The sequence below is a fragment of the Notechis scutatus genome, chromosome 3, assembly GCF_049901735.1.
Source record: "Notechis scutatus isolate UNSWTSFEM ecotype Mainland chromosome 3, rNotScu1.2, whole genome shotgun sequence".
Taxonomy (NCBI): Eukaryota; Metazoa; Chordata; class Lepidosauria; order Squamata; family Elapidae; genus Notechis; species Notechis scutatus.
The window spans coordinates 119573688-119710530 of NC_142011.1; the positions used below are offsets into that span (position 1 = coordinate 119573688).

The following is a 136843-nucleotide window of genomic DNA, read 5'->3' on the forward strand; positions in this document are numbered from 1 at the left end:
ATTTGTGTCTGTATGCATGTTCAAGCTTTTTTCATTTGGTTAATCTATTTTATTATTAAAACTAAAATCTGATTCATTATTCATTCAATAAAAGCAGCATATTTATTTTGTTTCCCTTTTTGTTCAGCTGTACAGCCTGCTTGCCATGGTGCAAAGAAACCCCACCAACTATTTTTCAAAGACATTTCCTTGCCAACCTAGCTTCCATCTCATTGCTACGCTGTTCTGAAGCAGCCTGAGGTGTCACAGTAGAAAGATGCTTCATATTGCAAGACAAGTCCCCTTACATGGACATAAGGCATATGGAGGAAAGTATTCACGAGCCAGCAAATTTCTGAGCTCCATTTGGTCCTGCAGGTCCGTTCTGAGACTCCCCTCTTGTCCAGTTGCTGGGCTCTGTGCCTTTGTAAACATTTTGAGGTTGAACATCTCTTTCATATATAGAGTCAAATCTTTCTTATTTTGGAGAAATTAGACATGGGAATATTGATGTAAGTTATGACTGAATGCAGGTCTGTCAGAGCATCAATATTCCAATTGATAAATAAAAAATAAAGTTATCTGTTTCATGGCATTATTAGGTTCACAAAGTAATAAATCGTTCGTGACACTTGGGCAGAAAGATCTGATTGCTGTTACCCGTGGATTGCCATGAGACTTTAAAGATGTCACCTTGCACATTGTCTGCAAGAAAGAAACCATGGACATGGTGTAGGAGAGGAAAGGGGGAAAGTAAAACAAGTCTAGAGGCAGAAAGTTGTAGGGGGCTGTACTTTCTCTACTGATATATTTTCCTCCCATTTCAAAGTTTGGAAGAAAGCACATGAACATAATAGTGAAGAACCCTCAAATTATTTTTCTTCTAAGAGAAGCACCTTCAGATTCTCCCCCAGCAGGATAATATAATCCAGACAATACATTATTGTATTATTTTTGTTTCTTTGACTGGTCAAGGAACCCTCAGACTAAGATTCCAGCCAGACACTATACCTTATACCCTTGATAGCACCTGCAAAGTTCTGCAAGATTTGGGGTGGGGGGTGGGTGGGATTTTCTATTAACATGTCATTATTTATATTTAAATACATTTATATAAATTTTCTATTTATATTTCAGTATATTTTGTGCAGACCCTGACATGCACATGTGTCACCTCTCCTGCAGGAGCTGCATTGGTTGCCTATTTGCTTCCGGGTGCAATTCAAGATGCTGGTTGTCACCTTTAAAGCCCTTCATGGCTTGGGACCAGGTTATCTGAGGTTGTGTTGTCTCTTGCCGGTCACACCTACCCAACCCATCAGACCGGGGAGGCAGGGAATGATGCGGGTCTCATCCCTGAGGGAGATACGTCTGGTGCAACCCAGAAGAAGGGCCTTCTCTGTGGTGGCTCCCACCCTCTGGAACATCAAAGATTAGAATGGTCCCCACTCTTCCGGAAGGCGCTGGTTCTGCAGCGGGCCTGGGGAACCCAGAGCGGGATGAAGTCCATCAAATGGCTCATGTTGTCATCAGGGTGGGGGGATGAAGTCCATCAAATGGCTCAAATCTATTGTCATCAGGGTGGGGGGGTGGGAATTGGGGGGTGATTTTTTTTCGGATTTTGTTCTACGGTACTGTATTAATTTATTTGATTCTTTTTGTTAGTTTTTATTGTTTGTTTTTTTTAAATATGGTTTTACATTCTGTAAGCCGCCTCGAGTTGCCATGGGCGAACAGGCGGCAATATAAATTCAGTAAATAAATATTTATTCAGGTCTTATTAATCTTGATGTCCTTTTTTCCCTGTTTTCTTATTTTTGTTTGTTGCTACTATGGTGGCAGCTGTTAATATCAATAGAGCTGCTTGTTAGTGGTTGCATATGATACAGGAGGTATATTTCTTTTTCCCAAAATGCTTGAGATGTTGCATCATTCTAAAGTATTTTATCCAAATTAAATAAATGGCACTGCCATTTTTCTAATAGTGAATCTGGATTTTCCAGACCTGTATCTGCTGGGAAAATAAAATGGGCCCAGTGTCCAATCTTCGCTGCTAAAATCAGTGCTGCTGCTGTAATAGATATGGACAAGTAACTCCTCACTTCCACATGTATGAAAAAAATAGTAAAAATAGTAGAATGAAATACTGGTACATGCTTGGTTGTAATTGTTCTTTTCTAATGTAGTTGTTTCAAAATAATGGAAAATTGTGCTTCATTTTGATTGCATTTTGTAGTGAAATAAATAGATGCTCCAAATCAGAGTCACTCCATAGTATTTAGCAATGTAAATGAATGAAATGATTACTGGGGTATGAACTTTCTTCCCCATTTAATCATGATTCAAACAATAAGATGCCATAGTGATATATTAGAAATTATTTGCTGCAGTTCTTAATTTATCCTTAGCCTAAGAGACAAGGAAAGTTGTTATTTTGTATTTGCCATGCAGACGGACCTAAGTTGGTTTTCCAATTAAGAGCTGGAAATCCTGGGAGCCTGAAGAACCATCACTAATTAAGGAAGGCAATGCCCACTTGATTGATTACGTGCTGTCAAGTTGTTATCGACTCTTACTGACCACATGGATAGATTTTCTCTATGATGATCTGTCTCTCTGATTTGATCTTTTAGCTCTTTCAACGATTTCCCCATCACCACTGTAACTGGGTCTATTCACTCTACATAGTTTACACAATATTACAATTCAAGTCTAAACCAGTTTATCCCAGGCTGATTCCTTAAAGCTGCTGATGACATAGATCCAGGTTATCTGATGAATTGTGTTATCCTGCTAAATCTAGCCCATCCTTCCTGGGCCAGCAGGGAAGGCCTACTGCAGTTCCCATTGGCCAAAGCGCTCCAACTGTTGGGATCCAGAAGAAGAGACTTCTCTGCCTCACACCCACCCTCTGGAACATCCTGCCTTCCAGAGTAAGATTTGGCCCCAACCTCCTATCATTCTATAAGGGTCTAAACTAAAGACCTGGCTGTGCAAGTTGGCCTGGGGACTCAATGTGGGAGTTCAACTCTGAAGTGGCTGCTAGAGTGATAATAGACTCCACCTCCCCTCCTTTTCCCTGCTCCACACTCATCCATCTTTTTAAACTAATTATATTGATGCATTTCCTTTGTTTCATTTTTTTTCTGTTTTCTTTTTCCTTGGTTTTTGTATTGTTCCATTTTGCTTTCATTTTGTTTAAACTTGCTTTTTATTTCTTCATTTTTAATGGTTGTGAGCCACCTTGAGTAGCCCCATTGTGAGATAGGCAGTAAATAATAGTACTACAATTTCTAAAAAAAAATTCTCCACCAATAGAGTCAGGACATTCTGGAATCTTTGAATATAATTGAAATGTACCAAATCCAGATTTTTATTATGACAATTATAGGCCAGAAGTAATATGTATTGACTATACCAGATTTAGCAAAAGCTGGCCTAAAGCAATGTTTGGAAAAGAACACCACTGAAGAGGGGGGAAAATATTATGCAATTGGTGCATCCCACATTGCTGCTTCCTTGCACACTTTGAAACACCATGAGATCATCATGCCATAAAGCAGTTACTGATAAAGTTGCAAGTGGACGTAAGATTGCAAATAAAAACATTAGAAATACCTTGCATCTCAGATGAGTGTTTAATACATCCATACACTGTACTACTGCTGCTTTCCTACTATTTTAATCCATGCTACAGATAGAGATGATAGAGAAATGAAATGTATATGCATGATACCAATTTCCCATTTCATTTCAAAAACAGGTTAAACCTTATACAAAATTGATTATGGAAAGATGTCTCCTGGTTGTTGCATTAAGACATTCATTTTTTTGTATTTCTACAGTATGAGTCAACCATGTAAGTGTCCCAAATCCTTTTTCATGAGGAAACAGTTGAAAAAAATATATACATTTTTTTTAGAAAGATGTTCTCCAGAATCTTTTGGAATGGTGTTGGAGAATGGTTACTTTTCACTATGTTTAAAACAAGGATACAACATTATAAGAAATGGAGGGCAGCAGGGCATTTGCAGTCTGAATAGCTGTGTTGAGAAGAAAAGTTTGGCAGATGTGACTGGTCATAGAGGACCACAAATCTGCAGCTGCTGAAATTCTCCATTAATGCAGCTGTTAAAAGCTCAAGAACCTTCTCCTGTTTGTATCTGATCACCTTGCTCATATGTATATTTTTAATGCTCCTCTTAGAACTCACACAATCCTCAGAACTGCAAAATGGATGAAGAAGACTAATCCTTAAAGAATAAAGTGATTTGCTAGATCTCACACCACCCTTTCAACAAATAGGGGTTGCTTACTCCAGATTTTAGGCTAAAAGTAACAGCTGTACAATTCTATTTGGGCCTCACAAGTCAGACAGTGAAAATGCCTCCTCAAGAAAGTCTAAATTACTTAGGCTGAGTGCCAGATCCTCTAAAAGGCAAACTCTGTGCAGCATAGCTCTTTAATGCCACAGGCAGCTGGTCACTGTCTGTGCCATGTCTGAGGACACAATGAGTCTGGATGAATGGCCTCTGCCCAAATAACTAGAGATAGTCACGGAGCACAGAAAAGAGTGGAGCTTTTATAAAACTGAGTAGGTATCGGGGTATAGTGGTTCATTACTGAGATACTGCATGTGAAGCACTGGGAAATAGCTGAAAGTTGGTATTCAGTGTTGTTGATGAAGTTCCTTATTTGTTGTTGATTTGCATTACTTTCACTTTCAGAGGTCAAAATAGAATGTCAGTATCACTTCTCTAAATATAGAAAAGAATATGCAGTCCATACAGTCCAGCAAAAAACTCCTTAGAATTAAGTTTTACTGAGTTCAGCAAAATTTACTCCACATGATGTGTATGTACAGTTCCTGCCTAATAAAAATTATTAAAACATTATTATAAAGCTGCACATCTGGGTTGCAAAAATCTAAATAGTCCTTAGATGCCAGCAAAAACATAAAGATAACCAAGTTTTGCTGCCATCTGGTGGACATCCAGATTTTTGCAGAACAGGTTTCTTGGGCTATTGCTTATTAAAATGGGATAAAAATGAAGTATATAGCTTCAAGTTATTTGTAGAATATGCATTTTTTTCTCATTGCCAACAACCCTCCTTCCTTGAAATGAATTAATGGTCATGTGCTCATGTATGCAAAGAACTCTGGAGATATGTTTCTAACTTTCACTGCTAAAGGCAAAAAAAATTAGACATGACCATCTGTATAAAAAAATTCTACATATGGGGACTTCCGGTTTGAAGGGCTTCGGCAATAGACAGGAATCCGTGATCGTGCGCAGTTTCTGTCTGGGCTCGGCGCTGGAGCGCCCCGAGCCGGCTGGTTTCGGGGCTAAGCCACCCCGTTGAGGTGGTGAAGAGGGGGGAGACCGCCAGCAGGGTCGAGGAGAGCCACATCTCTCCTCCTCAGCTGGCCATTACTCCCTTTCCCGAAGGTGGTTGCAGCGGTGGTCAGAAATGGCCACCACAAAGAAGAACTCGACCGGAGGAAGATAAGAAGTGAAAGTTTTGGCTGACCGGGTTAAATTGTAAAAGCAACAACCAAGGTACCCTGGAATTTAAACTTACAAAAAATAACATCGCTCCCAAAGAACAGTTGGAAGCAGTGAAGGAAAGTGAAAGGGGAAAGGTTTGGCTTTTTTTTTCTTCTTCTCTCTCCTTCCCTATACTGACAACAAAGAGACTTAAATAAGAAATCAGAAAAATCCACTTTGACATCAATAGGCAATTAAGCTGAAAATAAAACAAAATGCCAAAGGGATAATAAAGATTTCTGGACATTAAAAACTTTCTTTTTCATAAGCAGGAAGGGAGAGAAAAAGAATAAGGGCAGGATCTGGAAGAGGGAGGAGACTGCCTGGAATTAAAAAGAATCTAAAGTAAAACTTCAACAAGACTTCTAAAAGATACATTTTAACTGAAACTTTGCAACTAAATAGTAACCCCATGAAAAGAAAGTGAAAAAAAAAGAGCAAAAAGAAACAGCTTGCGTGTATTTGGATTATTTGGTGATCTTTGGATTTTTGGTTATTATATTTGAATGACTAAAATCAATTGGGTGGTTGTTTAAAGATTTATACAATGGCACCACTTCTGGATGAATTGAAAATGGAACTTAAAAAGTACAAAGAAGATGCACAAGAAGGGAAGGGTTCTTTGGCTTCGTTTTTCAATTCTTAGAAATGGAGATTTGGAACTATGAGAAACAACAAGAAAAGACTGCAAAACAAGAAGACTGGGACAAAGAAGAAGCCATCTTTAATGAACAAGTAATTTTATGTGGGGAAGAAAAAGGAAATGGGGGAAAGAGAATTGAGAATTTAAGACTTAAAAAAACAACCAAAGAAAAGAAAAATAATTCAAAAAATAAGTATAATGCTGGAAAGCAACAGAAAAGGGGAATACAGAAGAGAGAAATAGAGGTAGAGAGACAAGGGGAAGGGAGAGAGAAGAAGAGAGGGAAGAAGGAAAGGAAAAGAAGTTACAAAGGACCGGAGCAAGATATAGAGAAACAGGACCTATTTAGGGATAATGGGTGAAAATCTAACTGAAAAAGGGATTCTGTAAAGGTACATAAGATTGTATTGTTATATTAGTAATAGAAATAACTTTAGAAAATTGGAAACAATGTATGATTAAAATGAGGGATAAAATAGTTAGTGTAATTTAATGAAATGTTTGTGAATAAAATAAGTAAAATAAATGAGAAAATTGAATTAGGAAGGAACGGGAACATTTTAATTAGTTAATGTTTTATAAAATATAAGTGAAGGGGGGGAATTAACTATGGAAGGCTTATAATTGTTCCCATAGAAGTATGATATTTAATTGAAAAGTAATGTTAAAGATGTTAAGACTTTAATGAATATTAATATTAATGATAGAATTGACTTGGAATGGAATGTTGTTTTAATTATATACATTTATAATTTTTTTCTTTTTTAAAGAATATAGTGTGTATTTTAAGAATGTACCAAGCAGAATCCGAATGGAAGTTATGTATTATATTGAATGTTACAACTTTAGGGAAAAGATATAAAGGCATCATACTCCAATCAGTAACTACAGGAGAAATTTTGTTTAATGAGAAAAGATAATAGATAATTGAAACAGGACAGACAAAAAATACAAATACAATGATTTGAATTGAGATAATTAAAATAAAATTGAGAAAATTAAAAGAGGGGAGAAGCTATGCAGAAAATGTAAAATAGTAATAAGATATGGAATAGAATATAAAAATGAGCATGAACCTGAATTTGTGTCTGTACGAAGAAATGTAACCCGGGATTATGCTGCTTTCAAAAAAGATGTTTTATTTGTTTTTTTTTCTCTTTGTGAAAACTCAAATAAAATTTACAAAAAAAAAAAATTCTACATGTGGAATAACACGTGAAAGGTATTAAGTCTGTTCTTTATTATATTAGTGAAAATACAGTTGGCTTCATTTCTTTTAATGGAGCACTAATATTAATATTTGAATAAGAAAAGAAAATAAGTCTGATGTTTCATGGAAGAAATAAAAATATTGTCCATAGTTTAAATTACATATTTGAAAGCAGTGACTATTTTAAAATTTACAGCATGTCAGTGATATAAGTAAATTACAAACTTCAATGTGTATTGCAGACTCCTCAGGCAAGGATTTTTCTTGTTGCTTATATTATTCTATAGACACCATGTTCACAAATGCTGTTCAATATCATCATCATCCATCATCCATTTGTACCTTCTTTTCTGGCCACGGAGTGCTCAAAGTTGCAATCCATTGGAAAGCTTGTCTGTGCAAACCCAAGTGCACAGAAAGAACTCCTTGTGTCATTATTCCAAATGTGTAGTGTTAAATAGTTTTACTTGCACTGTAAATACCCTTTGACAAAAGGTAATCTTGAATGATGGGGCTCCCATTTGATGTATGCCCCACTGTCATCATGTATGTTTACATCACTGAAATAATTATTCTGGGAATGAAGAAGCAAACTCATGTGATTTGTTTATTTTAAAGTTCAAAATGAAGCACTTTAAAGTAGTTTACCAGTTCTTTAAACTGAATCTCCTCAAGGATACTGACTGATTTTAAAAGCAGAAACATTCTTTTATTGTGGGGTGGGGGAGGAGTGTGAATAGCATAGGCCAGGAGCAAAGGCTGTCTGGCTTCACCCAGTGAGATCTCCGGGAAGCCAAGATGGAGGCAAACAGAGGGGTTAATTTAACCAAGCATAGCTGTGGCTGTTTGTGGTTGTCCCTGACAGCACGGCTGGCTGAAAAGCACCTGTGTTTGCTCTCTAGCTTTCTCCAATCTGCTAGAAAATGGCCCGAGCATGTCACATGGCTGCCTGATAGGCCAAGCACCATGGGAATACAAAAGCTGGAGCTTTTAGCAGAGTTAATCATTAATGTGCCTTTTCTTTGTCCCATTCAGGAGTGCTGACAAGCGCTTTGATATTTCATATTTGCCACCAGGTCAATTTCAGTCATAACCATGTACTAATTGAACACATTGATTCACTGCATGGCTGTACCTGAACCTTTCTGAAAATCTGGATTCAACCTCTTTTCTCTCTTTTTTTTTTTAAAAAAAGTTTTGCTCTTTTAAAACTGGGTAATGCATATGTTTGTTTTTATAAAGCACTCAGATCCAGAGTTAGTGAACATCAAAGTGATTCTTTAAAAAACCCTATTGTTCTGAAACACTGTTAATTTGTACTCAGAATATACACAAAACACACAATGTCATCAACCCCTAAAATCATTTAATTTATTACTCCAGGCTTAAATTATATTGCATTAGATTACAATTTCTATAAACAAGATAAACTGAAATACTCCAGTGAATCTTATTATATACTTACACTTCCTGTGAAAATGCGGTACAGTATTTGATACTTTCTCTCTACATTTTTGTGAGATATATTAAAAAATATAGTGTATAGTCAAGTAGCAGAATTCCACCAAATTACATTTAAAAAAAAATTCAATGATTATATTGGGAAACAGCATATACTTACATTTCTTATTGAGAGTGATGAATTTACAGGTGTTTCATTCTGGCTAGATTATGTTCCAAAATATTAAGGATGACAAATGAACCATAAATTCAAAGCAAAATTTACCCTCTCATCAACTCAATTTTAAAATACTGGAAAACTTGAAATGTTTTAATGAGTCTTTCTTCCTCAGATTAAGCAACTTGGGAATTTGGTTAGTCTTTTGTAGCAGGGTGACCACCAACAGTCTGCACTTACAGGCATGGTTTGGTAACTCCAGGAAAGCAAACTCCTTCATCTTGGAAATTATTTAGTAAAATTCATAAAGCTTGCTTCCCTTGCCCTTCAGCAACCCAAGAGTGAAAGTATCTTGTCAAAAGTTGAGTGTCGCTTTTTGTGATTGACTTTGAAAGAAAAAATAATTCTCAATTATGAACTGGATATCAAATAAAATCTTTTCCACACCTTTCATATGTTTTGTTGGGACCATGTGGGCTGTTCCAAGAGGACCTTACAGGGGGGAAGGAAGATAAAGGAATAAGACTTCCTTTCTAATCCATTCCTGGAGTTCTTCACAGGTACCATTTTGTTTTCCATATTATAAAGTACCAGGAAATCATTTTAAGCTTTTTACTTCCTTGCTTCTCACTTGCTTCCAGAGTAGAATCAAATTTGTATTATGGTCACAGATCAAAGTTACAGATAGAAACAGAATAAAATAAAACAGAATAAAAATATGAAGTGGTAGGCTTATCAATGGGCAATCAAAATGTGTCTAATTTTACGAGCAGTATATAAAACTATTTGGCTATGTTCAAGAAGATTGAATAAATTGATTTGTTAACAATCGTACATTAAAAAGATCAAAACTTCCTAGATAATTTACCAAATATGGAGTTATGAGGTATGTCTAGGATCTCATCAAGATATGAGCTATAATATCAAGGGTCCCTTGTCTGTAGGGCAGTCTTAGACTTTATTGTGGGAGGTTTACCAACTCACCTATTACTACCAACTCTAAATTCAACTCATATTGGCTGATTTTGACTGAGATTTACGATGGAGCATTGTAGGGTTTTTTAAATTTATTTAGTTGGCTATGAGGGAATCTAATTAATCCAAACATTATTGCATTATTGTTCTAATTTAAGTTTTTTGATTTAATCCTTTGATTTAAATTCCCACTTAAAGAATAAAATAGTTGTTTAAAAAAGTGACTGGTAGAGATAATGTTCTATTTTTGCAACTTTGTTTAACAATTGTATTACTTTTTATTCTCGTTCAGCTTTGCTTTAAACTCTGCTAAAAACAAATTCTACAGGTTTTTAATAAATAATTTGGAGAAAATTGTATTGGATTGTGTCAGTCCCAAAGCCTTCCCTTTGACCTTTTGCACAAAGAGCCAACTTAAGATGCTTTCTCCAGCTCTTCTCATTCACAAGCCTCATGACTGCCCAGATTTCATTACTCTTTATTAAATAATGTATACTTGCAGGGTATAGCATTTAACATAATAATATGTACAGAATAACTGGTGATAGCATCCATTAATCTGACATTATTAACAATCTTGGTGTAGAATGAAAGAAAAAAGGAAAAATGTCTCTAGCATTTCAATTCCTTATTAGTAACATGAATATTCAAATGCCATCTGTAGTTGCTGCTTTATTTGTTCCCCCATTTTAATTTCACAGTATGAATGAGTCCCTTTGCAGTAATAGAGACAAATGCAAAATTTTCCTTTCCTATAAAAATAGTTTGTTGCGTTAAACAATTACACAAGAGGTCATTTAAAATAATAAAGCTTGTTTTAGCAATGATACAATGCCTCGTCTCAGATTAATATTTCAGATAAGTAGATAACAGTCTGTCTGAATGAGGATATGGCTCAAACAAAGGTTTCTGTTGAGCAGAAAAAGGTGAAAGACAGATGGGTTGTTAAACATTGCCAGCATACTTTGCTGGTGCCATTCAGCGGTCATTGCTAACATTAACAAGGGGCATTGTGTGTCTCCTCTTGCTCATTTCTATGGCTAAACTAAATAAGGGGAAACATACAGTGGACATTTTCTCCTCTGTAAAATGTACCTTCCTCAGGCATTTGGAGTGGGTAAATGTTTTCAGTGCAGCAGTATAGTGGTATTTCTTCATATTTTCTTTGACATATATTCTGTCAGCACTCACCATATATTGCTCTAAAGCAGGGGTGTCAAACTCTTGGCCCGTGGCCCAGATGCGTCACATGCTGGCCATGCCCACCTATTTTAGTGGAGGGGGAAAGTCGCAATATGTCACGTGACAATGCAAGTTTGACACCCCTGCTCTAAAACAAAACAAGAGTAAATCAACTGTGACTTTATATGGATTCCTTTTTTCAGCTTTTCTTCATATGCGCTTCATGACTATGTCAGTGTAGTTGCTGCCTTTGCTCTGAATTAACTTTGTTCCCCTTCCATTATGTCATTAAACAGCCACATCTCAATGGCTTCATTATAATTTCACTGCAACTGGAGAAAGACCATTTTTGAAATTAAAAGATGGAAGCAAATGTTCAGTGCTCTGCATAGCATGTGTGGATGGTAGATGTGGGGTGAATGTTTTGCACTGACATCTGAACAAATATTCCAAAGATGGTATGAAAAAAAGAAAAAGATAAACTTGTGATTTATAGATTTGATTAGAAAAAGTAAATTATAGAACAAGAGAAATTATGATGTTAAGAAGATCAGAATGCATCTATCTAATAAAATATTGCCTTGCTATTTACCTGCTATACATACCTTATTTTTCACTCCATAAGACACCTTTTTTTTTTTTCAAAAAGTGGGTGGAAACATCATTGGTGCCAGTCCTTTGGTGAATAGCAGCCGGGCCGCGGGGTGGGGTCCTTTTATGGTGCCGCCTCTTCTGTCTCTTTTCCACAGTGCAGGAGTTAATAGGCATAGCTGGCACATGAGAGGGTACCTATCTGTGGTCCACCTGATTTTTTTTTCTTGTTTTCCTCCTCTAAACCTAGGTGTGTCTTATAGTGCAAAGAATACGGCATATACTGTCAAAACAAATCTAGTAGATGTATTCATATACATGTCTACTTAAAACTAAGTACCTATATCCTTATCAGATTTATTTTTGATATGCCTTTTTACTGTGTTGCCACTGATCACTTTGTTGCTGTTTCTGAACTAGCCTTCAGAAATTCTAAAGTATAAATCATACTTTACAAAAAAGTATGGATTATTCAGCAAATCAAATGTAGAGATAATATTTGTATGAAATCATATTGCAGTTCCCAATGCAGCCAATTCACATTTATCAGAAGAAACAAGTGTTAGTAGTTAAATGATGAAAATTTAAATATGCATGTATATGTAAGGTCACTATTCATTACCCACAAGCAGATACTGGTCCTTACAGTCATAGAATGATTCCTTACATCTATAGGTTTCTTTTTCATAAGGAAATTATGAAATTTCATATTTGAAGAAATTAATGGATGTCTTCTCTCTCAAAAAAGGGCTAACTTTTACCTGTTTTGTTGTAGCCAAATAGTTTTCATGTTGAATGGGATGAATAAAAGCAGCAGCATAAATTTTTATTTTGCTGAAAATGTAACATTTTTCCAGTTCAGTCCTCATGAGATCTGTGGTTGCCTAGTACTATCTGGACTGCAAGAAGAACCTGTATTACAAAATCTGCTAGTTGAAAATATATACATTTAAACTATCCAGTCTTCAACGTAAGATTTCAGAGGACCGGATCTGCTAAGCCAATCATCAATATTACAGGTTTCTGTTTGTAGTATTGCATAAAAGACCATCCCATTCAGTGAATCTCCATCAATAGTCTAGTTCAGTGGTCCCCAACCTTTTTTGAACCAGGGACCGGTTTCACGATTATTTATTCTTCCACGGACCAGTACCTGAGTAACGCAAGACTCCACCGCCATCGGGACAGCTCTTCGTTCGAAGCCGCCCCCCCCCTCTTTGACGAAACTAAGGCGCGAGCACCCAAATGCCGCTTTCCAACTGAAAACCCGGAAGCAACCGAAAACCCGGAAGCGTCATCGAAACAAGATGGTGGCACCCAAGCTTTGCGGCCCGGTAAAAAATGATCCATGGACCGATACCGGTCTGGGGACCAGTGGTTGGGGACCCCTGGTCTAGTTAGAAGGCCCCTGCTGAAAATAACAATCTGTTCTGTTGTTATATTCAAATATATATCATAGATCATTCTGTTTAGAGTGGACAATGAATTCTGTTTAATGATTAAAAATAGGTTCTATAACAAAAAATTAGCATGTTTTAGTATTTAGTATCTTTTTAAAATCCACTTTAAAAAAATCCTTAATGGCCTCAGTCTTCCCTATGGGTTTACAAATAAAAAGACTACATTGCATAATTTAAAAAAAAATAACTATAGTTTGAAATTTGAATGTAATTGCTTTAAGTGGTCTTCCGGCACTACTCTTGATACCATCCTATAGATCCACATTTGACATAGGCTAAAGAGGGTCTTTGATGCTGGAATGCTGCCCTGCTACAGTTTTAACAGATATTAAAAACATATTTAGTGATATTGGCACTTGAAATCCAAAAATAGCATCGTCAGACTAATGATTTCCACTGTTATATAGTATTGTTGCTTTTATATTTAATTGCATTCATGTGTAAATTTAATTATTTACCATACCCTGGCAATGCCTCACATGACCTGAAGGATATACATAAATTTGTGTTTTTTTATGTCAATCAAAAGCCGCATTTAAAAAAAACTCACTATGCTACATGATAAATTCTTTTCATTTATAATGTTATCATAGGTGTGAGATCCTGGTTTTGGGTTGTTGTTTTTTTTGAAAAAAAGATAATTTTCCAAGTCATGAAGGAGAGGGAGGAGGAAGGAGGGAGGAGGGGAGAAATAAGATGATTTATTAGGCTCTGGGTGGCTTACAACATCCAATATTCAACTAGAAACATAACTAAGCATAAGAATCCTGACAAAAACAACTCTAACAGTAAAAAAATAAAATGACAGGATCCACTAACACGTTAACCCATGGCCTAAGAACAGAGCCAGGCCTTTCCAGAACCCCAGAAAAGAAGTTTCTCTCCACATCTGCACGGAGATGCTGTTCCAGAGGGTGTGATAGAATAGAAGATGTCCACTTCTTCAGTCTACAAGATGACAATGTTTAATTGAGGGGACCTGGAGCACACCCCTCATTCTGATGGAATGTACTGGATCCAGATGCAGATTAACATGCTGTGTAGTGCTTGTGATTCAAAGGGAAACAATGCCCAGAATTCGCAGCTATATACTCACATGCCATGTCAGCAATATTTCAGCCAGATGGATGTTTTCTAAACTGCAACACTTGCCCAAGGCTTTAAACCACAGAATGTTTTGACTAAAACTATTTTCAAAAATTTGCTGTTGGATGTATCTTCTGATATTCCATGTTCAGTGAAAAATAGTTTCGTCTGTGAGCGATGGCAAACCTTTTCGGCACCAAGTGCGCACATGCACATCCCCAAAATGCAATACGCTTGTGTCCCCCACACATGCGCCCCATGTCCCACGCATGCATGCATCCCCATGCATGCACCCCACGCATGCGGCCTGTCCCCATACGTGTGGCAGAGACCAGAACACCAACTGGTCAGTGGAAGGCATGCACGTGGGGCACACGTGCCATAGTTCGCCATCACGGGTCTAAGTTGTCATCACCAGCTGCTGCTGCACACCTTTTCCCCTTTGAAATCCCTTTAAATTCAAAATTATAGAGCTGGTGATAAAATATTCTAATAAAATCATTATAGAGCCAGTGATTGCAGGAAATACGACTTCAGCAACGGAGTGGTCAATGTCTGGAATACTCTACCTGACTCTGTGGTTTCTTCCCCAAGCCCCCAAAACTTTAACCTTAGACTGTCTACTATTGACCTCACCCTTTCCTAAGAGGTCTGTAGGGGGCGTCCATAAATGCACCAACGTGCCTACCGTCCCTGTCCTATTGTTTCTTTTATTTTTCTTATATGTATCCATGTATTCATAACTATGTTTTTACTTATACCTATTATCTTGTAAGCAATTGACAAACCAAATAAATAAAAATAAATAAATAAATAAAATGCAATAAAATTTAATATTAACAGAGTTCATAAAATAAGGCAGACCTTTTGAGAAAATGAATTGTAGAATTCAGCATCCATCAAAAATGTTTTGGAAATGCTTCTGACTTAGCAAAAACACCTTTATGCTAATTAAAACAGCCATATTAGACAAGAAAACTGTGAAGCAGCAGCATTTTCAGCCATGCACAGAAACAGAAAAGACATGGCTGAAGTATTTCTTCCACATTGATTTGAAATATGCCCAAGTAGAACTGAACTAGTACTACAGGTAATAAGAATTTAGCAAAAAAGAACTTATTTCCATTGGTTTGCAAAACTGGTTGTGGATATTTGAAGAGGGATCAGAGTCTTTAAATCAGGGGTGTCCAACCTTGGCAACTTTAAGACTTGTGGAGTTCAACTCCCAGAATTCACCCAGCAAAGCTGGCTGAGGAATTCTGGGAGTTGAAGTCCACAAGTCTTAAAGTTGCCTAGGTTGGACCCCCCTGCTTTAAATCTATTCTTTAAAGGACAGCTTTATGACCGCTATTCTAGCACCCAGTGGTCAAACCATTATAGCACTTGCACAGAAGACAGGAGAGACAACCTGTGGTTAGGTTATTGGACAAACATTGTGCTTTGGAGCTCTGTTTGTTCTGGTCCTAAACAAAAAGCAGGTCACCTTTCATGGGCATTCAAAATTTACTTTTTCAAACACCATTCAGTTGCCACATCAACAATAACAAAAAAATCATATTGGGCAATGCAAGGTTAAGGAGACACCTTGGAAGTCATGGCTTCCCATTGTTGCTTTGGAGGCACTTGATTCGCCTTTGAAGTTCTGTAGGCAGACTCCTTGCTTACATTTTACAAAGCCCGAAGGTCATGGTTTAGAGAAGGGACAAATTGTTCAAAAGCAACAGAAAGTCTTTGGCAGGTGGATAGGAAAACACAAGAAAATTAAATTGCAGAATTTATGGCAAAGTGTTTTGCAATGGATATTTTCCATTGCCTTCATTTTAAAAAATTGCATGGAAGAAACAGAACAAAAACTGCTGCCTTTGATATCTGTATTAATGATCAGTGCTTCCCAAATTTCTGATCGATTGGTCTCTTTTTTTCTTGAACTGCAATTGGAGTTATTGTATGCACACTTAAGAGTCATATTTATACTTTCTCATGCTGAATATCTGAGAGGAATGTGTAATCACTTTCATTTGAATGCATAATCTGGAAACCTCCTTTATTATGATCCAGATTACATTGAGAAGTATAATGTTATTCAAGCAAATACAAATACAGCTCTCCTATGGCATTCCTGCAGAATGCACAGAGAATGGGGACAGGAGGGAAACCATGTTAGCTGCACGGAATTGTTCTCTACTTCATTCAACTAAACACAGACACCAATGTATTAAAGATTTATTTGGTATTTGTATTCTGTGGATTTGTGTCCCACATTGTCCCCTAGCAGCAAAAACCTGGCGTCCAAACCTTAGGTTTCTCTCTTTTAATATTTCCCCATAATCAAAAAAACAAAACAAATGCCAAGTATATTGGGCTGAGAAATAGTGACTGGCCTAAAGTTACCCTGTCAATTTCCATGGGTTAGGTTAATGGGAATCTGAACCTGAATATTTCTGATTACAAAACAAATATTGAGACTTTAGAAAGAGTGCAGAGAAGAGCAATAAAGGTGATTAAGGGAATGGAGACTAAAACCTAAGAACAGTTGCAGAACTGGGTATGCCTAGTCTAGCAAAGAGAAAACAACTAGGAGTAATGTAACAGTTTTCCAATATGTAAGGAGCTATCTCAGTGAACAAGGGTTTAACCTATTATCCAAAATACCTGAAAACAGAACAAGAAACAAGGGGTGGAAACTTAACAAGGAGAGATCCAACCTAGAACTAAGGAGAAATCTTCTGACAGTGAGAACCATTTTTACTCAGCAGAATGGCTTGCTTCAATTCAGTTTGAAACGTCAAAATAGCTTACCGTTTTTTTTAAAAAAACAAGTGTGTATAATAGCAATAGCACCTAGACTTATAGTTATGTACCGCTTTACAGTGCTTTACAACCCTCTCTAAATGGTTTAGAGTCAGCATATTTCCCCCAACAATTTGGGTCCTCATTTTACCCATCTCGGAAGGATGGAAAGCTGAATCAACCTTGAGCCTGGTGAGATTTGAACTGCCAGATTGCAGTCAGCCAGCAGTCAGCAGAAGTAGCCTGCAGTACTGCATTCTAACCACTGTGCCACCGTGGCTCATAATATTAAAGTTAGCCTGATTTTGTGGGAGGGAAATATATATTTACTATTAACCTATTAGGATTTCAGGATAATTTATCAAACAGAAATTCTGCTTACCTGGTTAAATACACTGTGGCTGTGTCCCCATCCATATCCTCTCCAATTTGTAACAGCTGCAGGCCTTTTCTCCTTTTTTTTAATTTTACTGAATACAGTGGAAAAGAATAAATCATACCAACATTAGTGCACTTTTTATGTATGTTGGGGTGAAGTACTCATAGAACAAGGACAACATCAATCAAGGCAGTCCTTCCAAAGGGACTGAGAATCCATTCATGAGAATCATTAGCAGGCACCAGTGTGCAGTTCTTCCATCACACTGGTGGCGCCGACCTCCAACTCAAGACCACATAAAATACAACACAATCACAAAGACAAAATAGCAGATTAAAAAATTTGAAAACAGATAAGTGTTTACATGTTTAAAATATCCAGGATATTTTAAAAAGAACAAATTTTACATCAAAAAAATTACAACATTGGGGGACTAAATAGTTCTTTCTTCAAATATTAGCAATTGGCTACAAGGTCATATTTGCTTGGGAGAAAGAGTCAAGGAGCTAAACCTATCAAACCTACAAGGTAGATCAGACCTGGAAACCAATTCCACAAGAGCTGTTGTAATTCTACTTTATTGTCGTAGGGTATAATAACAAATTATTTAAAGCCTGACAGGCATTCTCTCCCCACCCTGTAGACCAGACGGGAAATCTTCCTCATTCCTTCAACAGAATATTTTCTTCAAGGCCACTTTTGTATTCCTCTACATTTCTTAAAGATAGTCAGGTTCTACCCCAACATGGGAAGAATCAAAATCACAAGACAGTAGGAATGGCACTTTTGTTTTTCACTTCAGAAACATTCACAGGTTGGAAGTTTTCATCAAACTATATGTCATGATGCCCATATAAAAGGAGGAAACTCATATCACAATCACATGATGCTGCTTTCATTATTCCCCTCCTTTGACAGATCCTGTGGGTTTAATTTATTCACTAGGCAATCATTTCCTCCCTCCCTCCCAAATATGCCTAATTCACTTATTTCTCAAAATCGTGCAATATGCCCTAAACACTCCATTCTCTTCTCTTCCTCCCTCTTCCACACCTTTCCCAGTGGTGGGATTCAAACATTTTTACTACCGGTTCTGTGGGCGTGGCTTGGTGGGCATGACAAGAGAAGGATATTGTAAAATTTCCAGTCAGAGGTGGTATTTGCCGGTTCTCCGAACTACTCAAAATTTCCGCTACCGGTTCTCCAGAACTGGTCAGAACCTGCTGAATACCACCTCTGACCTGTCCACACAAACTTTTACAACCATTTCTCTGTCTTGTTCCCCAACTTGTTTCCATTCCCATTCTCTCCACTTTCTTTGTGCATGTCCTTCTCTTCCCATACTTTCTCATATTCCCATGGTTCGCTTCCATTCAGCTTTTATTCTGTGATATATTGTCTCTCTTCACGAACAATTCATTTTCTTTCCCTTGTCAACAAGGAGGGTTTTTATTTCTTCTGATCTTGAGTCTTGTAGGAAGATCTGGAAAGAGGCAGAAAATGGTTGAGACTTGGAGAATAACTTGGGGAAGAGCTTAGTCTCTGAGGGCATGGCTCCAAGCATTGTCCATGTCATTCATCTTAAGAGGGAGAGCAGGATTAATAGAGCAATGCAGCCTCCCCTAACCTGGTGCCCTCTGGATAAATTGGACTTTGGCTTTTATAATTTCCTCAGAATCACACAAATGAGGAAGAGTATAGTTCATTTGATATTTGTTGCTGATGATGGCCTTCCACAGAATATTCTTTTTGATTTAAAAGATTGTCATGCTCAGTTTCTCTCACTTCCTCCCACATACACATACTGGTATGCAGCTGCCTAAAAAGGGTGGGAATCAAATTTTCAATTGAGCATGGGGCACAGTTGCCTTTTAATAGGGTAGCGGTTAGGTGACTGCCAAACCTATACCACCCCCCAACTCCCACACACATACCTATGCATCTGGGTCTTCTATATAGCTCCTATTCACATTTCCTGCTTTGGGTGAGCTAAGCATTTCCAGCAGTGTTATAAATGAGCATCCCAAGTCAGCCTTGAGATCTCCGTGCATTGTTGTGCAGATCTGTAACTGGATCCAGGCTGAAGTGTTTTTCAAAACACTTTTAGGGACACTTCTTTTCCCCCAGAAGGCTCTGTCTTGGTGGTGACAGCATGGAGCTCACCAAAGCAGGGGATAACTGGAGATAAACAGGTGCTTTCTTCTTTTTAGAGGCACGTGAGGTCAGTTCTTAGGATTCAGCTGAGACAATAGGAGCCCCTTTGCCTTTCAGCCTTTCCTCCTGACCACCCAGTAGAAGAAAAAAATCCCTGAGGTTAGGGCAATTTCACTCTGGAAAAAAAAAAACTGTGTAAACTTTGTATTTCCTATGAGGTTGATTCTTTACTGACATGTTCAACATGATCACAACAAACCATTCTGTGATGCTGGCTTTCCCCCTCCCCCTTTCAATAACATATTTTCACATTAGGTAATTGCTCCATCTCATTTAAACTAATATTTTGACAAGAGTAGTTTTTAGACCAAAAAAAAAAAGCATGGTTTTAAAATTTTAAATTTAAACAAAAGGAATTATACATGCACAGAAACATACACTTTTGGAACTGAAGCAGAAACTTGATATTTTTGTTTATGCTATAAGTGTACTATCTTGCAATATATATAGCTGCAAAAACTTTTTAAAGTTTTAAGATCAGTGATTCAGAAGCATTTAAATGGCTGTTTCAAAGTACACTTACAGTAAGCATTAACACAAATCTTTCTGGAATTCATTTAATTAAAGACAGTAGCAAAAATGTGCATTTTGCACAATGGATCTTCATTTACATTAATATTCCTCCATCCCAAATAGGATGCTCAGGCCCTATTTTTTTATTAGCTTTTATTGTTACTCACCAAAATGTCTACTGCATGTGACTGCATTTCCTATGAATGATGGATGTTCAGGCTTTCATTGTGCCCTTGTTTTAACTTTTAATGTCAAAATAGTCCTTAATTTATAAATAAAGAAATAAAGAAATAAAGCTTTGCATTAACAACATTACCATGGGTATTTAATGCTTGTAATTTTTAATAGCGATACAAAGGCTCATATAATTAAACAATTAAAAGGTAAAATATATTAACCACTCTAAAGTGATTATTAAGTAAGTACTTGTGTAAGGTAAGGTAGATACTTTACTTATTGCTGGTGTGCTGCATGTTTCAGAAGGAATCAACATTTATGTGAACAATTATACTTGGTTTTCAGTACATTAAAAAAATTACAAATGTCCCATAGCAAACTATGTGTATTATTTTATCATATTCACAACATATTGATATACTGTGAACTCCAGAATGAATCAGGTAATATAATAGTTATGCTTTATTAGTGAATATTGGCTTTTATACATTGTCATATTTGATGCTATCATTTTTTACATATTTGAATCATTATACCTGTGTGTTCTATCCCACAGGTATAATGATTCAAATATACAAAAAATGCCCTTCCAGCACTGAAAAATGACTGAGCAGAAGGTAAACTATCAGAGAATAACATGACTATAGTATATTTTCTCTGACAAGGATTTTATTTCATTATCAGCAAGTATTTTAAAAAGTAACTGCAGCATATCCATAAAACATATTGCTTTTATATAGTCTTATTTTGTCTATCCAAACCCGAAAGCTTTAAATCCTCAATGCTAAATATATTTATTTGGCTGTAAACACCATTGAACAAAATGCAATTTATTTCTGAATAAACTTGCAATGAAGAATTGATATAACTCCAAGAAAGCAAAATCTATGTGAATACAAGGGGGAAGATTGTGCAGTACTAAGCTATTAAAACCAGTTGAACCTAAAGAGTAGAACATTCTTTAAGTGATTTCAGTCTGGCTTCTTCCATTGTGTTGAGAAAGGGGACTGGTTCATCAAAATAGCAGATTCCTGGTGGAGTGTTTAAAATTTCAACAGAATTTGGCTTGAGATCTGGGAATGGGATGTGGAAATATTAAATCTATTTTTCAAAAAAAATGTGCCTGAAACCTTGACAGCAAATAAATACAGTAAACATGAATGGGGGCTTTAGTGAATAAACCCACACCCCAAGATAGCTGGAATTGCTGCAGCTGTGTTCTTATCTGGCTGGAGGAAGAACTACCACAACAAAGGCGGCTAAGAAGCCCTGGCTGATGCATGGGAAAGCCATTGGCCAGCAATTGTGGCTGCCCTTCTGCTGAGCAAATAGTTCAAACTGTTCATTCCCATCTTCTATTCTCTCCCCGGTACATTGTTTGTGTCCTTGCATTTCATTCTGCAAGGAAGATTGCTCTCTGGGCCTATAAGCAAACAGTCCAGAAAAAGAGCCAACTAGCCTTCCCTTTTCCCTGGAGAACTAGCATTTTTACTTCCAGCTCCAAGCTGTCAACATGCTAGAGAGTTAATGTCAGTATCGTGAATTAATTGCTTTAAGCTGGAGCAGTGAAAATGTGCACCAAATGTCCAGAATATGTTTATCAATAATGTTTCCTCTTTTTATTCTTTTCCCCCCTACCCCTCCTTTTCTTTTCGCCTACCCTGCTGCTTTTTTCTGCTCAAACTGCCAGCCTAACTATAGGGTACATTGGCTAAATATAAAGCACTTAAAGTGAATTCTGAGCAGTTCACAAGGTATCGTCAAACAAAAACAGAAACACTGACATGTTCCGGGCTCGGAATTGTCCGTCATCATTTCAGAAATTCCACATTATAGCCTTAACTGTAGGAACAAGGTGATGAATGAGCAAGTTAAGAAAAAGCAAGATTATATTTACTCATACATATCTTTGCAAAATTAACTTTGCAAATGGTGTGGGAATAACAAAGGAAAAAGAGGATATGACTGGTAAATGGATTTATGTTTAAACATGCTATATTTTAAAGTGCTCCCTGGTGTGAATGGCCCTCTTTAAGAGAATGAAATAATAAACCAATTTATATACCAATAGAGAGCTGAGATCCTGAGTGCCGTTGTGTAAATTTTCCCCCTTGACTTTTCATTATCTACCTGTGCAAAATCAATCTATATGTATGGGATCAACATAAAATTGGAGAGATAAAAGGAAAAATAAAATGTGCTTTGCATATCTTGGAGATAACAGGCACAGTTTCTTATTCTCTACTGGTTTCCAAGACTATGCATTTTATTTTAATTTATTTTTTTATTATGTATCTATCAGGTTATAAAAGAAAAAAAAAAGATAGGGCGATATGGTCCCTGTTTACTTTTTTGCTGGAAATATTGATTCTGTTAAATGAATTGTGGTTAATTAGTAACCAAGGAAATATCAGCTTAATTTTGCCTGTCATTTGTTTGATTGTAAAACATATGAAGTGTGCTGCATTTGGGCTTTGCAAGAAAGATCTATAAAATACAAACTATAGATATCAAATATACTTACTCGTCCAGTTAAGAAAAGAAAAAGGGAGATTGTCACTGAAAATATATAATCACACTTAACATTGTTGGATATTGCCTTCTATTGCAGACAGAGTGCATGAAACAAATAAGAGGGTAGAAAAACATTGCACTGTTTCCATCCTTGGCCCAAAAGTGCTTTTTTCAAGAGGCAACTTTCTTGGAGTTGAATCTGTGTTGTCTACATCTCAAACTGAAGTGCAAGAGGTTCCTGTAGTCTGCAATTTTTCTGGACAAACAGACAAACCCCCAAGTGGCCTCAACAACTCTCTAAAAGAATGCAAATGACCAGCTGTCTGTAAGGAATATAAATCCTTCTATTCCCCACCATCTACTTAGAGCTGAAGAAGATTCTTGGATGAGAAGTGAAATGTCTTTGAAGAAAAACAAGAAAGTCTAGTTGCCTCTTGAAAAAAGGGCCAACTCTTTGTGACAACTATGACCTGGATGACCAAGAATCTCCATAGACATTTAGCTACGCACTTTGGGATGAATACCTTTAAATGGTGGAGTAAGAATGGATTTCCCAAAAAAATGCAGATTACAAGAACCACTTTCACTTCAGTTTGATATGCAGGCAACACATCCCCAACAGCCTATGACTGTGTTCAAAAGTGAAGAAATACAGGGCAGAAAACATCCTGCAGAAAGCACAGCTCCACAACATAGCCCTTTTAGCGGTTCCAAGAAGGCTCCACACCCATTTGCACTACTCAGGTGACCCTAAGGACAGAGACAAACCTCCAAGTGGCCTCAACGACTCTCTAAAAAGAATGCATTCCCCACCATCTAGTTAGAGCTGAAGAAACTTCTTGGATGAAAAGCAAAATGTCTTCAAAGAAAAACAAGGAAGCCCAGTTGCCTCTTGAAAAAAGCACCTTTGGACAACCATGACCTGGATGACTGAGAATCTCCATAGACACTTCCATCCTTGGCCACTTTCAAATGATTAGACATGTTTCCATGCAGTGGAAACAGGAGGAAATGAGATTGTTTCACTTAAACAGGTTCATCACCCAGGGGTGGGATTCAAATTTTTTAATTTTTTTTTAGTTGGTGGGCATGGCTTGATGGTCATGTGACTGGGTGGACGTGGCTTGGTGGTCATGTTATTGGCTGGGCGTGGCCAACTCAATATCACTCACATCGAGGCACGCATCTCCTCGCCTGGCATCTCATGACCGTGGGGATGCTGCAACAGTCGTAAGTGTGAAAAATAGTCATAAGTCACTTTTTTCAGTGCCATTGTAACTTTGAATGGTCACTCCACACAAAGTACCAGCAAAGGAGGGAAAAAAACTCCTGAGAAGTTCCAGTCCTGCCAAGAATGTAATAAGAGTTAATGGAGAGGCAGTTTCTGTAAGCAACACCAGAATGTTTCCTTCCTGCCTTCCTTACAAGGTTAGGCCTGTAACAACTGGTTCTCCAAACTGCTAAGAATGTTAACAACCGGTTCTAGAGAATAGGTGCGAACTGCTAGAATCCCACCCCTGTCATCACCCTACAATGGCAGTGTTTACTGGGATGAGTATTAAAAGACAAGCCCAAGACAGAGAGTTCTGTCCTTACACAGCACATCATTCCATAAGTTCTGTTCAGCCTCAGAGCCATCGGAAGCCCAATGGTAAACATATTATTTGTAAAAATCAAATAATGTTTCTCAGACATTGCTATCTGCCTCTTTCTTAATAAAATAAAGTTGCCTTGATGTGACTCAATTATTCTGTTTCTATAAATGCCTATTCACACATAGCACCATTGATATGGGACTTTTTTCCTCAGAATATGATCCCACACTAGCTATTGACCCAGGTAAAAATCACAAGTGTGAATAACAGCTACCCTTTGGGTTGTGTTCATTTTTTAAATTTACTCATATAAAAATACGTAGATACAGTGATGTGGGTCCTTCCCATTTCTTTATGCCAAATACTATTTAGCTGCGGAAAATGCAATCCAAGATACATAGGCTGAACCTTTTCAGCTTGTTGTAGATTTCAGCTTTAATGCTATTCTCTTCTTTTTGTCATTCTAGAGTCAGTTTATGCTTTTGTTCCCAACAAAGCAAAACTTGTCTTTCTCCAGCTATGATGGAAGGACTGAGGGAAGGCATCTCTTTCTCGTGAAGATTTCTGGAGTACTGTGAATTAAGCTTTAATGTAATGGCCTCTACAAGCTCTGTGAAGAATAACAGAATAAGACTACAAAGGGACCTTGGGGATCTTCTAGTCCAGGGATTCCCAACCTGGGGTGCTCTCACCCCCTGGGGGTGTGAGACGATATTCCAGGGGGTGCGAGAAAAGTCCAGGTAAATAATAAGATATTGGCTATATGTTGGCATTTTTATTTATTATGCAATGGATTAACTTTGTTTTCATTTTATAGTTAAGTATCGTTATTTAGTGGCCGTCACATACATAGCTGAAAAGATTCAATCCTACCATATATTTAACGCGTTCAGTAGTTCCTAAAGTCTAAATTTCAGGGGGTGCGAGGTTCGAGTGAAATTTCTTTAGGGGTGCAGGGCGAAAAAAAGGTTGGGAACCACTGTTCTAGTCCAACCCCCTGCTCAAGCAAGAGACCCTCTGTCATTTCAGACAAATGATTGTCCAATTTCTTCTTAAAACATCCAGTGATGGAGCACCACAACTTCTGAAGGCAAGCTGTTCTTCTGATCAATTGTCCTCACTGTCAGGAAATTCTGGGTTAGCTCTCTTCTTGATTAGTTTCCCTCCAGTGCTTCTTGTTCTGTCTGCAGCTGTTTTGGAGAAGGTTGACCCCCTCTTCTTTGTGGCAGCCCCTTAAATACTGGAACACTGCTATTATGTCACCCCTAAATTAGACATACCCAATTCCTGCAACCATTCTTCATATGTTTTTAGCCCCCAGTCCTCTGATCATTTTTGTTGCTCTTCTCTGCACTTTTTCTAGAGTCTCAACCTATTTTTATATTATGGTGACCCAAACTGGATGCAATATTCCAAGTGTGGTCTTACCAACACATTATAAAGCAGTACTAATACTTCATGTGATCTTGAGTCTATCCCTCTGCTAGTGCAGCCTAGGACTGCATGGGATTTTTTGGCAGGTGCCAGCACCATGCTGACTCATATTTAAGTCATTGTCCACTAGGACTTCAGGATTCTTCTCACAGTTACTCCTATTGAGCCAGGCACAGTTCTATTCTATATCGGTGCATTTGGTTGTTCTTGCCTAAATGCAGAACCTTACTTTTCTCACCACTGAATTTCATTTTATTAAATAGAGCCCAGTATTCAAATCGGTTGTGATCCATCTGGATCTTAAGTCTATCTTCCAGGGTGTCATTTGCAAATTTGATGAATTCCCTTTCTATCCCCTCATCTAAATCACTAATAAAGATGTTGAAGAGACCTCGGCCTACAACAGAGCCTTGGAGTATTGCACGACATACTTCTATCCATGTAGATACAGTTCCTTTAAGGACTACATGTTGAACGTGATTGGTCAGCCAATTATAAATCCATCAGAGGGTGATGCTGTCTAACCCACATTTTCCTCTTATCAAATAGTAGGCTGTGGTCTACTTTATCAAATGCCTTACTAAAGTTCAAGTAAACTACATCCACAGCATTTTGCTGATCCATTTATTTTGCCACATTGTCAAAGAATGCAGTAAGATTTGTTTAGCATGATCTGTTTTTTGATAAATCCATGTGGGTTTGATTATAACTTTGCTTGCCTCTAGGTCTTCACAATTCTCTGCTTGATTATCTTTTCCAGAATCTTCCCTGAATTGCTGTCAGGCTGATAGATCTGTCATTTTCTGAATCCCGTTTTCCCTCTTTTTTGAAAATGGGAACCACACCAGCCCTTTTCCAGTCCTCTAGTAGTTCTCCAGTGCTCCAAGATCTTTGAAACAGTGATGAGATTCAAATTTTTTTACTACTGGTTCTGTGGGTGTGGCTTAGTGGGCGTGGCAGGGGAAGGATACTGTAAAATCTCCAGTCAGAGGTGGTATTTGCTGGTTCTCTGAACTACTCAAAATTTCCACTACCGGTTCTCCAGGACTGGTCAGAACCTGCTGAATACCGCCTCTGCTTTGAAAGATATGGTTCAGTGGTTTTGAAATCATCTCTGCTAGCTTTTTCAGAACCTAAGGGTATAACCTGGTGATTTCAACTCATTTAGAGTGGACAGGTATTCTCTTACCATTTTATTTCTTACTTTCACTTATATTCGTAATCTGCCATTTTACAGGGTTTTTTTTTATAGGGTGGACTGTTTTTTTTTCCTTTTGTGTAAAAACAGATGCAAAAAGTGAGTTAAGCAGTTCTGCTTTCTCCCTGCTGATTGTCATCTTGCCACTTTCTCCTATTAATGGACCAATCATTTTCTTGACTTTTTTCTTGGTTTTATATGTAGAAAGATGCATTTTCTGTTATTTTTGACATTTGTCAGAAGCCTTAGTTCATTTTCAAACTTAGCTTTCCTGATTTCACCTTTGCAAGTTTGGGCTGATATTGGCTGATACTGATATTCTGCTTTAGTTATGTATCCCTCTTTCCACTTTTTATACTTGTCCCCTTTGTCTTTCAGTTTATCAGAGAGTTCTTTGTGCAACCAAGATTTCTTTTGAGATCACTTATTTTTCTACTTCATTGGTATTGTGCTAGACTGGGCTTTTATAATCTCACTTTTCAAAATTTCACAAGCTTCTTGGGTAGTTTTCCCCTTGAGGACTTTCATCCATGAATTCATCCCAAACTCTTAAGTTTATTGAAATCAGCTCTCCAAGGCTCTAGTTTGACTTTTCCCCCCTGTTCCTTATGTTTGTATAATGTTGAATTCCAATACTGCATGGTCAGTCCCCCTCGAGGTTCCTATAACTTCAACTCCTTCTATCATTTCATCTCTGTTAATGAGATGGGCATGTATGCAATGTCACAAAGCGCATAGAAAAGGAGCAGAACTTGGGGCATGAAGCTTTCATTTCTCTGATCCCCCTTTCCCCTGTGAATGCCACTGATTAAATGGGTTATTTTCTTAAGAGTTAATGCTGTCTAGTGATTTAAGTTCACCTGGTCCGAAGGGGGGGGGGGGGGGGGGGGGGGGGGGGGGGGGGGGGGGGGGGGGGGGGGGGGGGGGGGGGGGTGAGGTTTAGAAGATAGAGGTCGGAAACCCAGGTTCAAGCTTACACTTAGTCCTCTAGTTCATTGGGTTCAGTCTTCAGCCTAAGAACCATATAGAATTCCTGAAAGGAAGGATATTGGAGTTGCATAACCCTGGGCCACATTTAGTTCCCCAAAGCCCTAAGAGATCTCTAACAGTTGTAAAATTTTAACATTTAAGATGACATAAAATATTAAACCAGAGGCTCATCATTTCATTATAATTAGCTACAAACATAAGTAAGTATTTCATTTTTATCCTCACCCTGCCTTTTAGATCTTTGAATTCAGCTCCAGAACGATTAGTTAAGGTCAAAAGTGACTCTCGGACTAGAAAAGTCTCACCATTCTTCTATAAGTCATCATCTTTACCTTGAAAAGCAATACTATGTGAGCTGAAATGGATAGGTTTGTTCTGTATGATTATTTTTCTTTCAGTCTACACCATCTAAGAAATTTCCAATTTCAGGCCTATCTGATGTTTCAGAGATAGAACTCTCAAGATGTCCAACCAAATGTCTAGTAATTCTGGTACCACCACACAGCTGCAGTTACCTGGTGGCTGAAATCTCTCTCAGAGGAAAACATACCATTCTTCTTCCATCTTTTGTATTTTCTATTGTGGCCAACTGAGATTGTACATAGGACTATACAATTATGATCTTGGTGTGACTATATATTTGTGTGTGATAGGAGTCTTGAAAATACAGGACACAATAGTACATTAGCAGCAGCATCATGCTTGCTCAGAGTAGCAGCACAGGTTTTATTCTTTTTCTGAATCAAAACTTTGACATCATTTTGTATCAATAATTGAAATGTGAATGCAAAGTACAATACTGTACGTACTTAACTGATTCTAAACCCAACTTAACTCCTCAGTGAAGCTCACTCATTCATTTTATATGGCTGCTCATTTCAAATATATAATTCTGGGTTGTTAATAGAAAAATAGAAAAACAATGAAAGACAAAGTATAATATCTGAGATAAAGCCAACAACACAATCAACATAACCAAGTTCAACCACACAACCTGGACCCCAGGCTCAGCAACACAGTAAACAATTATGGGAATCCACTATTACATTCATGCATCTTGCAAACTGGAACAAGGGCAAACTATAGTTTCATAAACTTTTCCTACTTAAACTTTGCCAAATTCTAAGTTCCGTTCAGATGCTAACTCACTGATGCAGGAAACACCATCATTTCACTTAGAGCTATTCCATTTGACATATCATCCAAATCTGAATCTTCAGATTTGAATCTTCACACATTTTCCCTATCTGGTAGAACTGGACTAAATCTATAGTCATTTCTTCTTAATAGATGGAAAACATCAGATTTAAGCCAATAATTTTTTCCTTACTTTTCTAATTTATTGGCAAAATTGGATGAAATTTTGCATTGAACTTTCTATAGAGACCAAAACAGACATGTATTACATGAATAGATTTGTGATGGTTAAGTGTTAGAAGCCTTGGGATTTCTGTTGGCAGTTATTAAGCATATGACTTTTAGAAGTATAGGTGCCACATCTTTGATGAAAGAGATCTCATCCACAACAGTACACAGTATTTTTACACAAATTGTATGAGGCTGGAATTAGAGATACATACCTTGTTGCAGACATGAGGCCCATGTTTTGTGTCCTTCTGAACAATGAATCACTGACAAAGCTTCAAGAAGTTCAAACAGAATTAGAATGAATTCAGGATTCATAGAAATCCATCAGCTATCCCTGCATTACATCATACTAATTTTTAGTCAGCTGCATAAAATTATTGCTTATTACCAATCAGTGATGCTCAAAATATTACACACAATGTCAACAAGAACATAGAATTAAAGAATTACTGTGGGATGAATGTCAAATGCTATCAGATGCTAAATGACAGGGCATGTTAACTGTCTAATGCTGAAAAATGCTATCTGCCAACACATTAAAATCAAATTTTATATGCAGTTAAAAGTCAATTTTCAATAACATGCAAAAACTTACATACTAGCCAATGCATTGAGATGTCTAGAAGAGAATTTTGAGTGGAGGCATTGAAAGAAAAATTGTTTCTACTCTATGTTGCCCAGGCAATTGTATATGCCCAGTTTGCTTTTTAAAACTGAAGTTTACCAAATCCCATCTGTGGACACAAGGCAAGCAACTGAGCCTGGCCTGTATTTCCCAAAACAAAAAACTTTATAAAGGAATCTGCTTAATGTATGTGTGGGATTCGTTTGCATTCTATCAGTTAGTTTTTATGAAGGAAAAGTATTTGCATTATCTCTTTGCTCTGTTGAGGCTGGTTCATTCACTCCTGATGCAGGGATTTTTCAGTCTTGCTCTCCAGGTACTTTGCCTCCCTTTCCTTGTCTGTCTGAACCATTGCTCTCAACTGATTGCTACTCTATCTATATTCTAGAAAATACCCATCTACATTAATAGCTCTTGAGGACAAGAGTAGGTTTCTCAGACAACAGATATTTCTCCAAATAGAACTTGCAAGAAGAGTAGGTCATAATGGTCAATGGCCTTAAAATGCAGAAGCATGGTCAACATTGTTTTCTTTTGTTTTGTTTTTACTGTGTTTGCAAAGAGGAAAATTAGTTGGTCCTGGTTGTTTATCTAATTCACCGGGAAAGATATGATTCCAACCAGATATGAAGGCAGAAACAAGGGTATCTTATCTGCTACTAACTCATGTTTGCAAGATTTTGAATTAGAAATACAGGAAATGTACAGAGGTCACATTACAACTGGTTAAGAGACAATCCAGAACTGTGCGTGCAGCTAATTTCAAAGTCATGAATATATAGAAAATTTCAGGAAATGCAAAGCACTATGGGAAAATCCTGGCTATGTTCATGGGATATTTATTTGTAAGACTTCAGCCTAAATCGTCTGTTCATAGTATAATATATAAAAATAAAGTTCAGTACCTTCACAAATGTACACTTCCCAGGAAACCAGAGTGTTCTATATTAGCATACTCCAAACCCTGAATCCTGATTGGTCCACACGGACCGCAACCTGATTGGACAACTAAACGGCCGTGATTGGCACGCTAAGAATCAACCGCGATTGGCCGAGCTGATCGCAGGAGATTCAAAGCCCTGTCATTGGCCGCCGAGCTGCGAGCAGTTCCTATATGAAGGGCTGCCGCGGATCGCAGGTCTTGTACAGAACTGTATACTGAATAAAGAGCTGAATGATCACTTTTGGTTTCGCGTCTCTGTGGGAACCGATCTACCCGATCTAACTTATTTTTTTTTATACAGTAATAATTATTTTTAATTTCTTACTATAAGTTCTCAGTAACTTCCACAAACCATGTTTTTTGTTGTTCTTCAGAAATCCATAAACTGCTATCACCCAATTGAAAATTGTAGAGAGAATATCATTATTAAATCAAAAATGGAGTGACACAGGATGGTTTGCTGCTATTCCTGCTCCTATGGTATATGCTGCTCCTGTCTAGATCTTGTTCATCTGTGGTTTACGGCTTTTGTTTGTTTTCTGTCTTTCTTTTAAAAGGCAGTAGCTACTTTTATGCATCATAAATACACAAAATGAATAATTGCACAGATCTTAGGGACTGCTAAAGATTTACACATATTCAAGCAAAGTCTAAAATCTGTAGAGCAAGAGAAAACTGGGTGCCATTTTAAGGAACAGATTTGAAAATGTGCTGATGCTCCAAAATTCTCAGAGTTCTACATTCACACAAGAAGTCTGACAGTACTCAAAACCCTAATCTAAGAATAGTTACATATTTGATGAGCTGAAAGTAAAGCTGCATCTAATGGTGTAATTCTGCTAGAGCACTAAGACATATCTATGCCTAATAAGAATCCATCTCACAGGAAATTCCCTTAGCTCTGGTAGTTGCTGGGAGAAGAGAGCAAAGAAGCCATTTCATGGTGCCTTGTCTGTCAGAGGGTTCTGACCCAGTCCTAGGCATTTCCTTAGCGATCTGTGTACATGTGGGAGTATGATGTGAAATCTTGATCTCTGGCTAGCAAATAACTTAGCCCCATGGGGAAAAAATGAAGCTGTTGAGGCAGTTCATCATGTTGGTTCCACATGCAGTTTGGGAGCCCAGAGAGATGGCAATTGGATATATCTTTGTAACATTTATTTATTTATTTTATTTATTTATTTGTTTGATTGTTTACAAGTATAGTTAATGTTTAGTTGTGTACGATGGATAATAAGAAAATAAAAGAGTAAGAGAACGACAGGGCGAGGAGGGGCGAACACCGATTATGTCTTGGGGGGCGGGGGAGCAGAATGGTTTCTTTATTGCTTACTAGGGGAAACATTACAACTAGTGATAGAGTCTGAAATGGCATATTTCACCTTTCATTAAAGTGCCAGTTGATGCAGAATTGCATAAAACAATGACAGTATTACCTCTTACTTCTTTTTGTAATATCCTGCTTATAATTGCTTCTTTTTGGAAACATGTATGCCACCCTGAGTTGCACAAAAGTGGAACATAAATCTAACAATATTTTTTAAAAAGAATAAAATAAAATCATTTTGAGGAAGCTGATTATTTGACCCTTCACAAAGAGTTGGATTGGGCCCTGTTTTTTATGGTGTTTTTTTTTAAATCAAAACATTCCTGCATTATGTTTCAAATTAGGATCCTTACAAAAACATTTCCAAAATCTCTGTATTCTTCAACAAGAACTTAGAAGATTCTTTAGACATTTGGTTCCCATCTACACATCGACCGCTGCTTCGACAGACAAAGTCCCCCTCTTTCCCGAGGCCTGACTCGGCGCCTCCCCTTTTCCTTTCAGGCTCTTCCAGGGCCAGCCGGGCCCGCCCCCTATGTTATCCTCCCCGCTCCCCGAGGCCTGGAAAAGGCGGGGAGCGTTGGCGAACGTCAAGCCAGCAGCTGCTAATGAGTTAGCCGATTGCGACTTCCAATTAGCCTCCTGGTAATTAAAACGCGTTTATGGCATTAACACTCCGCAGTTCTGCCCAAGGCTTGGACCTGAGCAGGGAATGCGTGCATCGCGGACGTTTGGCTGGGAAGATCCAGTCGCTTTTGAAGTATCTGAAATCAAACAAAGGACTGACTTCAAATGCAAAAGGCACACTCGGCTCGTCCGCTTTCCCTACTCCAGCGGCGGAGCAAAAAGCAGGACGATCTCTGTTCGCGAGACTACTTACGACAGCGCAGGCTGATAAAGCAACTATTTCCCCCCAATTTCAGAGCGGGCAATGGCGGGGGAGAAAAGTCAATAGAGAACTTCCTAGAAAATACGCCAAAGTTGATTTAGACTGTAAACAAGGAAGTAAGTCCGCACTACTAGAAAGAAGCAATTTTCACAGCAGGTGAGCTGCGAGAAGAAATAATCGCGATTTGTTCTCTGGAATGGAAACTGTCTTCCATAGTGCATAAGCGCACCAACGTGCCTACCGTCCCTGTCCTATTGTTTCTTATTTTTCTTATATGTATCCATTTCATGTATTCATAACTATGTTTATACTTATACCTGTTATCTTATAATCGCTTGACAAAATAAAATAAATAAAAATAAATAGTGTCCTTTCCACGTCATCCATCGCCTTCAGCCAGCATAGCTAACAGTCTGCTACAATCCAGTCCATGCAAAGGACGCCAGGCTGGGGAAGAATGACAGTTGCCGATGGATTGGGAAGATGTTACTCTAAAAATCGCCACCTCTAGAAGCTACCATTGAAAGAAAAAAGAGAAAAGATGGATGGACCAGGGAAAGGAGTTCTTTCGGCCTTGATCTCTATAGAAGCATGGTAAAGGCCTTCCAGTTATACCACTCCATCTTTTGTCTTACTCCTTGGAAGTAATATCGTGTTGGGTTTAATGCCATTTCCAAAGAAAGCTGAATAGAATGGCAAGGCCTGATGTTACAACTAGAAAGGTTTACTTACAGCAATATGAGTGAGCATCCACTCCCAAAATTCTCCAATCAGTTGGCTAGGTAATTCTGGGAGTTAAGTCCACACATCTTACAAACCATTTTTATATAACACATCCTCGTGATATTGCCGTCATGATATTGCCTTCCCTAGCCACCAGCAGGGGCAGCTTAAAGTCACTTAGCTGTTCTAGTTTTAAGGTATATTTCTCTTCTTCTGACACAGTTTTGATATGGAGATATCTACATTTTCTTGACAACTGGGTGGAGGGTGGATGATGATCTCAGGGCTGGAATCGGCACTGCTCCTATTAATCATTTAAAGACTTCTGGAAACACATTCCTTTCCCTCCAGGGCCATTTTACTGAGATACAGTAGAAACGACATTTTTCCCCCCACAGAGGTATCTATTTTCCCTTGTGATGACTTCTGGTCCCACAAGAATCCAGAACTGAAATTGGGAATCTCATACCATTTTCTGTAGTCCCAATTATATTAATTAATAGTAATCTCAAACTGCACAAATGCAGTTGGAAATGCAAATGAAGTTTTGACACTTTAAGGCAGATACTGGTTGCAGAGAGAGATGAGAAGAAAATGATGGGTAGATCTCAATACATGTAAAAAAAATGACATGATAAAATGCATTTGTGACAGTGGAAATAGGCATTAATCCAGGGGTGGGTTTCAAAAATTTTAGCAAGGAGTTCTCTGCTCAGTTGCTGGGTGGGCGTGGCCTAATTGGCCTCCTGCACTGGGGGGGTTTTTGCCCTCCCCGTGCTCTGGAGGATTTCTTTGAGCCGTGGGAGGGCGAGAACTTCCGGGAGGCCTGTTTTTTGCCTTCCCCGATCCTCCACACACGCCCTGCACTTACTTGCATCCAAAACAGGCCACATGGGGACTCCTGGGAGGGGAGGAGTGGGGTGGGCAAGGCCAGCCAGGAGTGGGATTTGGGCGTTCTCCGAACTGCACAGAATCTTAACTAGGTGCTCTCCCGAACCCCTGCGAACCCCTAGCAGCCCACCCCTGCATTAATCCCTATAAGCACAATTTAATAATGGAAGATCCCAATGTATCTGTGCAAACAAAACACTATGAGATCTCTATTGATCAGACTGCATCCAGACTTGACTAAGCATCAGAAGATAAGTATCTTAGTTGGTTACAACATATGCTATATATCAGGAATTATCTGATGGGGAGTATATAGTAGTAGATCTGAAAGTACATGCAATATAAGAGGCAATGGAGCAGAATATCTTTTGCCTGCAATTTGAAGAGTTCTATCAATTATACATTTTTACTAAAATTGGGGCATATACGTGGCAATTGAGGCAAAGATATCTATTCTGTACCATATTGCCAACAGAAGAACTAAAGAATTAACCATGAAGAACTTAAAATGGTTATGATAAGCAAAGCAATTGCCTGAGTGCTCTAACTTTTCTGCACTCTGTCTTTAGCATGTCACCACCTGAGAGGAAAAGCAGAGGAGGAATTATTAGTAGATCTTCTTGGTGATAATACTTTTATTTTATTTAGAATTTCTTTCCCATTCTTTTCATTTTTTTAATGTAATCACTAATTGTTGATTGCAAAATTTTCCAAATTATGCTCTGGTAGAAAAAGGATAAGTAGCCCAGAGACCTTACCAGTATGCTGCTTGAAGCTCCACCAACACCAATCAGGTAAGCACAATAGATTTTTACACTTTGAAGCTACTGCTTGATAATGTCGGAGCTGTCAAACTCCCGGCCCAGGGACCGGATGCGTCACGCCAGGTTTAGCGAAAGGGGGGGGAAAGTACCAATATGTCACGTGACGCAGCCATGATGGCATGAGTTTGACACCCCTGCCCTATACTAACAGCACAGAACTAAAGACATCAGAGTCCACAAGGGTGTTTTAAATGGATGAAACCAGCATTCAAAGGGTTTTTAAAAAATGGCCTAGAATGAAGTCCACCTTGGCGGAATTAAGAAAGAATATTGTGATAGTTCTGATGCTGATGTATATTGAAAGTGAGTAAGTAAAGAACTGCAGGGCAATATGACCATGTCAATGCCACAAGGAACTAAATTTATTAAAAATCACTAGTGAGGAAAGGGTCCAGAAGTAGAAATTAATTTGGATTCATTATATATAAGTAAGATAATTTGTACCTGTAAGGTACACTTTCTGCACTCCTTTTCCCAAAATTCTTTTCTGCATGTTTTTTTGCTGGTCAAATATGTACATTTGTATGTTGCCAGCTTGAATCTACATAGTTTATTTAGCTTCTTTCACAATTTCAGTCTAGTAATTCCGGTTATTTATTAACCCAGTTAGCCAATGGCTCAGTCTTATGTCAGGCTACGTTTTCTTTTTGGCGTTTGTCTTTACGTGGATAATATTTTAAAAACAGACTACCACCAATAATGATTTTAACAGGTGCTCTTATTTGTAAGTGGTATACCTCAAATGTTAGGTTCATGGATATTATTTTAAAACAGATTAATAGTTATGCTGATATTTCACATATGTCCTTATTCATTAGCAGTAGCCCTCTGAATACTAAAGTCAGAGATATCCCACTAATGAGGCTATTGCAGAGTTGCTTTAATTGTATGCTTCCTAGAAGTATTTGATGATCACACTGAAAGCAGAATTTGGTTGGAATACAGTTCTGTTCTGATTAATATTTTTTCAGGTAAGCTCAGAAATAATCAGGAATCAGCTAAGATGACTAAAACTCTCAGTGACTGAAGCTCACTGGAACTTTAGCCAGCACCCCTTAATTTCAGAGTAAAATGGTGGAATGCTCCTTATTTCCTATCCTCTGCGCATATGAAATTAAAGACAAGAGTGAGTCTGTCAGTGCTTGGAATTAGGAACTTCAGAATTTAGTTCCTCCTTGGGCTCAACTAGAGATCTATTATCAGATCCTATTTGGCAAGTGTTGGGATCCCTGGATCACTTTAAATACTTGCATGCAATATTGCACACACATATGGAGAATAGTGGGATATAATTTTAACCCATTAACCCATGCAAAGTTTACACTGTGACATAATCTCCTTTTTAAAAGTGCATCTAAATTGGTTTTGGGGTCAATTGGGGCTCTGTCAACATTATTAATTGGGATCAACTCAGTTCTGAGGGAGCTGCTTTTAAAACTTTTGTCGAATTAACTCTTATTTGTCTACCAAATTTCTACACACCCTATCTCATCTAAGTGACTCTAACATGATTGGTTTACTTCAGAGGATTTTTTGAAAATGCAGTCAACAAGCATTTATTACTTGCAGTGGTTCTTAAACTGTTGGCACAATTACTCTTTTTCTAGTCTTAAATATTGGCTTACTAACTAGTTATTTACAGCCTTTTGGGGTTATGATGGCCATTGTACATGGCCATTGTAAATAGATGTGCCACCTTCCCCCTGCAGTCATGTGACTACATGTTGGGCAGGTTAGCCTTTGCTGATTTCCTGCAAGAAAAAAAAAAGCCTATTCAAATGAATGGATTCACTTAACAACCATTGCAAAAAAAGACCAGAAAATTACTTCCAGTCATTTGGGTAGCTCAACTTAGGACCATGACAACTTACAACTGTAATTCCAGGCTCAATTATAGTTGTAAATCAGAAGAACTTACAAGGACTAGTTGTAATGTATCCTCCCACTCCTCCCAGCCCCCCAGCTTTGCTGTTTATACAAGCATCTTAATCCGGCAGTCCCAAACTGGATCTTGGATTCACAAATAAGAAATTACAAATTGCTCCATTATCCCTAGGATATGCCCAAATTACCCTCTTAGGGGTAATTACCTACGTTTAAGAAGCACCGTGTTATTAGGTATATTGGGTCCACATGTGATTACTGCTTCTGAAGTTTCACAGTGGTCAGAGTTTTGGGGAAAATTATCTGTGGTTCCTAAAACAATAATTCTAGCAAGTTCAAGGAAGATGATCTTGATAAGTTATTTCTGTGGCCTTGAATAATATATTATCTCCAGTCTTGTAGACCAATAGAGATTTGAATTAAACAGTGCAAAATTTATTTCCTTTAATCTTAACATTTTACTAATAAAACAAAAAATGTGTTCCATGCATACTGAATGCCTCAAAGAACATTCAAGAAGTAACTACAGGTAGTTACAATCATCCTACTGTTAAATATGTAATTTAGTAGTTGAAATATTAACTGATATGGTTTGAGGTTGTCCTATTGTTGTTTCACTTTAAACAGACATCAACAGGATTGTTAGCATGACTCTGGGTCAAGCAGCGTGTTAAGGATTCATGTTCCTTTTGTCTATATTCCCAGTATCAAGAATTATAGATTCTTCAGGCACAGAGGTTCTCTAAAAAATTATACAACATTGGAAAGAGAAATCTATATGTGATATGTAACAATGGATTATCAGAATGATAACATGTGAATTAATATTTTCATCTAAGAAGCAAGGCTTTTAAATGCCATAACATTTTTATTTATTCTATTTATAATCTCCAGTCCCTCTTTTTCTTTTAAAATTGCTATAATTTTTTTTTTTACAATTGCTAAGCTTACCTGTTCTGAGATGTGTTGCTCCTTTCATACTGTTATATGTACTGTATATATATATTTTTAGTTTGGTATTATTAATTAACATTTTTTAAAGAGTGGACCAAGTTAGGATATATCTAGTGGGTGTTAGTAGCATTCAAATGCATGAGGCACTACTTACAGTCTCAAGTAAGAAAGCATGAACAAGATTTTCCTGTTCTTTCTATCTGTAACAAGAGGTCATAAAGATCCAACATATAATATGCTATGTAAAAGATTTAACAGTTCCACTCAATCTAATTTGACAGATAAATTAAATTAAATTCAGGTATAAATCACTGTCATGCACTAAAACACTTGAGGCTGAGTCTCTTGAGAACAGTCAAAGAGAAATCAGAGAGTGGGTGGAAGTAAATAGACACTGTGTATAACTGAATTAGCTGAATTGAAGATTCTAGATTCTGGTAACTGGGGGAGGTGCTCTCCTACAGTAGTATGTGACAAGCGCCTTGAATTCTGCGCACAGCAGAGCCAGTGTTCTAGATGTATTGTGCTATAAACTAAACTGAAATAAAAGGAGTACTGCATAAAAATTGGCTTTGGGCAGTCCCAGCAAACTTTTGCGGAAGTTCCTGGTCTGATTCTGGCATCTTCACATAGGCAGGGGAAAAAACAGGCCTGAAGCCCCTAGAGAGTTGCTGGCTGTCAGCGCCATGTTGTTGTTTTAATAAATTGACTACTTCTTTTAAGACATAATTATCTTTAATTCAAGAGTCTTCATAAATCATTGATGGCAGATACTATCTTCCAGGAAGCATTCCTTCTGAAACTGCTGCTCTTTTAGCATGTACATCAGAACAAACTATTAATAAATAACTAAATAGATGCATATGCCTTCTCTATAAAAATAATACTCTCTGAGTTCAGAATTAGTGTTTTATTTTTGTGTAAATTCAGTCCACTATCTATTGTTTGTAATGCTTTCTTGCAATTATATTTAATGTGTGGCCATTATTTTTCTTCTTTCTCCATTATTCCCCATGTCCTTTCCCTTTGTCAAAGTTTAGGCATTAAGAAATATATGGGTTTACATCAGGGACTTGGACTGTGTACCTGTATTTTTAAGTCTTCATATTGTAAAAAAAGATGACGAAGCAATATGTTTCTATGTAGGTCTTCATTTTACAATAAACTTAAGGACTGAATTAATCCTATATTGAAATTAAATGGATATTACATGGATCCAAAACTGTTTCAATTTGTCTAAATCTTAAGCTTACTATTACAGATGCATTTGTAAAATAGGAAGGATTCAATAATGAATTATTTCAACATGAAATAATATTTTAGGGAAGTTATCACAATCAATATAGAATGGACATTCTATTATTCCCCTATCCATATCTGCCCAGAAGTCCAAGCCTAGGAAGTTCAGTGAGGATTGTCCCTATATAAATCCTGTAATTATGTATCTTAATTCATCGCTATTGCAGAAACAAGCATGATCCAAAGTTAAGCATCCTGCTAGTTTTATGGAAGCTGGAGGAAGTAGGCAATACACTAGTAAAATCTTTACCAAATAATCCTTGCATATTGTTGGAATTCTTAAAGGGAGATAATTTTGAGCAATGCTTACACAGACACAGACACATCCTTCAACATCACAATTAGAGTGAATCCCAGTCACTAAATTGTTGGTTGTATAATTTATTGGAAAGCATTTTTTTTAATTGGCTATCTTAAATTTTAGTTGTCTTTCTGTTTTTAGAACATTGATGCATGTTGATCTAATAATTCTTACTATAGAGGCTCATAAAGAATAACAGACCATTTCTGTATTCCAAACATTAGAACAACTCTCTACCACTAAACCAATATTGTCTTAACAAGTAACTTTTCAACTAAAGTAAGCTTTAGAGGGAAGTCTGATCCAAAATAGTGCAACTTAATACTAAACGGGAACTAGCAAAAACTGAAAATAATGACAATGTCAATGTTTATTCAAAAATAAAACATATCTTTTTAATTTTTCCACATTGTGTTAACAGCCACAGCAAATAAACCCAACAATAATGAAAGAGTGCTTGCTACCTGCATCTGATCCTGGAATCCACTTTATCAGATTGGGTATTTGACCAAATAAACTGGTTTCCTGCCTCCAGCTTAGGCAGTGATATATCACTCCTTTAAGTTTTTTCTTACCTTTTGGTGATCTCTTCAAATTTTATTTAAGGTCAGAGAAAAAAAAATCCCTGGCCTATAAATATGTAAGTGAAAGAGTTAAGCAATGTCCACAGTTTCACTTAGTTAAATTAAGAGACTTCAGTATGCCTTATTTGAAACATGCAGTTTTCTTTCTTTTTATGGATTATTTAAGTACGACATTTCTTCTGACTGTGCCTGCTTTGTAAAACCGTCTTTTCAAAATCCCGCAGGCAAAACTTCAATAATATATTTCAACTGGAGCTCCATAAGCTGATACCTCTAAATTGTTCTTGCCTTTGTTTTCAATTGAATTTGCATTTTTTTCTGAAATAGTTAACATTCAATTTCATGCTTGGTTTCTACAGTAAACATTGAGGCTTTTTGTCATTGCCTCACTGCATTCCCTGTCTTGAACCAATAACAAATAGGTTTTTCTGAGAAGTTGCACCGGGTGTCTCAGACAGTGCTATTGATAAGCTGCTCCTGGAAATAGTTTTGGAAATTAAAATAAAATTCCTCTGAACCAAGACTTGTCTTCCTCTCAAGTCCCTCAAAAAGTCCTTCAAAACAGTGGTCTTTAGGCTGATGCTGGCTTCACACACATTCTAAAGCTCAGCCTGACTTGAGCTAGTTGGGACAAGTTAGTCTTCTAAATGCTTTTTGACAATAAGCAGGTCTTCAGATTAGTGGGAAATAGCTGGGTGAATGCTCCAATTAATAGGGAAATAGCTGGGCGAATGCTCCAATCAAGTGACATATGCAGTCAACTATATAGCAGTGCCCAAATAGTCCCTTAATATCACCTCAACTAACCAGCCAATTCTGGGGTCCTCCACCAACACAACCCTCACCCAGCAAGGCTTTTGGAGGAATAGCACTTGGAGCCAACTTCTCTGAACAGCATCAAGGTACTGGGGAGGAGCTGAAGTAGCAGCCTGACCAACAACTTTTCCCTATCAACAATGCATGAAGGAGGGTCTTGGGAGAGAATAAGCCTGGTTGTTGAGATTGGTTTCTGTTGAATTTGTCATTTTGGAGAGGTATGACTTCTGAGTGTCCAAAACAAGGCTGTCAAAACTCGTATTGTCACAGTATTGTCACGTGACATATCACGATTCCGCCCCCCCTTTTGCTAAACTGGGCGTGGGCATGGCCAGCACGTAATGCATCTGGCCCATGGGCCATGAGTTTGACATGGTCCGTGAGTTTGAGATGGAGGCATGGAGGTCAGAGTTTGAGTACTCATTAAGGACAGCTATTCTCAGTTGGGCCTCCCTTTATGATTATCAGGAGTTCCATGTATGTAATTTGCTTCAAAGCTCTTACATTTGTGGCAGTGGTGGGATTCAAAAAAATTTACTACCAGTTCTGTGGGCATGGCTTGGTGGGCGTTGCATGGCTTGGTGGGTGTGGCAGGGGAAGGTTACTGCAAAATCCCCATTCCCTCCCCATCCCACTAACCTGCTTTCCAGCTCCGTTCTCCTGTGCAGGGCAACAAAAGAAGACCCAGCCGATCAGCTGGGACTCGGGAGGCAGAGAATAGATGGGGGCAGGGCCAGTCAGAGGTGGCATTTGCCAGTTCTCTGAACTACTCAAAATTTCCACTACTTCTCCAGAACTGATCAGAATCTGCTGAATATCACCTCTGATTTGTGGCCTTCCTTCACATCAAATCATGCCAAATGGAGACTTTTTTATCTTTTAGTTTTAGTTTAGATGATGGAATCTTTTAGTTCCATCATCTGGGAAATAGGGCAGTTTTCTTGCTCATCACTCTTGCAAACACAAAACACTCCTCTTAGGAGTTCACTGTAATGCATTTATTTAGAAGGCATCTTAAAATAGTTCTAATTCTTTGAGGAAGAGATTCTTGGCATAGTCTTAAGCCTGTTCCTTGGCATCAGTGTCTTGTCTGAAACTCTGGAGAACCTGCAGATATATGGGAGCCCCACCGAGTTATATGGGCTACTGCTTGATTTAATGCAATCTTGTGTCACTCTCTGATTGGGTACACATATCACCTTACTTAACCCATCCTTTAATTTTTCTGTCGGATGAATCTAATTACTATGGGTTATTCAGCAAACCAAAATATTCCTCTATGGCTTCATGAAATATGTAAATCAACCCAGTGACAGAAACTAGACTGAATTTTTTATACATTTAAATCAGTGTGACTGAATTCCATAATTTGTATCTTTGTTAGTAGTTTTCCAATCAAAGCTTGTGATACAACAGAAATTAAACATTATGACTTTTCTACTATCAATGGAACTCATTGCTACTGCAAAAAGATGAGCACAAATCATTCTTACCCCTTCTCTTACCTTTCTGTTTTCTTTCCAAGTTTTGGCTTCACTTTTGTTCCTTGGGAGTCTAGGCAAGATTTAAGGCTAAGAAATTCCTTCCAAGAGTGAATCAAAGATCTTTGTTTCAGAGAATTGTTTAATTCTGCAAAACCATGACTCATCAAAAGCCTTGACCCAGAAAAACATCTGGATCTCTATCATCTGCCCCTCTCCAAGGTGCAGTAGGAACAGCATCCACCTTTCCAATCAACAGAAGGGAAACCTGAAGTACTGAAGATAACCTTGAAGCAAATCTACTTGCACTCTGGTTCAGCAGGCCAAAATTTCTTAGGATGACATAGGCATTTCTGTTGTTTAAACCTGGCCACCCTGCATTTGGCAGGACTTCAGAAGGACTCGTGGGTCTGTTAAGATTGGGGGAGGGATATTACAAAATTTGTGCAGAAAGATCTTTTAAAAAAAATTAAAATGTGAAGACATTTTTAAAATAATTTTATTGGGGGTCATGCCTGTTCAAAAATTCTCAGTTCATAGTGCCATTATTTCTAATAACCGTCTAAACTGATGAGGTCGCATAATTAATTATGAGTTCAAAATAATCTTACTAATGTTTGTGTAGTTTGCAACTGCTTCTAAAGATGCAGCCAGTTTGGTCTAGTGGTTAAGGCTCCAAGCTAGAAAGTGAAAGATCGTGGGTTCAAGTTCCACTTAAGCCATTGGAAATCAACTGGGTGCTTTTTGGCCAGGCGCTCGCTTTCAGCCCAATTTACCTCATAAGATTGTTGTGGGGAACATAGTTCGTTGGATAGTTTGCTGCTTTAAATTATTTGTATTAACAGCTTTAATATTAAAATGCAGGGGCGGTCCGGACAGAAATGAAATGAATTTTTGTAATTTAGGCTGGCAAAATTGGGTCATGTCTAAATCCCTGGGATTGCAGCTCAGCTCTGCAGAATTTCGCCGGCTTCTCTGAAATCGCCGCAAACGCGGCTGCACAGGCCCGCAGGCGCCTGCACCCGCTCAGCGCTTGCCTTGCAAAATGGCCAACTTGCAGAAGTCAGCTCGAGGCCTCCTGAACTTAACACCTCGTTCAGGGACAGCCAGCCGCCAGGGCTCCGGGCCCGCCCGCCTCGACCCTTGCCCTCCGTCGCCTGTGCCCAGAATTCTCCCCGAGACGCTGCAGGAGCGACGTCCGAGATAAGCGAGGTGCTCGCTCGCTGGAACTCCTCGGCCTTGTTTACCAAGTAAGGGGTGGAGTCTAAAAGGCGCCCTCTCCACTATCAATGGAGCCTCACCTCAGGTTACCGAGTTGAGTTCCCTAAATGATCCGGCAGCAGATAACTGCAGGTTGCAGGCATTTGAAATAAACAGCTTCCAGCGGCTTGGCATCTTATCCTTGAGCTTTGGAGCAGATTTCATTGGCTGTTCCACGGTGAAAACTGCAGGGAGGGGAGCCATTCGCGCCCGGCGAGGAAAAACTCTTGCCAAGGACCTCAAAAAGCGGTGCTCCGGGACCTTCGCACCTGCTACGAGGTAAGAATAGGACTGCAGCCTCCATGAACACCTCCAGTTAAAAAAAAAAAAAAAAACAACTGGGAAGAATTCAGTCTGCTCTCCTTAAGTGAACCCACATCTTGTTTACTTCGGATTAGGGTCACAAACACGGTTGGGAGATCACAGCCTAACATCAAGTTCTTTCTCTCCCTAGATATTTCAGTCTCTAAATGATTACTGCAACCCAAATACACAATCAGTGACCTTTGTATAACTAACACCAGGGATTATGTCCAAGAAGTTGAATTCAAACCTGATTTATGGCTTGTCCAAAGGCAACACTGCAGGTTTGAAATGAGACTTTATTTTACATTATAGAAATAAATTATATAACTCATCATCCTTAAATGCTTGGAACCTAGATCCCTTTGTGCCTAAATCATGTCCCCCCCACAAAGGAATCTATTTAGTGGAAGAGGGTTTCTTGTAATACCTGATGCTAGACATTAGAAAACTGCAACTTCTAATATCTGATGCTAGATATTAGAAAATTGCAAATTATTACTACACTGAATTATTGTCTATTTTGCAAGCCAAAAATTACTAAGATATATTGCAAATATGCTTCATTTTAAGCCACATATTATATAAATTTTAGATTTATATTTACCAACTGAGCAATCTTTTGAATGTTCCTATGAATAAAGAATTAGGATGAAAATTCTTCTGGGATAGAGAATCCAGATTTTGTTGGAGATCAATGGAAATTGGAAAACACATGCTTCTCAGTCATAATTCGTGTGTGTGCTCAGTCATCAGATAGATAGATAGATAGATAGATAGATAGATAGATAGATAGATAGATAGATAGATAGATGATAGATAGATAGATAGATAGATAGATAGATAGATTATAAATAATGCTTATATTTTTCTTTAAAAATTTATTTTACTGAAGTATTCAGAGCTCTCATTAGCTCCTTGGCTTTGACATACCAGACTTGTATCACAAAAGTTGGCAAGCTAATACTTACATAAAAGAAAAAGATCCTTCTAAAAACAATAATTATGAAGACAAAAACATTTTCAATCAAATGCTGTTTTCTAGTTACCTGAACCTCTTGCCACCCTGCCTTCATCTTAACTGTTTTTAAACCTGGCTGTCTTTATTGTCTGCAGGCCATTTGCTCAACGGAAGGCCCTGCAGACTTCTGATTAGACACACTGTGAAGTGACCAGCCTTTTAAAGCACCAGGGACACCCATAATTCCTAGCAGTTGGAATTTTCCCACTCAGCTTGGAAATATCTGGAAGAAAAACCTGGAAACAGCAAGCCATACACTTGAGAAAATAAAGAGGATTTTAAAAGATTCAAAAGCAGAAATGCATGTTTCCACTGGTCTCTATAACTGGAAATATAATTATGGTAGTAATAATGCTAGACATTCAATTATAAAGGTATTTTTAAAGCCTGTGGACCTTATTTAATTGGCAGTCATATAAGTTTCAATAAGCATGTCCCATTAAGTTCAAGCATTTTTCTGACTAAATTTTATGCCCATAATTTGCACTCATGCATTTCTTGCATATTATTCATTAAGACTTAAATGCTGGTATATTCTTCCTGTTCCTACACTCAGATTAGTCCCACATGCCATTTTGGGATGATATCATATCTAATAAAAAGAACTCTGGTTCCATGAAAGTTCATCTTGTTATGTTAGCCTTTAAGGTGCCACAGAGGTTTTTTGCTGTGTCAATTTGGCTGCAGTGCCGCTATAATCTAGACTTCACTCTTGTTCAGACTTTAAGTAATCCTGTTAAACACCATAGAGCCATTGGTGATTGTTTTCTTGGCTTCTGAAACAAACCTTCTGGGTTCTTAAATCTGTGTCAGACCTCCATTTGTGGTTGGCATCTCTTTCCATATAAATCTATGATTATAGAAAAAGTAAGTTAAAGATTTTTCAAGGAAAAGAAATTCCAGGCATATTCAAAAAAAAAAAAAAAAAACCCTCTGAGATTAGTAGTTTAATCCCAGATAAATGGATTTTGGCTTGCTGCCAATATTCTCAATATGCAGGAAATATGTTAGGAAAGAAATTAAGGAAAAGAACATGTGGTGGATGAATTATATTTTACAGGTAAAAAAGCTTATGGACTTGATTTAAACTTAAAATATTACTTAGAAATTATTAAAGATTTTTGTGGCATATTCTTTCAAATTAATTCAGGTAATACAGCTCAGAAGTTTACAGTTGCAGTACAAATGGAGAGCAAGGTAAGAAGAGATCCCATAAAACAACCCAGAATCTTTGTGATGAGCCAGTTTACCCATTGTGAAGCAAGAATGTTAATTAAAAGAGCAAGACTTATAATTTACAAGTATGGAAAGCAATCTAAATGAACTTCTGAATAAATATGTTGCCTGCAACTCTTACCATAATCCAAAAACCCAATTTGGAAGGGTCATAAACATTTAATTTCAAATAGGCCTGGGATTCCCACCACTAATTCTTTAGCTGAACTCTGCAGCTGTTCCTTTAACAATAGCAAGATCTGCCACAATGAGAGAGATTAATAGCTTGCTCTAGATCAAGTTGTTGTAGAGGTATATCTCTAGTGGTTGAAGAACTGGCAATCAATTAAAGGAAAGATTCAGGGCTGGAGAGAGAAGGAGAGGTGAAGAATGAGGCCTGTGATTACTTCTTAGAAAATGGAGTTGCTCTGTTATTTAAGGGCTGATATGATATAACCTTTTTTCTGTGGGAGAACAATTTTCTACTTTTCCTATTTAAATGTTAACCTATCCAATGATTTAGAAAATAGAATGATGTCAATATCCAAATGTAATAAAATGTAACCCCTGCTTTTAGAACTGGTGGTATTTGTATTCCTTATTGTTTCTGGTCAAGTAGTATAGTATATTTTTATTATACAGTACATAAATACAGATGTTTATTTTTGTATGTATTGGCATGCATACTTTCATTTATTGTTTGTATTTTCTGTCTTATTAAATTAACCAAACCAATTGTCCATAAGTATCAATGAAATTAAATTGCCTGTTGACTCTGTTGCAAAGCTTAAATGATCAGAGGAAGGCTCAAGATTCTAAAAGAAGACAAGTGTTACGATTATTTTGCAAACATGAATGACTTTTATTGATTTTCTTAATCAAAAATAAAAACTTAATCCAAAAGCACATAACTCCAACCCACACTCTTATTCCCAACTAAGAGTTCAGATTGAATTCTTTTTGTTCTAACTATACTTATAGCTGAAAACAAGGATGCTTACTTTCCATGAGCATAATAGGTATGATCAGATTAGCCAGCTGTCCATAGAACTAGTGCAATGAGATTAAAGCACTTTAGGTCTTGGCAATAACAAAGATGTATTCATTTTTATATTAATCACATCCACATGAATAATTCCCTTTTGTTTTACATAATTATAAATAAAGCATTAAGACAAGATCAGAGAATGTCCATGCTCTCCCCCCAAAAATACTGGAATCAAAAGCAACGTGCTTTTAAATTTCCCCATACTGTTAATTGGCCTGTCAAACGGGTAACAGCAAGAGCTTGTAGACGGGCACAGGATGTTTCTCCAAGTTTAATATTTATTCATCGGAAGATTAAACGAGGTAGTTAAACTGGGAAGGAAAGTGATTCCACCCCCCTATAATCAAGCCTCCTTTTATGAAGTTTCTAGATTAATATTAGGAGGGAAGAAGCCAGGGGATTCCTGCTTGAACTGCAGGATTAGGAATATTTCTAGAATAAAGAAGAGGGTGTGAATTGACTTTAGTTTGCAAGCATCTAAAGCGGAATTACAGCTTGTAAAATAGGTCTCCATCAGTCTCCCGGGAGACGACTCAGCTCGACTTGGGTGTTCCAGCTCCTTGTTCTCTATCTCGATAATTAGTCCCATCTCAGCTCCAAATGTGTCTTCTCCACCCGCTTGACCGCCCCCCTCCCCACACACATAGGCATACGCTCTCTTATCCCCAATAAATGTTGTTTGGTCCCCAAATTCCTTACATTTCTGAAGTCCTGCCAGACGCGGTCTCTTTGTAATGGGATTGTGCAGGACCTAAATGTTGGGGACAACCCCAAATGCCATCTTTTCGGCCGTCGGAGCTCCTTTTAAGAAGGAAAAGAAAGTTTGGAGTGTGACTTTCTTATCGACGTGGGGGAAATGTCCTTTGCTTTGTGCTTTGATGTCTGGTTGTCTTTCAGCCGGTCCTTGCATGTCATTACCAGGCTCACAACAGAGAAGGGGGTGGAGCGGGATTTTTGGGGAAGGGAAGTAAAGGGGGAAAAGACGAGAAGAAAACAAGGGCAGACAATTAGATGATTTCTGCCCTTCTGTTGCAACTTTGAATAGAGGAATTCGGCACAGAGAAGCGACGCGGCGGCTCCATTCTTAACAGAGCGTACACAGGCGGCTCAGGGAGCGGGAGGTTATTATTTCTTTCTACTCCAGGCCTTCTCTTTGGACAACGTTGCCTTTGGAACAAGGCTCCGTATCTGGTGAAGAAAGTGAGATTGAAAGCGAGGGAAAAACAGTCCCGGTGCTGTGTTAACCCAAAAGAGTTGCGATTTTCCACTACCATCCCCCGCCGCCACACGAATCCTAGCGGCCAGCTCACTTTCTTCTGCAGTAGCCCAATATCCTATTCTGTTTTCGTTATGATGCTTCCTCCTTTTATCTGGCAGGTTTCACTAGGCCTGACTGCCCGTTGGTTTGTGGAAAGACTCGTAGATAGCCCGACGCCTTTCCCATTTCTGTTCTTGTGAATCTTTTGGCTTTCGAAGTCTTCGCCTTGGCGTAAAACTACTCCCTGAAAAGCGGGCGGACCGGATATGAAGGAAGGGCCCCAGCCTCGAAATTAAGTGAGACTATACTGGAACTTAGAGGTTTCGCCCCAAAGAGAAAATGGGGGGGGAATGCGAGAGCCTTGCACTAATATACTAAACAGGCCAAACGAAGAGGCAACGCAAACGCCGGTGGGCAAAGCTGAACTAAGTGTCCGTGTACTGCAGTAGCTGTGCAAGGCCGAGAGGGTGGGGATTACCCGCGGTGAACGCCGGGCAAGAAGAAGCCCAAGCGACTTCTTGGCCAGCGGGGTCGGATGATCTTCGCCAGCAAAAACACTTTGCCGTTAGGGTGCTTGTAGTGTAGGGAGTCCTTAGCCGGCGGCGTCCCCTTGCGCAGGAAAAAAGCTGCCACACGAACTCCCCCGCTTCTGGCTGGCCCTGAGACTCTCAACCACTGCGGCTTTAAGCTTGGAGCATGAGCCCGCCAAAACCAAAGACAGCAGCGCTTGGAATTGCAGCGGCCCAGGGTTCCAGGATCACTATCTGGACGCAGAGAGGCTTGGCTGTCTTGTCGGCCGCTGAGTTCTGAACGCGGCGCACCAGGCCTCCTGGCGTCGCTTGAGAGCAGGAAGGGTGCCTGTCTCTTGAGCGAAGCGGTGGCGTTAGGGGCAGCTGCTTGTTTTGTCTCTTACTTCCGAGGGAGGCCTCGGAGCCGGGGTCTCGCTCCGGCCAAGTTCCTTGGAGCAAGGGCTCCGGGGACCCGGAGAAGGGCCACTCTCTTTTGCAACCCGGCTAGCCACGAGGCCGGAAGACCCAGGTTGCAAAAACGCGGTGGCGGGGGGGAATGACCGTCTGCGCATGCTCGAGTGGGAATAGGTGTGTTTCCCATTTGTCCTTGTAAAGTAAAAACTGTTGAACCCGCTGAAAGGCCTCGAGGCAGCTTTTGTCGTTTTGGTGTGGTCAATATGGTTTTGTCACTTTCCTGCCTGCTGGATAGGGTAAATCGCAGCCGGTGACCCTAAGCTGGAAGGCGGGAAAAGCAACAGAGTTGCATTTGTCTTACTTCTATCGTGATGCGTAAATCTCATGGCGGCGATAGAAAGCCTGACTTCTTCGGTATTGCTAAAGGCGATACCGGGAGCAGCAAATAGAAAAGGAGTTGGCAAATTTAACTGGACTCAGTCACACTGTTCTTGGAGCGATTTGCTACCTCCTGGTCTCTGTGCTTGTTGGCTTGTGTCTTTCCTGTCAAACAAGCGAGCAAATATCCGTGTGCAAGTAAAGAAGTACGAGGAGGATAAAGAAGCCCCCAATTGCCCACTTGGCAGATAAAATCTCCCGGGAAGCTTCCTGCGGAGTCGACTCTTGCAGGAATCTTGCCCTGAGCCTCGCAACCCCGGCTGAGCCAGATGAGACGTGAGCTGTTTTCCTTCCTGCGCTCCGCCACCTAAGCAAGGACGTGGGTAGACATTCGTTTAATGACAAGTAATTGACAAATCCGAGAGGCCGCATTACCAGTGGCGGGGACAGCATTAATTATTGAAAAACCATTAGCCTCGCTGTGTATCCTGCAGCGATCCCATCTTGCTGGGGAAATATAAGCTGTCACGTCAGTTTAGATGGAAGGGAAATCAGACGAGAAGATCCCCCGCCCTTTTCCTCTTCAGGCCCAATCTGGCGGGAAGCGAAGGTTCTTAAGAGCCTGCCCTCCGAGGCAGACCTCACACGCAGCCGGGCCCCGAGGAGACGGTCCTTCCCGCTCTTTAGCGCTCGGAGGAACCCAGGCGGATCTCCTGCCCTTTCTAAGGTTTCTCCCCGGTCTCGCCTTGTCCCTCACCACCCGGCGGCCCCCGAAAAGGGCGACATACTTCTTTAGTCGGAAGAAAAACTGGGGAGGGGGAAATACTTTGAAAGGCCAAGTCGGCGAGGTATGAAATACACCCAGAAAATCTCGATTCTAACTAAGCTGGGGGGAAGTCTATTATTGCTTATTAACTTCCTTCGCAAATGATAAAATTACCACAAAAAAAGACAGTTTCACCCACAGATATCATAGCAAACATGTCTAGAATGAAGAGAGGGTAGTTTTTGTTTTGATTTTGTCCACTGCAGGTACTGACCCCCCCCCCCCCAAACAAAAGGGAATTCCTATGATTCTGAGATATATGTATTTGTGTATATATATGTGTGTGTATATACACACACACACAGTATGTACAGTATGTACAGTATATACACTAACACATAAACACACACACACACACACAAAACATGAAGAAAGGTAGTAAAAAATAGTAACCCAAAGAAATTAAAGGTGTGAGATAAGAAAAGGAAGTACAGCTAAATTGATTACATCATTCATTGTCCATACATACAACCCATCCTTTTTGTTCAATAGATACAATGCCTTTTATTCTTAAAACATTTCATAACTCTTTTTCAGGGTCTATCCAACTGCGACTGTCTAGTCTAGGACATCTCTTGTTCTCAACCTCCTTTGAATATATTGCCATTTCACCCTCATTTATTCTCTATGAGCCCAAACTACCTTATCTACTTCTTTCATGCTGGTCTCTCATTTTTGTACTAGCCTATATTCATTCAGCACTATCTTGCTTTGTTTTACCTAAACTTTTAAAATGCCTTATTTCTTCATTGAATTCAACTTGTTTTTATGTTTTTGTTGATAGAGCTAATTCCCACTCCCCAACTGGACAAAAGCTCAATCTTGCATACAACTTTCTTCACTTCTCTCAACAAACATTCAACAAATGACATATTCTATATTTCTGCCAGTATTTGCATATCTTATTTTTTTCATCCATTTTCCCATATTAAAAACATCCCACCAAGTTAAAAATGCATCTACTTGCTCTAGCTTTTCACTGTTTATGCATAAGTTGCAATTGTGAAATACATTTTTCTTGTCAAACACAATTTCTTTGGTCTTTGATACATAAACATTCAGATCCAAATTTCTTGTTGCATTAAACAATCTTTCTAACATTCACTGTATATTGTTTCGATTCTCAGGATCAATTTTATAATAAAGCACCCATCTTCCATCCCTGCAATGGGAAATCTTAATACCATATGCGTACTTGAGGACAAAGTAAATATGTATGTGAAAAACAATCAACTGAAATAAAATTTATAACCTTTTGAGTTCCACTGACTTCAGCAGATTTCAATGGAAGCCTGTGGGATGGAAAGGTGCATGCTTTTGCCTGGATCTTAATCCTTTCCTGCAGATCAAAGCACCTCAGTATATATGTTGCTTTGATGATGGAATAAGTGCCTGTACATTTTGAACAGCATTGAGAGAAAGAATTTCAAGTCAGTGAAAAAACAGTCATCACCTTTTTTTAAATCATTGCAAGCTAGATGTAATAAGTAATTTGCAAACGGAATCATTTTTGCTACCTGGAAACAGTACTTGTATTCTAACATGTTTGGAGGGATCTAACATTCAGGTTGCCTGACAGATGGTTTTTAATGAAAAGCTCTGGGAAGATGTCCCAGGAAGATGGCAAGTGATGCCTAGCTCCTATCCTATCCTAGGTTTTCACACAAAAAGTTCTCAAGGTGAAAAGCTCTACCTCTTCCATTCAGTCTATTCAAATTCTTCACACTTTTTGTCAAAACAATTAAATGACAAAACCTAATTAAGGGAAAGTTAATGTTTTGGGGTAGTTCTGTGTTTACCTGGCATTGTTTCCAGTGGGTAAACCTATGTAGAAGTTGTGTTTCCTTCTTTCTTTTGAGCTTAAACAAAAGAAGGAGAAAAAAAAAATCCAGGTAGTCGTATACTGAGAGGAAAAGGTTAGCTAGTACCTATTGCAAGAACAAAAGGATAGCTAAAAGCCACCATTGTCCAGCAGAAAACAAAGAAAACAAAATGGGAGGTGGGGGAGGATTTAGAGTAATTCAAGCAAAGTTTTGCAATAATCAAATCTGCTACTGTTAAGAGCTGGCTGTATGAGATCAAAGTGCCTGGTTAGGCCAACCCTTTGTTTTCTTTCCAATAGCCAGACAACTCCATGAAACTCCAGGCTCCATGAAAACTACTGATCCCTACTCTTGGGTAAACTTGAATTTGCTTCAGCCTAAGCATATAGCATAAACCTTCACCACTACCACCAGCCCCCAGTGGTCCCTTCAGAAATCTTCTGGGGGGAAAAGCAGCAGCCGCTGAGAATTCGCACCTTCGCTTTCTGCCCCCAGCCACCCTGGAGCAGCATTCCTGTGCTGTGCCCTGGGCACCTGCCTGCAGGGCCCATGTGTCCGAGAGAGGAAAGGCTGGCTGGAACCAGAGGGCATCAGACACCCACATTCGTTTCTGCCTAAACCATCACCAATGGAACCTTTTTCTTCTGGGAAGTTTGGGGGTGAGGGGAGAAAGGCTGTTGCCTTGTTCCTCTGGGCCCGATTCTGAATGGGAAGTAGCAGTAAGCAGAAAGCAAATGCGGTTCTCCCCCTTGTAACAATGCTCCCAATTAAAAGCCAAGATAAATCCCTACCTGATGCCAGAGAGCTGCAGATCGCAGATGACAAGCCAGATACCCCACCGTCTGCAATTCCGCGGAAAGGCATCGCTGCATTTATTGGAGCGACTGTTGACTTTAGCACAAAGCAAAGATTTCACTGCCCGCTAGTTTAAAAATGAATATTTTACCAAGATATCGATCAGCGTTATAAAATTCAGTTAAGCACAATGGCTCAAAAGGAGCAGAGGAAACACGCGCGCACACACGCACGCACACACACACACACAATATACACATAGCGAGAGGTAAAGAACAGCCGTCCTAATATCTGTGTAAATTTACCGAAGTATGACGTGCTGCGTAAAGTTTGCCCTCCTGGAATTTGGAGTTAGATTTTTTTATTATTATTATTTGTTTACTGATTTTGTTTATTCGCAGATCACGACGACTTAAAGCACCAGCAGTTTTTAAAAAAAGTGTGGAGATGAACTAATGAGTGTGATCTTTTCAACCCCACCTTCCCCCCTTCTTTTTTTTTTAACCAAGCCGCCACCCGCGAGTTTAAGGGGAAAAAATATGACCGAGGAGAGACAAAAATAGAAAGAAACAATTGCTACTCCAGAGCAGCAGACTTCTCAGTGGCTCATTTTTTTTTTTTTTCTTTTAATGTCTTCGTCCCTCTCCTCTTTTTTTCCCTCCTCGAATGTCTACGGGCAGAAGTACATCTTATCGTTCGGGATCAGCGGAGGGGGAGTCAGCTAAGTAGTTTAAAACGAGCGTGGCACAATAGGGCAGGCGCGCTGAGACCAGCCAGGTTAGAGCGATCCACTGACAGCCCATTGTCTCCCGAGCACTCCCGTTTCGGACCTCCATTCTTCTTCGCGACGGGAGCCTTTTATGTGATAATGAACACACATTTTCCGCTTTGCTTCACAACGTGTGTGTCCTTGCGGGCGGAGAAGCACGGAGTCCTCCTTTGGGGAGGCGGGAGGCGCGCCTCACTCTGTTTTTAGGGGGTGTCTTCTCTTTTGCTTCGCTGGGAGACCATGTGAGGGGCTAAAGTACCTTCCGTTTTATTTCACTTTTTTTAAAAAAAAGACAAGCGAAGGATCAATCATATGTCCGAGAGGAATCCTTTGCCAGTTTAGTTTTAGTTTAGGTTTAGGTTTAGTTTAGTTTAGTTTAGTTTAATTTAGTTTCCTTAATAAATAAAAGCAACCCAAGGAAATGTAGGATTAGGGGAGGAGATAGGTTTATTGTCTGGCTTTTGTGGTCTTAGGGTCACATCTTATTTCCTACCACGGTCAAAAAGGAATCTTCCTAGCTGATACTGACTGAATCTTAAGGGTGTGAATCCCATTAGAACTGAGCGGTTTGGAATTAAGCTGATGGTACAATTAAAAAAAGATTATAAAGTGTTATAAATTAGCACTTACCTATAAAATGTAAGTTGGAAAAATGATATTTAATCAGTTAACTGCACATCTAAATGGTTTTTTAAATTCCAATAAATATCCCATTATTCAAAATATTCCTTTAATGGCAAAGAAACGTGAGCAAATTGATCATCTAAATGTCAGAGAAGTTCTTGTTTTCCGTCTTTCTGACTTCTTTCCTGTATCCTTAACAGTTCAAGCCATGGTTTTTCACATGTATAACATGCTTCTCTCAAGCATATGCACAACCTGTCTTCAGTCACACAAAGCTACAAGCCCCCATGCCCACTTGAATGCATTGGTCCCATTTTCTTGATGCTTAATACTCTGGGTCACTGGCAGCAGGGCTGGTGATTTGAGAATCCAGGTGGAACGGCCTTTATTGATGTTGTATCTGTAACCCTCAGCCATTTACTTTTGGGTCCACATTTCCTCAATAAACTCAACATTGAGCCCAAGCTAGTTGCATGTAAACTGACCACTGTAATGCCAGAAAGGAACCTTTTTTAAAAAAGCCCTTTGAACACTACTATATCCTCCTGTCAACTGCCACCCCTAGTTACTTTGAAGAACAATCCTAGTGTCAGCACACAGAGTCTAAGTAAGGACCAATCCAGAGAGGGGAATTCCTCTGTGTTTGTCTGTCCCGTCCCATCCCCTGCCCTCCCCCCCCCCTCATGTTCTGGGCTGGGTCACAACTCTCAGCAATAGGGAAAGCTGCCTATCTTCTGCATGGCTCTGGTACAGTACCTCCAGTTAAAATGCCAGAAGCCAAAAGCTATGCACTGAGTTTGCAGGACATTTACAAACAATAACGTTATTGCCCACCAACAATCATGTTGTGCACGATTATTTCTCTTTTGATTTGCTACTGTTCGTTTGCAACTGTAGTGAAGAAGCCAGAGCCACGTGGTTCACAGGCCTATGCAGATGGGGGCCTGGGAGGGTGGGGGGGGGCATTCAAGACTTTCAAATGACCAAGGAGAAATACAGGGTTTTCTTGTTGTTGTTCTACACTGGCTTAGGAACAGCTGCCACTCTTTGGAAAGGAAGGGACAGAAAGGCATTATGCTATCCTTTAATACTGTGCCTTCTTTCTAAGTTTGACAAACACTCTGAATGAGGTTATACCAGGTAGGACAGTTTTATTTCCCAGGTGGTCATGTCTATTGCTTGGAAAGTTCTCCAAAAGGAGCTGTTTGAATTATATGTTCATCCAGCATATGGATGACATGATCTTCCAATTGGGTCTGTGCTCTTATCAGCAGTGTTTGGACTGGTGGAAGACATGTCCTAGATAAAAACATCGGTGTCAGGTACTTCATTATGCCATCTGATGCCTAATATCCTGTGAAGAGAAGTCATTCTTGCATGTACTTTGATATACAGTCCATGTTTCACAGGCAGCCAGAAGGATAGTAAGTAGCACAAGTGTACTTCAGTGTGGTTACAGAGCTGATTGTTCGGGTTCCCATGCAATGGAATGCAGTCTACCTTACCTTTGCTATTCTGCAATTAAATTCTGTATCAATAATCACTGATGAGCAAAAGATACTATCAAGATAATTACATTGGTTAGAAGAAGGGGATGACAGAGAATGAGATGGCTGGATGGAGTCACTGAAGCAGTAGGCATGAGCTTAAATGGACTCTAGAAGATGGTAGAGGACAGGAAGGCCTGGAGGAACGTTGTCCATGGGGTCACGATAGACTTCGCAACTAACAACAACAAACATTACCTGTACTTTCTGCCCTTTGATTGTGATTTTGCACTCTGTGTATAGTGCATGAGAAGCAGGCTGATGCACACATAGTCTTTTGGATGTTGATGGTAAGCCCAAAGTTACAACAAGCTATGGAGAATTTATCCACATTGTCTTGGATCTCTGGCCTTGAGCTAGTATTCAAGGGGCGGTTCTCGGCAAAGAGCAGAGTGGTTTCCTTCACATTGGTAACAGCTCGAAGTCTCCTCAGATGGAAAAGATTGCCATCCACCTATCACCCACCCAATAATACTCTAAACTGCACTTTGAAGTGCACACCATAACCATTTTAGCTCTTGTTGGAGTGTTTTCTTCTTTTCTTTGGACATTTATTTCATAAATCAACACCCAGACATTTATTTATTGGGTGAATAGAGCGTTCTCTCTCCAAATGTTTTAGGCTATAACTCTCACAACTTCAGACAGTATGGTGAATGGTCAGACCTTGAGCGCTGTAATCCAAAAACAACTTGGAGTCATCAGAAATTCTCTCACACTGTTTTAGCCACCCCTTCATTCAATCCCCTCTCCCTCACCACGGCACGGCAGCTATGCCTAAACCAAGCTAGAAAATGCGTTTTGAACAATGCAACACCAGCAAAGCTTTGTGTTCTTCTCTGGTAATCTTCCATGACTCTGACTGGTATTTAGGTGGGTCAGCTGGCTCTACTGATCCGAGTAGGATCTCTTTCTAATCCATAGAAATACTTTTGAGAAGTATAATCCTTACTATTATTGGTTCTCGGGAACGGAGCAATATTTTCCATATCTCCTCTAAGAAACTACCAGGGAGCCCACTGGGCCTTCCTTCCACTTCCATTTGCAGTTGACACGTGCATGGTCTCGAAGCAATCAAGACTCAGCACTGGAATCTTACACGATCCAGCCAAACGATGCTAGATTTAATGGGGCTGATTTCTGTGTAAACACGCTGAATAAAAGCCTCGGATTCTCGCCAGAAGTAAAGCTCACACATTTAACTGTTGTGCAGAACCCAGGAACTTCGAGTTATAGGTATTTCTGGTTCAACACTTTTGGTTTTTACTCCGCCTCCTGGATTATAGGGCAGCTCCCTCTTATTGAAATCCCGGCGGTTTCAAATTCTCAGGATTTCAGCCAGACAACCATTATGGGGAAGGGAATTCTATTGTTTCGCGTGAGGTTGGGATCTGGCTCGCTTGAAAGAATGGGTTTGACACCGCAAAACAACAAGCGAGCCAAGGAAACAACACTTCGTATGGGATTTTAGTTCATATGCATGTCGTTTTTCTTCTGCCTTTGGCTCCCAACGCAAGGGAGGCGGCTGCATCGAAAATCCCTTTGCACACATGTGTGTCCCCACCTCACTTCATCCGACCTGGAGCTGGGTCGACCGACCTTCCCTCCTCTGTATCTTGGAGAGCGTTCAAACATTAACTTGGCCGAAGAAGGGACGGGCTTCCGCAACATACACAGTCAAAAAATTGTGCGCAGATTGCAATTGTAATACCGTTAGGCGAGCCATTCTTTCGGTAGTACGGTGGAAAGGGAAGAAAACCAAAACCATCCCTCTTCCCCGTTCCTAGCGCCCCGCACAACTCCTCCAAAAACTCCGACATAGCTGCGGATCGCAGCGCTACCAGACGAATATCCCAATTTGAAGAAGCAAAAACGGCAAGGAGCTAACAACGTTTCTATGAATGGGCTGGACTCTCACCGAGACGCACCAAGGGAAGGAAACCATGGCAGCAGAATCGAATGGGGGCTTTCCAGTTCCACGTAAAGGCGGCAACTGGTTTGGTAACTGCTTCTCTCTGAAATACTGGAGGAAAGGATGTGTGTGTGTGGGGGGGATAATGGGCCGTGCAGTAGACACGGGTCAACCCCCCCATCCCCCAGTCAGCGGAGAAACTCTCAAGAAAGCTGGGGTTGCTCTTCTGCCCAGCAGCACCCCTGGGCTTCTCTTTCACCATTTCCTTTCTAGTGCTTATAGCCGCCACCAGCCGTCGCTGGGCGAGACAGAACCTCTCCTTGCTGCAGATGGACCTGTGGCCCAACGATGATTAGGCGAAGCTATAAAACACTGGTGTGGCGAGAAGGGCTTTTGAATGGCAAGAAGACTTCAAGGGCTTCTAGCACCGCTAGTCAAAGGGCTGGAAGATAGACAGAACAGCAATTCCAGCTTTCAGTTCCTAACATTAGACTTTTTTTTTTTTTTAAAGAAAAGGGACAGAGGCACAACAAGGGAAAATGCAGATTTTGCCCTGCCGCGAGCCCACCAGGTTGAATTTAGGAGAGGTGTTGATTATACTGTGACCTTCCATCCTCCATAGATTTCATTCAGGCTACATAAGAACACCCCTTATTTTGCTTTCTTTACCAGACAAGAGGGAAACTGCAGTACCTGGGCATTTTTATAATTGTTCTAGGGGCCACTTGTTTGAAAGTGGAATCATGGCCTTTACTAAACAATTGTTGATAAATGGGGTGCTGTTAATAAGATGCTTCAAATTCTTGGTTCCTTGAAATATACACTGCATATTGATCAGCATCGAGCTAAAGACACTTTAATTACAGGCCCAGTTTAGTACAGGAGCATTGATTTTAACCCTACCATGAAAGTCAAAGGAAGATTTCCCCCCCCCCCTCAAAATGGCTGGTTCTTGTCACTTGTAATTACTGAAGGGTACAGTCATATTCAGACTTACCTGAGAGTACCCTTCATTTAATTTAAGGAGACAACCTCTTTCTCAGATGTAAGAACACAAAAGTTCAATGAAGCTTGCTGTAAAATAAAACAGGACTGAAACTTCAGAGCATTTATGAAGATGCTAATATTCAGAAGTTAGCATAAATGTTTTCCATGAGAACATAACTGTAAGAAGTTGTAAATTCAATGGACTTACAATTCTGTCATTAGTAAGGTATTACTAAGTAAGAACAAATGGTGCTGAACCATTTAAAGCAGCAATAAGAAAATAAGGTTTCAACCTCATTGAATTCATTTTTTCCCTTCTGTAGACATGGGTAGGATTGCATCATTAATAGCACCTGCTGAGTTTCACTCTAATTGCAACATGTTCATAGGATCCCAACCTTACGACATACAAGCAAATCAAAACATTCAAAGATGTAAGTCATAATGAATTCAGTTAAATATTATTTCCTGCAAAGTGAATAGTCAGGAAATAGAAGAGATCAGTTAAACTCAGTGGGCCTCTCTTGAAAAGGTATGCATGCAGACAGAACCATTGAATATTCCTAGTTGTAGTTCATGTAAGAACTGTGCACTTAAACTACATAGAAACATAATGGGCCTGAGGCTTAATTATAAGTGTTCCTATATGCCATTTCCATACTATAGACAGAGAGCAGCAAAAGAGGCTTTCATATGCGTTTCTTTTCTTTTTTAAAACTTGTCTTAATACAATTAGTACACTGAACTGAAATTATTCCACAGTCTTTTCCAGCCCCAATTTAAAAGATTGCATTATTCATTTAACCAAAAGAAATAAGGAGGAGATGAATGCAAAACTATAGATTTTAAAGAAATGTTGAAGGACAGGGGAGAAATATCCAACATCATTTTAATATTGGTTTGTGGGAATTTGACTGGTCGTTACCAGAATACACATTTATAACCCATAAATAAAACATACAGAAACGATAAATTAATTTGATTCAAACCTTTGTGTGTCAAATTACAATCTAAAGTCTCTTTTCTTTTTTCCCTTTTTTCGATTTCACAATGCTACAGTCTCTTTGATCCTCAGTTTTCAAACCTAACTTCAGTTCTCTCTCTCACACACACACACTTCTGTGTCACTTCCACGTCCAAAAATAGATATATTTGTAACTTCCTAACCCAAAATAACAAACATACCTAGGGTCGCTTTTTAACACCTTAAAGAAAAGAAAAGAAAAACTCTTTCTGATTCAAAGGAAGGTTAAACGGGCGTCTGAAGGGAACCGAGCATGGTCATGAGCCGGATCTGCAGGGGCAGTTTCCACTCCTCGCCATCGTTGGAGTCAGTGAGCCACTCCGCGTTTGCCCCTCCCCTCCCTCCTTCGGCAGGCGCTTGAAATCATACAACAGCGGGAAAAGTACCTAAATATTTGGTGCCCCGTTCCACTTGGTAGAGGACAGGAGTGCCGGGTTCCCAGTTTTGCGCTCCCCTCCCCCTCGCCCTCCCCCTCCCCCTCCCAAAGACAGACGGGAAAGAACCTTGAGCGCTCGTCCAAAGAATTGGGAGGGGGTTGAAATTGTCCAACGTTATTTAGAGGAGCTTTGGACCTTCCCTTGGACGGGGGTCTCTTTCTGTGGGTATCGGGCCAAGGGGGGCAGGGTAGCTTTGGGCACAATGTTCAGGCTTTCCGAACTCGACGGAAGTTCTCTCCCGCCCCACAAAGTCTCCGGGTTTGGCGGTCGGCAGGGAGAGAGGGAGGGAGGGGGGGTTTCTTTAGGACGAGTTCATGATGGGCCTAGAGTACATCCCTTGATAATAGGAGGCGTCTCCGGCCAAGGGCGAGGCCTCGAGCCCGCTTTTGTTCGTGACGGAGCCCATGGCCAAGCTGCCGGGCACCGGCGAGCCGTAACCGGCGTAGTGCATCACTTGCTCGTAGGCCTTCAGGTCCATTTTGGGGTGGGGAGGATGAGGGTGGTGGGAGTGCTGGTGGTGGGCGTGGGGATGGTGGGCGTGCTGCTGCTGCTGCTGGTGGTGCTGCTGCTGCTGCTCGCCGGAGGACATCAGGTTGGTGATGGAGAAGGGGTGGTTGAAGGCGTAGTGGTGCTCGGCCTTGAGGTGGGCCTCGTGGGAGAGCCCCGGGTGGGCGTGATGCTGAGCCAGCAGGTGCTGCTGCTGCTGGGCCGGCGACGGGGCGGGCTCCGGCTGGCCCTTGAGCTCGGCCAGCGAGCGCTTGTGCTCCCGGCAAGGCGAGGCGTTGGAGCGCGGCGATTCCGAGCCTCCGTTGGGCCCCTCGCGCTCCGCCTGCGGGAGCGCCTTCTTGCCGGGGCCCGAGGCCGGCGAGGCCCCCGGTTGCTGCTGCTGCTGCTGCTGCTGCTGCTGCTTGGCGCCGGGCGGCTTCTCGCACTTGAAGCGCTTCTGGCGGCGCAGGTAGCAGCCGTTCTCGAACATGTTGCCCGAATCGGGGTGCAGGGTCCAGAAGGAGCCCTTGCCCGGCTTGTCTGGCGAGCGGGGCACCTTGAGGAAGCAGTCGTTGAAGGAGAGCGAGTGGCGGATGGAGTTCTGCCAGCGCTGCTGGTTCTGCCGGTAGAAGGGAAAGAGGTCCATGATCCACTGGTAGATCTCGCTCAGCGTCAGCATCTTGTTGGGGGACTGCTGGATGGCCATGGTGATGAGAGAGATGTACGAGTAGGGAGGCTTGGCGTGCGTGTAGCTCCGGCGGTAGCTCTTGGCGTCGCGGGCGCGGCCGAGGCCCACCGCTGGCCCGTAGCCCCCGCCGCCGCCGCCCCCGCCGCCGCCAGCCCCCACCGGGCTCAGGGCCGAGTAGGCGCCCAGCGCGGCCCCCATGGAGCCCGCCTGGGCGCCCAACGGGCTCAAGCTGGGGCTCAGGTGGGCCGCCATGCCGGCCATGGCCCCCGCGCCGGGAGACAGGTTCATGCCCGCCGGGCCAGCCGCGTAAGACATGCCCATGGAGCCGCCGGACGCCACAGTCGAGAGGTTGCCGGCGCTGCCCATGGCGGGCATGGCCATGTAGCTGTTCATGCCCAAGCCGGCATTCATGGAGGAGTAGCCCTGCAAAGGCGACAAAAGAGGGGAGCCTGGTGGTTAGCCACACTTGTGTCCAGATCAACCCCCCCCCCGCCCCTCCGCCGACCCCATCCCCGAGAGCCCCATCTTGCCTGGCGACCCACGCTGGCGTCCTCGTTACACCGTAGCACCCCTTCCTGGACTTTCCCGAAAACCCTTTGAAAGATTGGAAGTATTTCTGGAAGGGCAGTAGCGCTGCCTTGGCCAGGACCCCGGCGCTTCTGAGACATTTGGCATTTCGGTAGGAGGGAATTAAGCTGGTGCCGAAAGATCGAATCCCAGCCGATTGGAAACCGCCCCCAGTAAATTCAGTGTTCAACACAGCCAGCCTGCCCGGATCGTGTCCAGGGCGAAGAAAGGCGCTACTGGAAATTCTACTGGATCTCTTTAAGAACAAGATTTGGCTGTTCATCCCACAGATCTGGAGAACACAGCCCAATTCTCAGATTTTAACAGCTCCGCTGGTGTGTATGTGTGCTTTTACACCCTACTGTATGGGAAAGGGTTTTGCTTAAGGAAATTGCCTAGTTTCTCGATGATCAATGGGAACTTAAACCTGTCACTCGCTAGGGAGGAAGGAAGTAGTATGGAAACATCACATTGTGTGCACCACACACACACACACACACACCCCTCCGATATTTAGCCTTGTTGATCTAGAAATCTAGAAACAAAGTCCGACGTTTCCAGCACCTTCTCTCTTCAGAACATGCAGAGTGAACCAATGTTTACTCAGAAGTAGGCGCCATTGGATTCAGTTAGGATTTACTCTCTACTACCGGTAAGTATGTGCACCATCTCAATTCGGGGAAACACCAATCAACTGAACGAAGTCCAGGGCGTTTGCTTCCCAGTTAGAAGCGATTCCTTTGGATCGCAATGTAACTTACTTCCCCAAGTAATCAGTGCGTGTTAGCATTGCTAGCCCACCGGCAACTAGATCCATTAAAAGTCTCGACCCCAATTAAAAGTGTTCAGGCTTAACTCAGAATTTAATCCCTGTTCTTGGGAGTAATCCACATTGATTCTCCGCGGAATTTTAGTTCCCAGCAAACTGAGGACTGCAACTCAATCGCGGCGCTAAGGCACCTCAACAGATCAAATGAAACCCTAAGGAAATCAGCGAAGGGCTGAGTCCAGACCCGCGCCCTTAAGAAGAGGGGAGGGGTGTATTTTAGAGCTTCAGGAGGAAACCTGAAAAGTGCATTGGATCAAGAAAAAAATGTATTGAAGTTCAAAGAACCATGAAGTTTCCTGGGCCATTTGGAGCAGATACATCCAAACACCTTGAGAAATTATGGGTTGCAGGTAAATCTTTGCTTCCTTTACCGGCGACTGTCAAATAAATAACACATTTTTGCTCCCCTTTACATTTCCTTTCCTTTCGACTCTGAACCTTCCCAAGGCAAGTTTTAGAGCCACAAATGTCCCCCCAGTTCTCCTTGCTTCCTTGTAGTTCCCCCCCCCCCCGCCTCCCCCCCACCCAACTTCTCTCTGCCAAACACAACTTTGTTAGGATAGCGCGGCTAGGCATGGCAAAAGGATTTGGAGGCTTCGCAAGTCAATATTTGATCACAAAGTTAATATTATCTCAAGGCTAACAGAGTGTTGTATAAAAGAGAGAGGAGAGAGAGAGAGAGAGAGAGAGAGAGTCCTGTTTTTGCAGAAGGAGGAGGCTTGGGGATTGGGTGGGGGACCCGCACACAAACAGAGAGAGAGAGAGAGAGAGAGAGAGAGACGCGCGCACGCCAACACACAGAAGTTGCCTTTTACCTCTGGCTCGCCGTAGTAGTTGCTCCACTCCGTGTGCTCGTGTCCTTCCATTTTCACGACTCCCAGCATACTGGAAGCGGAGTGCATAGCAGTTTAAAATTTAACAGCCACAATAAGCGACGGCGGAGAGGGAGAGGGCAGAGGGAGAGAGAGCGAGAGAGCGCGAGCGCAACCTAAAAAAAAAAAAAAAGTAGAAGAAGGAAAAGGAAAACATCCCCCTCTGGAACCCTCCCTCTCTCCCTCCTTCCCTCTTTCTCTCCCTCCTCCCCTCCCTCCCTCCCTCTTCTCTATGTGTGATGGAGAGGGGAGGGGGATTTCAGCTTGGGGTTTGTCCCTGCTTGCTATTGCTGCTGCTCCTACAACTACTGCTTGGGTGGGTTTCACAGTGAAGAGTCGCCCGGAGGCGAAGGCAAGGTGGAGAAGGAGGAGGAGGAGGAGGGAGAGAGGGACGGAGGGAGGAGGAAACGAAGTGGTGCAGTGACGTGGATGCCCGAGTACTCAAGCAGGCAGCTGCGGGGCGCAGCTCCAACCCGCAGGTCCTGGGTAGACGCTTTGAATAATCAGGTCCTGCTTATGGTTCTCCTCGCCAAGACATCTACTTTGCGCATCTTTTGGCGAGACTCAAAAGGATGTTCCGTCCTTTTCTTCGCCCCCCCCCCCTTATGGTTTTCCCTGATCCCTGCTTTTTCCCTGCTTTTGGTAGTCGACTGTCACCGACGGAACCTCTCATTACTCCGCCCCTAAACATGCCTTCACAAACTGTGGCAAGTCAGTTGCGAAATAATGATTATCTTGGGCTTTAAAAGGGGTGCTCCTCTTTCAGCTACAGCCTCCTAGTTTGTTTGTTTAATAACAAGACGCCTCTGAAACGTCAGTGCTATATAACTGAGAAAGTGATTTCCCCCCTAATTATTGTTAGGATTAGAACTGGAATCTGGTGGAATATAAGTTTAATAACTTGTTGTTGTTGCTATCGTCGGACCTTCCTTCTCGAACAAGGTGAGACATTTTCTCTTTTCTTAAGTGAAGTCCTTGTGTTCAGTTGCTGTCTTCAGGAAAGAGAATTTAGTGGGGGAGTGAAGAGCATCTGCTTAAGGCTACAGTAGACGTTTTCCAAATGCATGGCAGCAGGTTGGACAAATATGTGATCGATTGATGTGCCACCGAGTCGTTTTTGACTCCTAGCAGCCACGCAGAGTTTTCTCCATGATGATCCATCCCTAAGACCTGATCTTTCAGGTCTTCCAACAGTGTACTCATTGCATAATAAGGAATTTCTGTACTTCTAACTACTATCTTTATGTTTAAAATTTAGAAAGCTAAAAATGACAATTTGAAAAACCAAGCTGTTCTTTGGAAATATTTCATTGCATTGAGGTGCCTGGGATAGCTGTACCTCTGGGGGGGCGGGGCGGAGGACTTCACCTTTAAAGAAATAAGGACAGTGAACAGGACTATTTGTCATTGTGAGCTTTTTGCATTTAAGCAAAGACCTTCTGTCACTTATTCTCACTCTAGCTATTCTCAAGCTCTCTCAAAGTAGGATGCTCCAAATTATCTGGAGGCCAGTTCCCAATCAGCATTTACTACCGGCCACCACCTGACATCCCTGAACCATTGTAAAGTCTCCCTTCGTTGCTGTTATATTATTGGATGATTGGATAACACTAGGGCACAATACATATTAAGTGAGTAACCAGCTACAGCAATTAACAATATTCCACCAGTAAAGTGGTCCCTTTTAGGTCCCTTTAAAGTCCCTTTTAATATTGCAGCAGGCAAAACACAGAAGCCTGGCAAGTGAGTTCCAGGAAGAAGCCTGTTTCTCAGCATTGCCTCTAAAAATGAAGGCAACCAATCAACAGTCAGAGCTGGAGGAGGGAATCATCCAGATCAACTGTCTGCAGCTGAATCAGGAGGTATGCTTGCACAATAATTGGTGGCTGAGGAATTCTGGGAGTTGAAGTCCACCAGTCGTAAAGTTGCTCAGGTTGGAGACCCCTGGTCTACAGTAGCAGGGTGGATGGTCTTCCATTTCAGGGACAAATGGTCTCCACAGTCAAATTTCAACCCCATTTACATTTGGAGGGCTACCCTGCTCAGAGCAGCAAAGGACAATATCTCCCTATTCCGAAGTCTGAAAAGAGTCCTCTTTTCCCCCATGAAGAGAGTTTCATGGGAAATTCTGCTCAGTCAACTCCTTGTATCAAACCTTGGCACAAACACGGATCAGCCATCTCTTTTTTCCTGATGTGACCCTCTGATGTTGCGCTCATCGCATACTCAGCCCATGAGTAAAGCAGCCTTAATTCTCATAAACCGCACCACCAACACAGTTGGGCTTTCTTTATTTCAGCACTATCCACCCACAGCCTCAAGATATATAAAACCTGTCAAGCAGTTACCATCTGTGACAAAATCAGGTGGGTAGCAAAAGATCATAGAGCAAGGAAAAGAATTGGCAATGGGAAAACAAATTTCTGCCAGCTGAAAGATGAGTGAAAACACTTCAAGTCAGCCCTACACATAGGGCCCTACACCTCATAGTGAGAAAATGGCCATTGATATGTACTGACCGATAGACACTGATCTCAGTTGTCCTTACAGCACCTCTTGAGGCCTGAACAGTAGAGTTGGGCAAGGGAAAGGGAAAAAAGTCTTCTCATTAGGAAGACTCAGCAAAGGACAACACAGAACTGGCTCGTCATATTTTCCAATCTATTGGAAGACATACAACTCAGAATCTAACAATTACTTTCTTCCTCCAGCTCTGGGAAGTTTAAAGCCACCTGGTGCCTTTTGAGTGTTGAGTTCACAACTTGAAGGCCAATGAAGTCAAAGAGGATGAAGACTAAACCCAGAGGCCCAGAAGCAGAAATTCAAGCACTCTCGAGATCCTAAATGCCTTTTACAAAAGAAGGAGAGGAGGAAGGGAGGGATGCACGGACAGATTTCAGAACGGCTTCGCAATCCATCAGACTCTCCGCCGAATTAATTGAAATGCCGCTTAACACACAATTCTCAGACCAATAGAAGATATTATGACTTTAGGTGAAAATTTGATTCCGCAATTTGCTAAGACACCCTTGACTGAACCACAAAGTAGCCAATCCCTTCCCGTCTTTTGTGAACCTAGCCAATCCGGCCAAACAGCAGGTCGACTGGGCCCTGCAGAGGCCCTTCCAAAACGCGGCCGCCTTGAGGTGCCCTGGCGGAGAAACGATTGGCGCGTCCCCAAACGTCCATTGCGGGAGGCGCTCTCCGCTTGCCTCAGGCGACGTGGGCCGCCGCTGGCTTGGTGCGGCCCAAAGCCAGACGCAATCTCCGTGGGTAGAGGCGGGTTCTGCGCCTGGATCTGCCTAAAGAGAAAAGAAAGAAAAAAGTCCTTAGGAGAAGGAGGTCACTTGTTTCTGCTATTGTTCAGCTCCGCGGATGGGTATGCATTCAAAACCAGCCACCCGCGGCCCGGTCGCCAAGTGTCTGCTTACGGTCCTGGAAGGGCCGAGGACGCCCGCTGTCAGGCCCATCTGAAACAACAACCACCACCCGCTTTTTCTAAAAGGATGCACAAGAGTAGCAGGCAGCTGGGGGCAGGATTTTACCACAAAGGCCCAGGTGTCCACTAAGTTGCCCCCACACACACACACCTTAGCGTGCTTGTGGGCTGTTAACATCACCTTAGCCCAAAAGGTGCCTTCTCTCATAGACTGCATTGTTGCACCCAATTCAGTACAGAAGAAACTTGTGCTCCTCCAATCAAGTTAGGTTGAATAATACTATTAGCTTGATTTTTCATTCTTGCTCCCCCAAAGTGGAGCGTGGACTTCATTGCCCAGCATTCTCAACAAGGGGAATCTGAAGAGGGGAAGTTCACACATATACAGGATGCCCAGCCTTGGGGAAAGGCTAGCCCACACAGGTGGTGCATTTCCCCCACCCCACGCCCCATTTGTCTTAAATGTATTCTTGGCTACTTTCCTCAGAATTAGGCATGCAAAATTTTAATAGAGCAGATGCCCTCTGCTGATTCCTCCAGACCCAGGTAATTGGTCTTCCAATTTGTTTCTTTTCATAGTTCAAGGTCTGGCTTTGTCATGCAAATCCTAAACCAGGGTCCTACAAAGTGGTCAATGTTATTATGGTTCATTGCACAGTCAGCCAGATGTTAGACTGGATTCTACATTTTTTTTTCCACCAAGGACCTGGGAAGGCAGATGTTATCTGGTGGTGTTATTATTTGCAATACTATTTTATTCATTAAAGTAATATTTAATAAATTATTTTCCTGTTTGGAGGTTGATAAACAATCTGAAACTTCATCAAGGGGGTCAATGAGCAGAAGAGTTTGGGAATCCCTGTCCTAAAACAATAGGGGCCAACAGTACTTGTATTCCCAAACCACCTGTTGTTTCCTTTGGAAAAGAAGCTCACAAAGATTTGTTTTTATTAGAAGGCTCCTCTAACCTTGGGTGCACAGGTGGCATGTGATACAGACATCACCATTACAGTGGTTACAGTGCATTGTAGTTACAGCGATACAGAATTACAATGCCCAACACATCTGAAGGGCAGGAGATTAAGAAAAGCTAAAAAGAGTTTACCAAATCAGAAGGGGAATGACTTTTACCCCTCTTCCACTTCCCAGGGAGGGCTGCTTGGCATCTTCCTGACTGCTGCTAGTTTTTAAATTATTTTATTGAATTATTCAATTATTTTCCAACAAAACTTCAAGAGTATTTTGATTTATTTCAATTAATTGATAAATAAAGATGTCCTGAGGGCTGTTTGCAGAAAGGTAGCCTACTGTGTTCCTTACCACATGCACTCCTGTCACTTTCAAGGAATGCCACAGCATTTTAAGGCAGAACAGGTATGGGCGAGCTCTCTCCAGAGTGAAGATCAAATTCATTAACATTCAGAGCTTGTTCCCTATGCTTCTCCTTAAATACATGTGAATTTAATGTGCTTTCTTCTTAGTCAAGACAAGGGATCCCTGGCAAGTAGTGTAAGAAACCAAACAATGTCCCAGGAAATTTCCAGCCAAGCTGCCTTTCCTTGTTGAGGAAATGCCTGTCTTTCGGTGTCCCCAGGGTTCCCCAGAGGTGTTAATCTCTGTTTTCTCTCTAGCAGCTACACTCCGGGGCATCATCGGAGATCCACATCTACTATGTGGCAGGACAATGCTGGGGGCTGGGGGTCTCTTTTGCAAAGTGTCAGATCCATAATGGCTTTCCTGTAAATGACACCTGGGGACAGATTAATCCTGTTACAGCTTTACTTCCTTGCTAGTTCCCAATCAACACATTGGGGGTGGGGGTTACAGAAGGACCGATTAATTTCTGTTTCAAAGCATTGCAGGATGAAGTGAAAATTGCATCCTGTTGCACAAACCTTGAGCTTGTCTTGAACCTTTCCAGAAAAAAGAGATAGGAAGCTCTGGCAGGAATGTCGAGAAATAATGGATGAGACACGTTTGTGGATTGGGGGATAACATCTGTTAGAATTTCTCTCTCAGTGTCTTGCTAGGCAGTTTAGTTCTACTAACAATAGATGGTTTTAAAATCCATGGAGTCTTCTCAAGCAATTCAAAGGCCTTGGACAAACGTATAGTATTTGCTATGTCAATCATATTTGGCACATTGCATAAATTACTTTTTAAATACTGAAAATAATCTCTTGCAATTTTACTACATTACAAAAGGGAATGCCAAATGAAAATATAATACTATGTTTAAGCATATTCAGGAAATTGTAATTTTTGTAACAAAATATCTTGTTTGTCTTTTCTGGCCTCTATCCAAGGATGTACCTTTCAAATTATGTAAATTGATTAAACAAATCAACGGACAGCTTTTGCACTCTTTATTTTCCTAAAATTTTATTTCACCAAATGGTATTTTAGATTTTAGATTTTTAGATCTAATTTCATCAGAATTAATCCTGGAACTGCCCATAAAGAATTCATTGTGATAAGCATTCAAGTCATCATCTCAGAAAAACCCCATTTCTTAAAATCAGGGGTGGGGGGGTGAGAATCAATTCTGACAAGGCAGACTGTTTGACAAACTAGCAAATTATCCTAAAGCAGAGAGATTAGGTAATAAATGCCCTAATTTAAACCCAACCAGACCATAATCCAAAGAATTAGATTATAGCCATGTCTTTAGGGGGAAACAAAGTCTAAAAGAACAAAAGAAGCAATAATAAAATAGAAAATTTCATGTGGTAAATTTTGATCTTGTTTTGTCATGAAGTTGGTCATCTGTAACAAGACAACCTACTGCTGAAAATTGGAGTATTTGTGCAGGCTGCTCTCTCTTATGTGCAGTATATAGTTCAGCCATGATTCCCATTATTTCCTCTTGATATTATGCATTCACAGAATTAGACCAGAATAATCCTGTTCCCGATATTTTGATCTATTTAAACAGAATGAGCATCAGAGAAAATTGTGTGTTCGTGCTCTGTCATTAAGTTCAGTAGACGTATTTTGATATCCCCCCTTTTTTTTTTTACAAGTAAGTCAGTGCCAGCAGAATATTAAGAACCAGGTAGGACTTCCTTCTGCTAATCACATTCCCAAGACCATCAATTATTACAATTTTTGCCAGTAAAGTGTTAACACTGATAATTTGTCTAGCTGCCTGTTGATGTAGAATCTCCAAAATGTGTAGGGAGCTGAGGTAATTAGGTCATGGTTGTCCCAAAGAGGCTTTTTCAAAAGTCAATTGGACATTTTTTGTTTTTGCTTGAAGACGTTTTTGCTTCTCATCTTCAGAACTGAAGAAGCTTCTTGGATGAGAAGTGAAACATCTTCAAGCAAAAACAAGGAAAGTCCAGTTGCCTTTTGAAAAAGCACTTTCAGTGCTTTTACATAATACTACTGGAAAATAACCTTTTTTGTTCTTAAATATGAAAATTGGGTGACCAATTAAGCATAGTGCTGCTAAATGTGCAAAATGAGTCCCCACATGGAATTCCTCACCAAATGGAAGATTTCTAGCAGATGAAACCATAGGACAAGTGCTACAATTACCGAATGTGACCTTTGTTTAACAATTTAAAGAATCCTACAGCCAAACCTTTTAAATTAATTTTAACATTTAGTGTTTAATGGATTAATTTCATGAATTAACATTTCATTCATTAAAGTACACTCAGAAGTTATAACCGATGTGATAAAGATTTTTCAGTTTCGACAGGTTGTACCCAAAGGGGGCAAGAGAGAGTCATGATTAAATAGCACAGAAAGAAAAGGAACCTGACTTAATTCTGTTGAATTATGGCTGTTTAGCAGGTGGTAGCGCCCAGCTGCCCTTGGAAGCTAAGTAAGATATGGCCTAGTCAGTATTTGAGTGGGAAACTACTAAAGAATCTAGTACTGTACACCAGATGGGGAAATCTAAAACATCCTACAAGTCAGCAACAACCTCCTGCTATTATTGCTCAGAAAAAATCAGTATGAACATCCCCCTGAAGTTATAAGAAGCTGAGTTGCACATCAATATTCCCCATTTGGTCATATTAAAAATTATAATTTGGCAGCAACATTGGGATGAGTTGAGGTTAGTCTATGGTCCTGTTCTGACCCAAACCTTGTTCCAAGGAAACAAACATGAAACAGAGGTAACAGCAAACCCTTTTAATGATTCTTTACAAATTCCATTCCTTCATAGTTAAAAGGCTGTGTCAAACTAATTGTCTCTGATAAGAACAAGCCTTGCCAAGGTTGTGCAAGGCTGCCAAGAATACTAGATAAAGTTACTAAGAAATATTTCAAACAGAAAGAGTCTCCAAACACCAACCAAGATACTCCAAATGTCCACAAGGCTTGAATGCAAAAACTTCTTTGTTTCCTGCAAAGAACTCGGATTTCTCAGCTGGCTTTTATCTCTTAAGGGAGGAACCATTACCTTGCAGCTTTACTCCCAAGTTGCCCATGCTGCTGCAGCTGCTTTTTCCTTCAAGCAGCCCTGTGCGCATGGACACTGGGCACAGGCTCCTCGGGGACGTCTTCACCACTGCTGCCAGCCTTCACAATCTGCAGGGGTGGGATTCAAATTTTATAACAACTGGTTCTGTGGGCGTGGCTTAGTTGGTGGGTGTGGCTTGGTGGTCATGTGACTGTGGCTTGGTGGGCATGTTATTGGCTGGGCATGGCCAACTCAATATCACTCACATTGAGGCACGCATCTCCTCGCCTGGCGTCTCATGACTGTGGGGATGCTGCAACAGTCGTAAGTGTGAAAAATGGTCATAAGTCACTTTTTTCAGTGCCACTGTAACTTTGAATGATCACTCCACACAAGCAAAGTACCAGCAAAGGAGGGGGGAAAAACTCCAGAGAAGTTCCTGAGACAGGAAGTCGAGTCCTGCCAAGAATGTAATATGGATTAACGGAGAGGCAGTTTCTGTAAGCAACACCAGAATGTTTCCTTCCTGCCTTCCTTACAGGATTAGGCCAGTAATTTCTTCTAACAACCGGTTCTCTGAACTGCTTAGAATGTTAACCGGTTCTAGCAAATAGGTGCGAACTGGTAGAATCCCACCCCTGACAATTTCCGAAGGCAGCATTCCACTCCCTGATGGTCTTGGCCCCATCCCTGCATCACGCGCAGGCCCCTCATCTGAGTCCTCGCTCTCCGAGGCCTCAGCCATCCGCACCTGCTGCCAGCAAACCACAACAGGTCCAGAGCCTTAAACTGTATATTTGGAGGCATCTATATGGACTAGTAGCAGGTCTTGAGGCAAATAGAAAAAACCCCAAGTATACATGTATTTTGATCTCTTGTCTTTCTCTGGGCAGCTTGGGATCATAGCTCCAAACATGGTAAGGAGGACTCATAATTTTTGCTCTTATGTTCCAACGTAGACATGGAATCCAGCATTTAATTAGGCATGGAGAAACAACTAATAGCTTTCGAAAGAATGTGTCAGAAATAGCATATGGGAGACTAAAAACCATACACTCCCAGTATTACAGCCATATTCCGAATTGCCCCAGCAGTTAACTTTTAAACAAAGAAAGTCACCAAGCAGGGCTTTCCCTGTGTCATAATGTGGTATTGTTCCTTTTACCTGCGTTTGAAGAGAGACAGTGCTCTGTACTCTTTTCAACATTCTTCCTTAATAGGATCTTCCCAGAGAAATACCAGGAGTGATGGGCAAGCTGTCAGCTAGGCAAATGTGTCCATCTTACTTGCTCACTATTACTCATTTTCTCATAGGGCCACTGGCCAAACTTCTGTACTCCCCATCAGAAGGTCCTGGAATATAATTTGGAAACCAGTGTGCCAATGTAATGTATTTCATGTACTATCAATAACAGATGCCTCATATGCACCAGAATTTTGGAAATCAGCACAGAGGGCGTGTGCTTGTAAATTGTCTGAGTTGCCTATACGCAAAATGGCTATTGGAACTTATGAAAAATTATGAAAAGCTTCCAAAACAAAATAAATAGCATCCATCTGTTGGTTGTTTACTGTATCTCACATGACTTCCACATGTCTGATGCTCTCATCTCACACATTTAGTTAGGCAAACAAGAAGCACAGACGGCTGGTGCCAAGTCCGGAACAGAGGATTTGGTATTAAAAATGTAATGTTAACATGCTTATCCTAAGATTGTGGTTATTTCACTAAACATTCTGAATGATAAAGAGCCACATTTTGTCATATGAAAGTATCTCCATATTTCTGAATTATACATTGTTCCCAGTCTATGGTTATGCTAGCTGTGGGTGATGGAAATTATGGTAGGAATTATTAGAGGTTACATCTGCAAAAGTCTGAGGTATCATATCTATAAATCAAGTATAAGACCCTGGTAGCTACATCTGCTTCGAGCAGCCAGGTTTTAGACATCAAATATTACATTTCTGAATGATTGATTTTATAGGAGAATCCCTTTCCCATTTTATTTGTAGTATTCCCACCTACAGACTTTGGAATGGGCCCTTTTATTTGGGTCACAAATTGTTTAGGAATAATCTATTTATTGTATTCATTACATCTGGAAATATTTAATGAACCCATGAGAGAACATTCTAATCATATTTAACTGCATAAAGTTGTTAATTAAATCAAACGTAATTAACTTAAAGATCAAAAACCAAAAAAAGTACTTTCATTGAGAGTACCATAGCTATAAAAAAAATCTGACAAGTCCAATTGTGCTGAACCTCCTTCCCCTATCTATCTGTGATGGACTTAATATTATTTTAATAATATTAAATTATTAATATTAATATTATTAATATTAATATTATTCCCAATCTATCTGTGGTGGACTTAAAATACTAGAAGTATTTCCATTTCAAAATTGAATGAGTTCATATTTTAAAATAATGAGTTTGAAGGTGCAATTTAACTTTAAAACATAAGAACAGAAATTTGAGGTCACTATTTCAGATTTAAATAAAAGAAACCTACATATATTCTATGGAATTACAGCATATAATAAACCACTTATCAGATATTGTCAAGTATTATTACATTTTAAGTTTTAAATGTTGAGTTCTGCCTGTCTGATAACTGTTAAAACATTAAACTTCAATGTAGAAGAGCTCTTGGATAGCATCAAAAGCTGGTCTTTCATCCACCTCCTTTCAAATACTGCCAAATATTGATTAATACTGTACTACTAAATATTTGGTTTTTCAAATGCTGAAAGGAAATTCAAAATATTTACAAACCAAGATCATAGTACAGATGCTGCCATCGACTGCTTTACGAAACATATCTTACATATTCCCAAATTATTTTCTCCTATCAAAACATATTTTCAGAGATCTATCCAGAACACAATTTAGGAGAAATTGTGTAGTATGCTCTTTTTCATTTTCAAAAAGTATTATATTTGATTATGCCATTGCCAGATTAAGAATTACAAAAGATTTATAAGGTAATACCAGCCTTTATACCTCCTTTATATTCAAAAATATGTAACAAAATTTTAATCTAGGCATAGTTTTGTCTTAAAGCAATCAATTGGCCATCCTAATGAAGCACTATAAGAACCACAGACTCAGTGGTTCAAGTTACAGCTAACCAGATTTATCTGGAAGTAGGCTTATTTTAAGAAAACATCCATATTGATAATATCATTAAACATGCTTCACTTTGCCTTTATCAATGGAATGTTTATCAAAATAAACATATGAGACTACTTGCATTCATATTTTGAAAAGACATTGCGTGCATTGTAGGAAATCTTCCTCTTTGAGTGCAGTTGAACATCTAGGATCTTTCAGAAAGGATTTAAGACACCAGATCAGAGATAGAACAAGGGTGAGGTTATTAAGCCCTTCTGCAGTTGTGACTTACTCTTGGTTAAAAAGGAGAGAGCCAGGACAAGTGGATCTGACTGAAATCTAGGTGAGAACTGCAGGAATGACCTTTTCTGAAATTACTTATCTGTTCTGTGTTCATTCAGTTGGAACAACACAGAAATCGAGTTGGTGTTGCTTATTATATCTTGCTTCCTTTATTCTTTTCCTTATATTGTTTGTATATTACTGCTCTTCAGTCAATTTTGCTTGTAAAAGTGCTAGGAGAGCAGATCTTAACTGAAAAGTTGAGTGTGGAAAATGGGATAATCCCAGAGCCCACATTAGGGTAGTAGCTTACCATGATAATCTACTAAGACAATGGTCGCCAACTGGTAGGCTGCGACCCACAGGTGGTCCGCGAGAAAATTTTGGTGGTCCACAGAGAAATGTCACCCCCAGAGCACCCTCATAAAGCAATTAATCCAGGCTGCACAGGAACACAAAGCTGCGCCGCCCACATGGTCCGTGGGAACCCTCCCTTGCCTGCTAATTGTTGCTATTTTTCCATTTTCCGACCTTCAGCTATTCTGCTATGCCGGGAGATTTAGATTAGCTCATCCTCCCTTAGGACTGAAGATTCTATTATTCAGTGCAGACTCAGATAGCCAATGGCAGAAACACAGATCTCTAAGTAAATCTGTGATTCTGTGAGCAACACAATCTGCCCGCCTGCTTTACCTGATTTTGGGTAAAAGTTGCTCTTTTTTTTTATAAAAAATTCAATATTTACATACATGGTGTGTTGTGAGTTAGTTTTGTGAGTTTTCTTGCTAGCAAATTTATGAGTTTGCTTTCAAGCAAATTTTATGTGACAGATTCAGCTAGCCGATTGCAGAAAGATAGATCTCTGAATGAATCTGTGATTCTGTGAGCCAGCTCTGCCTGATTTTGAGTAAAAGTTGCTCTTTTTTAATAAAAAATTCAATATTTACATAAATATTTATAATATTTACATACAAGCCATGCCCAACCAGTCACATGATCACCAAGCCACACCCACAAATTAGGCCACACCCACAGAACCAGTTGTTAAGAAATTTGAATTCCCCCCTCTCTCTCCCCCACCAATGTCAGCAAGCCACCGCCAGTCAAAATTCATATTCGTGGTCCCCGGGATTTAAAATTATGAGTTTGGTGGTCCCTGAGGTCCAAAAGGTTGGTGACCCCTGTTCTAGGAGATAAAATAGTGAGCAAGATTTTGCGTTTCCAAGACCTTGCTGTTAGTCAGGATGGTTAAAATCTCTGTTCACCTTGCCTCATGAAGAATTATAAATAAGTCCTATTAGATCCCAACTTTCATCAAATACAGAGGTATACATGCCACCTGCACATATCCTCCCCACAATGCATGAATACTTGGGTTGCTTAGTTGTCACTGGCATGACTTGTGAGGCAAGTGCGCCCATCAAGAGCTTGTGTGATAGATAGGGCTCTGGAGCTGGCCTAATAGGGTGCTGTATGGGAGGTGCAGGCACAATTAAACACAAAGATAAAACAGTCCACAAAATATCCTCAAAATTGAATTCCTAACTTCACTTGTTTGGGATGAGGCACTTATAAAGAGCACTGAGAAACTTCTATAATGGCTGCCATGCTTACATAAGTTTCTCACTACATAGGATAATAGAATTTTGTTATAAATTTTTCTCAAGCATTTTGAAATCTAAGGGAGTATTGCCTTAATACAGATTTTGGTATGTTTTTCTGATCAAAACACAGATTTTGCTGCATAATTTGAGAAATAAAATAATGTACATGTAAGAAACCGTGAATATAATCAGCTACAAATCTCTGCACTGAAGAGGATGTATAAGAAATATAAACATCTGAATTTGCAAAAAGGTGTCATTTGTTTCATGTAGAGGCTTTTATTTCTACTTAGTGATCCATTAAAACATAAGTTTTGCCCAAACTTTTGCATGCAACTGTAGGACAAAAACAAATTTTACAAGGTGTGGTAAAGTTTAAGAGAAGTAAAACTCCACAGCAAACATTCTTCTATAGAATATGCATTTGAGTACATCACAGTGCAGCACAGCTGTAACCAGCCTGGTTGGTTCCCGGTTTGGAGCCTGTCTTATGTGTTTACCTGCAAATGAATCTCAAATGCTACTGCAATGGGCTGTATCCAAGATGAGTGGGGGGAAGCAAGCAGCTCTTCTAAAGCATCTACACCACTGATTTTTTCACTTACATAAGCAAACTACCTTGGCTATAAGAGTTTTAGCTGAAAAAATAGATAAATGATAGAATAGATAGATGATAGATAGATAGATAGATAGATAGATAGATAGATAGATAGATAGATAGATAGATAGATAGACAGACAGACACACACACACACACACACTGCATTTAAAGGGATTCTTTCTTGAAGCAAGAAAGCACCCTGGATGGGATGTGTGTACAATTAAACAAAGCAAACATTCACAAGAAGGCGAGGGCATTTGCATTCTTCTTTGGGCTTCCCAGGCAGGGAGATGTTAGTGAATCACAGGCAGAAAAGGTCAGGAAGGGCCAAATCCCCTGCTGGGGCAAATGGCAATGAGATAGTTACATTAAACATCAGTGTAATAATGCCAAGAAAACAGAGCAATACTATCAATAGAACCGCTGTCATTATGAGACCCATTTTACCCCTGCCTTCATCCACAGAGGCAATAAGCATTTAGCTCTCTCCATTTTAGATGCTCATCATCCCTTAAGAAAGTGTATACAAGAGCATAATTGGCCATAAATCACCCATTAAACTTGATACTGGACAAGCTTTTGAACTCTATATCTTATCTTAACCTAATCTATCATTTGGTTTTAATAATTGTGTTACACAAGGTTCAGAGAGGCTTGGGTTCAAATCACTTCTCGGAAGACCTCGGATCTTCTTAAACATATTAATGAGGAAAACAAGAACCAACCTTTGAAATGACAATCTGATTTGTAGAAATCAAATGTTCTATTTTGCTACATGTATACTAAACATTTCCCACCATTATTAAAATGGTATTGAAGTAGGAACCAGCAAGAAACGAAGAGGTGAGAATGATTAAAAGAAAGAATAGATTCCTTTTTTATATGCTTTGGGGGGACTTCAACTTTGAAGTTGAAAAATAATGATTTTGTTTTCAATATCCATGTTCAGATTAGTTCTGCTGTCCTGCTGAAGCACAAAGTTCAGGCCATTTCTCCATATCTGATTTTGCCACCTCTAGTCACTTACTTTTCAATGGAAAAGCAAAGATAGGACTGTAGGTGCATCTATTTTATATAAGACATTCTTTATGCAGCAGATTATGTGTGCATAGACCAGTTTGTTGGGTAGCTATAGCTCCACACTTTTCCCTAACAGAGTTTGCTAAAATAGTTTTTTAAAAATTCTACAGAGGGTAGTGCAGAATGCTCATTTTAGACACTTTCCTCATTTAGGCTGGATCAAACATTTTCCATCAATGTTTTTCCTCTTTGAAGTCATGGCCCAATAAACTGGAGGCTAACAGAATGCTTAGTTATTTGTTACATTCCTACCCCATGTTTCCTCTTAATACTTTCTCCTCTGAGTTCCACAAACAATAACTTAGCATGGGCTAAGAGAGAAAATGACTTCTCCCAAGTCACCCAAGTGAATTTCCATAGCTGAGGCAACCTTGAGTCTGGTTCTCTCCACTCTTAGTCCAACATCTTAATCCCTAATACTGATATAACTCTTGGAATTGTATTTTAATTTACTGGCTTGAATGTCTTGAATGGAAAGGATTAATGCAGCAGATTATTAAAAATACTGAATTGGACTCTGCCTAGATTCCTGTTCTTGTGTGAGGCAAGTTTCAGTGGCTTCCCAAAGCAGCTTTCTCACCTTGTCTCTCTCACACGCAATACAAGATAGTATTGTACAAGGAGTGCTGACATGAATTTCTTATCTCTCTAATGTTCAATGTTCAATGAGGAAGATTAGACAAATATAGCAGCATTCGCATATTTGCAAATCAAGCAGTCGCTTCCCTGAGTAATATAAAAAGACAGCACTGTGTTCTGTCCAAAAGCTCTATCTTTGCAAGCTAAATTTTAAGTAGCTACGAAGGCCTAATTTTTAGAGTAACGTTCCACATCGCACTCTTGTGCCATCCAGCTTGTATTTACCCAGCCAAGGCCTTTTGAGTTCAACCCCGGGGCTCCTGTTCTTACTTTTTTTATTTTGCAGCTAAGGTAAGAAAAAAAAAAATCCTCTTTTTCTTCCACAGATTAGCAGCTCATCAACTCCCTGGTGTCCTTAGCAAACAGAGTCTTCCTTGCTGGGGAAATAAAGTTTGCCTTGTAATGCGGATGTGATCCTGCAGAGAAAAGGGAGGGAATTTCCGGGCTTTGCTTGAAGCACAGCTGCTTTCTTTCCTTCTGCTACCAGGGCTATAGGAAGAATGGAGGCTGAGTGTGATACAGGTGAGCAAATAGTATCTGGAAGGTGGAAACTACACTTGGCAATGATGCATGTTCTCTCCAGAGCAGCAGTTCTCCAATGTGGTCTGGGGATCCCCGTGGGTCCCCAAGATCCTTTCAGGCAGTCCACAATAAATATTTTAAAACATTTCATCGTAAATTGGTAATACAGTAAGTATCAATAAATACAATGTTTAGGAATATAAAGGGTCCTGAGACCAAAATGTTGGAGGACTACTGCTATAGGCCTAAGCAGGCCTATATGTGAACATGTGAGCCTGCTTATGGGTAGCATTGCAACTTTCAATCTTTCAACTTCTAGGAATATTTTATGCATGTTCTTGCTTCCCTAAAAAAAAATTTCAGTGCCAAACACAGAAACTACCTGGGTTGTAAAAAAATAAAATGCTGGTTATGGTTTATACATTGGACACTAGCTGAACCTCACATTACTGCTATATGGTTTTGTGGGTCAGGGTCCATCACAGACTTTAAAATGTGATGTTCATTCAACAACCATGATGGTAGGGGGTAGATTGGGAAGTCAGAGGAAAACAAAATGCAAAAAGTATGTAGACAGTAATAATATGTGGAGGCAAATAGCAGCAATGACAATTAACAAGGCAGTGTTGGTGGGTCACGCAATGATTCTGGCACTGATAAAGTAATTAACAGAAGTGGTGTGATAAAATTCACACTCTCAGTTTAAGCTTAGGTGACAGAATTGAATCTCCATGTCTCCCTGGTAAATCTTCAAGGACCCAAGATCTTGGGATACAGTTTAAAGATTAGGAGTAAAGGAATATATTTCTTTTTCTGAAAGAGATAAGAATCCAAGCATATACATCAAATAAAGATCTGTATGAAATTTAGATGGTACCATTTTCTTCAGGAAATAGAACTTTGTTATTTCAAAATAACAGACTCCTTTACTCCACATAGTTTATTTGGGAAAATATCCAAGTAGTTTCTCATTGTTTTATTCCAGAAGACTTTTTCTACCTCCAAGTCCAGTCTATAGCTCCAAAATTTTCCAATTCAGACTTACTCAGCTTATGAAGATCAGCCAAGGTCAGCTAGATGCAGAAAAACAAAACCATTGATGAATCTCCCCAAAATGGCATTTTTCTTTTTCTGGAAGAAATTTTCTACTCTTTAGATAATAAAGAAAAGCTTGAAAACATCCTTACCTGCCTGTGCATTTAGTGTTAGCACCTGATACAAGGAAATTGATACAAGCTGAAAAGCACAGAGCAAAAATGGTTGCAGCAAAATCTCTAATCTTTAATTATTCCACATGAAGCCTAGAAGCATTTGGAGTCATGAAGATGGTGAGTAGTACACACCCGCTCATCTTGACTCTTCGCTTTAAGTACCAGGAGAGGTGACTAGTCCAGCTTCTATCAAAACTGAAGGGATGGTTCTTACCCTGATGCTCAATATACATGTCAACAGTTATAAAGACTACCTGGGAGAAAATCCCAAAGTCCATTCAATCCGCAAAGGCTGTGGAAAGCAAGGCTTTGGCTCTGGTTTATATCACCCGAGGAGATACAGCTCAGGAAGGAACACAAATATACGTATCCTAGGATGATGTTGCAGGATCCAATCTGGGCCGGTCAATGGGACCAGAGGTTTTGTCTTCCAAGCTTTCAGACTTGTGCTTAAGACAGCTCAGCTTAATTTCTTTTCCATGCCACCATTTCTATTATATACTGTTTTCTAAATCTTCAGAATCTATCTCGCTACTTGCTGTCACTCCAAATAGTTGACATAAATGTCATTATTCAAAATCATCTTGGCTATGGGATTATAGAGAAACGTGGTCAGATTCCATGAGGTAATTTTTTTTTTCAATCGTAGAGATTTTTTGAGTGAAAATGAAGGCAATCGGCATTTGGTTTTCCCAGCAAGAGTGGGAGGGGCAAAGGAACATAGGAATCTAAAAATGGGAGGTTATAGTAAACACCATCCAAACCACCTTGTTACCCACACTTGAAATCTTGATAGCAATTTCTTAAGCTGGCTTCATTTTGAGCTGGTATCAGCACAGAAGGTAAGCCGCTTAAGGCTGCTGTAAGAAGAGCACCCAGATCCCAATATTATGATACTCTGCAGAACTAGCCCAGCTTTAGGGACTGCCATCTTCAAGCAATGGAAGGAAATATAATTAGACAGGCCTGAGAGCAGGCCTAGTCTCTTTTTTATGGGGGGGGGCATGAGGCAGCATTCAGAGGTGTAGTTTTAGGTGGAGGTGTCAGGGATCTTTTCAGTCTTCAGCTCTCCCTGATCGTTGCTTCTCCTCCCCTCATGACGCCTTCTTTTATGATTTTCCTACAAATGCAATTCCTTATGTCAGAATGGGCCAATCTCAGAGACTGGCAGGGAGGTCCTGAGGTCAGTGCTGTCCCTCCAACCTCAAGAAATAATCCAACATATTTTAAGTCAGCTGAAGCAGTCTCCTTAGGCCCCCAGATTTTCATCTTAATCTTGGCTTAATAGATCTTATGCATGATATAAAGAGCCTCACAACCTTTACGTAAGTCTAAATAGATTATGGGTTTAAGTTCCAGCAAAACAAATCCTGTTGAAAAGTAGAAAAGTAGAAAAAGTAAGAACAATTCAGCAATGGAAACAATTACTCAAGGAAATGGTAGAGTCCTCTTTCCTGGACGTCTTCAAGCTGAATTCGGCAGGAGTCAGGGATTTATTTGAGCAATAGATTGGACTCAATAGCCTAAATGGCCCTTCCCAACTCTTTGATTATATGAGATCTGCATTTATCATGTACATTAAATAGATAAGTATGTGCCTAAATAGATACAAAGAATACCCAGCTTTTATAAAGATTTGTTATGGAGGAATTTTTTTAGTAAATACTACAACTGGAGATCTAGTTGAGTGTCATTCTAATCTATTTCTTACTTAATGAACAAATTGTTGGAAACTCTACTTGCTCTTCTTACAAAAGCAAACTCAGGAGAAATTATTTTTGCTAATTCCAAACAGAAATTGTCTGAATAAAAGTTTTTGTGACATCCTGAACCACTTTAATAGGATTTTCCATTTAAAAGAAATAATAAATGCTCAATTTGCCAGGTATTTGCAGTTGAAGGAGAGTTAGCCTGCATTAAGATAGATGGCAGATGGAAGAATAAAGAGAAACCAGGGATGGATTCACATCTAAACATGTCTTACTTAAGGAAAGGGCAGGTTAGGAAAGAGTAGGTGGCTGAGATTTCTCACCACAGAAACAACAGCAATATTCCTATTTACATTTCTCTCTAGATGCACCCTAACAACAAAAGTGCCTTGTCAGAGAGTGTGGCCTGTTGCTTCATTGATAAACAAGTTTCAGTCTGACCATGGGTAGACTCCAATCTGAATATGTTAAGGCAGAAATATGACGTAGACTTATCTGGAAATAAACCAATGGAGCTTAGCAGGATCCGCTTCCATGAAAAAAGAATAAATCTGTGAGCAACCTCCATAAATTGCTCCCATGAGGCCTCAGTAGTTTAGTTTTCATCAACACCATGGTGGTAATCAATTTCATTGTCTACTTCATGGGAATGTATAAAACACATGAGAGCTATTCTGATCATATGATATGTCGTGTATAAATTTCAAACATTGTTGGTATTGTTGTTGTCCAAAAGAAGTTCAGGCCTTTCATAAACACTACACTGCACTGCTCAAAAACGGCTCATTTTTGGATATCAGACGGAATCTTTAGGGTATTTCATATTTGGCATAAAGTGTCAGTATCGGAAACATGGCATCCCTCCTGAGAGGCAGAACTAAAATTAGGCAGCCAGTTTGGGCATCCTTATGTGTTCCAGAGTAAAATTGGGCTTCCAAAAAGTTAATTGGGGTAATAACAGTGCTTCTGTTCAGAGCCCTGTCATATTTGGGTGCTCCTAAGCAGATGTGTCAAGAGAAAAGATATCTCTTTTTCAAGCATTTTGAATTGTCTCAGTAGGGCTTAACATAACCTTGACTGCTGTATGTCTGCACCTGTTGACAGATGATAAAACCAGCCCCACTAAGGGCCCTGTTTCGGTCGACTGAAATCCATTCAATCCTGTTACCTTACATAGTGCTAGTCATAGCTGTAAGTCGCATCACCAATGTTTCTTGGCGTTTTGGGGGCCAGCATGTATAGCACTGATTGTTTTTGCTGCAACATATTATGGGTTTATCAGTGTTAGTTCTCATCACAATTACTTCCAATGAGAACCAAGAGCTGCAGCAATGTCTTCCAAAAAAGCACCGGCTGGCCAGCAGGGGAAGATGTTCTGGGTGCCCTCTTCCTTTCTACAGTGTGAGAGCCCAACTCCAGACCCTGTCCAGCACCTGGGCTCTTCCTTGAAATGTGTATAGACATTTTGCAGAACAAGAGAGCACTTCTCTTCCTTTGTGCCACCAGCCTTATTTGAATGAAATAATTCTGTTTGACTACAATATGCTATTTCAACAGTTTTAGGTTGCATGTACTTATTTCGGGTTGATTTTGTTTTAATTTAATCACTTTAACAGGAAATTGCATTTCCAGGTATGGGAAACCTCTAAATGGTCTGATTAACATTTTAGAATCAATATTTTTAACAGAAAAGTGTGCAATTACCCAGACAAATTATGCCAAAGGTCAGGTGGGTGTAAGCTTCTCCATCCCTATGAGAGGATACATGAGGTGCAGAATCTTAAGCATTCCAACTAAATCCTAGACTTTTAAAAAAGTTTTTACAAATGAAGGGTACCCATTTACTCATTCTAGGTAAGACTTGCTTTGATCCTATAAATTGTCCTATAAAAGGACACTTTATAAAAGGACAATTGTCCTATAAAAGGACAATTTATCGGTTTAAAGCAAGATCTTATTCATCAACCATAAATTTCTATACACTATTTTCAAGTTATTCCATTGCCAAGAGCAGAATATATCTTGTTGTAGGAGAAGATCACTTAGATAACCGATCCTTTTGGCTTCAGAGAAATAAATTGTTTGAGTCTTGTAAATCTCTATTTATTTTATACCTTTAAAGTCAACAGGTTACTCTCAAAATTCTCATCCCAGGGAAAGACATAGATGGTGTAACTAGTCTCCAGCTACACCTATGTTCAAAGACCATCAGCATTCTGTAACTTGGGCAGTCTCAAATTTTGGTGTGGGAATAAGTAATAGAACATTTACTCACAGTCAAAGGTTTCCACCTGGAGGTGCAGCAGGGCAATTGCAGTTACTTCATAACAGCTGGAATAATTACGATTCACCGAGTGCAGAAATGAATAGTCCTTCCCCAAACGTATCAATGACATTTATTCAGCACCTACATCATATATATTAAGTTTAACAGCAGCATTTAAACATTTGATAGTTTTGCACAGCTACTATGCAATAGCATGTTGGTATCTGATAGCTGAATATATCATAGTCATCAATAGCTGGGCACAATTAATATGTACCAGTTAATGTTTGATAGTCTCTGAAATATAACATTCAGTGAAGTGTATTATATCTAATACAGTAGATTATGTATTATGTATTATAAGTAGATAATGTATTAAATCTAATATATCTATATACAGCCATTCAGAAGACATTATCTCAGCCAGAATCTCCACCTTTAAATCCAGATTCAATTTCCTTTTAAAATTTAGAGAACAAGTTGTGCAATTAAAGTTCAGTATCAAAATGGAAATCTTAGTATATATCTAATTTTGAACATATGTGAATGAGACTGTGAACATAACAATTACTTTACTGCAGTCATAAACATCTTTCCACTTTGAAATTACATTTTTAGGTTAATTCTGTGAAAAGGAATTGCTCAGCCTTCATAACATAAAGACAGTGGAAGTCAGCTTTGTATCCTCCAGTTGTGCCAGATGACAGACCCCATCACTTCAACGGTCAGAAATTAAAGGAATTGTTATTTCATATACATGAGCCAAATGAGAAAGGGGCCATAGAATGTGTAAGTTTGTGTGTGCTTATGCATGCCTTCTAATCAACGTTGACTCTTAACATTGAGACTAGTAGGAGTTTTACCATCTCTCTCTCTCTCTCTCTCTCTCTCTGTGTGTGTGTGTGTGTGTGTGTGTGTGTGTGTGTTTGCACTCCTTCAAGTCAGACTTGACTCCTGTCAACTACCTGGACAGATCCCTGTAGTTTTCTTGGCAAGATTTCAGAAATGGTTTGCCATTGCCTACTTCCTAGGGCTGAGAGGGAGTGATTGGCCCAAGGTCACCCAGCTGACTTTTTGCTTAAGGCAGGACCAAATGTAGGGTCTCTCATTTTTAGCCTGAACTACTAAATCAAACTGGCTGTTATATCACTGGGCACATTATTAACCCAAATATATTATAACTTCACAAAGAAGAAATTATATTTCAATAATTATCAAATATTTCCTGGCTAAAGAGGAAGCTTCAAGCATAAAAATGTTATTAAAGAATAGCACAAAAATCTTTGGAAAGTGGTTAAATTTTGCTGAGTTTTCATTTGGATTCAGAAAGAAATTTAAGACTGTGTGCAGGGGAATCTCTCTTCATGTCATTGTGCTATTCTGAAGTTTTTGCTAGTATTTATAAGTAGCCCTGTGCTTAAAATATCACCAAGGCAAAGTGATAACCTAAGATGCTGTATGGGGCTGAGATCTGGTGGTGGGATGAGAAGGTTATTGCTGAATTGGAAGTAATCCAAAACAACTTCAGAGGTAGGGTTACTTTCCATCACCATCCGAGATCATGTTGCATTTTTTGAAGCACAATAAGAAAAGACTAAAAAGCCTTTAATAATCCACTTTGTCAAAATCTGTTTTCTCAGTTGGACGAAACTTTTGTCACCCATCCAGAAATGTTCTAAAAATGGAGATTATCTATCATCCAGATCATGGTTGTCCCAAAAGTGCTTTTTCCAAAAGGCAACTGAACTTTCTTGGGTTTTTTTTTTCCTTTGAAAACATTTCATTTCCCATCCAAAAAGCTTCTTCTGACTGGTGAGGAATGGAAGCAGAGGTAGTATTCAAGCAGGTTCTGACCAGTTCTGTAGAACCGGTAGCGGAAATTTTGAGTAGTTCAGAGAACCAGCAAATACCACCTCTGACTGGAGATTTTACAGTATCCTTCCCCTGCCACACCCACCAAGCCACGCCCACAGAACCGGTAGTAAAAAAAATTGAATCCCACCACTGAATGGAAGGATTTATATTCTTTGCAGTCTTCTGGTCCTTAGCTCTCTGAGAGTAGTCGAGGCAATTTGGGGGTTTATCTGTATCCTTAGGGTCACCTGAATCAGAGTGACTGAAGTCCCAAGAAGGTTTCACACCCATTTACACTCTGATTCAGGTGAAATAAGGACTGCAGTAAATCCTCCATTTTGGATATTTATACAATTACCCCAGAAGCTCAAATATTGAGCAAATAGTTAGTTTTTAAAAATAAAGTGAACTTCCCAAGGATTTATTACATTCCTTTAAAGGATTTAGCCACAGTTCTAATGTCACTGGAATTATTTGATTCAGTTGATTCTGTGAATCCACTGAGTCCGTGGGTTTCCTTTATAATTGTATAAAAATATAAGGAAAGTATAAACATATATAAAGAAAGGTTGGCTCCTATGTTGTTAGAGATATGCTGTCTTCAAAAATGGGGATTTCCCTTACAGTTGTGTAAGACTTATATGGTGGTTATCTTAAGAACAGAAGAGAATTCTACAAATGCCAAATGTCCAAAAAACCCTGTAAAATGGGGGTGCAATTTTTTTTGGCAAATTGAGCATGTTGGTTACCAAAGGTTCTGTTATCAATTAGACATTCTGTACAGTCTTGTTTTTTGAAATGGTACCAACTTCTGATAATATCAGGTTACTGATGGACATTCCAACAAATCTTGAAATAGCTTTGGTAGCTTTGTTTGTTTTATTCTACTCTGACTGGTTACAAATGAGTTATTCTCCTCTGCTCCCCCATCTCCTCCCCCCCACCAATGGATATGATGAAACTGTCAAGGATTTCTCTGGTCTTCTAGTGCAGTGGTCGCCAACCGGTGGTCCACAGCCCACTGGTGGTCCGCAAGAAAATTTTGGTGGTCCGCAGAAAAATATCACCCCCAGAGCACCCCCTAAAGCAATTAACCCAGGCTGCATGGGAACACAAGGCTGCGCCACCCACATGGCCAGCCCGCGGGAACACAAGGTTTGCGTTGGAACAACAAGAGGTAGTGAGGGGAGGGGGGAAAGGGTGGAGGGGGGGGAACTTGCCTGGCCACTGCGCTGCTTCTTTCCACTCCTTTCTTCTTCTAAGCAGGTTAGGAATGTGGCTGCCTTGGAGGGTGTGTATGTGTGTGTGTGTGTGTGTGTGATCTCTGTGTTAGATCGGATCTCACTTTCCCCCTCCCCTGAGAACGGAGCTCAAAAGTAGGAATGTGGCTGCCTTGGAAGGGGTGAGGTATGAGAGGGATTTGTGTGTGTGTGTGTGTGTGTGTGTGTGTGTGTGTGAGAGAGAGAGAGAGAGAGAGAGGTTAGATCAGATCTCTCTCTCTCTCTCTCCCACCAATGTCAGCAAGCCACCATCAATCAAAATTCATATTAGTGGTTCAGGTGATTTAAAATTATGAGTTTGGTGGTCCCTGAGGTCCAAAAAGTTGGCGACCCCTGTTCTAGTGTTATGGTAATGAGCCACCCTTTCTTAAATGGGATAACATACCTATGCAGCTAGGGTACAAACCTATCAATCTAGGCACAGCATTTTTGTTGCTGTGTCTTCAAATCAGTCCTGGCAACTGCCTGGATAAGTCCCAAAAGTTTTCTTGGCAATATTTTGGAAGTGATTTGCCTTGCTATATAAAATTCTGATCAATGTTTGTATCAGAAATAAGATAGCAGGAGATATCAATTACATGAGGGAGATTTCCCAGTTGATGAAGATTAGTTATAATGTATTGAAGAGCAACGTAAGTAGAACACTTATAAGTTCATGTGTGAAAAGGACTGTTTATCTGTTTTAAAGAAACTTTTAAGAAATTTCTGAAGAATTATCAACTTCCCACTATTTCCAGTAGATGGCAGCAATGTATCATAAAACCTTGTTTTGTCCATTGGTTAAAGTTAACACTAATTTGCTAAAGGCCTCTGCCAGCTTCTGGAACAGCTAACTTCTCTTGCCTTTGGGAGCAGCCCAGGTACCTCATCTGTAGACAAAATATGTTTTCTGAGGGCACTTAAATCATTCATCCCTGTCTGTTTATATGCCACATCGGTACGTACTGTCTGCAATCAGGATTTAGAGAGCAAGCAGCTGCAAGGATGGGTCGAGTGAAGAAACGAAGGTTGAAAGAAATAACCTTCCTACACCCCAGGATTTATTTATTTATTTATTTTACTACAAAGTTACAGTGATTAACCTAACTGCAAAAAAACTAGGGGGCCTGCCCTATTATAAGGCAAAAGTATTGGAGGAAGGCAGAAAAATGTGTGGTACATAATCTTGTGTGTGTTCTCATTGTCAAACTTCAAGGAAATTCTACCCCAAATCCTCTATATCTGGAATGGGGATATCTACCATACTATCCCACAACCTTGGGATGCAAAATTTCTCCGACCATTTATAATGCTGCACCTCATTTTAGCAAATAAAGCTAGTGTTTCATTAAGGAAAAAAATTCATTATGAAAGGCAAAAAGAAGTATTTATAAATCTAGTACCCCTCCATATCTCACTCCCACCATTATCCCTGGATTGTTCAGTTTGCCCCTGCAAAAAACATTGTGCACAATTAAGAATCCCACACATTACACAGACTGTCATGAATGAGAGTCTTTTAATTGTGCCCAGTGTTTTTTTCAGAGTCAAACTGAACAATCCAGGGATGGAGGTGGGAGTGAGATGTGGAGATTTGTAAAATCATGATTTGTAGGGACAGACTAGAAAACCTTCTAAAAAATCTAGACTTAAGATGATTCAGATATTTTAAGTGTAGTTATATATGTCCATTGAAATAACCTCCAAAAGTATTGTTTAAACAACAAAATGTAAGTCCAAAAATGCTCCTAGTTTTAAGGCTTAAAGGATCTAGCTCATCTAAGAACATTAAAGTTTAAGCCCTACCCCATGGCTTCACATACTTTTTTTTTTAAGTAGCCTTTCCTTAAGGACTTAAATGGAGTCTAATTTATTCCCCTCCCTACTCCTTTTTTTTTTTCCAGTGAGGTCTTTGAATCAAATGGGCGAGAGGAGGAGGAGGAGAGAAAAGCTGGTCATGGCCCTTAAAGGGAGCAGAGTTGACAAAGCAACAATTTCTACAAGCAGAAAGGAAAGTCCAAGGACAAGCAAGATGTCAGTTAAGCTCATGGAAATTTAGCACATGGAGAGAATATGCTCCCCATATATTCAACTAACTATTTTGTTAGCTGAGTTTTTAAAAGATAAAATAGTCCAAGAATAGAAATGGATGAAAGCTAGTAGAAAGGAAGGTTTTCTCAGATACACTATTGGACCCTGGATAGTTCTGCCTGTGTGCATTCAGAACAATGAATTCCTCATCTTCTGATATATGTTCTCCTTTGAAGCCATGCAGCTGCCCTGAAGTAAACTGGGCTTTTCGGAAGTGTGATCACAGTAGCCTATCTTGAGGTAACTACAGTTTTCTGTCCTAAAAAAACCATGAATTGAGAGATCTGACCTTTTAGTTGGGGTTGGTTTCTTCTTGCTGCTATCCCATCCCATTGGATGAGATTGTAGGGTTTTCTGCATCTAAAAATATGTAGCCAGCAGAGACTTAATTGGTAGGATTTAGCTATTTGATATACAATAAAAGTCAACAGTATTGTTTTTCAGATAGATTGCTTGTTAGACGACATGGACTAGAACTGGTGATTGATGCACATTAACACCAATGAAGGAGATCACAAGTTTCTGGAACCCAAATGTTGGCTGAGAAGTGTAATTGATACCAATAGAAGAGAATATTTGTAGCTATTAACTGGGAGGACTTTAGTGGTCTCTGAGCTTGATTATCTTCTTGCAGACATTTCATTACCAAACTAGATAACATGCACTGATGATGTTACCTAGTTTAGTAATGAAACTTCTGCAAGAAAACCACCAAGCTCAGAAGGACCAAGGACTCTGCAGGATAATTAGAAAAGCACAATACATTTTTATAATGGGATGTGCTCCATATGTAGGGCTAGCTTGGTTAGATAGCTTGGTATGGTTTGGGTGCATGAATGAGATTTATTTTTGATGGTTAGGTGCTGAGGTAAAATTGGGGACAAACGATAAACACTTCTTTGTTTTAAAAAAAAGCTGGCCTTTGATATTTAATTTCTTTATTGTTTGGAGTTTTTTTTAAGAAGAAAACAGAATAGAAAAAAGTGAGAAAGCAATGCAATTAAAACAAGGTAAATTGTATGTAAGGGTTTCTTATTCTTTGTGTGTGTGAATCTGTGTGAATTTTTAAATGTCAGCTTTAATAAAAGAAAAAATCACTATAATCTATAATACGATTATGAATATAATAAATAATAAAAATAATAAATGTTATTATGGAACTGTATTTCATTATAATTTCCTGTACTTATAGGCAACTTTCACGATCAAGTCTTTAATTCACTGGGTACATTTGCAGTTCCAAGACAGAAATCCTTTGACAGCAGTAAGTGCTTGGAGAGAGCCCATTTCTGCTTCCAGTTGCCAGTTTCCACGCAATAGCTATGTAAGTTAAAAGGATATGTGCATCAGAAAATATTACATCTTCAAATTAATATATGTATATTACTTCTTTACAGAACATCGTAATTTTAGGACATGCAAAAATATATTGTAATGAAGTGTTGTTTATTTATTTAGAAAATTTATATGGCCACCCAACTCACTCTTGGTAACTCCAGGCGGCTTATGGGGCTAAAATCCCAGTACAAAACAAGAATAATTCTTCCTGCATTACCAACAACGTGATGATTTACTCATTACTTTTCTATATACATGCAATGCAGTCTAGTGAAGGCATCTGATATTAAGCACCACAATATCAAAAAGAGAACAGAACTTTTCATTAGAAGGAAATAGTTATGGGGTGTTTATATTCAAATCAGGAAGAATAAATACTGTGAATGAGATAGAAAGAATTCATACAACCTAACCAGGACACAAATCATGAAGCTACTCCAATACTGCCAATGGACTTCCTTCACATTCAAAAGAGAAATGTCTGAGCAAATAAAAGGGGCACCCATGGGACCCCCCCCCCATATCAGGTGTCATTGCAGAAACTGTCCTGCGTGATCTAGAACACTGCATTTCAAAACTACACATCTACATTTTCGTGCCACTACGCGGACAACACGCTTGTCATCATCAAAAGAAATGAAGTTTTATACCCTATTGAACTCCATCTTCCCAGACATACAATTCACAATGAAGGAAGAAACAGCTAGACAATTACCATTTTTAGACGTGCTCATCAGCAGGCAGGAAGATGGAAGCCTAGAAGCCACTGTTTATCGTAAGGCCACCAACACTCCACACACTCTTAATTTCAACAGTAACCAACCACGGTCACACAAAAAGAGCGGCATCAGAACACTATATGGCAGAGTGAGAACCCACTGTAGTAGCCAGCATGCTAAACAGCTGGAGAGAAGGCACAGTACCTAACATGAACAATTGAGGCATAATGAGATTTATTGCAAGATGCCTGAGCAAAAATCAAAGAAGAGAAAAGAAAACAGAAGTTATAAGATCAACTACATGGGACACCCTGCCATACATCAAGAAATATTTTGGAAGTAGTAGAATGCAGTTTCCAAGATCTACAAGTGGGCATCGCATATGAGGACAAATTATGCATTGTAAAGATTGCTTGGAAGTGGGAGCTACTTCCAATGTAATCTACTGGATCCCCTGCATGGATTGCCCCTGTGACTATATAGGACAAACAGGGAGGAAGCTAACCACTAGATTGCAAGAACACAAGCGAGCGGTCAGAGGAGGAGACCCAAACTCATTGGTAGCCTCACATTGCAATGAGCAAGGACACTCATTTAATTTCACAGCTGCTAAGATCGTTGGCCATGCGGGTACAAAGATAGCCAGGGAAATGATTGCAGCTTGGGAAATGGGCCCCTTGCCAATTAACAGGAGTGCTGATTTATCACCTGAGGGCTTGGCAGCAGAAGGAAACAGCAGCCAATCGCCCACCATCAATACACAACAATCAGCCAATAGAAAGGCACCACATAAACACGACTCACAGAACAACCCAAAGCGCATATTCCAGTAGAGAGAAGTTCCTTGAAGATGGGCTCCAGCATAAGTCTGAAAGAGTGACCAATCCAATCTGTCCTGGTGACCAATCCAAATTAAATTTTGCATCATTATCCTGGGACGTCTATATTTGCCTTCATATGTGACCATTCATACAGTTCAGCATGAAATTGGGCAATCTTGGTCCAGTCACTTTCTCTCAGCCCTAGGAAGGAGGCAATGGCAAACAACTATAAGCATCCTGTCCATCATCTCTAAGTTTCTTCCAGTGCTTCTGAGCTAGCTCATTTTGTAGGAATGGATTCAGAAGAACTGAATCCACCAGGAGCACTTTTATTTAAGATTTATTTTCCTTTCTTTAAATAGGCAACAATTCTGATTACCTTTCTGCTTTGTTGGGGAGTCAATCTGTATGTGTGTGTGTGGGGGGGAATGTTCCATTATTCTGCTGTTTTGGCCTTTCAGTCTTGGGCTAAACCATCAGGACCATACAGTTAAAGCACTTACAGTGCAGGTGGCTGACCATTATTAGGCAATAGACCACCAGCACAGAATAAAGCCAAAAGCTGAGACTGGCTGAAGGAGAGAGGAAGGGAGGGACAAGACAAAACACAGCTGTGAACAAAACTGCCATTTGCGATGTTTCCTTTTAATCGAGGGAATTGTACAGATTTTTCTTAATATAATAAAATAAGCAAATGTATACTTGGGAGTGAGACATTTTGGAAAGGTTTAACAGCCCAGATACAATTGCATTCAGTTGCAATGAATGGAACATTTGATCCTTGTCCTTAACCAAAAGATCATGGAAAATTTTAAACCTTTCCAAAAGAACTTCAGATGAACTGAAAGAGAAATATCATCTTCTGTATGATTATGAAATAACATCTGAATGCCATATGACAATTTGAATATGAAGATGAAAGATTGAAGGTTCTTTTCTCAACTAATATTTTTCTCTATGTTTACACTGTTGAACTTCCTTTGTGCAAAGTTGGGAAAACTAAAATAAGGAACTGTTTATTTCCCAATTGGATTAACTGAAGAAATGAAGCTGCCCACAAAATCCCATTATTTATTTTTACCATCAGTCTAAAGAACTTCACAGCGAATGACTGATTAGTTATTGTGTATGAAAAGAAGAACCTAGAATATCACAACTGCTCTCAAAATCTTGCAGAAAAGTTTGCTAGGTTAACAGCAATCGTGCAGTCCTTCTCTACTTCTTTTATAATTCTAGTCTTATATAAATTGGCCCATTGAGAGAGATTCAAAGGGTATTTTATTCTGAAATATTTTATTGGCCTTTAGTAACTTAATTAGATATTTTCTATGATCTTCCAAATGCCAATTTTCTATAATCTCCCAAATGTAATATTCTAATCTCAGTTGCATCTAATCTAATACTTATAATGGTCATACTGTTTTTAATAATTTTTAAATTCTCCTTTGTTCCAAAAGAATGATCATTATAAAAGAATGGTCTTTTTCTGCAACTTTTGTGTGTGTTTTTTAAAATATGAATTGATGGTTACAGAACTTTTTAAAAAAGTCTCTAGATCAAATCCCATTTTGTTCATTTCAACCACAACAAAATCATATGATTTTGGTTTCAAGGAAGAGAATCCAATTAAACAAATGAGTCACAAACATTACACTTGTTTCATTTATTCACTGAAGAATATATTTCAGAGATACTTTCTGGGCCTATAAGATGTCATTTATTAATTGGAGTGATCTGAACTTGCTGTCCATTTACTTTTCTTCTTCATCGTGCATTTTCTTATATTTGCTGTCAGTGGCATAAATTCAGTCAATGCAAGGAGGGTATCTGCCTTGAGATCTGGAGGCTGCCAGTTCTTTAAAAAATTGGCTGTGGTTAGAGACAAATTATGCACTGTCTAAAAAAGAACCTAGATATTTGCTTGGAGCAGCAAAGGAGGAGAAACAGATGGGATCATCAGGCTGCTAGACAGCACACCTGAAAACCTCAATGTGGCCTGATTTAGGTATTTTATCTAGTGCAGGGGTGTCCAACCTTGGCAACTTTAAGACTTGTGGACTTTGCTGGCTGAGGAATTCTGGGAGTTGAAGTCCACAAGTCTTAAAGTTGCCAAGGTTGGACACCCCTGATCTAGTGTTTATCTGGATTTTGCAGGCCTGGTGCTGATATTACTTGCCAGAGCAAATCCACCCTGCCAAGAGTGCCTAGGGGTATGCCAGAACTGAGCACTAGAACGGAACTTCCTTGGAAATAGTTACTAGCTCTTTAATTTAACAGCTGGTGTCCACTTTGGGCCAGAACTCTATTTTTCTGTGACGTTATGCTTGGTATGTTGACCTTTCTCATAATGTAATCTTCTGTTTTTTAAGAGTTATGAAACTCATAAAGTCTAATTTTTAAATCAAAGACAACATCAGCATGAAAAGAATGTTCTGCAAGACAACTTCATGCATTAAATATTTGATGAGATCTGAGCTTGAGATATTTGTACAGATGGCCTGTTTATAATTGTGGGATTGATAATCAAGTCTTTTGATCATTCACAATCAAGCATGTATATTTCTGGCTTGCAATTCAAAGTATAATACTAAAATGAAAAACAAAACAAAACACAAATTACTGCAGAAATGTATATTTTCCAATTCCTGCTTACTAGGTTATGCTAAAATGTACAAAAATAGAGAGATTTGCGGGAAAGAATTGGCAGCCTTAACCTATTGCTACTCTAAACAATTGGGTACTTCTCTAGATGTACAGATAAGAGCAGGCTAACTGTCCATTTGGGAATCTGCAGGAATGAGAAATTGCTAGCTCGACTGCAAAGGTTAGCCAAAAGCAGGAAGGTACGACCTTTTTCAGCCATATCCAAAATTATCTAAAAAGGGTTAGGAGAGGCCTTTACGACCTCCCCTTGTAACTCTCATACCTATGGGTTCAGCAACCAAGTCTTGTTTTTGTCGTTTGTTTCTCCCTCTCCCCCATCCAATTCTAAGACCTTGATAAGTCTCTGCAGTTTTGTTGGCATGGATGTTCAAACGGGGCTTCCCATTGCCTCCTTCCTAGGCTGAGAGAAAGTGACCGGCCCATAGTCAGGCATTTGTGTCTAAAGCGGGACTAGAACTCACAATTTCACAATTTCAAGCCTGATGCCTAAACCACTACACCAGGGGTGTCCAACCTTGGCAACTTTAAGACTTGTGGACTTCAACTCCCAGAATTCCTCAGCCAGCTTTGCTGGCTGAGGAATTCTGGGAGTTGAAGTCCACAAGTCTTAAAGTTGCCAAGGTTGGACACCCCTGCACTACACCAAATTAGCTCTCAATTTTTCCCCCCCAAACTGGAAACAATCAACAGGAAAAGCAGGGGAAAGCAATTATTTCACATTCTGGTTTGATTTATTGTATTTGTTTGTTAGGCCAGCGTTTTTCAACCTTAGCAACATTAAGATGTGTGAACTTCTACTCCGGGTATTCCCTGGCTAGAGATTTCTGGGAGTTGAACTTTACACATCTTAAATTTGCCATGGTTGAGAAATACTGCACCAGGCAATATAGGTAGTTCTCAAATGACAACAATTCAATTAGTGACTGTTCAAAGTTACATCACTGAAAAAAATGACCATTTTTCACACTTATGACCATTGCAGCCTCCCCATGGTCATATGATTTACATTTGGATGCTTGGCAACTGTTTCATACTTATGACTGTTTGCAGTATCATGGGGTCATGTGATCCCCTTTTGCGACCTTCTGACAAGCAAAGTCAACAGAGAAACCAGATTCACTTATAACAACTGTGTTACTAATTGAACAACTGCAGTGATTCACTTATCAAATGTGGCAAGAACGGTCGCAAAATGGGGGAAAACTCACTTCACGAATGTCTCACTTAGAAACTTAAATTCTAGGCTCAGTTGTCCCCCTTTCTATCAATACCAACCAAGAAATTGGCAGTTCAGAATAAAGCAGGTCGATAGTAGGGTTTAGGAGAAAACTAGGATGCAGGCATCAGAGAAGGACATGCCAAAAATGGGACAGGTCTTGATGATAGTGGGATTGCATAAGAGCATGGCTGACTCACACTGGTTATACATAATTATGCTCTTGGGCAGGATTTGGGAGTAGTCAGTCCCCATCCAGAAGCCTGTAAGTATTACACATATTACACATGCATAAATTAAACCAGCAAATCCAGATTACAAAATCCCCCAATTTGCTACCAGTTGAACCCTTCAGGCCCATTTGAAATCTTGCTGTTTTACTTCAAACAACTCAGTGCCTGTTGGTAGCTGCAAACCCTTTATGGACTTTTTGCTGAAAGCGGAGAAAAAAAATGAATTTGTGATTTGTGGGTTTGATGATTAGAAAGAGTAGAATAGGGGGGAGAAGGAACCCCAATAAATAAATACATTTACAAATGTGGTAAAGAAAACTGGAAGACGCTCTTTTTGTCTTTTCTCTCCCCTTTTCTTAGCAGTGTCTTTTATTTATTTCTCATTTGCTTATCTCTTTTATTTTTCTTTACTTTATGTATTTTTTTTTTATTCTGTAAAAAACTTCAGTATAAAGAAATAACTCAGAGTCCCCCCTCCCTCTTCCTCTTCCTGTCTTATTACAAATATTTCATATGTAATTATTACAATTCATTTGCATGACTCTGGGGCTCTCAGAGTTTCCATCAGGGAGAGCCAGATGTGTAGAATGCCAGGTCCTGAAGCTGAAGAACATCTGGAGGGCAGCAGGTTGAGGCAGGCTGCTCTACAGTGTATAGTCACGGCAGCTGCACTTAATGGTAAACAATATCATAATGTGATTTGATTATTTTACCTTAGTGTCCCAGATAAACCTTATTGGGGTTTATAATTATGGTCTATGCCTTAGGACAGGGGTGTCCAACCTTGGCAACTTTAAGACTTGTGGACTTCAACTCCCAGAATTCCTCAGCCAGCTTTGCTGGCTGAGGAATTCTGGGAGTTGAAGTCCACAAGTCTTAAAGTTGCCAAGGTTGGACACCCCTGCCTTAGGATGTTATGTAAAGCAAATTACTGTGGCTTCTTATAACAAACCGTGGGGAATACAAGCTATGGCTGAACAATAGGTGAGTTTAAACCCCCCCGCCGCAACTCTTTCCAAACAGACAGACATCCTGTATTATCAACATTTCAACCATTGAAACAAAAAGAAATACAAGAATTAAGTAGAAGTAAATACCTATAAACATTGTATGTTCTCTTCATGGTGGTCTGCATCATCGGTCCATTTCACCCAAACCATTTTTATTCTGATGAATGGCATCATGGCAAAATCTCAGACAAGAAACTTCTGAATATGCCACCAACAGTTAGTGAGCTGCAGCAAGAGTTGTGACTTCTCTCCAAAACATTTGATTTGCTTTGAAGGGACCGAAGCTCTTCTCAGACTACGTGACATGCCCAGCATTGGTTGCCAATCAGCTCTTCATATTTCGAATCCTTCTATTCCACCCCATCTCCATTCCTTATTACACTGGGTCCTTTTTCCCTGGCAGGTAGTCCATAGCAAACGATAACTATTATATGGCCTTCTAAGGAAAAGAAGCCTTCTTTCTGGGAAGTTTAAACAATATTGAAATATGTAGCGCTGCTGTTCGTTTTCTCTCTTTCTGTCTCTTCCTCTCTCTCCCCATACAAGTTGAGATAAAGAATAACATACTTATAATGAAAAGAAAATATTCATCAATATTTAAACAGTGAGTTGATTATTTCGTGTGTGAAAGATGGAGGTGGTTAAAACGTAGTTGGTGCTTCTAAATGTTTGGAAATGTCTCAGTGAAAATGTGAAAGAATGTTGTCACAGTACTTCTATGATACCCCAGCTTTCCTCAAGCTGGTGTTCTCCAGATGTTCTGGACTTATTGTAATCCTTGCATGGAATGAGCCAAAGGCTAAGAGTTATGAGAGCTGAAGTTCAAAATGTGTGGGAGGACACCTACTGGGGAAGTCTGCAATATTTGGAGATCAAAGTTTGATGACATAATCTCAGCCATTTGATCTATGCTCTCTGAAGTTCAGCAAGAAGAAGAAAATGCTCCCAAATATCCAATCTACCAAAGTGCCAAAGGATGAAACTGACTGTTTCTGTTTCCTCCCTGAGAGAGGTACCATAGCAATGAAATATTCTCTTAAGAAATGTGTTGATGTAATTCCCCGTTAGGAGAATGAGCGCATACAGGGAGACGTATTTGAGAGAAGTGTTTGAATAATACACACACAGTACACAGATACACTGTACAGTAAATGTAGGTTTTTACTTCCAGAAAGGTTTAAGCAAAGTCCAAAATAGGCAGTCCAAAGTCATTCACAGGTAAAATCAGTCAGTTTTCAATCCAGGGATAATCCAAATATCAAATTCCAGTGTCAAAAACAGTTCAGTATCAGACTTACGTTAAATCCAGTAATATCAGTCAATTAGAAGAAATGGAGGAACGGCAATACTTTCCAACAGAAGGAAACAGAGGCACACTCACACTCTCTTCTGAGACTCAGACTGAAACAAACCAGGTTTCTGGCTCCATCTTATGGCCGTTTGAGAAACCACACCTAATTACAGTTTTGCATTTTCTTAAATTTACAGTTACAGTTTTAAAATGTTTATCCTGGTTTATATATTTCTAACCCAAATAGCTGTTAGGTGACTCATATTCCTAACAAAATGTATTTAAAGTATAATCCTATTAATACTTTGGACAACAGTAGTAGTAGATGTTTATTTACACTATTTGTTTGCCAGCTGAGTCAAACACTTGTCCATTCCCTCCCCATATAATGTTGTATTGCTGTTTATTACTGCAACCCAAAAAGACTTAAAACATCTGAAAATCACGAATCCCTTTGGTTCTTGCAGACCTGTAGATACAGCTCTTTGTTCCTCCTTTTCTCCAATTGCCATCTGAATACAGAGGCCAATAGAAATAATTAAACCACAGTTATTCAGTAAGCATTTGATTCCTCACAGCATTGTTACTGAATAAGATCCTGCCTTGCTTATCACCTAAAGCTATTAAGTATGAGCTGGAAAAATCCAGGACTAACTGAATGGTAGCAAAAAAAAAAGGATATAGAAAACTTTAACTTTTTGCTGCCATTTAATAATCATCTGGATTTTTTTACAGCTCAGATCTGGTAGCCCTTTATAGAATAAATGCAGTGGGTGAACGTCCAGGTGGTTTTTTTGTTTGCATCCAAAACATAATATTTTACATATTAGTGAGGAGCTAGAAACTATCCATGATTATTAAAGTTTCAGAAGTCTTTGCATGAATATCATTCAAATCCTGTTTTTTTTCTGTTCAGTTGAAGTTTAGATAGGAATCTTCAAGATTTCAGTCTGCAAATCATGTTCTCTTCCCTTCTACAGGAGCACAAATAATGGTCTAGAGCAGGTCTCAACCTGGCCACTTTAGCCTGAGGACTTCAACTCCCAGAATTCCCCAGCCAGCAAAGCTGGCTGGGGAATTCTGGGAGTTGAAGTCCTCCAGGCTTAAAGTGGCCAAGGTTGGAGACCCCTGGTCTAGAGGCTCTAGTTCAAAATTATAAAGCAAGGATGAAAGGATAATATATTGGAACTATTTTGCATTTGTGGAAATGACTTATGACCATTTTTCGCACTTAACAACTGTTGCAGCATCCCCATGGCCAGGTGATCAAATTCAAATGCTTGGCAATTGATTCCTATTTATGACGGTTACAGAGTCCCGGGATCTCGTGATACCCTTTTGCAGCCTTCTGATGAGAAAAATCAATGGGGGAAGCCAAACAACCCTGTTACTAACTTAACAATTGCAGTGATTTACTTAACAACCGTGGCAAGAAAGCTCACAAAATGGGGCAAAATTCACTTAACAACGGTCTCGCTTAGCAACATAAATTTTGGGCTCAGTTGTGATCATAAGTCAAGGACCACTACTTGCATAAAAGCAATCATTATCCGTACCATGTGTTGCTTTTTACTTTCCATGCAAGGCTTTATTCTTTGCCTTCATGTATAATTCAGTGACTGTATAACGTCATTCTGATTGAAGCTGGTTTTAATTCAAATTAAATTACTGATTTATTACAGAGAATTCTGAAAGTAAATGTGTAAATAGTCCTCATCTTGCGGCCATTTGTTTACTGACCATTCAAAGTTACAAGGGCACTAAAACAAGTGTCTTATTATCATTTTTCACAGGACCATTGCAGCTTCCCCAGGGTCACACGATCAAAATCCAGCTGCTTGGCAACTGGTTCGTATTTGTGACGGTTGCAGGATTGGATTCCCTTTTGCAACCTTCGGACAAGCAAAGTCAATGGGGAAACCAGATTCATTTTACAGCCTTGTTACTAACTTAACAACTGTAGCGATTCACTTAACAATGGTGGCAAGAAAAGTTGTAAAATGTGGCAAAGCTCAACAACTGTCTTGCTTAACAACAGAAATGTTGGGTTTAATTGTGGTTGTAGGTCGAGGACAACCTCTTTAGGTAGTACCCTTCAAATATTACCATTGGTGATTGTCTCCATTGTTGATTCAAGCTGGCTGCTCAACATAATAATTGTGTGCACATACCATTGCTTGTCCTCACCCTGGATGGTGAAACTGATCTGTATTACATTTGGCTTATTAAAATATCATAAAAATGTAATAAAAATATTAACATTCTGACTGACTCTTGTCTGTTTTTTCTTCTTCCCGAAAGTGTGTTTTGAGATTGGAATCTGCTGAATTACTAAATTTGTAATCATTAAAATGTGCAAGTGATTTGGGGGGGGGGGGGGGGGGGGGGGGGGGGGGGGGGGGGGGGGGGGGGGGGGGGGGGGGGGGGGGGGGGGGGGGGGGGGGGGGGGGGGGGAGGGGGGGGGGGGGTTTTTTTTTTTTTGTTTATTGCTATTGTACCCTGTGATTATCATTCAGTATTGTACCTGATGATTCTTGACTCTTGACTAATGTATCTTTTCTTTTATGTACACTGAGAGCATTTGCACCGAGACGAATTCCTTGTGTGTCCAATCACACTTGGCCAATAAAGAATTCTAGTCTATTCTATAAGAAACCCAGATGACTTGAGAAATAGCTGGAAGGCAAAGGGAGAAAGTGTTCTGGGGAGAAATTCAGGGGCAGCAAACAACCTGGATTTGGACACTGTGGCAATCTCTGAGGTTTCTGTTTATCCTCCAGTCAGTGTCCATATGTACTGTAAGGAGTGCTAAAAAGAGAATATATATAAAGTTCTTTGAACCTTCAAAAATATTCCTAAAGCTACTTCTGGAGCCAGGCTCAATCAAATGCTGCCTATTTTGGCACAAACATTCAGGAACAAAAGGCAGCTTCTCCCATCCCCTTTCCTTCCCGACAGGTTTTGATGGCTCTGTGCCATGGCGACTCACTGGCACATTTTGTTGTTCTGAACTTCTTGCTGTACCAGGCACCAAAAGAGTAGCTCAGTAAGTAAAGCACACAGACATAAACAGAGTAGATTCACATCATAACCAGAGGTATTTATTTTTATTCCAACTTTTACAGAGGTCCATGTTTGTCTAAAATCAGCCAACCACTCTTTACATGTTTTGTAATCAAATACCTGAATCTTAAACAATAGCACAGGTTACACAGTCTCAGTTCTACCATTTCTTCAAACAAATGGGTTTAAACCTCAAGTGGTTTGTTAAAAGGCAGACATATAAAATGTCACTTTGGATGCCCTGGTTTATTTATTGATTTACTTAAACTTGTGCTCCATTCTTTAATATAACCATTTTCAAACTGACTAATAATCATATAAGAAAATGAAGACCAGAGCAATCATAAAGTTGTACAATTGTAACAGAACTATAAAACCGGAGTTGTTCACAAAAGAATGTCAAAAAAAGTCAAGATGGCAGCCAGATTGATTGATTGACCAGGCAGTCAAAGCTCTAGCAGCCTGGAAAAATGGGTTGGGGCTACATTTGCACAGATGTTCAGCCATCTTGACATTCTTGATATTCCCACATATAGAACAAAGCTGAAAATGCTCCATGAGGGGAGAAATCTAAAATCTCCATAAAAATCTTCATGAGGACTGATCAAAATGCTGCAAAGTAAAACAAATTTTCATATTCTCCAGAATCCAGAACATAAGTGATGAGGAAATGCAGGTGGGGAGAAGTTCAAAAATTAGAGTTTCAGACTTCAGGGCTTAAATGTGTAATGCTCCTAGAGCAGTGGTGGCTAACCTTTTTGGGCTCCTGTGCAGCCCCCCGATGCCCCCTGCGCATGCACGCGCAATTCCCCTTGCTGCCCCCTTACCTGCACTGCATCTCCCAGCTGATTTTCAGCCTGCTTGAGGCCTTTTTTGGCCTGCTAGAGGCTTGAGGGATGCCTCTGCAGGCTTTGCAGGCCAAAAAAATGGGCCCATTTCGTCACTTCCGATATTTCTGGAAATACAGGAAGTGACAAAAGGGCCTATTTTTTGGCCTGCAAAGCCTGCAGAGGCATCCCTCAAGCCTCTGGCAAGCCGAAAAAGGCCCAAAAATCAGCTGGGAGGTGCGCGCATGCGCAGTGAGGTGAGTTTGCCTGGAGCTCTCATGCCCGCACAAATGACTCTGCATGCCACCTGTGGCACCCGTGCCATAGGTTCGCCATCACGGTCCTAGGGACATATACGATGTACCCACCTTCATGATGGTTACCAAACATACATATGTGCACGTGCATGAATCCAATCTGAAGATGTTTTAACTTTCTGCAGCTAACCTTCTGAAAAGTACAAGTTTCCTAGCCAGAAGCAACTCTTTTTTTTTTCAGATATGGTACATACACAGGTAAACATAGGGAGATACAGTTATCCTTTATTTCATTTTCTAAAAATTAAAATGTTATTCTTGCATAAAAAGTTCTGTCTACAATAATTTAAAAGTTGATAGGCTTGATTTCCCATGAAGGGTTGATACTGTATACAAATTTCATACAGTTTTACTATAACATTAAAAAAAAATTGTGTCAGTATTTTTTCTAAAAGGTAAAGATTTAATGTTTTTTAAAACAAAACACCTTGAGCTTATTTATCTAGAAAAGTATAATCTGTTAGGCTGTTGGTTTGAGCTCCGAGTTTAGCAATTTGGTTGCAAATATTTCATTACCATTCGAGGAGACATCGTCAGTATGTCACATCATCACTCTAATCCTAATCTGCATCGCACACAGACGGTACTTAACTACAGCCCAGCAACAACATCCAGTCAATCAAACTGTCTGAAATCAGACTATGACTCAGAAATATCTGAACAAACAACATTCAGACTAATTTGCATCTCATAAAAAGGTATTTAAAGATGTGTGTTCTACAGACGAGCACAACTCAACATGCACTGACGATGTCTCTTTGAATGGTGAAGAAACGTTTGCAACCAAATTGCCAAGTTCGGAGCTCAAACCAATCGCGTATAACGACCAACCTGAGCTACTAATATTCAAACACATTTCAGTATAATCTGTCATTCACAGATCAAATCCAGAGTATTTCAGAAAGTTATTTTGAAGTTGTAGTTATGTTCAGTTGAAGGGAGATTCAGGAGGAGTGAAGTTTAGGTTCAGAATAAAAAATGAGGCTCCAAGTCATTCCAGAATGAGTTGATCAGTTTTCTAAATCATCAAATTGGAATCCAAACCAAATGTTGTAGTTGTGCATGCCCACACTTATTATACATGTTTTATACATGCATACAATATTATGCTGGATGGTTGTTTTTTGAGATAATGTTATTGCTATCACACTCTACTATTGTACAGGCTGTTTTATGGTATTTTATGGTACAATGATCTGTTTTGTCTTGATGATTTATTGTGTTTTATATAGCGAAAGCTGCCTTCTGAGAACTTCACTCAAAGAATAAAATTAATTTCAAATAAGAATTCTTTTTTCGGGTAATGGAAAGGTCAATGTAACCCATTTGAATCCATCAATTGATGGATTATTTTTAATTTTATTTGGCATAGGAAGCCAGGAATGTGGAAAAACCTTGTCTTTCATTCTCCCACAACAAAAGCATCTGAAACTAATCTCAGCATGTGGGCAGTTTCATATGGTAAAAAGAGTCTTTCAAGAAAAATGGGTCCAAACTATTTTGTGTTTTGCAGATCACTCCAAGAAGAAGCCATCTTCAGAAAGGGTTCATATCAAGTCCATTTCACAATAGCGTAAGTTAGATGTGATTACCACATTTGAGATAATTGCTGATAATTGAGATAAGAGCCATTGTTTCCCAAGAAGATAACTTCTGATATACCAGTCAAAACTCATAGAAGACACTCCTACCCATCACGAGGTTTGATAGTTTTGATTCAAAAGAAATATCTTTATCTTGAAAATGACCATGACATAATCATAGGGATCTAATAAATGGCAGTAGGGCTTTGTTTAGCTGAGGTTATAATTTAACATGATTCTAATCAGCTAGGTGAAGGAAGGAAGAAAAAAGACTTAGAAGCTAGAATTAACTGGGAAGAGAAGTATTCTACTAGGGATAACACAGTGATAATCAGTATGTGTATTTAGTTATTGCGTTAAACTATATATTTTACTTAATTAAGTGTCTTAGATTATTTAATAAAGAGCAAATAAGTTTTATATGGAAAGGAGTAGCACTGTATGTCTTTCCACCATCTTCTCCAGTTGAAAGGATTTATTCCTTAATTCTGATCAAAGCCAGCTCCAAGATGGAATATGATCATGATACATACAATACAGTAAAGTGGAATAAATCATCAAGACAACATCTGAGATAATAATCAAACTATTTGTTTGAATGATCCCCCTTCTTAATCTCTCTCTCTCCCTCCCTACTTCCCCCCCACTCCATTTAAATCAGCTTGCTACCACAGGGTGATTTCTGAGGTATGAAACGGTTGTAGTTCTCCATAGGCTAATTAAGTTGGTAAAGTAGAATTTAGTTTAGCAAGGGTAAACTAAAAATAGTGCAGCTCACTACTGTATTTCTGAATAGTGGTCAGTCTTTCTATATTCTCTCAAATCAGATGTTTGACTTTCATTACTGTCATCAGATATCCTTACCTGAAAATGTTCATGTTGGCTAAAGAGTTGTTGATGGACAAGAGTGCCAATTTGAATAAGATTTGTTCGTTTATTCATTTATTTATAAGTACATTTATTACAAAATTTGAATAGTACAAGCTACAAAGATAGGGACATTTTCGCTTTTATAGGTTTCTGATGCCATGACAATGTCACCATTTTTATTGTCTCTTGAAGTCATTGTTTCCACTCAGGAAAATAAACTGGATGGCCCAAATAGATAGAAAAATAATGGATGGTTGAGGAGTTCATGGTCTCAAACTGATCTAGACCTTCTTAAAATAAATATTTTTCCTCACATTTGATATGTGGGCAGAGCAGAATGGAACAGATATGCTAAAACAATTTGTAATGATTTTCTATTTGGTAATGTATCAGCATTTCTTGTGTCTTTGTATTTTTGTATTTTTAAAACACCACTTTGGAGAATTAACCAGACCTTCCATCAGGCAATTCTCCTCCTATAACATGTAAAGGGAAACATTTCCTCCTTTCTATTCTTCACAGAGTTCCACCCTTAAGTATTCTGAAAGGTTGAATCAGGAGAAAATTGCTCAGAAGAAAGGGTTTCCTCCCATTCTTTACTGAGTTCACCTCCTAAATATTTTTGTAGGACTGACTTACTATGGCAGGAAAAACATAATTAAAAAAAGGAAAAAGAAAAAAAATGGGGTGGGGCTGAGAATAAGTCCTTTGGGCAAAGAGACCAGGAAAATAGATAATTTCAAGAAGGATATGACTGCAAATAGAAAAGGCTGAAAGACCAATATTGAGTTGAAAATACAAATGATGTCTCACCTTCTGCTAACTAAGATAAGAAAATTCGCAGGAATGCTTACTCATTCAACATCAAGGACATTAACAGGAAACATGTAAATGTATTGTAGATTATTTGCACCTATCCCTCTATTTTAGTTGGGTGAAACATTGTCTCTTCCATTTTGCCATATTTATTGGTACTTCAATGTCGGCTACGGTGCTGAGGTTATTCCATTATAAAGGCTAAACATAGTTCACAGGAACATAGTGATCTGTGAAAATGAACCACCCTTGCTCAAAAAGATTAACCTGAAACAATAAGAATATTCTGTACATCAAAATGTTCATGTTAATCAGTTTTCTGAATAAGTTGGCAGATGAATCAGTCTAAAATTTTGGCATGGAAAATATGATTCAGCTCTAGATTTTAATGATAAGGAATTATTTAGCTCTTGAACAGCATGTTCAAAATGAGAGGACAAGTCACATGTTCTGGTGGTTAACCAGTGGGCAGTTTCTTGGGCAGTTTATTTTACACTGAAAACGTAGCTATTCCAGATGTAACCTAAAGAAGTTATTTCATAAAATAAATAAATGATTAGTACAGATCTCATGAGATCTAATTAGTGGTGGGATTCAGCTGGTTCACACCAGTTCAGCAGCTATTTTTTTGTGGAGTTTGGTGAACCAACTCCTAAATGGACAGACAAGTGTGCATTCACGTGGTGGCAGTGGAAGAAGCAGTATCAAATTAGGGGGAGTGGGGAGAGAAATTACTAAATTAAGTAGGAAAGTATAAGGAGAGGGGGGAAGGGAGAAAAAAGGTAGGTCAGTGGAGGGGCTTTGCCAGCTACCTTCATACACACTTTGCTTCATATTTGTTTGAGAAGCAACCGCCAAGGTTTTCCGGTTAACAAGCGATGCTTGGCTCAGCAAGTGCTCTCTTGAGCATGTGCCAAAAACCAAGCATGCGCAATGTTGTAGAGGACCCTTTTCACTTAGGGTTGGACATCGGGCATTGGGTCAGGTCTTCCTGAGTCCTGGTTGTCCCCAAACCTTCCCATGCAGCTGATTTTGGGTTGGCCTGTGGTATGACTCAAGCTTGCCAAGCTTCTTCTAAGATGGTGGATGGAGGCGATGGCATGGGAAGGATGGCTGGAAAAGGTGGTACCCTCAGAGCTAACTGGGGTGAGATTTGGCTCCTGCCCAAGGGTCCATCCATTCCGTTTGGCCAACAGCTGTGGCAACATGCCTTCCTAAAGGGTCTAAGCAGCTGTGCTTGATAAAAGGACCCTAACCCATAAATGCCTGGGCTCCAATGCTTTTATTAGCTCACATATTTTACACAGTAGAGGCTGCTCCTTTATCTTGCTAGAAAGATGGTCTTTCTCTAGTTCCCACTTCTGTTGCCTGTGGTCCCCCACAAAAAGGCTAATCTCTGGGTTTCTTGTTAAATGGGACTCCACAGTTGCGCACTACACAGTTGAGCCATATATATATGCTGGGCAAAGCCCACTTAGTAGACAGGCAAAGAGTTAGGATTTTGAGGAGGGTCAAAGTGGTTCCTGTGTGCTGTGCTGCAATGAAGAAATGGTAAATGGAGTGGCTGGCATGAGGGAAGAAGGAGGAGCAGAGAGAAGAAAGAGGGAAAGCAGCCTCCTTCTTCCTCATGCTAGCCACTCCATTTCCCATTTCTCCATTGCAGTGCAGCGCCCAGGATCCACTTTGACAGTGGGGGGTAGGGTGGGGTGATCAATCCCCATTTGTGGCAGAGAACTGGTTGTTAAATTATTTGAATCCCACCACTGAATTTAATTATAACATATGGGCAGGGGTGGGATTCAAATTTTTTAACAACTGGTTCTGTGGGCGTGGCTTAGTTGGTGGGCAAGGCTTGGTGGTCATGTGACTGGCTGGGCATGGCCAACTCAACATCACTCACATCGTGGCACGCATCTCCTCACCTGGCCTCTCATGACTGTGGGGATGCTGCAACAGTCCTAAGTGTGAAAAATGGTCATAAGTCACTTTTTTCAGTGCCATTGTAACTTTGAATAGTCACTCCACACAAGCAAAGTACCAGCAAAGGAGGGAAAAATAACTCCAGAGAAGTTCCAGAGACAGGAAGTCTAGTCCTGCCAAGAATGTAATAAAGGTTAACAGAGAGGCAGTTTCTGTAAGCAACACCAGAATGTTTCCTTCCTGCCTTCCTTACAGGATTAGGCCAGTAATTTCTTCTAACAACCGGTTCTCTGAACTGCTTAGAATGTAAACAACTGGTTCTAGTGAATAGGTGCGAACCTGTAGAATCCAACCCCTGCATATGGGTTACAATTGTTATATGTGAACATTTATAAAAAGCTAGTAATACAAATAGGGATTGTTAACATGTTGAAGTCCAAGAGCAACCCAGACTCAGAAGAGGAAGGACCAATGAGAAACACTAAATCCACACATCCCATCAATGAACCATTTTTTTTTCTCCCACCTGAGATGCCAGAGAGACTTGGATCTTGGATCCCATCCCCAAACTATAGCTCCCAAAACTCATTCCGTGGTGGTGGTGGTGGTGGTGGGACAGAATTTTAAGCTACAATGAACCTGCACTAAGCATATGCAGTATCAATGCAAAATTCAGGTGATGGAAAGGCTTCCTGTAATCTTTAACTCCATTTCTTGATACACATTCTTCCACTAACCACATAATTTTGCTCAGTTCACATAATGTGTGAACTGAGGAGTCCTCATGATTACTCAAGCCATTGCATTCTACACCAATTGTAACTTCCAAGTAATCTTCAGGTTATCTCCTTTTAGACCATATTGCAGTAGTCCAATTCAGTGGTGACTTAGGTTTGTGTAACTGTGACCTCCCATTTCAGAATGGGTCATACTCAAAGAATCAGATAGAACTATCAATCCAGAATGATTCCAAATTGCATCCCAGGAAAAACAACTCTATCCAGAACCAAAAATAATATTTATCTAGAATCAGATGGTTTCCAACTTAAAGCCACTCTGTCTTGCTGGGATAAAACTGTTCCTCACCATCCAAAAACTAATGGCCTCCAGATACCTCCAGAAAGCATCTCAGTGGCATCACCTGGGAGTAATTCATTGGGACAGCATCAACCTTTGTGCTATTGCACAATTGAGGATCCTGGGACTGATCTCTCCCCTTACCATTTACTGAACAGAACTGTCCTTTAAGAAGAAAAATCAATGCAGAACAGTGCTTCCCTTTGCCCTATCAGTAGAAGTGGTTCAGAAGGGTACCATAATCAATTGAAAGCCACTGAGATATCAATCAACTCCAGGATTGTCACATTCTCTATCTCAGTCTTGCCGTAGAATGTCCATAAGTGAAATACTGTTCTTTCCATATCCCATGAAATGAATATGAGTCTAGATAAAACGTTTTCTCTCAAAAAGCTGGAGCAGCCCCACCAGTTTCTTAACAAGTTTCCTGAGAAAGTGAAGGGTAGATATTAATGAATAATTATCCAGAATATCTGTGCTGAGCAATGGCTAGTTGACAAAAGAGTGCACATTTTGTTATTTCAGGATGGGTGGCAACCTCTGTTCTCTCTAGGATGTATTTATCACCAACTTGACCCAACTCCTGATCTCCTCATTGGAGGCTTTTATTATTATTTTTAACCATTCACCTTCTCTGGCCTCCCTAAATTGCTTTTAATCACTTCATGGTTTCCTTTTTACAGCCAAAAATTGCTAGAGTTGCAAAGAAAAACAATACTTTTAACAATGGCTGCCAAAAAAAAAAAAGGTACATAGATTGAATAGCTAAACATAGGAATGACTAAACAGGAAACTGCATTTGAAAAAAGTTAAAGCTTGTATAAACATTATGAATTTTCATTTTGTAAGCAACATAACTCTTTCAGGTCATTGTCATGGCTACGTTAGATGAAGATACTGGTCCGGGACTTACTGTTGTTTGTTTATGTTCTGTAAAATGCTTTTTTGTCATTTTTAGTAATGTTATTTTCATTTTGCTGCTCTTTCATTCCCAATATTATTCAAGGGTACTAATTGCTAAATACTAAGTGGAGAAAATACTGTAAACCTAACAAACAAAACGAAGACTGCACCCTTCCTTCCACCCCCATTTTTTTGATATGACCAAAGTCAAACCCAGTTCAACACTGCCTAATCCCATCAGATCCAAACTGATCCTCTGTGCATCTAAATCAAAGTAGAGAAACCTCCTCATCAGTTCACAACCAGCCCAACAGCAGCCTTTACAAGGGAACAGCAACCTAGAGAAGATCCAACTTTCCATTCTCCATCAGTTGATGATCTCAACATTCCATCTCCTTCACGATGGACCTCTCCAACACTGCTTTCTTCCTAACAATCGAAATAATCTTAAGTACACTGGAAGGACATGCCTAGCTCCCACAACATGGCCAAAAAAATAAGATCCTTTGGATTTCTTACTGTGAGGCCTTAATATCTATTTAAAAAAAATTCATTTACATTTTTGAGGACACTCTAGTTTGTAAAGCAGGTACCTTCCGTAGTTCTTGTCAATGCTGTGCACTTTCTTCAAACAAATAATTAGATGACAAGAAATATATACAGAAAATTCTGTTTTCTGCCATCTGTCAATCTTTGCAATGATTGCAGCCCAAGTCTGTTAACCCTTAATTAATAAACAGTAATATATTTATAATGCCAGCTTTGAATTAATCTTGGGACTGTATCCTAGCTACTCAGTAAGCAAAACAGACATTTACTGAGAATCTCAGATATGAGAGTGTTTGGGAAAAAGAATTAATATGTTCCCACCCAGAGTCATACAAGTGTGATGGGCAATATAGAAATTTAATAAATAAATAAACAAATTTGTTTATGGAGGAATAATTGATTGTGCAATAAAGTTCAAATAAAATGTGGACCCTGGTAGTCCCCTCAAAATAAAACAAAGGCCTTAGATGCTCAGAGGTTGAACTATATCGAGGATCCCTCCCTAAAGATAAAAATCTGAGAACAGTAGAAGGAGAAAAAAAACCACACAAAAAGATTTAGTTTAATTTGAAAAAACATAATTAACTTTTATGAAAGTGAAAAATTTAAGAGAAGTGGAAACAGTGGCTAATAAGATTTAATGGCTTCCCTGAGTTGGCAAAACCATAAGAATTTCTCATTGCAAACTACATACAGTGTGTGTGTGTGTGTGTGTGTGTGTGTGTGTGTGTGTGTTTGCTCTTCAGAACCAGTAATTTCAGGTCTTTTTCACACTGGCATGAATTTTGGATAGAGAACTGCCTAACTGCAGAGAGCAGTAATTTAAATGCTCCTTCTGTAATTTTGAGCTCACATATTAGGGTCACTGTTAAATTAAAGTCATTTTGCTTTTTTAAAAAAATAAATTTTATTAAGTTTCCAAATTTTAAAAAACATAAAACAAAACTTTATACATTGTTATCAACATCTTTTGCATTTCCTCACATTTTTCAGTATATGTATTTACTTATTCCTTTACCATTGAATCTTACTCTTACTATAAATCAATATCTTTTATCCTTACATCTCAATCTTCTCCATGGTATATTTACATATTTACATATTCCCTCATTCTTTTCCTAATTGCCATTTTATTTTCTTTTTATTTCTAAACCACTCATACCAGGCATCCCAGGCCCTATAATAAATTGAATCTTCTCTGTCTTTTATTTTCATCGTTAGCCTGTCCATCTCTATACAATCTATTATTTTTTTAATAACCATGCCTTCTGGTGGAACCCTTTTTTCCTTCCAGAATTGTGTGTACGAAATCTTTGCAGCTGTTAATATATGTAACATAATATATCTATCTGTTTTATTGCATTTTTGTGTTATTATACCTAATAAAAAAGTTTCCAGATTAAATTCAGTTTTCTGATTCGTGATTTCTTCTATTCATTGTCTAATTGTATTCCAATATTTTTTCACTTCCTGGCATGTCCACCAGGTATGAAAATAAGTGCCTTTTTCTTTTCCACATTTCCAACAATTTGGGTCTGAATTAAACATTTTAGCCAATCTAGCGGGAGGAAGGTGCCATCTGTAGAACATTTTGTATTGATTTTCCTTGTATGCTGTGGATGTAATTAGTTTGTACTTTGATCCCCACATTCTCTCCCAGTTTTCCAGGTCTATATTATGGACAACATTTTTCACCCATACCACCATCGTCTCTTTGACCACCTCCTCTTCCATTTTAAAATCTAGTAAAAAGTTATATATTCTTGAAATCATTTTCTTTTCCATTTCTTGTAGAATTTTATCTAACTGATACTTTTCCATACAGAAACCAAATTGTTCTTTGTCCTTCTGATATCTCGCCTGGATTTGCATGTACGGCCACCAATCTATCTTTATAATTTGTTGCTATAATTCTTGTCTCATTTTTAATCTTCCTTGTGGGTCTAATAGGTCTTTGTAACTACTCTTTTTCCCCAGATCCATTGCATTTGGGTATATTTGTGCTTCCATAGTTGACAACCAGTTCAGTATTTTAGTATAATGATTCTTTTTAATCTTGTTCCATGTCTGAATTAATGAATCTCTAATCATGTCTCTCTGAAAATATGCATGCTGTTTACATTTCCCATCCCATAGGAAACTATGCCACCCTCTCTGCAAGTCGTGACCCTCTATCGACAATACTCTTCTATTTTCCAGGTTGATCCAATCTTTAATCCATACTATAGCCGCAGCCTGATAATACATTTCCCAGTCAGGGAGTCCAAAGCCACCCCTTTCTCTTTTGTCCTGTAACAATTTCATTTTTATCCTAGCTTTTTTCCCATCCCTTATTATTTGATCTAATTCTCTAAAAAAAGGTTTTATCCAATCTTATTGGTACAGTTTGAAAAAGATATAGTATAGTATTTTTGGTAGGGTAGACATTTTAATTGCCACAATTTTCCTCAGTAGTGATAGCTGTAATTTCCCCGTTTCCAATTCTTTTTTTATTTGTATTATTAATTTGTCATAGTTATCTTTTTTAATTGAAGAGCATCTTGCTGTTAACCAAATGCCTAAATATTTTACCTTTTTCACACTTTGCATTCCCAATTTTCCTTCTAATTCTTTTTTTTTTGCTTATCGTTTAAATTTTTAGTCAATAATTTTGTTTTGTTTTTATTAATCTTAAGGCCTGCGACCTTGCCAAATTCTTCTATTTGCTTTATTAATTTTACTCCCGTATCCTCTGGATCTTCCAGAAAAAATACTATATCATAGGCAAATGTCTGTACCTTATAATGCTCCTTTTTAATTAAAGCCCCTTTGATTTCGACATTTTTCCTAATGTTTTCCAATAAGTTTTCTAAGGTAAGAATAAAGAGAAGGGGTGACAGTGGGCATTCCTGCCTTACTCCCTTGTTGATCTTAAATGTTTCCGTTCTGTCACCATTCATTATTGCACTGGCCATCTGTGTCGTATAAATTGTCGAAATGAATTTAATAAATTTATTGCCAAATTGCATGCTTTTTAATTGTTGTATTATGAACTGCCAATCAACATTGTCAAATGCCTTTTGTGCATCGAGGAAGACCATTGCCAATTGTTTTCCTGGGTTTGCTTCATAGTATTCTATTTTTTTCAATACCATTCTAGTATTATTTTTAACTTGTCTATTTGGTAAGAATCCGTTTTGGTCGCTATGAATGATCTGATTAAAGGGTTTTTTCAATCTTTCTGCCATTATGGACATAAATATTTTATAATCAACATTTAAAAGGGATATGGGCCTGTAATTTTGAATTAATTGATGGTCCAAATCTTCTTTTGGGATCAATGTTATGTATGTCTCCCTCCATGACTTAGGTAATTTTGCTGTCATCAGTACCTCATTATAGAGTTCTAATAATTGCATTTCTAATTTTCCTTGGAGTGTTTTATACAGTTCTCCAGGGAGACCATCTGGTCCCGGTGTCTTATTGTTTTTTTGTTTCAGGATTGCCTCTTGCAGTTCTCTTAATGTTATTTCCCTGTTTATTTCTTCTTTATCCTCTTCCGGGATCACAGGTAGCCCTTTTCCTTCTAAGCAATGTTGGATATTTCCCTCTGGTACGTCTTCCCTACTATATAATTCCTCAAAAAACACTTTTAACAATATGTTTTTTCTTTTCAGTTTGATGTTGTAGCGTACCATCAACGTCCTTCAATTGTTGGATTATCTGTGCTGGGTGGTGGTTGTTAATTGGGGAATAATGGAGACCAGACATCTGACCAATGACTTCAACTCTTTAATAATCGTAAATAGAACAGAACAGAGCAAGGCTATGGGCAACAGCAACCCTTTTATAGGGTTATCTGCTACCCTATTAACCAATGACATGTGCAACAAGTTCAAACTTATAACCAATGAGAAGTGTCAAAATAGTGGCCAATCAGGGACTACTTATGGACCAATCCCTAGTTGTTGTATAAGGGCCAATCAGGTGTGCAGGTTTTCCAAACCCTGATTTGCATTTATGCTAGTAACTTTTATTGATTCACAACACCCCTCCGCCTTGGGTTCCGTTTGAGGGGAGCTGTAATAAAATCCTCAAGATAGACAGGCCGTTTGGTCTGTCTGGATGATTTCCGTGGCTCCACCGGTTTTGGGCTAAGGTCCGGTTCCGGTGGAACGTTTGGATGATCTTTATTAACTTCAGTTTCGCTGCATGGTGATTCCGTGCTGCTTTCACTGTGGTTGTCTCTGCTACTCTGTTTCTTCGGGTTTTGCAGTTCGGTTTCCCGTATTAAAGTTCCCTGAAAAATTCAACTCCCTCCCGCTTCAAGTTCGGTGTTTCGCTGGGCCATAGGGTTTCCATTGGCCTGCTATTTGTCATATCAAAGTCAATTTCCTCTATATTTCCTCCCCCTTGAGTTGGTGAACCCGGGGAGTCATGGGTGCTGGGTGGTAATCTCGATCGGAGTTGGTCTATGTGGCGTTTCCACACCCTCCCATCGTCCGTTAGCAGGTGGTAAGATCTAGGCCCGGTTAGGTGGGTAACGGTGGCGGGTATCCATAACGGGTCGCCGGAAAAGTTTTTGGCAAAGATTAAATCGCCTACCTTAAATTCCCGGCATTTGCTGCTGGAGCCGAAAGGCTTTTCCGGTGCGAATGCGGGGTGGAGCCGGTCAAGGTGCGATCGTAATTTCCGCCCCATAAGAAGTTCAGCGGGCGTTTTGTTGGTCACGCTGTGGGGCGTGATGTGCTGCAACAAGAGAATTCGATTGATTTTCTCGCTGATGTTGCCAAATTCCATTTTGTGAAGGGTCTTCTTTACAAATTGTACCATGCGTTCTGCACGTCCATTCGCCGCAGGGTGCGCGGGTGAGGTTAGCGCATGGCGGATGCCCCGATCAGCAAGATATTGTTCAAAGGGTAATGCAGTAAACTGTGGGCCGTTGTCCAAGACCAACATGTCCGGAAACCCGTGTGTGGCAAATAGTCTGTTTAATTTATTGATAACTGAGTCCATTGTAGTTGTGTTCATTCGATGAATCTCGAGCCAGTTTGAATATGTGTCGACAGTAATAAGGAAAGTGTGTCCTTTGGTAGGCCCTGCAAAGTCAATATGAATACAGGACCAAGGTCCCCTCGGAGTTTCCCATTAGGTTGGGCTTGCTTTAGGCAGGGCGTTGCTGACGCCCTGGCAACGTTGACAAGTAGCGACCCAGGCCTCGATTCTTTTGTCGATTCCCGGCCACCAAGCATAGCTGCGTGCGAGTGCTTTCATCCGCACGATACCCGGATGTCCTTCATGCAATACCGCCAAAACAGTTTGTTGCAATTTGCCAGGATTACGACTCGATCGCCCCACAAGATACAGCCTTTTTGGGAAAACAGTTCGGTTTGGCGGGCTTTGAAAGGCGCCCATTCCGGTGCTATTTGGTCCGTCGGCCACCCCCGTTCAACCCAGCGTAGGATGTGTTGCAGAACTGGGTCACGTTTCGTTTCCAAGGCAATGTCTCTAGCCGTCAAGGGTGGTGCATGTAGAGCTTCGATCTGTAGTGTTGAGATGGTTGGGGCTGGATCTACAACAGAGTCTGGGAGCGGTGTTCTGCTCAATGCATCAGCGTGGAGAATTGATTTCCCCGGGCGGTGTTGCAAGGTGTAGTTGTACGCCGCCAAGAATTCAGACCAGCGGGTCATTCTGGGGGACAATATATACGGGGTTGGTTTATTACCCGCAATAATCCCCAGTAGCGGTTTATGATCAGTGATTATCGTAAACGCACGGCCATAAACATATTCATGAAATCTTTTAACTGCAGCCACAATAGCTAAAGCTTCTTTGTCCAGCTGACTATAATTCCTTTCAGCTTTAGCTAAGGTTCGCGAAAAAAACGCGATGGGGGCTTCCGCTCCATTTGGTAATACGTGGGCCAGAATTGCCCCAACCCCAAAAGGTGATGCGTCACACGTGATAGTGAGCGGAAGAGTCTCGTTGTACTGCATAAGTACAGAATCAGAAGTTAGCAATTTCTTTACTTGTTGGAAAGCACATTGTTCCCGTTGTCCCCAAACCCACGTTGCTTTTTTGTCTAATAGTCTATGCAATGGTTCTGCTACCGTTGCTTTGTGGGGTAAAAAGACATTATAGAAATTGATAAGTCCAAGGAACGCCTGTAGGTCTGCCTTGTTCCTTGGAGTGGGGGCCTTTTTAATCGCCCTTAATTTGTCTTTGGTGGGATAGATTCCTTGGCTGTCCAGGAGGTATCCCAAAAATTCTACTTTTTCGGTACATAACTGGCATTTGTCTTTTTTAACTCTGAGGCCTGTGTTTTGGAATCTTTGTAAAACCTCTCTGAGTCGTTTTTCTAGGATGTCTTTGTTAGGGCCGGCGATGAGTACATCGTCGAAATATGGTACGACCCCTCTGATCCCTTGTAACAACCTTTCCATTAAGCTCTGAAAGATTCCGGGGGCAACGCTTACCCCGAACTGGAGCCGGTTGCATTTAAATGCGCCCCTATGCGTTACGATAGTTTGCGCCTCTGCCGTGGTCGGATCTACAGGCAATTGCTGATACGCCTGGGCTAGATCTAGTTTAGCGAAAACTTTCCCGCCACCCAGGGAATGGAGCAAGTGTTGCACTACCGGCACTGGATATGCACTTTGCTGTAGTGCGTGGTTTAAGGTGGCCCGGTAGTCTCCGCAAATTCTTAGTGACCCATCAGGCTTGATAGGCGTCACTATAGGGGTTTCCCAGCGTGGCGTGGTCGGTGGGTTCCAGCACGCCCTGCGCTATTAGCTTATCGAGTTGTTCGTCGATTTTAGGCTTCAAGGTGAATGGCACCCGACGTGGCTTAAGGCGGATGGGTGCTATCTCAGGGTTCAAGTTAAACGAGATCGGGTCCCCTTGTACTTGCCTAGTCCGTCCAAAACGTCTTGGAATTCTTGCACGAGTGCCTCCTCCCAATCGTTGCTCTCGGCTTGGTGGACTCGGCACAGTAATTCCGAGCGGCCTGAACCATTGAAGGCCTAAAGACTAGGCCTGTCGCGTCCACGACAGTCAGTGGTAGAGCGACGGCACGGTCCTTGAAAGATAATCTGAATCTGCGGGACCCGACGACGGGAATTCGGTTGCCCTGATAGTCTTTGAGTATAACCCTTTGAGGGTTAAGGTCTTGGCGGCGAATCGTTGGAAGGAGCTGTTGGAGCGTTTTCCACGACACCATCGAGAGGGAAGATCCCGAGTCTACCTCCATCACGCAAGGTTTGTTTTCGATGGCGACTTTTTACTCGGATTTTCCTGGCATCAAGGGATGTAGCGTGGCCTATGGTGATTGTTTGGTGGGTCTCTTCCCGCCTGGTTTCTTCACGCCTGGTGGAAGTGGTGGACGGCTTGTTTCTGTAGGAGTGGTTTCCCATTGGTGGTTCAGTTTTTCTCGTGTGTGCCGAAGAATCCTGAAGATTGGCATTCGGCCTGTCGGGTTTGGAGTTTTGTTTGCTTCTGCAAACCTTTGCGATGTGACCTCGTCTCCCGCAATTGCGGCAGAGTGCGTCGAGGAATTTGCAGCTGGATCGTGGGTGATTCGCCCACATCCTGCACACGGTCGGAATGAGGGTTGTGTGAACTGGTCTCGTTCCGCTCGGAGTCGGTTGACCTCTTCCTCATCGCTTTCTGATGGGGATTCTAGGTCTTCGTGGTGAGTCGATACCGGGTGTCTCTCTGAGCGAGGCGAGGTATCATTGGCGAGTTTACGTAGCGGTGCGTTGGTGCGACGCATTCGGGCTGCCGAGTTCTTGGTCGCCTCCGCTGCCGAGGCTTCTTTAAGGGCATCGGTGAGGCTGATGTCCCCTTAGCCATAATTTTACTCTGGATCGTCCCGTCTTCTAGGCCCAGAACCAGGCGGTCCCGGAGGGCTTCTTCTAAGTCGGCGAATCCGCAGAGGCCTCCAAGGTTGCGGAGGTCCGCGATGTAATTGGCAAGGCTTTCGCCCTTCCGTTGGTCCCTCTGGTAATATTCGTGTCTTCTGACTAAGGTTGGCACGGTGGGCGCGTAGTGAGCCTGTAGTAAAGGCTCGAGGACGTCCCAGTCCATCTCTTTTACCTCTGCTGGCTTGGCAAGTGATTTTGCCATTTTAAACACGGTAGGCCTGCAGTGAGTTAGAAAGATAGCTCTTTTTTTGCCGGTTGTTGCATCTTTCAAATTGTTGGTCTCCAGAAACATCTGGAACCGATCCATGTATGCCTCCCAGTCTTCGGTTTCTGGGTTGAATGGAGCGGGTGGTACGGCACCGCTGGCCATGTTGCCGTTGATGGTGCGTGTTCGACCACGTGCTCTGTTGGTTGCTCTGTAACTCAGTCAGCTCTTCGGTCTCCGTATCCCACCCTCGTCGCCAGTGTTAATTGGGGAATAATGGAGACCAGACATCTGACCAGTGACTTCAACTCTTTAATAATCGTAAATAGAACAGAACAGAGCAAGGCTATGGGCAACAGCAACCCTTTTATAGGGTTATCTGCTACCCTATTAACCAATGACATGTGCAACAAGTTCAAACTTATAACCAATGAGAAGTGTCAAAATAGTGGCCAATCAGGGACTACTTATGGACCAATCCCTAGTTGTTGTATAAGGGCCAATCAGGTGTGCAGGTTTTCCAAACCCTGATTTGCATTTATGCTAGTAACTTTTATTGATTCAGTGGTGGGATTGGGCATTGAGGTAGCGGTTGGTGTGTGTTTTCTTCTGGTATATGGTGTGTCCTAGTGTGCCATCTGTTTTTTTGTAGATTAGTACATCTAGGAATGGTAGTTGTTTGTTTGTTTCTGTTTCCATGGTGAACTTGATTTTGGGGTGTGTGCTGTTTAGGTGTGTTAGTAAATTGTTTAGGTTTTCTTTTCCATGGGGCCAAATCACAAATGTGTCATCGATGTATCTTAACCATAGTTTGGGTTTGTGGGTGGCATTAACCAGGGCTCTAGATTCGAATTCTTCCATGAACAGGTTTGCAATGACGGGTGACAGTGGTGATCCCATAGGGGCTCCTTCAATTTGCTTGTATCTTTGTCCTTTGTATATGAAATATGTGTTGGTTAAGCAGTGTTCTGTTAGTTCCATGAGGTGTTTAGCTGGTTGGTATTTATTTTTGATGATTTCAAGAGTTTCTTTTATCGGGACTTGAGTGAATAGTGAAACCACGTTGAAACTTACAAGCAGATCTTCTTGTTCCACGTGTAGATCTTTGATCATTTCCAAGAAGTGGTATGAGTTTTGTACATGTGAAGCTGCTGTTTCAGCATGGGGCTGTAGCTGTTTCGCTAAGTGTTTCGCTAGGTTTTGTAGTGGTGCTCCTCTGGAGCTGACTATGGGTCTGAGAGGTATGCCTTCTTTGTGTATTTTTGGGAGGCCGTATAGTATGGTCCATTTCTTAGTTAACAACTAATAGTTTTCAGCATTTTTTAAATTTCCAAAGTTACACATTGTATTATTCTATTTGCTGTGCAGTAAATTTAAACATTTAAAAATTAAAAATTCTATATAATTTCTCTACTGTTATTACTTTTAAAACCCATACCTATTAACCTGCATTATAATGATGAAGATAATTTTCAGAGACCACTTGTGTATACAGATAGTCCTTAACTCATGACCACTTAGCTACAATCAGAAGTTGCAACAGACTTATGATCTGGTTCTGAAGTTAAAATGGCCGAGTCTCTCCCCCCCGCCCCCCGGTCACATGGTCACATTCTATCTAGGCTTTCAGCAACCTGGCTGCATTCATGGCTGTATGTTATCATGGATGTATACATGTAACTGCATTTGATGAAGTTTTTGTCAAAAACCAGCATATACTTTCCTTTTGGCAAAATGGCTCATAATGAACAATTGGTTCACTTAATGACTGTGGTGTTCGTTGAAACTGTGTGGCCATTGCTTTCCAACTATTGCACTTGCTTAATGACCACCACAAAAAGGTCATAAAATAGGTTGATTTTACGACAATCATGACTTATTACCAAAATGGGCATGCTCCATTGCAGTTGTAAGTTGAGCATTATTTGCATGCAAGGCATACTATGTTGGGTCCTTCACCATTATCTGTGTTTTATTATGTGAAGCAAGCCAGTGCTGCAGTGTTGGCTTATTTTCTTGAGAGTAAGACTTACTGAGTTTGATATAATGGATTCAGAGTATTGAAATGGGTCATTAGCATGTTTTTTTTTAAAAAAATAGACTCTGTATGCTTGTTCCCTGTATATTCTTCACCTTTACAATACATTGTAATTTTCCGTGTTGTCTTCATTTTTGTTTTGTTTCAGATTTGTATTCATTTCAGGACCAACTAGAAACGAGTCCCTCTTTCCCAGCACGTTCTGAAATCAGCAGCAGAGTTGCAAGCCTTAATAAGAATCTTGTCTTTTTCTGCTTTTCCCCCTAGGAGGGGAAAGGAGCAAGAAATGAATGTAATCATTGATTCTCTCTAATCCATCTCACGCAGTTATTGGAACACAGAAAGCTTACATAACAGTAAATTCAAATGATTTGAGAATAATTTGTACATAATGAAACAGGTTAGTGTCTAGTTTGTAATTCATTAGTGGGTGGCCTCTATTAACAGATCAATTTAATATTTATTACTATCAATTTCTAAGGCATGTACCATTTTAATTAGATAGATTTATAGTTTAAGAAACCAAGGATCACATATTCACTTAGAAAAGTTTGAAAAACAAAAGTAGATTAAATAGAATTCCATAAGCATAATACTATAAATACACTCTCATAATTATATTGACCTTTCAGGATCATCAGGTACATACAGTATAAACTAGCTGAAGGAGATGTGCAAGGTGGCATTTAAACCAAGGAACATGCAAAGGTTTTGAATGTTAGTTAAGTAGTTACGCAACTTAGTTAAACTAGGGACTATTCAACTTTCTATTATAAGGTAACGATCACCATTTTAGGTTTACCAATCTATTATTAATTCTATAAATATCTTGCCCATTCTTAAATTAGTTTAGGATTACTGTACCTAAGTTCTAAATTTATATTTCTTTATAGCTATGACTTTGCTATATACTACCTATAGTCATTTAAATGCTAATGTTAATAGTTTCTTCATTGTTTTAATTTTTAAAATTTTTTAAAATCCATACCTGTTATATTACATCAGCCTTTAAATTGATATTACGCATTAGTTATAAAAAAAAATCACACTTTATGGTCAGAATGTCACTGTAATATGTAATTTCCTGATAATATACATGCATTTCCTGAAATAACAAAAAACTTAGTAAGTATGCTCACTTCACAAATATCCAGGCAAAAATGATCTTCATTACTGAACTGATTAAAATTAATCCAGCAGTTAATTTTAGTTCTAAGTTATCTTTGTTGATCATTCTGTTCTCTTGTGCAACCTTGTAAATGTTTATTTAATTTTAACAGAAACAGGTGCACAGTACATAGTACATGTGTAAATTGTGTTTTTTTCAAATAAGTTTAATATTACTTGAATGAAGGATAGGCATGAAGCTAATATAGCTTTATTTCATACTTGCAACTTTATCCTTGAGGTTCAATAAACCTACCATAAAAATCTGGAAATCCAGACAAAATAAGGAGATGCTTGAAACACAACATATATTTAGTACATGAAAGAGATCATGCTGCAAATTTTATAGGATGGACTTTTTAATTTACATAAGATGGAAAAATAACTTTATAGCATATTTTCTATAAATATATACATACATAAAACATTAACTTATAAACTATATCATTCGCTTCCATTAATTAAAAGAGCCACATTTTAAAGTGTTAAAAATACCACATTGGAACTGTATTAACCAATTAATAGCCACAATGATGTTTCCTTACTAATGATTCATAGCCCCTTACATTTTTATCCAGTTGTTTCTCTGCTGATAACACCGTAATAAGAATAAACTTTATATTGCTTCACTAAAGGTTGGGTGACGCTAGAAGTTATAAAATTCCTTCAGGAAGACATGGCTATAGTATTCAACAAATGCCTGTAACATTTTTTGCAAACTCCCAATAAGATACTTCAGTGGTGAAATCGCATCTCTGAAAGAATTATTTCATAATTATTATCAATTATGATAAAACTCACCAGATATTACTTTTCACTTTTAGCCTCTGGTTACACTTTGCACTTGAAATCAATGCAAAGGGCTGCATTTAGCTGGATTTTGTTTCTGGGCTGATTAGATAAAATTTGCTTGACAATGTTTAAAGTCCTTTTTATCATGCTTATTGTCTTAAATAAAAATGAAAGTCTCTCAAATGAAGGCATTCAAATGTCATTCTCCAACTCTTTCCAATACAGTACTGAAAATCTGAAAGGCTTCCTTTAAAACTGGTGAACATTTTATATTAAAACAAAACATGAAAGAAAGGAATTTAATCCAGTTAAATAAAAGTGTCCAAAGTGCAAACTGGTATGTCGCATATTTTTCAATTACGAGAAATCCACTGTGAAACAAATAGAATAAGCTGAAAATGAGATGAAGAAAAAGGAAAGTCACACATGGAAAAAAGGAACAACATCGCAATAAAGTAGTTGTGCTTATAGCAGCAAGTACTCAAAACTACTTTGAGAACACAGAAAGTTTGTATTACGAACTGAATGCCTAATGAAAAGCTAAATTCTCCCAAGCCAAAATCTGTAACCAAAAAATTTATAAAAAAAGGGGGGGGGGACAGGAGGAGAATGGGGCTGCATAGTAGTTAAACTTAAATGGATAATTTGGCATGGGCAGATAGCTAACTCCTTCAATGTTCACAGAGACTATGTCAAGACTGTTACATAGAATTGTTGTCCAGTAATGTTAACAAGGTGAAAGCTGTGAATTAGAAATATATATATAACAGTGGAAGCTCCCAGACAAAATACTTGTAGAAGTTTAATATCCCTCCCAGTTCATTTGATCTTGATCTTCAACACAGGCAGCGTTACGTCTATACAAAAAGAACAGACCAATCATGTTGCATTTGGAAAAAAGTAGTAGTAGAACTGAAGTCCTACATAAATGCATCCCAAACTCCATTTCTGTGCACACATGGGATTCACATTATAAGTCAGTGTCAAATACTAACATTGCTCTCATGGCATGACAATTAACTCTCAGGAAATGAAAGAAAAATATTACTTCAGAGTTCATGCAGGCAGTTATGAATTAAACAGCATCTGCATAGGACTCCCCCCCCCCAAAAAAAAAATTCATAAACAATTCTTTGCAGTTTTTAAAATTACTGTCTCTTTTCTCCTTCCAAAATGAATGTTTCCTATATTTTCTGTCTGGAAGAGTCACACGTTGGACTAACATGCTGAAGTGCCACACCACTTTGAGACTGCTGAGATTTGTAGTCCGATATGCTTTGTGCAGCATAGCGTTTCTTCACCAGGTAGCAGATAATAACTACCAACATCACAACCGTAAGGGTGACGCTAACAATGATTGCAACCAATGTCCCTTGACTCCTGCCATCCTTTGGTGGGGCAAAGGAAGGAGGAACAGTTGATTTGGGATAAATTTCAGTTTGACCTGAAAACTCCTCTGGTTCTTCTGATGGCGGCTCACAGAAGCTGTCGGCTTCTTGAATACGTCCATCGGGACAGATGCAGCTGTAACTGCCAGGTGTATTTATGCACTCCAGGGAACCACAGAATTCAGACTCACACTCGTTGATGTCTATGCATACTTTCACACCATCTATTTTCACATCCAAGATAAAGTTTTCCGGACAATAGCATAGATCTAGAGTGTGTGGGTCACACTGTGCAGGGCATTCATCCTGGTCACAGACTAGGAGACACTTATGAGGACTTTTGGGGTCTGGAGTATATCCCTCAAAACATGTGCATTTATGCTCTCCATTAACAATGTTGCACTCATGTTCACACGTTAAATCAAAGCACGCCCATTTGTCTGGAAGGCATTTGTCCTTCATCAGACTGTAGCCTTGCCAGCAGCGGCACTCAAATGCGCCCTGGGTGTTAATGCACTCCTGTTCACAAAGCCCTGGTGTGGCCTGACAGTCATCGATGTCCAAGCAGCTCTTGCCATCGGAATCCAGCTTATAACCCTCAAAGCACATGCAGACTCCAGAGTCACCCTGAGGCGCACAGTGCTGCTGGCATCCTAAACTGGCACAGGGGTACCAACAGCTCCGTTGGTCCTCCGACAACCTCTTGTCTTCCAGGCAAGCGCAGTAGGGTCTCCCTTGCTCGTCCAAATGACACTGGTCGGCACAGCCCCCATTTTGCAACTGGCAATCCCAGGCGCCGGGCGCGGCTGAACCCCACTGGAAAGTCCCGTTGCTGCCCTGCGCGCGACACTCCAGGAGGGCGCCCAAGCTCGCCAACTCCGCCGTAGTGCCCGGCGGAGAGGCCACCAGATCGCTCTCCCGGGCGCCGAAGGGCGTGAGGTAAGTGACCGCGAAGGCGTCCGTCAGGGGCCCGCAGGTCCCGTTCGGATAGCTGTACTCGCAGAGGACGGCTTCGGCGGAGGCGTTGCAAGCGCGCTCCTGCCACTTCAGTTGGCGAGTCACCGCCACGCACGTGGGGCCGCAGGTGGGCACTTTTGGGTCGGACCCGTTGCTCTCCCAAGCGTCGAAGTCCGTCCACTCGTCGCCGGTGACCCACTGAAATCCCCGCAGGCGTTTCGCCGGCTCGACGCAGCGGTTCTCGGGCAGGCGCAAACCTAGCCAGGCGCTGCCGGGGAGGTCGCGCAGCAATAGCAGCGCTATGGCCTCGGCCGCCACCGTGGAGCGGACCGTCATGAGGTGTCCGCCGCCTTCCTCGCACACGCCGCCCGCCTCGGCGAAACTCCGGGAAGTGCCGAATAAACCGAAGCAGGCGGAGCCCAGGCACTGCGCGCCTAAAGGGATCGGCGCCGGAGACGGTACGGGCGACGCCAGCCCCGCTCTCAGGCTGCCCATCGCCACTAGGAGGAACCACATGTTAGCGGGCGATGACGGCGAGCGCTCTTCGAGTGAAACTGGGGTGCCCCGTCGTCGCTTCCCGTTCAGGCGGCCCCAGCATTTATAGCGCCTTCCACGCCAGGGGGAAGCGAGAGGAGGAGGAGGGGAGAAAAGCGGGAGAAATAAGGGAAGCGCCGCCCGCCCAGGAGGAGATCTCCCACTGGAGCAGAGTCAGACTCTCACACACTCACACCCAGCTGGATGCAGCGCTGAGAAGGGAAGCCAGCCAGCCCCGCCTCCATTTCCTCGACTATCGGCGCAGGAAATTGAGGCTTCCACCCGATCCTTCTCAGTCCGGAGAAGTGGCTGCTGTCAGCAGCCGAATGCTAGATTGCAGCCACAAAGTTAGCTAGCTTTCTTTTGGCTCTTTAGTTGGGCTCCCCACTTCTTAAAGTAGCATCTGACCACTCACTGCCAGCAACTGCATGGAACCAAAGGCAATCTTTGTCCAAGCCTGGCACCAAGTTGCAACCCCTGTCCTTTAAATGCCCTGGGGGTGTGGAAGTACTTTCCTGGCTGAGGCATTTGCTCGGTTCTGGCATGTTCTCTGTGGTTGCTGCTGCAGCTGCTTCCAAAAGAAAGGAAAGTTTTCTGAGGGTTTTAGATGTGGAGAGCAGAAGATGTCCAATAAACTTGAGTGCTCAAAATGGAAAAGCCAATAATTGAAAGATAATGTGCCTATAAAGCACTGTAGGTGCCTTAGTCTTAACAGTATCATAAATCCTGGAAAATCTTCTTGTGACAACAAAGGAACTCTGTTTATTCTGCATTCAAACCCACCAAACTGCTGCTTGAACACACCAGTTCACTCAAATACTTCCCAAAATGTTATGGCAGAAATTAAATAGATTATGCTTATGTATTTGATACTGTATGTTTATTCAGTGATCAAGTCACCTGTAGAGAGTAAAGAGATTGACTTTGGTGGAGAGAGAGAAGATCTGTTCCCAAGGCAACAAATAGGTAAACACTGCTTAGGCACCATCTGAAATACATAGCTTTCAGATAAGCATCCTCGTAGGGCTGTCAAACTCACGGCCCATGGGCCGGATGTGTCACGGGCTGGCCACGGCCACACCTGGTTTAGCAAAGAAGAAAAAAGTCACGATACGTCACATGACGCCACCACAACTCCGTGAATTTGACACCCCACTACTGCATACAGTTTTGGTCACCATGATGTAAAAAAAGATGTTGAGACTCTAGAAAAAGTATAGAGAAGCGCAACTAAGATGACTAGGGGACTGGAAGCTAAAATTGAAAAACAGTTGCAGGAATTGGATATGTCTAGTTTAATGAGAAGAAGGACTAGGGGCAGTGGTGGTATTCAGCCGGTTCGCACCGGATTGGGCGAACCGGTAGCAAGAATTTGGCATGGGTCACCGAACCGGAAGTAAGTTCTGGCTGGCCACGCCTCCCACCCGGTCGCCCTCCCCGCCTGCCTGCCTGATATTCGCCTGAGGTATTTCTTTTTTTTCCCTCCCAATAATCAGCTGTAGATAAAATCAGCTGTGCCGAGATTCCCCTTGCTGAGGCCCAGGAAGGCAAAAAATTGAGGGAGGAGCTCAGCCCCCCCTCCATTTTTTGCCTTCCTGAGCTCCAGAGGAGCCTTAGGGGAGCAAAAACGCACCTCCCGAGGCTTCTCTGAGGCTAGGAAGCTCCCAAAACGGAGGTTGGAGGGGTGCTGCGTGCCCCACCCATGCTCTGTTCCTTTTCTTCCAGAGCCCCAGAGGAGCCTTAGGGGAGCAAAAACACCCCCCAGAGGCTCCTGTGTGGCTAGGAAGCTCCCAAAAATGGGTGGGGGCTGCAAAAAAGCCACACCCACCCAGTCACATGGCCACACCCACCAAGCCACGCCCACAGAACCAGTAGTAAAAGTTTTTGAATCCCGCCACCGACTAGGGGCAACATGATGGCTTTGTTCCAATATCTCAGGGGCTGTGAGAAAAAGGAAGGGATCAACCTATCCCACAAAGCACTTGAAGGTAGAACAGAAAGCAATCGATGGATACTGATCAAAGAGAGAAGCAACCTAGAACTAAAGAGAAATTTTCTGATAGTTCAAACAATTAATACGTGGAATGACATTTTTAAGACGAGACTGGACAACCATTTATCTGAAATGGTACATAGGGTTTCCTGCCTAAGCAGAGGGTTAGACTAGAAGACCTCCAGGGTCTCTTCCAACTCTGTTATTCTGTTCACTTGAATCTAAAAGAAAGAGAAGGGGAAGCACATTCAGACTTGCAAGATTGTTGTCAACCCTAGGAGGAAGACCAGACCACGAAGAGTTCAACTAGGCCGAAAATTATTTTTATAAAGATTGGTCATAGTAACAGAAACTCGCAAGTATAAATTTCCAGTGCTTTTTTTCCTTTTGCATGAATTGGCAGTTACATTGTGGAAAATTTATCAAAATATTTTGGAGTCCTCTAGATTAGCTCTCTGGTCTTGGCCATTTCCAGTGTTATCTGAAAGGGACTTACTGGAGAGACTGTGCTTTCATGAGCATGTCGATAAACAGGATGACCCTATGCAAAAACAAAACAAAACACCCCAACCTTTCATCCGTCCACAGCCCTTCCTGATTAATCAAAAAATAGCTTTCATTTTTTTTGCTATATTGTACTAGTAGTTTGCTATATTGTACTAGTAGTTTGCATATAATTGAAATGGAACTTTTATTCAAAATTATTACTATTAATGAAGTAGAATCAGTTTGATGTAGTGACCAAGCTAGAAACCGGGAGACCTTGAGTTGTATTTCTGTCTTAGGCACCGAGCCAGATCTGGCTGATCTTGGACCTGTTGCTCTCACTCTGCCTTAGGAAGAAGCCAGAGGAAGCACAAGCTACTCCTCAACTTACCACCACAATTGAGACTAGGACAGCGGTTGCCAACTGGTGGGCCACGCCCCATTGGTGGGCTGGGAGAAAATTTTGGTGGGCCGCACAGAAATCTCACCCCCAGAGCACCCCCCCCCCCCAAAGTAATTAATCCAGGCTGCGCAGAAACACAAGGCTGCGCCGCCCACATGGCCCGCAGGAACCCTCCCCACCCACTCACTCCTTACCTGGCAAACTTACCTGCTAAATTGCTATTTTTCCTTTTTCTGACCATCATCTGTTCTGCTGTGCCAATAGATTTAGATTATCTATAAAGCAGGAAATGGTTGGATTTCTTGCTTTCTAGCTAGTCTTTAGATCTTCAGCTCTGCTTTTAAGCACAGCCGAACCTCCCTTAGGACTGAAGGTCCTATTATTCAGTGCAGACTCACGGCAAGCAAATTTGAGAGATTGAGCTAGCAGATGGCAGATAGATAGATCACTGAATGATTCTGTGAGCAACTCAATCTGCCTGCCTGCCTTGCCTGCTTTTGGGTAAAAGTTTCTCTTTTTTATAAAAATTTCAATATTTATATAAATATTTATAATATTTACATACAAGCCATGCCCAGCCAGTCACATGACCACCAAGCCACACCCACAAATTAGGCCACACCCACAGAACCGGTTAGTGGTCCCTGGAATTTAAAATTATGAGTTTGGTGGTCCCTGAGGTCCAAAAGGTTGGCGACTAGAATTTCCATTGCTAAGCAAGGCAGTTGTTAAGTGAGTGGTGACCAATTTTGTGACCTTTTTTTGCCATGTTGTTAAGCAAACCACTGCAGTTGTTAAGTGAATCGCATGGACATTAAGTGAATCCAGCTCCCCCCCCATTGACTTTGCTGTCAAAAGCTGGCTGGGAAGAACACAAATAATGATCACTTGATCCCAGAACTCAGCAACTATTGTAAATACGTGCTGGTTCAAAGCCCTGGAATTTTGATCGCGTGACTGTGAGGATGCTGTAACAGTTGTAACTATGAGGCTCAATCATAAGTCACTTTTTTTCAATGCCATTGTAACTGGTCTTTAATGAATGGTTATAAGTCAAGGACTACAAAAATCTTGCCAAAAAAACCCTGCATGTATATGTCCAGGATAGTTTCCAGAAGTCAGTGCTGACTTGAAGGAACAATGTCTAGGTAGCTTATGACTTACAATCATTCATTTAATAACTATTTGAAATTGTGAGGCCACTGGAAAAAAAGTGACTGGTTCTTACACTATGAGTGTCACAGCATCCCCATAGTCACATGAGCAAAATTTGGACCCTTGGCAACTGGTATTTATGACTGAATGTCCTTAACAACTGTGCGATTCAATTAGCAACTGTGGTGATTTAGTGACTGTAACAACAACAACAAAAGATTACGAAACTGCACACAGCTCATTTAAACAACCACATCACTTAGTGATGGAAGTTCTGGCCCCAGTTGGGTCATACATTGAGGACTGCCTGCATCTATCCGGATAAAAATGGGATGATAAATAAAATGCCTTTTGGTGGTAATGGTGGGAGATTCCCCCTCTAAGGAGCACCCCTGGATGTTTCTCATTTCCACCCATCAAATTACCAACAAACAAACGGTCCTGCAGAGAGGCGGAGGAGATCCGTCCTTGCAACAGCCCAGCCACAGCTTCTTTTGAAAATGGATGCTTCCACTGGTCTGAATGGTTTTCTACGTTCTACCTAGTGCTGCAGGCAGAGATGGACCTCGGTGACAGGAAGGACTATCTGTGATGCCTTCACAGATGAAGTGAACAGGGATGTTGGGAGGGAGGGTGAAATCATTTTCATCCTTCACATTTTTTTCTGGAATATTAAGAAACATAGCATTAAAGGTAGTCTTTATTTAGTGACTACCTCATACAGCAGAAGTGGGGAACTATGGCCCCTTTAGGACTTGCGGACTTCAACTCCCAGAATTCCTGAGCCAGAAACCCACAAGTCATTAAAGGGCCACCGTTCCCCACCCCTGTCATACAATGTCGGTTCACAGTTACGGCAGTGGTACAGATGTGATGCAATGTGACTAATGCCAACATTTACAACCTTCATATGTCTGCCAAGCAAAGCGAAGTAAGGTCATAAGCACAGTCAACAGTTTCACATAGCGACCGCTTAACTTAGTGACTGAATTGGCAGTCCCAAATTGTGTGGTCCCTAATTGAGGACTGCCAGTAATAGAAATTCCTCTATTAATATGTCTCCTCCCACTCTTCTTGGTAGAAAAGAACATGACTTCAAAGAATGCAATTAGCATTGCATGTAGTAAGATTCTTAGAAGCAAGTTATGTTTTTCAGCGGAATATGTACTTTCTGTGGTTGTACTGGTGCAATACTGTTGGAAGAAATGTCCATCTGGGTTCAATTCCAAGTGGGGAGAAAGACACTGGAAACATGGAGGCTGCTTAGAAGGATGGCTTAATGGAGCAGAACCATTAAGCACATGGTCCTGGTGCAACTGAACATATGGAGTGGAGCAGTGGTGGGATTCAATTTTTTTTATTACCGCTTCTGTAGATGTGGCTTGGTGGGCATGATGTGGCTTGGTGGGCGTGGCAGGGGAAGGATATTGTAAAATCTCCATTCCCTCCCCACTCCTGGGAGAAGGTTACTGCAAACTCCCCATTCCCTCCCCACCACACTAACCTGCTTTCCAGCTCCGTTCTCCTGTGCAGGGCAACAAAAGAAGATCCAGCCGATCAGCTGGGACTCGGGAGGCAGAGAATAGATGGGGCGGGGGTGGTATTTGCCAGTTCTCCAAACTACTCAAAATTTCTGCTACCGGTTCTCCAGAACTGGTCAGAACCTGCTGAATACCACCTCTGGAGTGGAGAGTGAGATATATTTATACCCTCTCTTGGGCCTTGCAAGAAATGTTTATTTTGTTTTTATTTATTTTGATTTGTCAATTGCTTACAAGATAATAGGTATAAGTAAAATCATAGTTATGAATACATGAAATGGATACATATACGAAAAATAAAAGAAACCATAGGACAGGGACGGTAGGCACGTTGGTGCGCTTATGCACGCCCCCTAAAGACCTCTTAGGAAAGGGGTGAGGTCAATAGGAGACAGTCTAAGGTTAAAGTTTTTGGGGTTTGGGGAAAAACCACAGAGTCAGGTACAGTATTTCAAACATTGACCACTCTGTTGCTGAAGTCATATTTCCTGCAATCAAGTTTGATGCGGTTAACCTTGAGTTTGTATCTATTGTGTGCTCTTGTGTTGTTATGGTTGAAGCTGAAGTATTCATTGAGAGGTAGGACATTGCAATGTATGATTTTATATACCATACCTAGATCAGACCGAAGATGGCGTAATTCAAGGTTTTCTAGGTCTAGAATTTCAAGTCTGGTGGCATAAGGTATTCTACAATGAGTAGAGGAGAACTCTTCTTGTGAAATATTTCTGGACTTTCTCAACTGTGCTAATATCAGATACATAATGTGGGTTCCAGACTGATGAGCTGTGTTCGAGTATTGGTCTAGCAAATGTTTTGTATGCTCTAGTTAGTAGTGTGATATTACCAGAGAAAAAGCTACGTAGGATTAGGTTAACAACTCTTAATGCCTTTTTGGCTATGTAGTTACAGTGGGCTCTAGCACTTAGATCATTAGAGATGAGTATTCCAAGGTCCTTTACAGAGCTTTGATCATCAACAAGGTCTTGACTATTCAGCTTGTATTTTATTTTCTGATTTTTTTTGCCAATATGTAGGACAGAGCATTTATTTGTTGAGATTTGAAGTTGCCATTTGTTTGACTATTCTGATACATAGTCAAGATCTTTTTGAAGGGTAGCAGTATTGTCTATGGTATTGAACAGCTTTACATCATATTATATCCTATTGCTTGTCCACTAACCTTGTAGGGCAGGCTGTTTGTGTCCCAGGCTTGGTTGAATCTTGCTGGGTGATGCAATGAAGGGCAATTTCCTATTGTGGCTGAATGGCTTTGCCTTGAAGGATAATCCCATCATCCTGGAGTCTTGTAGATAAGATGGCTCAGTCTTTCTGGGGCTATTAACAAAGGTGGGGGCTGCTTTCCAAGAGCATGAATCTCCTTTTCTCATCCAGGGAGGTATAATATTTTGCCTTTTTAAAAATATTTCCTACAATATTTCATTCTTCTAGGAGAGGGGTGGGTGCTAACCTTCTACAATATTTATTAGTGTTCTGTATAAGTACATAAAAAGGTAGAAAAATACATTTCATTTCTGAACGTAAGAGTGGATACATGTTAGGAGATGGTATGATGATGAAATTGCATTTAGGGGAATCCAGTTGAATTCATGGGTGGCTTTGGCAGACATGATACAGCAACTGTTGACTGTAGAATTAGACTGCATGCATTTGCAAGCTCTTCTGAAGTAGAAACATGCCTTTGATTGTTCGGCCTTTTGCAGCAGCAGCAGCAGAGAAAAAATTCAAAATTGATCATATTTGCCCTCTGTCCCCTTTTATGCAATAGCAGGGGAATGTGCTCTTATTTTTCAAGACATGATTTATCCAATGATTAAATAGTGCTTTCCCCATGACTGAAGTGATAGCTACTGATGAGAATTCCTGCGTCACTTTAAATATGTTTGGCAAGAAAGGGAGTGACGTTACAGATTAATTTCAAAGATTGGGAAACCCCCCACCTCCAAGGATGAGATAGTTGGAGTGACAGAACAGCTGCAAGCATTGCAAGAAAAGTTTAATATTTCTGCTAAAGTAGATAATTAGCAGCCAAGAACGAACTAAAGAACTGCCATCTTATCAGAACAATAACTTTCTGTTTTGAGACATTGCTCTAAAATGGAATGGATCCAATGCCTCCAATGTCTTTCAATATTTCCAGTTCAAGCTGGTAAGGAAGCTACTTTTAGAAGAAAAAGATAAGCTCCAAGAGATAATGTGTGATAAGATATTGTGTTAGGCTTCTAGTGGAAAGATTCCAATTTGATAATATAAACTACTGAATATCCTTTTGCAAGTCACTTTTGCTAAGTTTCATGATTTATCTGGCTTTTTAGCCTTATAGTGTTGCGTGAAACCCAGCATCGTAGTTTGAAATTACTTATTCAAATTCATAAGAAATGTCTAGTTTAGCCCCCCTATTTCCCTTTTTCAATGAACGTTTTGTAGCAAGAGATTTGGCTTCTTTCATTAGGAATGTCCCCATTAAAACCACTTGCAAAACTATACAGCTATCCCTTTTGTTTCAGTATTGGCAAATGTTTTGATAGGTTCTGTATTTTTCAGTTTTTTGTTTTCCCTAGGTTGAGTAGAAGGAAGACATCTTTAAAGAAGAACTAAACAATCCTTAGAAGTCTCTCAAAGAGAATTGTTTGGTCCTCTTTTCTAACCATAACCCTAATCCTTCTGAAATTCATTGCCTTCATTACCGGTCTATAGAACCCATAGCTCTGAAGACCAGCTGACACCGAACCAGTTTGCTGCGACAATTTTCTGGTCTTCTGTTTGGCCCACCCATCTGCCCGGGCTCTAGGCTACGCTTTATTTCCTCCTCAGCTGCTTTGTGCGGTACAGCTGAGTGCCACTCGTCAGCAAGAGAAGGTGAATGCTTGCCGGAGCCGGTAATTTGTATATAAGTGTGCAAAGCGCGCACTCACCGAACTGGTTGTTATGCCAGTAGGATCCCACCCCTGGAAGAAGGGTGGAGATAACGGGCTTAAAAGTAAGTTGCCCCCAGATTCTCAAATATTCATGTACTTGTTGGCATAGCAGGAGATATACACTGTGATGACATAAGATGTAGATGATGTAGTGGAACCTTGGAGGTTAGAAATTGATGGCAAAACTTTAAAAGATGGCACACTCTTTTAAAGTTTTATTAAGTACGTAACCTTATTGTTTTCACTCAGGTCATGATGACGTTATCAGTGAGAATGAGGAGGAATTCCTGTCATGAGGAATATTTACATAGGTTAATAATGTTTGCTCCAAGAGAAGTGTAAGTAAAGGATCATGATGACCCTTCCCAAGTGTGACGAAACCAACTGTTAGAGGCCGAGGGTGGAAAGGTTAACTTCCATATCTTCCCTTTAAAAAAACCTCAGGCTTTTTAAGTTAATCAAGTAGCTATAATATCTCACAAAACAATTTAATTCAACTGCTAAGAATGAGACACTGAGAGATTATGTGGAAAACCAAATGGTAAAAGCAAGTATCTTCTCCCAAAATTTCCACATCTTTCCAAAATGTTGGGAATGACGTGCAAGGATCGCTTTGATCTTCTTACTGTTTTTTCTCTTTAAAAATAGTTTTTAGTACACAGGAAGAAAGAGGTGGGGAATATAAAATAGAAAAAAAAATACAATAGAAAATGACACAGTTTTTAAATACTACATTAAATCTAGAATAAGTAGAATGATATTAATCAGTCCTTTAATTACATCGATGGAGTGAGCGTGTATGAGCAGAGAACCAACGATGTCAATTCTAGGTTGTACGAATGGGTTGGCCCCATACTCAGTAAACATATTATTCTTCATATTAATAAATTCCAACATTTTGGTACATAATTTATTATATGATATTATTACAATATATTACAATATATTTATAATATATTAACAAGCTAACCATTATTTTATCAAAATAAAATAAAATTTACAAAGTTTAGATGTCACATTAGTGGCACATCTAAAACTTCTGAATTACAATCAGCACTAAAATAGTTTTGGGCGATTCCAAATATTTTTATAAACAATTAAAGAGTAATGAAACAATTACTCACCTTGGTAATTCTCTTTAATTGTTCATAAAAATATTTGAAATCACCCAAACAATTTTAGTGCAGATTGTAATTCAGAAGTTTTAGACGCCAATCAATGCATGATGGCATGATGGCTGAGCAGTTAAGATGCTGGGCTTGTTGACCAGAAGGTCGTGAGTTCAAGATCAAGTACTGCATGATGGAGTGAGCTTCTATTATTTGCCTCAGTTCCTGCCAATTAGCAGTTTGAAAACATGTAAATGCAAGTAGATAAATAAGTACCAGTTTTGTGGGAAGGTAATAGTGTATGGTCATGCTGGCCACATGAC

The 136843-nt window shown here is 40.1% G+C and overlaps 2 protein-coding genes and 2 long non-coding RNA genes across 7 annotated transcripts; 1 reads left to right on the top strand and 3 right to left on the bottom strand.

Moving 5' to 3' along the window:
• Positions 1-15544: 15544 nt before the first annotated feature.
• LOC148131383 (uncharacterized) lies at positions 15545-53907 on the bottom strand. Its single transcript, XR_015748766.1, has 5 exons — positions 53853-53907; positions 53038-53097; positions 52491-52630; positions 17466-18945; positions 15545-16284 (listed from the first exon to the last, which is right to left on the bottom strand). It is a non-coding gene; the product is annotated as an uncharacterized LOC148131383 (long non-coding RNA).
• Positions 53908-60567: 6660 nt separating this feature from the next.
• Positions 60568-64798, bottom strand: FOXA2 (forkhead box A2). The gene is made up of 2 exons (XM_026672464.2): positions 64542-64798; positions 60568-62753 (listed from the first exon to the last, which is right to left on the bottom strand). Exons 1-2 carry the CDS (start codon positions 64626-64628, stop codon positions 61458-61460), a joined length of 1383 nt encoding a protein of 460 aa, XP_026528249.1. The 5' UTR covers positions 64629-64798; the 3' UTR covers positions 60568-61457.
• Positions 63450-102251, top strand: LOC113415237 (uncharacterized). Of its 4 annotated transcripts, none has more exons than XR_015748763.1 (6): positions 63450-63549; positions 80110-80305; positions 86110-86280; positions 90509-90935; positions 91888-92019; positions 101781-102251. It is a non-coding gene; the product is annotated as an uncharacterized LOC113415237 (long non-coding RNA). The 4 variants fall into 4 exon arrangements; XR_015748765.1 differs by lacking the exon at positions 63450-63549 and adding an exon at positions 64926-65540 and having other exon boundaries at positions 86110-86215; XR_003371285.2 differs by lacking the exon at positions 63450-63549 and adding an exon at positions 64927-65540.
• Positions 102252-123418: 21167 nt separating this feature from the next.
• THBD (thrombomodulin) lies at positions 123419-127109 on the bottom strand. The gene has a single exon (XM_026672480.2). It carries the CDS (start codon positions 126874-126876, stop codon positions 125200-125202), a length of 1677 nt encoding a protein of 558 aa, XP_026528265.2. The 5' UTR covers positions 126877-127109; the 3' UTR covers positions 123419-125199.
• Positions 127110-136843: the final 9734 nt, after the last annotated feature.

Coding starts and splice junctions, on each gene's coding strand:
- FOXA2 (XM_026672464.2), bottom strand. CDS start 64,628: ATGCACTCCGCTTCCAGTATGCTGGGAGTCGTGAAAATGGAAGGACAC. Junction 62,754..64,541: donor ACTACTACGGCGAGCCAGAG/GTAAAAGGCAAC, acceptor TCGCCTTTGCAG/GGCTACTCCTCCATGAATGC.
- THBD (XM_026672480.2), bottom strand. CDS start 126,876: ATGTGGTTCCTCCTAGTGGCGATGGGCAGCCTGAGAGCGGGGCTGGCG.